This window comes from Ptychodera flava, chromosome 12 (genome assembly GCF_041260155.1).
Source record: "Ptychodera flava strain L36383 chromosome 12, AS_Pfla_20210202, whole genome shotgun sequence".
Classification (NCBI taxonomy): Eukaryota; Metazoa; Hemichordata; class Enteropneusta; family Ptychoderidae; genus Ptychodera; species Ptychodera flava.
In genome coordinates this window covers 35223197-35367375 of record NC_091939.1, presented here as the reverse complement: position 1 = coordinate 35367375, position 144179 = coordinate 35223197, and the positions used below count along the sequence as shown (strand labels likewise).

Below are 144179 nucleotides of genomic sequence, written 5' to 3'. Positions count from 1 at the left end.
ACATGCGTAAAATGGGGATTAATGTGCACTTTGAATTGGTGTTTTGTATACGGACAAAATTGGAGAGGTGCGTTTTTGTCAAAAACGGCATCACATGACATAATTGATTTCCCACTGTTTTGAGAGGGAGGCCTGGGGTCTCGAGTAATACAAATGAATTACATTCATTGTGCGTCAGCTTTTATTAGTTCCCACGGACACCATCCGGTGGGACGATCCCATATGGCTGCCGTGCGACCATTTTGTTAGGATTTTTCATGTACAGAGCCATAACTCAGGCATATCTCAACCGATTTTATTCAAACTTGGTACAAGGACATTGACCTATGTCATACATATGCACATCAATTTGTTTTGTGATATGATCCAATATGGCCGTCAGGCGGCCATTTTATTACGATTTTTTAATGTGCAGAGCCATAACTCAGGCATGTTTCAACTGATTTTCAACTGATTTTATTCAGAGTTGGTACAAGGACATAGCTATGCACATCAATTTATTTTTTGATACGATCCAATATGGCTGTGCAGCCATTTTCTTATGATTTTTTCATGTACAAAGCCATAACTCAGGCATATCTCAACCGATTTTAATCAAAGTTTGTACAAGGACATTGACCAATGTCATACATATGCACATTGATTTGTTTTGGGATACGATCCAATATGGCCACCGTGTGTCCTGAACTACAACTCAGACATGTATTAAGCGAATTTATTCAAAAGTATTTTTATCACAGACCTAATGAAGAGGACTCTATCCTCTCTGAGGACCTGTAATCAAAGTACCCATTAACAAGTGGGGACTGTGTCATCAACGATGACTTGTTATTTATTCCCCTTAAGAAAAACGCCTAGAGTACACTTGCTAATGAAATTGTTAAAGATAACAATCATTGAGGCACTCATTTTGTGATCACAAAATGAAATCAACAGGTAGTGACATATTGTTAAGGGACACAATGATTGATACAGTTTCCCCCGTATTTTGGCAGTAATGAAATTTCACTTTGTCTTGCAAACATATGCACATGCTCTTTATTCTTTGAATTGGGATGAATTCTGCACCCTTAAAGCCGCACTTTTCAATCCCAGGTTCGCGCATTAGTGGAGTTCTCCTCCTATTCAAACACATGACCAGTATGATGTTTGATTTCTATAACATTAATTACACAAACTGATCTCACCCCTTTGTCACATTTTGCTAATCCTACAAAGAGAGTTTATGCAAGCTTTTGATTGACGTTCAGTTCAAATTGCCAACGGTCATTGATTTCCCACCACAAACGCTCGAATTTCCTAAAAAATTGTCTTCCAGTTGCGTTAGACATTGAATATAACCACAGAGTTCGATCGGCAGCAACTTCACGCTGACCGCTTGGCAGTCTGTCTGTGTTTTTGTGGCCGGGGAAAACTAAAAAGTGGCATTTTCTGGAGCGTGTATGTGTGTGTTGCCTGTTTCGTGTCCACTTACACAATGAACGCCGCCATACCTTGGCGTCCTTTTAAACGGAGGCTCCGCCTTTAACACACTCAACATCAGTACCCTCACTTCTGCATGGTTACCAAAGTGCAGTTTCATGGGATGCTTTTTCAACCAAACAACTCTGGCCAGGATAAACAAAACCTTCTGGGACTTCCCTTCCCTGTCTTAGTGATAATCTCACTTCTCACAATGTCTTGGACAATAGCTGGGCGAAGCTCACTTTCAATATCAACAGGGCAGTAACCAAACCTATTCTCATCACCTATCCATTTGGCCTGAATACAAGCTGACGAACGACTGTTTCTTGAATCCTCTTTGCCAATCATGTTCCCCATATATAAGACTTTATCATAAGACTCGGCAATGGGAATGACACTTAGTCTAATGATTCTGTTTGATGGATACAGGTGTGAGTACATGTCAGACAACTGATTAACAACATTACATTCAAAATACATCCTTCTTTCTGGGGGTAATGCTACAATCCTTTCACTTTCTGCAGAATTTATTTTCTCCATGTCTTGGGATACTTTAATCTCATGACTGTGACAAATGTCATTGACTTCAACAACACTTTCACTTACAGTGCCTTGCTCTGCATGTACTCTATCTGATGTTAGAAGCCCTTGCAATTCTGTGAAATTCTGTGGCCACCGAATATCATCTAAATTTTTTCTCATGAGCTGTACTGCAACTGACTGATTATTTGTGTGAAAATTGCCAAGGATCCCATCATATCGTTCAAACGATCAAAAACACCAAAAGCTGTACACTGGGCCGTAGTCAAATATACATTCTTTCAAATGAAGGTGGAAGTGCTGTTAATGGTGCAGAATTCAGGTCCATACCAGGCTAGCTTACTGGAAAATCTGCAAAACTGATACAGAAAAGTATGAGCTTTTTCAAGTTCACTATCTACATGTGATTACTTTTGAGCACAAGATCTTACAAGCCTTGACAAACAAGTTCAAGCAATTATAGTGGTCATAATGCCCTTCATTGCATATTAGAAAATAGTACCACCCAGTTTTTCCACTGTTCTGCAGTGAATCCAGAAAATCCTGAAGCTCTCTTGTGTGGAATTCTGCCAACATTACCTGGAACTTTTAACTTGTCAACCCTACTTTGTATCGTCTCAAAATGTTCACTTGTCAGAATTTTCTGCTTCTTCCATACCTCCACGACATGTTTTGCTGTCCCAAGCAACAAATTGTGCATAGGGTCAATGACATGGAATCTCACAGGAAGATAATACGGAAGTCTGTCAAGTTCAGTCCAACACGCACCATACTCGTACAATTTTTTCTGTTCTGCAGGCTTTGAGGCATTACGTACTTGTGATGCAAAGAATATGTGATCTTCATCAGTCCTTGGTTCGATGTTTTCCATATAGAAATTACTGTAATCAGCTTTCTTCCCAAAATCAGCTCTTCGAAATGCATGTAAGCATTTACTGCAATCTAAGAAACAGAAACAAACTTTTAGGTATTTTGATTACATGTCTCTATATACTTGAGGAAGTTGAACAAGGTGTTGATAATTATAATACCAAGGACAAAAACTCAGAAACAAGTGATTGATGACAAGGTAATGGTGTGGGAATCCCAGTGCAATTTCAGAGGGTCCACTGTACTATACTTAATACAAGTACCGGTACATTCCGGTCATACAAATCCAACAGCTGGTACTTTGAATCTGTAGATTTATTCCATAGCGGAGAGAATACTAATGATGCTGCCTTAATCAGATCTGGTCGATTGAGTCGAACTCCCATCCGGTACACCAGGATGGCACCTCCATATCTGTATGTCTGTTCAAACATGTACGTGTAATTTGGATCTGTGGCCTGACTCCCAAAATCAATGAAATCATTGACTGAAAGTGAAGGGTCATCTTCTGCTGCCATTTTTTCCCCACACGTACGGTAACAACAATTCCCTGATATTGCCAGCAACTGCAACATTCAGAAGCTGCCATGCTATATGGTGGTCGGATGCATTGGGTGCATATTGTTGAGCCCTCTCTGTTTGAAATCCCATTTCATGTGCCAGGTCTGATAGGAAAACTTCCCAGTTGATCAGTGCAAAGTAGTTTTTTACCATGTTCATCTCAATATGTAACTTTCCAGGAGACAGAATCACCCAAGAGGTCTTGGTTGTGGACAATAAGGGTGTTGGATACTGACATGGTTCTCCAATCAGTTCTGCTGCTCAATGTACCTGAACAAAGTGAACAATGATATGTGCAAGCAACAACATTACGTGCCATCATGTACATGTATGGGAGTCCGTCCATTGTCACCTTAATCCGCCATTTGCGTCTTTCATGGAAATTAACTTCGTTTCTATCATGGGAAACATTCCCAGCTCTACCAATGGCCTGCAACACTTGTGTGACAGTCTTGTAGGAATTTGGGTTTACGAACACAGGCTCTGCGCAGGATACTTTCACTGGATTTTTTGGATGTCCAGATTGTAGGTGACTGGATAGATTAACGGCATCTTCATCTTGCTCAGTTACATCAGCTTCATCACCTTTTTTAGAAAGGGTCACAACATAGGACTTTCTTTTGTGTTCTTCTCATGGTGGCCAGATTTCCATGGTACCAAGTTGTTCTTTTCCTGGAAAAGTAAAAGCCAAATTTTAAGTGGTGTCATCATGTAAAAACTTAGAGCACAAACACATGATTGGATGATATGAAGTCACTGAAAACACTAGTGAGATTTAAAATACTTAATGTATTACAGATGCTAGTCATATTGAGATGGTGAAAACTACAACTGTTAATTTCCTTGGAAAAATCAGACATTTCACTATAACTGAAAGTAAAGTAAATTGTACAGTGCATACCAGATAACTTTTCTGTGGCTTCTTTGAAGTTGGCCTTACACTGTGTATTTGGGCACTTCCTTGCAGTCTTTTTCTTCTGGGAATTGCACAATGGACAAATCTTGACATCTTTCTTTTGAATCCTATCTTCGATTTGTTCATCGATGCTATCCCTACAAACACTGCCTTCTTTCCACTGCTGCTGTACCACTTGTTCCAAAGCAATCTGTGTTTGTCTTTTCAACTAAAAACAAAACAAGGCTCTCAAAATTTAAGGTGCCACCATTGTCTCCCATGAGATCATAGTCTCCTTTATTAAATAGAAGTAACTGAATTAAAATCAATATGATGGTCTAATTTGGACTGTATGTGTGAATGTTCAAAAGATATGATTGAGTAAGGTTGTTGACAGGAAAAAATATTTATAAAATGAAAACACACTGGCCGTATTGGCCAACATGTTAACATGCAAATATATTGTGTTCTGTCTCTCTCTTGCTGGAGTGAAAGGATCTATAACAACCAGAAACAGATTACTAATTTACTTTACCTCCTTCCTCACAACTTCAAATGCAACTTTTAGTTTTGTCTTGCTAAGGACTTTCTCCATCAGGTCTTTTTTCACTTTATTATTTGATTTTGCAATAGAGTACAGCATCCAGTAACTGCATGGATAAAAAAGGCAATAAAACATTTTAAGGCATGGCACAACATAATTATGTCCCTGTATACAGTATACTGGTCTTTTAACAAAATTAACTCATGACCTGTGGAAATGTGCTAACAGAGGTTAACAGAGACTATTATGAAATTTTCAGTGTGTTTGGTGTATCAGCTACAATTTCTCTTTCTGTTACCTAAAGCATGCTGAAATGTTAAGTATTTGTACAGTTTACACAACATACATGTACATATATCTAGTCAACATTTTTATTGTTGACAGTGTAATTTTAGTTTGAACTCTAAACTAATGAGTAACATAGAACTTTACGCAATACAGAGTGAGACTGTGCAGGTCTGCTTAAAACTTGACATGTACCTACATACTTTGTTCATTAAAGCGACACACTAGTGAGCCCTGCACCTCTATGTTATCATTAAGTTTACATTCTGTGAAAAAAGAATGATTATAATTTCCTTCTATCTAAGTCACATAAAACTTGAAGCGATTCAAGGATCATGTTTTAGTAGTTATTACCAAACACCTAACCTGGGTGCTAAGTTAGACTTCAACTGCAGGCCTTGGTGTCCAAGCACTGCATAACATACACTTGTTAGGATGGACACCCGTAGGTTGCCACTGGCTTTGACTTGATACTGCTTTTGCACAATTTGATCATTATCAAAGGCTATGATCATTATGAAAGGCTATCCCCAGGTCTCCTGTCTTGGGCACTTGTATTGGGTTGCTGGGGAATGTAACCATCTTCTGAAAGTTGTAAAGCTCCCAAATGGACAGATCTTGTTGATTATTGAGACTAACATTGCGTTACCAGTGACAGCATAGAGAAGAAGAACCAACATAAAAGAAAATGGTGCTATTGAAGCTGAGAACACAAGCCCATAAAGGATTTCCACTGCCATTATCTTTCTTGATATGCCTACCTGGGATTGTGCAAGGCCATCTATAATACTGGTAATGATTGTGTTTCTGTTTTTGTAGAACAATTGTTGGGGATTGAATTTAGCACAGCTTGATAAGTCCTTGTATGTCTGGTCAAATGTCATGAAGTCTTGGGCAATGGCTGAAGTTTCAAGCTTTACAATATAATAATAATAATAATAATAATAATCTTTATTACCCTTAATCATTATAATATTACAATTCAATATTGAATGTACATCTGAGTTGTGCTGTGATAAAGGGTAAATGGAAACGGAAAATAGCAAATGCTAGTCTAGTCCGTTCCCAAAGCCATTTGATGTTAAAGCAAGAAAACGAAGAAGAAAAAAGAAAACTGAAGTATATCGAGGGTAGTGTACATGAAAGTAGTGGGATTGCAAAGTAACCTAATTGTAACAAAGTAACTAAGTGAATAAAAGAACAACTACATAAATAAATATATAACTAAATAGATACATTACGAGTAAGTAGAAATGCGTAAAAAAGAAAACGATAAGAGCAAAAAAAACGTATATAAAATATATATATATTTAAATATGATATACATATATGTAAAGTTGAATATAACTCTTCATCACTTAAAAAAAAAAAAAAACAATCGTGTAAAAGTAGACTTGAAAGTGCTAAGTAACTAACTAAGTGAATAAGAACAACTACATAAATAAATAAATATATAACTAAATAAATACATTACGAGTAAGTAGAAAATATGTAAAATAAAATAAAAAAAAACAAAATGTATAGTGAAATATATATATTTATATATCTATGATATACATATTTGTAAAGTTGAATGTAACTCTTCGTCATGTAAAACACTAACCGTGTATGAGGAGACTTGAAAGGGAGTGTCTGAAGGAACTTCTAGTGGTTTTTGTTTTAATTTGTTTAGGTAATGTATTCCAATAGATGCAACCTGTATATGATATCGAGAATTTACCCAAGGAAGTGTTGACACTTGGGACATAAAGGTGACCATTAATTTTATGACGTGTACTGTAGCAATGAGAAGGCAACTGACAGTATGTTGTAAGACTGTGTGGCAAGTTATTATTTATAAGATCATACATGAATGTACTGATATGTAGTTTATGTAATTTGTATATATCGAGAATATTAAGGTGTTTGAAAAGAGTAGCTGAGTTTGCTGTGAAGTCACTGAAAGTTATAGCTCTGACTGCCATTTTTTCCGAAAGAAAGATACTATTGAGATGTGAGGGATATGTTGAACCCCAAACTTCAAGACCATAAGTGATGTGTGGTAGGATGAAAGTTTTGTATAGAAGAATAAGGATATTGCGTGGTAAAAACTGTCTCAATTTGAAAAGGATGCCAACCTTTTTTCTGATAGTAGAATTAATCATTTTAATGTGCTTTGACCATTTAAGATGTTTGGACAATTCTTTCTTTGGTATCCCTGTTAAGTTCAGTTACATCACAGATAGTCTTGTCTAAAACAATTGCTTCTGGGGTCTGTGTCTCTATGTCCCTTACACCACTATCACCTGCATTGTGCTGAATTGAGTCAACACTCTCAACGTGATGTGTGGAAGCATAGCTATGGTCTGGAGCCTGAATAAAACACAGCTTGCAATTACTTGTGTGTGGGATGAAGACTGCAATATCTTTGTCAGTCTGACTTCTCTTTGTGCCTGAACTTGATAATTTTTGTTCATGATACTTGATGGTTCGTCTACAGTTTCCACAGACACGATGAGGGTGTATTTCATCTCTATCAGCTTCAATATCAACCCCCCATATATCCATGATCCCCTGTTTGAACTCAAAGACATTCTGTGCTCTGGCATTGTCTGATATTTCAAGACTACATATCCTGCATTTGACCGAGAGGTTCCTGATGTGATGTGTAATTTCATCATCTAAAACAAAGCACACAATTGTTAATAAGAAAATACATTTTATTTCAATGTCTGTATAAAACAATAATCACACAGAAAAGTGAACAGTAAAATACTTTGAATACACTGTCAGTGTTTCAGCCAGCTTTTTCTTGCATGGGGACACAGTGACCCATAGTAGGTCTGAATGGGGGACAAATTAAATTTTTGGGGGACATATAATGTATTTCAATAAAACAACACAGTACAGTGTCATTATGTGTCATTATGATCTGGTACTATATTTGGTGTTCAATAGGCAAGTCAGGTGAGTGCATTAACGGTCAGTATATATATTAGGCCAATGGTGTTGTGCAAAATTGTGCTAACATGAAACTTGCAGTATCATTAAGTTTACTGCTACCACGTGGTATGCACATAAACTGTAGGGCTCCCCCTATGTCACCAAGATGATTAGCTAACTCATTAGCCAAATCAAAAATCTTGAAGCCACTTTGAACATATTTTAGGCAGTTTATGATCTCAAGTGTGGTAACAACTTTCTTGGTATTCAGGAGTTCTTCATTTTTCAAATCAAAATGTTTTGTATTTTACATTAAAGAAATATTAGTTCAGTTTTTATTGCATTAATTATCTGTGTTTTTATGACATTAAAGTGATAGAAATATTTTTTCATTTCTGGTGGTAAACTTTTACCACCAGAAATAAAATTAGGTGGCAATTCTAAAAATCAGGTAGCAATGTGAAGTGTATATTACCAAAGATACAGAATATTTCTGTAGCATTCTGTCAGTGTTCACAGAATGACAACTTAATACATTTAAGCTACAAGCTCCTAATGTGGCAAATTTATGCAGTTTTTAAGTCATGATGAAAATTTTGTGAGCCACACAGATAAAAATTTTCCATGCAGAAGAAAGCATTGGGTAGCATAGTGGCAATGTAGATACAATTATTGTGGTGTTTAAGGCCCTGGTGTTGTGTCATAGTTGTGATCAAGCAGGCTCAATAGCATCTTAAGCATAAGTATTTTTCTTGAGACAAAAATGGTTTGGCCAAACCCAAATCCTGTAAAACAATACACAATATTGATATTGTTCATTTAATTTCCCAATGTTTTAGAGTAATCATTGTTTCAAAGATTATGATAACATTTTAGCCCAGAAATATTTTCATTTATATTTTGATATCATCAAGAAATGTCTAGTGATTTCACTATTATATCATTAAACTGGTGGAATCTGCAGAAATATTTAAAATCATTCAGAATCACACCATTTCTTGCATAAGTTATAGCAGTTTGAAATATGCCAAATGGACAATTTTAATAGCTCTACTTTTGAATTGTTGCTTTGATGTTAAGTTACCATGCAAAATTGCAGCTCTCAAATGTGAAGATTTGAAAATGAATATGCTGACTGCAAGTACTGTTGACAATTTCCTTTTGCCATGACTCTTAATAAAGTAGAATTTAAAACTGACAGTCAAGCTAAATGCCATTTAAATTGGAAGGCACCAAGAAATTTCTTTTTAACATAAGATTGTACCTATTGGCCCTCCCTAGGTGGTTTCTTTCGAACCATAATTGTGTACTTAAGCGGTCTTCATTGATGACATCACGTGAAATGACCCAGATTTGACCTTTCAGAAAACCTCAGTTTTTCTCCTTTTCACTTGTACAGTGACTCTCTTTGTGAAAGTTTCCTTAGAAATTATGGTTTTTACAATCAAACTGAGTAGCTGCAGCCAAATTTTGATGCAAGCAATGTAGGTAAAACTTGAACTCAAAGACGACCGGTACGCGGCACTCACCTATGCAGAACCAAGCCTCAGTGTATTCATGGACGTTGTGCGTCCGTGATGTACTTGTAGTATCGAACAGCAACAATGTTTGTTTTACGTACCAGGGAATTTGTAACTTTGTAGAAAGGAGAGTAAACTGTTTCAATACATTGCAACTTTGTAGGAAGGAGGGTAAACTGTTTCAACATCTTACAACATTTTATTGTTAGCTGTAGTTTTCTGTCCAGGAGGCACTGTCTAAAAATGGGCTATTGACAAAGGTTGAGACGACCCAAACTAGCCAAAATTAGCCAAACCACCATAAACCACCATAAACGACCCATATCATCAAGTAAACGACCTAAAATAAGCACAGGGATAAATATGTCTCAGATTTCTGGAGAAACCGCCCCAAAAACGGCGAAAACCAGCCGGCATTTTCGATCATTGCAAATTCCTATACATGCCATCAACGAGTTAAGGGGTTCGGTTTGTTTCTTCAATAGAGGGTGCTGTGCAAGATTGTTACTGCTTTTACAACGTAAAGTGTAGCACAGGGAATTTCCCCGTTGTCGTGTTTAGTGGCTTACCAAGGAATGAGATCAAAGTTTTTAGTTTATTACATTTTTACAGCTCATTCACATTTTTTTTGATACCAACATTAATTTATTTGAATAAATTCTACAAACCAAATATTAAGATAACATGTGCCGTGGCCCTGGTTCCATACATGTACATACACATACCTGCATATATGTGCATGCATGCATGCATGCACACAAACATATATATGCGTGCATGCAGGTTACCATGGAAAGTTGAAGATCTAGCAAATAACAGATTAAGTGGGTGGTCGCTTTAAAAAAACAGCGCCCTCACATGGCCATATTGATACAAGGGCATATTACAGGAAACATGCATGTCTACATTTATATGTGGAGACACACACACATACATACATACATACATACATACATACATACATACATACATTCATACATACATACATACACATATACATGCATGCATGCATATACACACACATACATACATACATACATACATACATACATACATACATACATACATACATACAACTGCACTGCACAAAGTTTGAAAAAGCGCCCTCCTTCGGTGAGCCCAGTTACGATGCTGAAGTTATTTTCGTTTTCAGTTGTGTCATCGAAATGAGCCCCACAACTTGGTAATTGATAGTACCAACAACATGGCTGCCCGCAATTCTGTCGACGGTTTCTCCAGAAGGTGGAGTTTTATTGTATCCCTGAATACCTAGAATGTTTGTTTTAGGTCGTTTACTTGATGATATGGGTCGTTTTTGGTGGTTTATGCTGGTTTGGCTAATTTTGGCTAGTTTGGGTCGTCTCAACCTTTGTCAATAGCCGTCTAAAAATTCAATAGCCACTAAAATATGGCCTACTCAGATTGCGTCATGGTGACCCACAACGGTTATTTTATCGGGACAAAACAAAAAAATTGCGTCAAATGTCGCAATGCCGCACGCTGGCTGAAACACTGCACTGTGTGTAGACTTTGAAAGGCAATAAATAAATAACATCTTCCACAGATACTCAACTGAACAATATCGTTGGGAGTTTATGACCATGTTTAAAAAGGCAACCGTAAATACTTGAAAGTCACTATATAATACGGAACAAATAATATAACAGTACTCTATGCACTACATGAAAATGGTAAGTGCAGTTTTATGACATCTATTAAGTTTTCTATTTAGTGATTTCTGATATGTCAATTTTTTATATTAAACAGGATTTTTGTTGTAAAATGTTTTTAATGTAATCACTTACTAATCTAAAATGATGGCAGTGTAAGACATAAGCAACTCTTGAAGATAAAAAGGGAAGAAGAATGAATGTCTGGCCTGAAAATGTATTATACACACAACAGGCTTGGGCAGTCTTCACCTAATTTTTGTGTAATTTGTTCAGAAATGTGTGATCTTAAGGTTGAAAAGGGTTGACCTCAAGAAATGTTTTTCATGCAAAGGAAACTAAAACAAAAACAACAACAAAAATAGGAAATTGTGAAAGTAACAAACTGTTAACTACAATGAAATGTTTGAAACACAACTAATTTTGCTCAAGGCCACAGTAACACAAGCCTTTGGGCATTTTCAACATTTTTGTTTTTCATACTAAACCCACATTCCCATCCTATCCCCTTTAACATGATGAACTGTCCAGTGTTTTGAATCTCGACACAATCTGTATACCAGTATTAACCACTCTTACTATATAGAAAGATCTCAAGTTAAAACTAAAATTCAATTTTTGACATTTCTGATTATACATACGAAGACTGTGTTGAGAAGCTCAATACTTGGCAGTTCATCATGCAATAGGAAGTAAAATGGAAATGAGATGGTAAGGGGGAAATGTGGAAAAATACCAAAACATTTGAGTTAATGGGGCTTTAACAAATGCGACAAAATAGATTACAGCATAGTGGCTGTACCTCCCATAATGGAAATGATTTCCTTAAGTTCCTCAGTGGCCACTTCTTCCATATGTGAAGGGACATGTATGTGATAAATGCAATCAAGGACCGCGCCACCACCAGGTTTGTCTTGACCTCTTGTTGACTTCCTGAATTTCTGGTGTTGACTTGGCTTCTGACTCAGTCCCACTTCACCTGCATATTCACTGTATAAAAGTGAAAGACAAAAGTTATACCTGTAGGTTCTTAAAGTTCAAATGAAACTTTTTTTATAAAAAGGAAATGAATAACTAATTGTATTTAACCTTTTGAATTTTTCTGTACTTCAAAGCAAATGATTACTTACAAAGTGAATATAAAAAAAGCATAGAGTGAAATTTTGTATGATTCCAAGGCAAAGATACAAAAATAAATATGGCAAATTGGAAAAAAAATAGTATCCTACATTCCTAACATACCATTGTATTTCAAAACACTAATGATGTAAAACAAACAGAGAAATGGTAAAGCTATAATCATACCATTTAATTTCATCAACTTTCCCTTCATTTAACATCTGTCGGAATTTAATAAGTTAGCTGGAACCCTCCCAACTTGCTTTCCAGCATTACTTTGAACTGTTTGCTGTGGTCCCCGGCTGTCTCTTTTCCTTGTTACCTCCTCATGGAGGTGTTTCGGTATGCGTTCCAACGGTGGGAACCACACTCCCATGGCATTTGGGTCATACTTATTTCCATCATCTAACTTTACATCAAGCAGTTTATCTGTATGGGGGCGGATATATACGAAAGGCATGATACCTGTGTGTATAATTGAAAAAGAAATACAAGATCAGAGCAATGAATATGGTATGTGAACAAAACACAGACATGTGGTTTGGCGAAATTTAGCGAAATGCCCACAGTAAATGATCGTACATACCCTCTTATTGTGCTTCTTAGCCATATAGACCTCCTGCAAGCAGGAGCAGAACTTCCAGGAGAAACCGTATACGGGCCTGCAATAGCTACATCTGTTGAAAAGAGGACGATGATGTAACTAGTTGCCTGCATACGAACAAGCCATTCCGTCAATAAACATAGCTCTTTATCAAAAATCTGCACTTCCAAAGTCTTTGAACCATCCACAGTTCACCGATCATCAATTTCGCTGGCTTGACAAGGCTGGCGGCAGGCTAAACGAATACACTTTGAAAGTTGGGAAGGGTAACCGATTTTCAAAAATGTCCCCCAACGTCCCCCGTCAACGTAGCTCAATGAAACTGCCATCCTTTGTTCATCTATATTTATCGATTGAATAACTCGAATGACATTGCTCACAAACGCATAAGTACGTGAAAATGGGACTTTTTTGAACTGCAGGTGCCTTGACCTGTCACTGCCGATATTGGAAAAATTGAGGTGACGATCGCACTACGTCAAACAGAAGCTCGAAAATTTGGCAAATTGCGACTTACCATGCTCTCTTGCTGCCATGATGTTGTAGTGAGGTTAGTCACGAGGTTAACCATGACCGAATTTTTCCGAAATTGACCTTGCATAGCATTAAAACAAAGGCCGAAATTAGCCGATGTCTTATGGATTATCATGTACAATGCACCAGCAGAGTAGGGGCTGTGTTCAAAAGGTTGAAACCAGTCCACATTTAGAGTGAAAGAAAGGTCATAGTCAGTTTTTAAGAATCTGTTATCTGTGAAGTCCTTCCACACTTGTCCATCGTAAATATTATGTAATACACCATTCGGAACATTTCTGAGCCGCCAAGCATTACACTTTTTTAGGAAGTCCGGCCTTCTGACAAAGGTTTCCAATGTTTCCCTAACACTTTTGTAACAGTACACATTAATTTGGTACATGTACCCATGTCCATCCTTTGAAATCACCTTCTTCAGAAGAGCTGCATGACATGTCTTCCTTCTTTTTTTCTGTGGGTGGTTTGAGAATTTCACCGCTGAACACTTCAATGGATGTTTTTCACTGCATGAAATGACCCTGTAGCAGTCCTCAAATTTGTAAACTGTATGGCCCTTGGGACAAGCAACATATTTTACAAATTTATCTCTATTCAGACTTGTAGCTTTCTGACCTTGTACAGAGATGTTGGGAAAATCTTTGCAAATTCTGTCAGTATAGGTACTTCTAGAAGGGAAGCTAACATGGAAACAAACGCTTCCATAAATTTCAGTAGCAATGTTATTCCTCTGTCTGAAACACCATACAGGTTCTGCCACATCATGATGAACAGTAAAGACGCAACCAGCAGAGGTTGAAATTTCAATTCTGGTAACTTGCTTTCTTCATGTATGGGACCAATATCATTCATATTTACTGCTTCAGTAATATCATTGTCATCCCAAACTTCTTCGCTGGTGTTACACATATCTTCCAGAATGTGAGGTTCACTCTCTTTGGAGGTCTGTGAAGGTTAAATTAAATTATTGTTAGAATAAAATTATTGGATTATCACTTCATTGTGTGAAGTTAAAGTCCCTTGCACTTTTCATTTAACCCCTTGACTACCTTGAACGCCGGATATATCCGGTGCCATATTGAATTACCATTATACCGGGTACCTTTAGTGCGAGAAATATCCGGCACAGTTAAATAGGCATATTTGCTTTGTTTTTGTCCCTAAAAATTCCGTAATTTAGCCATCGACACGTAGCGCGACTAAGATAGATGTATTCCGTCCTGGCTTGAATATGATTGCGCCCCCGTACTGCCAAAATGTGGAAGCAAATGTCGTGACCCATGACCTCGACCCTGAAAGGTACAGGCTGATTACAGAAGCGTTGTGCTGATTGTTTACAGTTTTCAGAAGTACTGGCGAGAAAAATCTTTAGCAGGTACATCTATAAATAAAGTAAAGGGTAGTTATTACATACCGGTATATGTAAAGACAATGCCATGAAAATTGCAACTGTACTCAAATTTGCGTCATTTTTTGGATTCAAAACACTTCCTTCAAATATTCTTCCCCAGCATATTCTTCGCCAACTCTGGTCACATGATGAGTCAATGTGACCAGTCACGTGACCTGGAACTACAAAACTTATGTATGAGAAAGTGGGAAATTTCATTGGTACTTACTTTAAATTTTTACTCTAAGCAGTGTTGATGCAATGACCACACCCCAGATTTTATCAATATTTACATAAGGGGCCTGGTATATGGTAGGAATACATTAGCCTTGGTAGTCAAGGGGTTAATATTTTATGTGATGATTTTAAATCAAAAATACTTATGCAAAAACAGTTTCACTTTACCTTCACATAAATGCCACACCTGACGATACTAATTATCTCCCTTTCACCTATCCTCGGTCGTGATGGCTATATCCATTCAAATTTTGCGAGAATATCCGATGGAGAATAAGACCGTTCAGAAATACCACTTCCCACTCTGACTGAGAGCGCGCGTCCTTGACCCGAATCAGCTGGAACCGAACAACTTATTCCGCCACGCTGACACAATCAAGTCCAAATTACATCGCATGCAAAAGTAATTTTTTATCAGGAATAAAAAAAGTGGGTCTATGTATGTGATAAAGATATAATCTCCCAGTATTCCTCACTCGTGTGACTATTGAAGACTCTTGTTTCTCCCAACATAGCTGTATCCCTCCTAGCCTACCGGCTTGGAGGGATACTGCCACTATGTTGGGGGAAACCCTCATCTTCAATGACGTCACACTCGTTCGAAATAATGGGAGATTATATATATATATATATATATATATATATATATAGTTATTTAATTTGTGGATTAGCAGAAATACATGACACAAAAGCTACAAAGCAATACTGCTATATGAGGACCCCCAATTCCCTGGAAGCCAGTGTTGGATATGCAAAAATTGGTTACGCATAAGTATGAATATATGCGGCAACTGTCCCTCCCATTATTATGTATTATATCATACCAGTATATTGATGGCGGAAATACATCGATCTGATTGGTCGAGACGCAAAAAGAACCGTGGTATATTGGCGTTGTACCACGGTTGGCACACGCGCAAGCTCTCAGCTTGAGCAAAAATCCGTTTATAAATCACACCCAGCGACGGTATACCATTCGATTTTGACCATTTCACTTCATATATGCATTCGCTATCACTCCTGCATATATGACGTGAACTGGTCAAAATCTCGTGGTATACCGTCGCTGAGTGTGCTTTATTGCTTAAATCAAACAAGGCAAAAATACCGATCCCTTGATTCTCTATAAATTAGAGAATCCAGCAGTATCCTGAAATATATATATAATGGATTACACTGAAATCCATTAGAATCCTTCAATGGATTGAACAATGGATTCTTAAAAATGTTCCGTATCCAACAGAATCCATTGCTTGATTGCTTAGGGGATTCTGATGGAATACATAATGTGTATTGTAGTATTCTGGTGGATTCTTGAAGTATCCAGAACAAAATACAGAAAATCCTCAATGGATTCTCCTCTTTTGGCTCAGTGTGTATGAAATCTCAAAGGGCGTCTCCAAGGCATGGTCTAATTTGTATACAATGTCACCAGGGCCAGCAACAGCATCACCAAAATATCCAAACAGAGGAAAACATGGGTTACATGTAAAATATTGACATTTAAGATAGTAGTTAACATTCAAATCTGTTACCTGTAAATATGGACATGAATGTGTATGGTGTCTGTTTGGGTAAAGTTTGTCATAGAATGCTTTTCCTGCATCCAGGATTGAATCAATTACTGTACTGTTCCAGGAAGAAATTTCAACAATCTGTGAATATGCCAATGCTACATTAGGCTATATTTGTCATGCATCTGCTGGTGCCGCTTCCAGTTACTAAAAATTTGTGAGACCCCTGATATAAATTACCTGCAATAACTTTCTTTGTATAACATGAAAGTACTGTGGTTCGAGTGACAGGACCTGGATTTGTTTCAATATCACCACCTACTGCTTATATAATAGTGACGACTAGATAAATTTGAATAATCCAGCTTAGAGATAAGTACATGAATCTGGTCATATGACATTCATGTTCGAAGTGAACAGAATGATAATGACCTATTGCCTGTCTATACTGCTGCCGAGAAACGCCCATAAGGGAAAATATATAATTGTAACATGGCTAGTTAGACCCCAATATTTTATATTATTATACATGTACATCTACCATCGAGAACAACAGAATTTTGTTTGCGCTAAAAAAGCTGTACGGAACGCCCGTTCAGTAATATGTACGGTTTCAAGCTGCCCCATCCCCTGCCGCTGTATCTGAACGTTCACTGTTGAACGGTTTCAAGGGACTCATTGGACGAGTGCCAGAACATGTCTCACGCGCTCTTTACGTACGTGTGTAGTGCATACACACTATTCAGAACTTGCAGAAGTGCACCTGAGATAGCGTTCCACACTTGCTATAAATTGGAAGAAAAATTGTTGACATTGCACAAAAACGGTCATTATTCTGACAATTTAATGCCCCAGTCATGAATGTAAGATGTATAATTATAAGGTTATTAAGAAAATACAGCAAAGGATACACTCGGACGGCGCCACTGATCGCCCTCTGCTTTGCGTCGGGTAATACACTGTGCCAATGTCCTCATGCATCCTTTGCAGTATTTTCGTAATAACCCCATAATCTTTCTAGATTATACATTTATATGAAAATGAAAATGCTTTCAGAATTACCATTGACTTGTCAAAATAAAAATAAGTCTGAAATGTATGAATTTATCTTATGAATTGCAGTTCTTTCTGAGCCCAGCACCATGTCTGTTGACATTACAACAGCTGTGTCAGTTAACATTACTTGGGAAGCAGCAAGTGATGTATTTGACAATTACAAGGTTGTCTACATCAGGGTGTTGGACAAACAGATGATCACTGTTGGCACAGTGCCAATGCCAATTGACCAACACATCCTCCTTGTGGAGGGATTGAGCCTGAATTCCTCATATACCATGCAGCTGTTCACTGTCAGTGGATTGGACTAAACTAATAAAAAGAATAACCCCTCTATTGTCATTGCAACTAAAGGTAAGAGTGCCCTCTACTATCATTGCTACTCAGTAGACAAGAGGACCCTATATTGTCATCACAACTATTCAGCGCCCTCTATTATCAATGCAATTACAGGTTAAAGAGTGCACTCTGTTGTCATTTGCTCAGAGAACTCATTCAGATTCAAATCAGGTCAGACTGTTTTCTGTAAAGATGACTCTGCCCATCCTGTGTGGTTTATGGTTTTGTATTTCACAAAAATTGAATTAACCTTCAGTTCCAATTTTTGTACCATCCTTTGTTTTATTTCAATATTGAAAAACTAGACCACTTTACAAAGAAATACGATGAAGAGTTCAACTACAAAGTTGAACATTTCAACTTGACTTTGACATTGTGTTTAATAATTTGCTTTTCACGTGAATTTACAGATACAATCCCTGATGACACAACATGATACAACATCCATTGATGTGTTGTTGGTCAAGAGATCTGAGATCGAAGTCATCAGATACCTGATCAGTATCGATCCTGCTGATGGCGGAAACCCATCAAGAATAAACTAACTCTTTCTTCTGGAGGAAAATTACCGATACAAATTTAATAACCTAGTGCCAGGGAGAGAGTACACTATAAAGGTTGAGGTGAAAGGAGCTGGTGAGCAGGTAGAGGCTTCTCAAAGGACTGGTAAGTTTAACCTGTTCACCCCTATTTTATGTAAACAGGTCAACTATCACCATTGATAACAATAGGTTTGGGCCAAACCATGGTGGTGAAAGGGTTATTTTAATAATCATGCAGGCGTGGCATTTATCCAAGTTGGAAGCTACTCCCTGTACATTAAAAGGAAGATTACGGTTGGCAATCCAAATGCAAGAAATCAAAAATACCAAATAGAGACATTATGCAGCATTTCAAATTTTTTGTAAAATCATGCTTTCCACTGCATTTAACATCACAGTCCCTTCTGGTCATTTTTAGGTAACAGTATATATGCAAATGTGGTATATTTTACCCCATTATTCAAAGTGTATTATTTTTTCGCAATTTATCATTTTTGGTCAGTTTTAGACATTTTAACCTCTTGCAAGACACCTTCAATAGGACTTTATGGGAACAGTTTACAAAACCACCCAACTCAAAACTAGCACCTGCATGGTAACATATTTTGTGTTACGCAAAAGGCACAAAAGAAAAAGACAGACGACATTATGCTGAATTTTGTCAAACTTTTCTGTATTTCAGAACCTCTTCCACCTACTGCCATTGTAAAAACAACCGAAAGTCCAACCACCATCTTCTTTGCCTTGAAACCAGCCAGTGGTGATGTTGACAGCTATGAATTGTCATACTGCCCTGAAGGAGGCAATGAGACATTCCTTGCCATGGTCAGGCTGAGACAATACGCAGGAATACACATTGACATAGATAAATCCTACCAGTTCATACACAGACTTCATTAAAAGTATCAGTGCAGCTTTAGAAAAAATGACAACTTCCCAGAGTCTGACAACTGGTAAGTAATAAAAGGGAAAAATCTATGGCTTTTGATAGTATCTTTATCCTTATAAAAATACTCATTTCCTTATTCTTTCAGTGAATTGTGTTGAAATTCAAAGTTCTAGCCTGGCTGCACAACCAGTGTTTAAAATATGCAAAACCGTTGTTGACAATAAATATATTAAATAAATTTTAGCCTGACTATAACTCCATTGTCAACAACAATGTCACACATTACACGCATGGGTTTGGCGGTTTCTGTATTGCAAAGACAACTGGTTCATACTCCACTTGTGTCCTCATCATGTGATATTACATCTCCTCCCTTCAATGGACTGTGTCCGTGTTACAGAGATAACCACTTTATACATCCTGCCCAAATGTTGGCTTGCTCATATGATATGAACCAACTATGATACCATGACTTTGTGCAGGACTTGGCATATGGTACTACTGTATTTAAGTGATTTATAATGTATCATTTTTCTGACATGTGATTTTGTTGAATCATTTTACAGCAACCATACCAGCTGGTAAGATTGTTGTAAGCCTGTATACCACAGATACCATTGATCTTCTCTGGGGTGCCGAAGAGGCCGCTGGTGCCCACCTCCTGCATCTGGATGGTGTACGTGTTTGTCAAAGATGTCAGCTCCACTGAGAGACTAAAGCAATCATTAACATCCTTGACCCAGATCTCAGGAGTGGCTGTAGAAGATAGTGTTTTGAATCAGAGAACAAGTAAGTATAGGAAGTATTGAGAATCCACTGATGTTGCTGGTTCATGCAAATCCTGCATAATGTTATAAACTACCACTTTTTTCAGATGGCAAAAAAAAGATGGACTCCATTTTTTGTCAAGAAGAATTGTTTTCAGATGAAATTTACTCTTGTAACACACTACTTAAGAATGTATTTACTAAAAATTGTAGTGTACAAAAATAATATTGAACATCAAAACCAGGTGTATCCATCTGTGAAGACATCAGAGGTTTATCGTGAATATACAAAAATAAATATTTATGCAAGAAGAAAAAAATTATACAAAAATAAATATTTGGGGAAAATTTCCAGACACTTTCTGAAATTAGTTTTCACAAATTGTAAAAATAACGCCAATATTCTGAATGAAACCGTGGATATGATATGCAAAAAGGATACAAACTCAAAGTGCAGTGACAAGCAACTCAAATTGCAGTAAGAAAAACACATGCACAATTAAAATAAAATTTGTCCAAATTTCATTAAAAGCAGCAGTATGTGTCTGGCACATGTAGCTAAATTAGGGCTATCCTGATACTGATAGGCTGTCATCCCTTTTTTTTAATGAATCTATTTTTCATTCTTCAAAAGGAATGGGTAATATTTCCAAATAGCAGAGACTGAACAGTTATTCAGCTTAGTGAGATGAACGACTACAAATAAATACTAACGAGCTTTAACGTTTGCTCATGTCACTACCTTTTTAGCTCCACTGTCAGCGACGCGGAGCTTATCAAATAGGTTGATTTTCCATCGCGCCCATCATCTGTCGTCGTCCGTCAACAATTGCCTTCTCCTCTGAAACCGCAAGTCCGATTGCTTTGAAATTTTATATGCAGTTCACTTTGGGTGACCTCACTTAAGTTTTTCAAATTGTGGTGAAATTTGCATATTTGTATTTTTGGGGTATTTTTTGCTGTTTTTGGTAAAAAAATCATCTTCTCTGAAACCCCTTGTCCAATTGCTTTGAAATTAGATATGCAGTTTGCTTAGGGTGACTTCAGTTTGATTTATTCAAATCATGGTGAAATTTGCATATTTGTATTTTTAAGGCAATTTTTGTCATTTTTGGTAAAATATTTTTAAAAAATCTTCAAAACTACAAGTCAGATAGCTTTGATATTTGGTTTCTATAGATGAACTAAGTAATATATATTAAAGTTCTGATGAAATCTGTAATTTTGTATTTTTTGGGCAATTTTTGCCATTTTTGGTCAAAAAATGTGTATTTCCAAAACTACTCATCTGATAGCTTTGAAATTTGGTATACAGATTCCTACAGATGATCTTACACTGCATGAAAACCCAATAATTCAGATAAATTCACATTAATGAGTTGCCTGTATTATAGTGTAATACACGTGAATTCACATGAATCCACATGAATACAGGCTTGCTGAATACAAAAAATGGATTCTTGACTGTATTTATCTGTATATGCACTCTTCAGCTAAAATACAGGCAATAATCCATGTTAATACAGTAAGTATTATAGGGTTTTTATGCAGTGTTAATGATATTTATTGAAATAATGATGAAATCTGCAATTTCTATTTTTGGGGCAATTTTTGCCATTTTTGGTCAAAAAGTGTCTTTCTTAAAAATAACAGGTCCGATAGCTTTGAAATTTTGTATAAAGGTATATACAGATGAACTAAGTAATATATATTGAATTTGTGATGAAATCTGTAATTTTGTATTTTTGGGGTAATTTTTGCCATTTTTGGTCAAAAAATGTGTATTTCCAAAACTACTCATCTGGTAGCTTTGAAATTTGGTATACAGGTTCCTACAGATGATCTCAATCATATTTATTGAAATAATGATGAAATCTGCATTTTTGTATTGTGGGGGCAATTTTTGCCAATTTTGGTCAAAAAATTTGTTTCTCAGCAACTGCAAGTCGATGGCTTTGATATTTGGTATAAAGGTTCCAAAGGATTATTTTAATATATGATATGTTGAAATTATGGTAAAATCTGCAATTTTTATTTTGGGGGCAATTTTTGCCGTTTTTGGTCAGAAAATTTTATTCTCAAAAAACTACTTGTCAGATAGCTTTGGTTGACATGGTAGGAATGATCCAATCTGATATATTCAGATTATGATGAAATCTTCAATTGTGTATTTTTGCGGCTATTTTAGCCACTTTTTTCTGGCCACTGAAATGAGCTATCAAAGATTTCCACCTTCTTCATCAACATGTGTCAAAAATAGTTATGATTGATTGATTGATTTATTCAGTATATAAGGCCTTTGGCCCTTAAATACAAAAGAATACATTACCATACATACCATCTTGAAAAAATATTTACACCTGCAAAACTTTGTCTCGTTTTTGAAAAGCAAAATAAATAAATCTACTCAATTGATTTACTAAATAAACATTTTGTGATTCCATGAGTAAGTAAAACTTATAACGGACTGGAGGATCATAAAAATACAATGGAATGAACCTTCGCCTTAACTCAGTGTACACCGGGCAAACTAAACACAGGTGGTATTATACTTGTATTACACCAAATGGCTGTAGCATCATGGATTACTTGCTTATCCCGGATAGTGATTTTGCAGACATTGATGCGTTTAAAATTGACAGCCGCACCGAATCTGATCACATGCCAGTAAAATTGTAGATAATGTGGTAAATAACAAAGGGACAAGCAATGATACCAATTCATCAAATATAAGTCATGTAGATAGAACTTACTGGGATATTAGTAAGTTAGATGCCTATCTAGATGTATGGAATTCAGACTTAGTTAAACATTCTATTGATAATCTTTATCAGTTCATGGAAATAAGTGACACTGATTCAGCTATTTCATGTTTAGATGGTATCCTTGATACAGTCACCTCTGCTTTTAGAAAGAGTTTAAAAAGAAAAGATTTAAGACGGGAAAACGTTTGGTTCGATCAAGATTGTAGCAAATCAAAAAGGGAAGTTCATTGCTCTTTAATAAATTCAGAAACGATCGCACCCAAGAAAATCTGAAAGACTACCAGGATATTAGGAGATCATACAAAGAACTCCTTGAGTATAAAAAACAATACTATAATCAGTGTAAAATGGAGAGGTTTTTAGCTGATGTTGAAGACAAGAACTCAAGTAATTTCTGGAAATGGTTCAGTCACTTTTCACCAGGTCCTTCAACAAACATTCCACGAGACTCTTGGTTTAACTATTTCGCTTATCTTTTCAATCCCACAGCTACCGATGAAAATGAGTTCACAGAGTTTCATGCTCATGCCAGATTTTTCATAGAAAATATCAATGCAGAATACAATGATGATTTAGATATTGACTGTAGTATTTTAGATGAACCCATTACATTAGATGAAATTAAAGCAAGCATAAATAAGCTCAAAAACAATAAAGCACCTGGAGTAGATGGGATAGTAGGGGAACTTTATAAATGTGCACCGCAAGTGTTTTCCAATATTTTGTATACCGGTACAATATTTAATTGTCTTCTTTCATCTGGTAAATTCCCAAATGCTTGGGTTAAAGGTATGATTTCACCCATACATAAAAAATGTCAAAAATAGTTATTCTTTACATAAATACAGTGGAGCTATATCGGCTGTTAGGTCACTTGTTTTCATTATATTTCAAAATCAAATGGAGTTTCACAACTTAACTTCCAAGACATTGGAGCATCCAGCCATTCCTTGATAAGTTACACATGGACAAACCCAGGTGATGTGTACAACGCTTTCGGACTCAGTTACGACGGTGCCGATGGACTTGTTGCATCTCCAGTGGAAATCCCCGTGGATAGTGTGTAGTCAAATTATGAAATTATGAATTTGAGCTGAATGGATTAACACCGGTACCCAACACAGCCTACACAATCACCGTAGTTACGCTCTCAGGTACAGGAGACAGCCGCACGGAAAGCTCCCGATATGTCCTAGAGAGCACAACAGGTAAATCGCTGATGATGCCTATCAATCTCTATCAATCTGTTTAAGTTCCTTTCCCCTCCACCACCTGCAAAAGATATTTTAAAGATCCTTTTTTTCCTATGACAAGTTTGATTTTGCTGAAAAAGCCTTTTGAAAATTTAGTAGAGTTTACGTATACACAAATGATAATTATGTTGCCTTAAGGGACTGGTCAGTTTCTTCGGCCTGGGGGGGGGGCCGGTGGATTATTTTTTGCCGACGTCAAAAAGTGGCCGACCCCCCCTATTCCAAATTTTGAAAACAGGTGACCCCCCCTATTCCAAATTTCTAAAACTGGGTGCCCCCCCCCCCCCCCCCCCCCCCCCCGGGCGTGACAAAGGTAAAACAAAAGATGCACATAAATTATATATATATATATATATATATATATATATATATATATATATATATATATATATTATATATTACATTTTACATATATTTATATTTTAAATAGTCATTCTATGTTTTAGTGAAATTGTTGACATGTCAGTTGTAAGATAGGAATTTCAAAGTGTCAATCTTAAAGTTTAAATACAGTACATTTTGAATGAGTTGTATTTTGTTCACACTTTCTCTGCTTAACCAGATGTCCTGAACTGTTGTACAGAAATGGATGTCAATCATTAATATCAAAGAGGAAAAAGCAGTGAATCAAAAACTTTGATGGGTGTTAAGACTTGCCAACCATCCAATTAAATCTACTAAGGAGCCATAGAGAGCTTTTTTAGCCAAATCTGATGTGTACAGTGTCTGAGAGGACCTTTTCTTGTGTAACATTGAAACCATAAAAGCACAGCTAATAATGACAAAAACTGCCTTTTTTAACTGTTATTTTGTTCATAAAAAAGCATCTTTCTACAGAAAACCTATGAGACAAAGGAAAATAATTGCATCAATGAAAAGGAAAGATATCTTGTCATTTTTCTATCTCTAAAATAAGTCACTGTATCAAATATATATTGTGAAATATTTGTGCATGTTGCTTTCTCATACTGAATTCTCACAGAGAGAACATAAAAGTATCAGGAATTTGTCATCCTTTTCATATGAAATGCAGATTTCATAATGGTACACTTTCCCTCAGCAAACATCAAGATATCTCTGAAAGTATGGCGCCCGAAGGGCGCGCCAAAAAATATGAAACATCCTGATATCTCTGATATATATGCCTTGTATATTAAAGTCATGCACCTGAAGGGCATGCTGAAAGATGTATGATATATTAAAGTAATGAGCTTGAAGAGCACGCTGAAAAATATTGAACATACAGATATCTCTGATGTATGTATGCTTGATATGTTAAAGTTGGGCGTGCTGAAAAATATGACTGATTATTAAAGTTACGCGCCCGAAGGGCGCGCCGAAAAATACAACTGAATGATGAATTTTGTGGCTGACAATAGCATTTTAGGCAATGATGAGCCTGTGTCGACATTCAAAAACACACTGACCCCCCCTATTGGGCATTTCAAAAACATGGTGACCCCCCCTATCACCAAAGTCAAAAACAGGGTGACCCCCCCCCCATGAATCCACCGGCCCCCCCAGGCTGAAGAAACTGACCAGTCCCCTTAAGTACACAATATGTACAGTTAACTCTATACTTCTTACAGACTTCATGGTGTATTGTGCTTAGTTTGGTCAAAAGAGCCCAATGGCAGTTAAGTAGTGTTGATGTATACACAAATGATACTTATGTTGCCTTAGGTGTCCAATATGCACCGCTCACTCTGTACTTCTAGTAGATTTCATGGTGCCTTGCTCTTTCAAAGAGGTTAAAAAATTCGATCATGAAGTTTATTCTTCTCCATATTTTCGTGAAATCAAAGATTAAAAGTTTCATTGGTATTTTAAACCCAAACAGATACTGTGGCACCAGCTGAGATCTATCTTCAAGCAGCCAACAACTGACACCATTATCGTGGGAGGAGCAAATGTAGACTTCCAACTCTACCTGATATCCTACAGCCCTCCCGATGGCAATCAGATTGTATACACCTTACTCACAGACCAGCCTGGTCTGGACTTTGAGCTAACCTTTGATGTTTTGACCCCAGGTCGTCAGTACACATTCACCATCTCCATCAGGAAGGACTTTGCAACAGACACTGAGCAACAGAGAACAAGTAAGTATAAGTATCTTTAACCTGCCCACCCCTGTTCCCAGTAAGGATTTCCACACTTCTCATTGAAAACGATAGGTTTGGACAAAACAATGGTCACAGTGGTTAAGGGTTAATCAACTCCACCCTTCACTTCCAATATCCGCCGTACCCATCCACTATCAAAACATTGCTTTGCCCCATTGTTTTCAGTGATGTGATTAGATTGACATACTAGTCCTATAGTGAAATATAGGTGTGACTCACAGTGATGTGAATAGACTGAGACACTATTCCTATAGTGAAATATAGGTGTGACTCGCAGTGATGTGATTAGACTGACATACTAGTCCTAAAGTGAAATATAGGTGTGACTCACAGTGATGTGATTAGACTGACATACTAGTCCTATAGTGAAATATAGGTGTGACTCACAGTGATGTGATTAGACTGACATACTAGTCCTATAGTGAAATATAGATGTGACTCACAGTGATGTGATTAGACTGACATACTAGTCCTGTAGTGAAATATAGGTGTGACTCACAGTGATGTGATTAGATGACATATTGTATTAGACTGACATACTAGTCGTATAGTGAAATATAGGTGTGACTCACAGTGATGTGATTAGTCTGACATACTAGTCCTGTACTGAAATATAGGTGTGACTTACAGTGATGTGATTAGACTGACATACTAGTCCTATAGTGAAATATAGATGTGACTCACAGTGATGTGAAAAGACTGACATACTAGTCGTATAGTGAAATATAGGTGTGACTCACAGTGATGTGATTAGACTGACATACTAGTCCTATACTGAAATATAGGTGTGACTCACAGTGATGTGATTAGACTGACATACTAGTCCTATAGTGAAATATAGGTGTGACTCACATTATTTTCATTCTTTTGTCACAAACTTGTTGAAATAAGTTTCATTTATTTTCCTTTCGTTTAGTCAATAGATGTTTTAATGAAGTAATTTTTTCCCAATTTTTGTCTTCTATAGGAACATTTGCTACTGGAACTGTAGTTGTTTTAAGTCACTTGGAGCACAGCCAGGGTAACACTGATCAGTATGAGGTATCGTACATACTGACTGATGAAAGTACCAAAGAAGCTTTTGCAGGATACATCGACGCCACAGATTCCGACTATTCACCGTCAGTGATCTACAATCTAATATAGAGTTCTTGTCTGATCCGTCAGCAGAACAGGGTCCTTTGAAACCAAAAGTGAAGCTGTGTCAGTTGTTGACACCACAAGTATGTACTGTATAATTATATCAATGTTTGAAGAGCCAGGACCTGTAACTTTTGACGATTTTTTGTTTTGTATATCAGTTACAAGTTCTTGTTCCACTACCTCTCAAAAGCATGCTGCAACACCTATTTTTTTTGGCTTGTCTACACAGAATCCATATGTGTAAAATGCACTGTTATCATTTACATTCAAATTCTAGTCTGGACCAGAATTCACCTGTCAACAAAAATGATGCAGTCCACACATGTACATCCTGAGTTGACATAGGGCGTAGAACAAGAAACTAGTTGACATACAAAAAATGTTGTGAAATCTTAAGTTACAGTTACTGGGCTTTTGAATTATGCAGACAGCAAGAGATAATTTTGACCATATTTGTACATTTTCAATGTGAATGTCATCGCAGTAATGAACTATCACTATTCCTAGCAGGGATTACTGCATTTGCCAGTACATTAATCTTTTCCCAAATTCACTGTTCAATTCACCCCATATCAGTGTGCGAAATTAAGAGAAAATAGCTTCAGGTCATAAGGGCCTGCACCAAGCCAAAGCTTCAGGTCCTTACAGAAAACTGCTGGTCCTCAATAAATGCAAAAGCTGTTGTTCACGACCTGTATTGGCATTAAAGTCAACACTCTTTCCACCAATACTATGCTTTTGAATGTTATCTTTAATTTTTCGTGTCCTTTTATCAATATAGTCAGCATGCAAGTATTCACTCCAAAAGACTATTATTTACATTATAAGCTTGCAGAAAGAGAAAGTGTAAGTGAATGATCATGAAACATTCATCTACATGATCTGGAATCTGAAAAAGATCACAGCTATCATCTTCCTCACTGTTATGCGTGGATGATGATGCATTTATCAAATTTTCCATCATGGGGGGGGGGACTATGGGACTAACGGGAGAATTTGACAATCACCCACTCTCGGACTATAAAATTATGTAAAACATCCAGGGGCCGGGGAATACAGGCTCATGCACTGGTTACATGTGGATGATGTGAAAGTGAGAAAGTTTGTCTCTCACGACTTTCTATGGGAGATGATGTTCTCTACATGGCTGTGTACACCTGGCACCAGGGCATGTGATATTGTGATTTGAAAATGGTTGGCGAGCTGAAAATCACTTCTGAAATTAGCTAACGCGAGTGGTAGAAGAGTGAGTGAATAGCTTAGTACCCTGAAAACAGTCATGAGAAAGGGGAGTATATGAATAATTTTTTTATGTAAACATTGATCACTTTGTCTTTTTATTGTAATGTAAAACAAAAGAGAGAAAATACTTAGTATGTATTTTGATATGACATATGGATTACTTTCAACATTTTTCAAAGGATAAATATGCTTAAATGTAGCCTCTGTTGCATTCATGAAGAAATAGATGAAGTTATACTAATAGGTATTTTTTTACCTCCATGGTTTTGAACTACGCCCGATACAAGGACTGTAGATATTACACGACGTACTGCCCAATTATGCTACCTGCAGTCGACAGTGAAGTTCACGTTTCGCTGCATTTGTTTATGGACCGTTAAAACATCTTGCTTGCTCGTTGGTCTTCAACCAAAGTTCACGAGGCCGACTGTTACCACGGTATATCAACTTGATAACCAGTGTACATAAAAGCGCCGGCCTTATCATAAGTTTTGTCGAGTTGCACGATCCGTCGTGTATACTCTTAGAGGCCGGGAGTAAGGCTTCAAATTGTTTCGATGTATACCGTTTTACGACAGGCATGCAAACTCACCGTATGCTGTTGGCCTACATGTAAATGTTGCAAAAAATTATGCCTTTTAAGATTTTACGGCATCATTAACTGATTGTGTCGCGATAGTTTTCAGCAGTAACGAGTGTCTGTCAAACTTTTCAGAGTCAATTTAATAACTTTAAGCTTTCAAAGGGCGATGAGAACAGCAATCGCTCAGGCAAAACTTTTCGATCAGAAATCATGAATTCAGTTCCGCGAGTGGCGACGTGTGCCTTTTATGGTGTCGGCAATTGCTATACGCTCGATGCATATTTTTCCAATGAAATCTTGCTGCAGCAGCATGTTAAACTGCTCTATGAGCCGTTTATGTTTTGAACGTTTCAATTAAATCAAAGCAAAGAAAACGGAGTCAGTTTGATAAAATGGAGGGCTGTATTATAAAAATTCCAAACAGTTTGGAGTGTGGAACTAGTTAAGTGATGTAGACTATTTGTAATCGTAAAATGTCGCAAAACAAAAATTACTATATGTTGTGACATTGTCAACCGCCCCTCCCCCGGTCTGGCGTACCATAGAGATCGAATTCCTCACTAGCAGGACACAAAGTGCGATCAATATCCCCTGTTGCCCTGCACTCCCACGGTGGAAAACATTGATAGGTGCATGGCATTCAAGTGTGAATCACGTGATTCAAAGTTAGTCATTATCTGCATCTGTTACAGGTCTTGACGGAGAAATTTCCATCATCTATTCCAAATTCGATCAGTCATATGGACCAACATGTTGCTAAAAACCTTCGGCCCGACGAGAAATCTGTCGGTCTCGGACCGTCGGACCGACGTTAATTTCGCACACTGCCCCATACCCATGTCAGTAAATACCTGCAGTGGAACCATTTCCTTGGTCCTATCGTCAATGACTATGCACACAAGTTCAACAGTCAATATAAATGTCAAAGCTGTTGTAAGTTGGCAATGGTTTATAAGGCTTAAATCTCTTTCATTAATTGAAAATATTTCACTACCCTTCACAGAGGAAATAATTTTCACAACCTTGGTTAGCGATACATCACTGGTCATCCTTAGGGTGGACAGAACCTGCAATCGCTGAAGAGTTTACCCAGTATCAGATTGACTACACCCCTGATGATGGCTGTACTCCATCTTCTGGCAAGACATACAATGGGGGGTGCCACTCCTAGCACCAGGCTTCATGCAGGGGACCTTCAGCAGCTTCGTACCAGGGAAAGAATACACATTTACTTTGTTTACTCACAGTGGAGCTGTGAAGACCCAGCTTGACAGTATAACACTTCAGACAGGTATCGCTTGTTTTCTTTTTTTATCATGGAACCTTCACAATATTTGACACACTGTGATTATGGTGTGCTCCATAGCTTGGAAAATCAAAGGAACCATCATTTACATAACAATGCATAATTTGCATATTCTTTTGTTTTGAAAATATATTCTTTTATGTGGTCATCAACATGTGAATAGATTGCTAAAAAACAAAGAAGTGTCCATCCACTTGTGAAGAACCCAAGAGTGTTTCATGAAAGTGAGACAGATCATCAAAGACCGTTCTTTGCAAATATCTGTTGAAAGCCACACAAAGAAGTAACAATAATTTATAATTAATAAATTTGTGTGGCAACACAGCAGCTTAGTTACGAATTGAGAACAAACATGTCAAATTCCAAAATAACCAGTAAAAAGGAACCGTTACTTTGGATGATAACGTAGGATAGTGGCTGTGACTTTGTGAACATTTTTGTCATTTGTTCAAAAAGCAAATACATTTCCTTGTTGTTCTCCCTATATGTGTGAAAATGTTATGTATTTGCCTCAACTACACAATGAATGGAGAGCAATATCAAAAGAAAATTCTTGCAATAGGCTTGCAGATCTATGTAGTTAGATATTAAATAAATTTTATGTCTCTTAGTGCAGCTCAGGAGTGATAGTTTTAAATTGTTCAAACTTTGCTATAGAAATGTCAAACTTTTCTTTCTGAATGTCAAGATTGAAAGTGAAGCATTTCACAGATAGTGAAAATAAATTATCTCAAAGTGACCGATATTAAATTGAATCCTGTTGGAAAAATCAGGTTTTTGATTCCACAAGTATGTTGTTAGAATTTCATAATTAATCTTCAGAAGCTGTACACCAGCAAAGAATTTGTCGATTTTTAGAGTTCACACATCTGTCCTTGATATGCATTGTACTTTTTAAGCAACTACACTTCCAAGGCTTGACTGTCATTTTCAATTCCCTACATAACCTCTGTCTCCTGAAAATCTTGCCATGACAGTGCAGGGTCCAAACAGCATGGAGGTTACCTGGAACGTCCAGCTAACAATCTGTACGACAGTTTCAAACTGACCTATGCTAATCCATCAGGGAACGCTGACGGAACTCTCTCATCCCCATCATCTTTGACAATGATGATGACCTGACTGTCATGTTTGTCGGACTTGAACACAACACTGCCTATGATGTTTCCGTGGTAACAATGGTTGGATCAACCCAAAGCCAGGCATCTGAAGTATCTGCTACAACAGGTAATTACATTCATTCTTTAATTTTCCTCTATAGTAAATGGACAGTACTGTAGCTTTCAACACTGCACCAGGACAAACAACTTTTCTGAATGATTTCAAACAAGTTCATATCAATGTAATTTTTATGAAGTACTAGTGGATCTTTCATTCATCCTACAAGTCTAACTATTTCATTCAAGGTCACACACATCATATTAATAACCAAGGCAAATGAAATGGATCAGGTTCAGAGTTAATGCTGTTGTTTTTAACAGTAGCATTACACATATACAAGAATGCTAGGAAATTTGATTAGTCATGCAACAGTTCAGCCAATGATAACGTAATATATCATGTATACCGATTCAAAATAATTATTATACAGTATATTCATAGGTATACGTAGATAAATGTAGTACCATATACGTACATTTGCACAGAATGTACCGGTTCATACATGTACATAGACACAGACATACATACATACATACATACATACATACATACATACATACATACATAGACACATACATACATACATACACACATACATACATACATACCGGTACATACATACATACATGCATGCACACATACATACACAAGTGCAGATAAACACAGACAAATCATGCAAATGGAAATATCTGTAAAATGCCTCTTTGTAAGACTTCAGGTATATACCTGTATTAATTAAATTTCTTCAATTTGACAGCTGTTGGAGAACTAGGTGGTATCAATATCAAGGAAGTCACATCGCAGAGCATACGGATCACTTTGGAATGAGCAGGCTCTTCCGGCACAACATACAGTGGTTTCATCGTTAAGTGTGCAATGGATTCCACAACCATTGCACAACTTTCCTTTGATGACAGAGATCCAAGAAATGCTGCATCCAATGGACTGACACCAGGAGAAATGTATCAAATCATCACGCATATTCCAGGGTCTGCTCATCTGACCAAAGTTGCCTATCAAATAACAAGTAAGGATTGCTGGCCCCCTTGTAACACTGGTTGTCAGCTTTGTAATTTAAACAGATATACATGACAGCTAGTGCTTTCATGATCTCTTACTCTGTAAAAAGGCTAGTACCCTTATGAAAATTTTAGCCTTCCCGACAAGATTTTCGGGAACTCTCCAGAAAAGGTCCCGCAGTGGTCCAGGAGCTCTCCAGGACCATCTTTCCGGGAGAGCGTGGCATTGCTAACCAAATTAGGTTTGCTGGACCCCTCCCGGAAAGATTAATGTCTCTCTGCAGGACAGGTTAGCTGTCGCTCTGCTGGACGGTTATAGCTGCCGCTCCGCCGGGCTGGTTAGGTGTCGCTCTGCCGGGCGGGTTAGCTGTCGCTCTACCGGGCAGGTTAGCTGCCGCTCTGCTGGGCAGATTAGCTGCTGCTCTGCCGGGCAGGCTAGCTACTGCTCTGCCAGGCAGGCTAGCTGCTGCTCTGCCATACAAAAATCAACCTACCTTCTGCACTCTGACAAACATTTACTCCAACAACCTGAAACTTATCACTGCTGCTGAAAATCAGCCATTACCAAGCCATCATCTCACAACCTACACCACTCTGCTGCCCCCCCCCCCCCAAAGAATGCAAGGGCTAAAAATTTGGTAGGAATTAAAATTTAATCCACCATATTTTTAAAGCCAATCAACATGACCGATATAAATACTTAATGTTCAAAAAATGTTCAAGTGTCCGTAAATTTAAGTCCTTAACTTCATATTGTCACAACGACGGATTATTCTGAAAGACTTGTACTTGTCTGTTACAGCTTTGGTTATTGCTTGACTTGTCATCTTGAAGTTGTCCTATGTGTAAGCTGGAAAAAATATAAAAAAGTTCAAGTCAGATATAAAGTTTATCAAACTTGTGACAAAATTATGTATGCAAGTTAGAATCCTCGTTGGGGTTGAAACTTTTGACTCGTTCAACAGCCATCAAACATTGAAGACTGTGAAATTTGCATGTATTCATAAAATAAAGAAAATGTTCCCTCAACTTGTGAACGACAAAATGTGATTTATAGCAGTAGTCTAGTATCAATCTGTTCATCTTGCAATTTGCTTCAAACTAGGAAAGTAGTAGAATCATTGGCATAAAACAAAATTTAATTTGCAGATGATTTATCCCCTGCAGTTATTCCATTAAAATTGTAGACTTCACCATGTAAAACTTGCTTGGTTTTAGTACACTTCATTGCATACCTACATGAACTTTCTAAAGCCAAATTGAAACATAGTTAGAAAAAAGGTAGGTCTTTGTACTGAGCTTATATCTAAGTTGCTTATCAAAAGGTTGCAGCATTAAATGCAATAGAATATTGTATGCATATTTTGTGATGTAAGAGTTCATGTAGAACTTCAATGAAATATTGTGATGAAATATTGTAAATTAATTACTGATTCCCCTTACAATATGCCAGCAAAATATCTACAGGTTACATATAAACAAATGTCAAAATACGGTAATAAAAATTTTTAAATAAACTTCAATTTTAAGGACACACGTTCAGAATGATCTTATAAGCAGACAGATGTATATTGATGTCATAGAGAAGTACGTTTTGGAATACATGTAGCAGGTACCAGACTCGGTCAAGAGTTTGAGAACTTAATTCGTATCCAACAATTCCTACATGTATTGTTCCTTCTTTGTTTTATATCTGTCCTTTTATATCGTACATTGAGGGAAATTTGTATACATGAGCAAAAGTTTTACCTTTGCCAATGCAAGAGAGAAGTATATTATTGTAGATAATAGTATCGGCATGTACTCCATTTTTCGTGTACACTGTACCACGGTCCCTCTATCGTTGTACACTCTACGCTCAACCTCACGAGTTATACCAATTTATTAGAATTCATACAATTGAACAGTATTACTCGAGAATTGCGCCGAACAAAAACAGTAAAAAACTACGTCTTCACGTCGCAAAGAAGGCAAATCGAAAATTTACTTACCGAAGATCAAACGATCGCCTAGATCCACGGGGATGTTATGGTGATCATTGTTCAAATCGACGAGCCGATCGATCTCCACAAGCTGATCATGACGACGATGACTTTTTTACGCGTCGTAAACATTGCCTATAGGTTTTACATACATAGTTAGCGTGTATGAAGTCGTCACGACGATGTCAAACAGCAAATTTACGCGAAATTATAGGGAAAAATCAGCGACGATTTACTCAGTAATTCAAAGGTCGTAACTGTCCAAAATTTGCCGCTGAGATACAAGAGTTTCGAATGTCAGGTGACCCCACTGTGCGCGATGCATTGTGGGCTGGGCCAAAGGTCAAGTGGGCATAAACCCCGTTGCGTAACCATAGCTGTTCACACAATAGAACGTAAACAATAATACGGAAGTTCAGTCGGCTCCGCTTTGCCAGGTAAGTTATCGATTATTTTCCAGATTTCCTTCACCATTTAACTTTGTAGCACTTATTCTCGACAGTGCAGTTCACTCATAACTTACAAAGCGATAATTTTCAGCTAAAAATAACAAAAAAATCTCAGATCCAAAAAATTTAGCCGACCGCGGCTGCCGATATCGCCGTGGCAGGAATATTTGTAGTCTCCGCGGCACCAATTTATTGGTGGCCCTATAGTTACGTATTACCAAACGGGCATTTTAACGTTTATTTTGTTATACAGGAGGCTTATATACACCGTTTTACCTAATTTTTTTTACAATATTTAGCTGAAACTAAGTACGGCCGGCGTTATCTGCTATGGCAAATGACAAACTGACATTAAAACGCTCTCTCTCTCTCTCTCTCTCTCTCTCTCTCAGGAATAATGGATGAAATAACTTATGAAACCATCAGCATGTGGCGTGTTGACGCATTGAAGGACTTCCTCAGAAAACGAAACCTGAAAATAGCCGGACGGAAGGTTGAATTGGTTTGCCCGTGTCTTTTCTGCTATTGAACAAAAACTTCCTATTGCTCCGACAGCCTCTGAACTGGCATCAGAAAATGACAAGTATGTGCAGTCACTCTTAACTCTTCCTGAATCAAGAGGCGTCTTGCCTGATCTTTGACACTGTGTGATGGTTGGATTGGAGAAGCTGCTGCATGGAAATGTGGCCTCCTATTTTCCTCAGTGATATCACATGTATATAATGGCTGATCATCCAGGCAACGATGTCACTTTGCAAAAGCGCCTTTTAAATGAGTATAAAGAGGGCAAGGCTTATCGACTGTATGAAGGAGGTTGGCTAAAAGAAATTTATTTAAATAACATTTCTGAAGACTCAGAATACTGTTTCATGAAAGCAAAATGTTGCCACACGATGAAGATCAACGATACGCTTCATACTGTCTGGATATGCGCCCACAAGGACTCTGGTGACATTAAAAGTGCATACTGCTCCTGTACCGCAGGGTAAGCTACGCTAAAATATGTCATACCAGCAATTATATACATACATATTATATTATATATATATATATATATATATATATATATTATATATATATATATATAATATATATATATATATATACACACCCTATATATAATAAATAAACAGATTACTTCAAGTACACAAGTACAAAGTAATGAAATCTATTACTTAAGTTTCATGCACCTTGCAATCCTCAGATAGAGGATTGCTAGATGCAAACTTAAGTAATAGATTTCATTACTTTGTACTTGTGTACTTGAAGTAATCTGTTTATTTATTATATATATAGGGTATATATATATATATATATATATATATATATATATATATATATATATATATATATATATATATATATATATATATATATATATATATATATACATATATATATATGTATGTATGTATGTGGTGTGTGTGTGTGTGTGTGTGTTCTTGTTCTCCTCTATTATTTATCTCATGAATCCATTCCTTTTGTCATTACAATTTAATATTAAGTTGTAGTAGTAGTTAATTTGTAACTTAAATTTTGGCACGACCTAATAATATAATGCATAAATTGATAACTAATGAAAAAACGTTGAGTGGACAGGCTCGGGCCTAATTAGACATACGAAATTGAAAATCATTTTATTTAAAATAAAGACATAGATATTGACCTTCACTTATTTTTCTGCAGAGTCTACTCTTCATGGTTTAATTGGGATAGCTTTAATATATAGTGTGAATAAAATAAACACTATGTTTGTTTTCCAGACTTGGTTGCTCGTGCATACACGTCACAGCTATGTTCTTTCGTATAGAAGCTGCAGTGAGAACTGGTCAAACCAACTTCGCCTGCACATCAAAACTATGCCAGTGGAACATACCACCCAAAGGGAAGACAAAGATCAAGCCAATGCGAGTTCGGGATATGAACTTCAAGGCTGCTAAATTTAACAAAGGTAATTTCCTGTATTGTAAGATCTACCATATAGTAGAGGGTCCCCCTCTACTGTCTATGGTTCTACTGAGATACTTGATTAGACTGCGAGACACAGTCGTGTCAATACCGCCAACCACCTTGCGGAGGTGTGGAGCATCCGCACATGACTGTCTCACAGTCACAGTCTGATGTATGATCAATTGATTAACTGTCAGAGAAAAATTCACGATATGATTAAAGTCAAGTGACTATTTTTTATCTTTCTTGATACCTGTACATTATAGCGAGTCATGACTGTAAAATTCCCTGCATTGCTTAAAATTGTCGTTTTTCTTTGAAATATAGATGCAGTCAGACCCCTCGTCGATGTCACGAGGAAACTCTTCGATCCGGTCAAGGAAAAGCACCGAGAGAACAACGATGAAAAAAGACGTAGACTTTTCAATGGTTACGAACTGTCGCTCCTAATGGATGCTACGAAGCACTGTTTGATAAATTGCCAGAGGATCAAAGCTCAGAATCCGACATCGTCATTGATACTTTAGCGATAGACGAGCCCCCTTGTACACTCATCGGTGACCCCCATCCACCAGATGAAAATATCATATTAAAGTTGGCAGAATCCAGTGCTACCAAGGAAGAGTTTCTGACAAATCTCGCCAGTACTTCGTTTAATGATTATGATGTGCAAATCATTGAAGGGGGGACGGTTGGTCAAGCTGAAAATACTACGTGGGTGAAACAACGCAAAGGACGAATCACTGCCTCTCTTTTCTATTCTGTGTACACGAAAATGAACACAGTTAAAAAAGAAACTCATTGTAACGTTGATAATCTCTTAAAATCTGTCATGGGAAATTCACCTTCCTTAGCCAGTATACCAGCTATCAAACATGGCCTAAGTCTCGAACCAGAAGCAAAGAAAAAGTATATCGAAGTCATGAAAAGTCATGAGAGTTTTCGTCAAAGGGAGTGTGGTTTATTCATAGACAAAGACAGACCTTTCCTTGGTGCGTCACCTGATCTCGTTGTTAGCTGTATAGTGTTGTGGATCAGGTGTATTTGAATGCAAATGTCCCTATACGATTCGGCATGAATGTCCATCAGTTGCCAATGTTGATTACCTCGTTACAGGCGAAAATGGTACTGTCCAATTAAAGAAGAATCACCAATATTATGCTCAGATTCAAGGCCAGATGGCTTTGAGTAGTTCTCCATGGTGCGACTTCATGATATTCACTTACGTTGGATATCATTTACAACGTGTAAATTTTGATCACGGATACTGGTGTGAGATATTGTTAAATTTAGAGTACTTTTTTTATAATTATATAGTTTTGGAGTTAGTTTGTAAAAAAGGCACATCGATCGCTGCGCTGAAAAGGATCACAGATAGCGAGTATGCCGGTATAAAATTGAGCAGGGGGAGTCTTTTATCTGAATAATATTTTTGATATCTATCTATGAGAACCACAATCCCAGCCGATCTAGAGGTTTAGTTACATGGAAATACGTTCGATCAGTACGAGTAGCGTCAGTGTCACGTGATAACCAGATGTCGAGTACGTGTACGAAAGCAGTAAAACTTAATTCTTTAGATGAAGCTCGTTTCTTTGAGGAAATAAGTTCACTTAAAATTATGCCATTTGATTTATTTCTAAATACTTTGTGTCCTGGACACTTCTAGCTAAAACTACAAATTTCATATAAGTCATCCAGGACAGCACCAGAATACCACACAAAAATAGCCATTGCCGTGCTCTATATCGGGTTTTAATCAGATTGATTTTACATTCATGTCTTTCTAAACTCTAATGATCGCGAAGGGAAAGCTTTCTCAGTTTGACCAATGCTGGAATAAGTTGGTGGAGAAAAACACGGACATCACATGTTTAGAAAGAGAGTATTTTGCAGTTTAATTCCATTCTTCGAGTCATATAGACTGATCTGTACATAGTAATAGTTGGTTAATGTTAAATAAAAGAAAGTAAATATTAATTAAACCAAATTCACATTCTGTTGAATTTTTTTTCTGTTTATACATATATGGAAAACCTCCATATAATTACACAATAGCAGAATGCACGCTTTGTATCCAAGTGGCATTCCAACAAATACAAGTTCATGTACACAACTTTGGATAAAGATTACAGATAGCAGCACATATTACAACAACGTCATCGGCTTTATCTAGCAAAGTAATCGGCATTTCATTTTTTAATATCCGAAACGTTTTAAGTCTACGTATTGCTTTTTCAATAAATATACGCAAATTAGCAATTTCCTTTGTTTTTGTGATCTCTTGTTTGGTCATCTGAGAACTGCCGCGTTTCCCAGGGGGTATAGATAGACGACAGTTACGAACAAGGAGATCTTCTGCAATTGTAAACCCCCTATCTGCCATCACTTCGTCATTATATTCAAGCATATCGTAAAACCCTGACTCTCTTGTAAGGTGAACGTCCGATGTACGACCACCCCACGCCTGAGAGACAAAGTTAAACGTGCCACAAGGCATAATGGAAAGTAGAAATTTGATGGTTTGATGATGCTTGTACTCTGAAAATGTTGCAGCACGTGAGAGAGGGTCACTTGGGGTTTCAATGAAAACTTCAGTACAATCGATTATGTGTCTGATATTTCTGTATTTAGGTGACTTGAATTTGATTGGTAAATGTTGAACTGCAATTTCTTTAGGAGGATTGTGGATGAGAAACTTAAGTTCCCTTGACAAAAATCTAACCAAGTATTAAATATTTTGCTGACACTTCCTACACTGATACCGAAACGGTCAGCCAAATCAACATTGACACTACCAAGTTTCAGTTTCATGAGGGTTAATAGGAACTCGTCCCTTGGTTTCAATACACGATGTGGGCCTGATTTTTTGGGTGTTCGACTGAACCTCCGAACTTTTGATGAATGTATGCGAGGTCCATGCCAATATGTAATTTTTGAAACGTTCTCACCGAGAACCTCATCAAACAAAAAGTCAAATGTTTTGCGGTTTGGTAGACCTGTGAACGCCTTTACTTTACTATCGCTTTGTAAATTTGTGTGACTGAATGGGTGACGTTCTTTATATGAGAGTTTCTGTTTCAAAGTTTTGATTTCTTTTTTGAGAATACCATTACATTGTTTTAAAGTTTTTATTTGAATGTTCCTATTGTAAATGTCCTGCTTACAAATTTCGTTGTCACACCTAGTACTGTCGACATCTTCTGAATAGCAGTAGTCGTGTCCGTGCACTGTGTTGTTCACCGGAATTGTCTCGGTAGTTGGAATTTCAGCGCCGGTCACTGGAAATGCACTCGAGACGGGTAAGGTGGCTTCGTCAGAGGCAGGCTCGGGTTTCATAAAGTCCCTCGATAGTACATACCCGCAAAGTCTTGATCTCTTGGCAGGCAATGGCTCATTTATCCTTTGCATTGGAGGCTTTCTCATGGACTGTGGCTTTGCACTGATGTCGTATCCAAGATGTAATACTGGATCTGGGTTTTCATTTGTAGGTCTTTTATCGGGGAAGTGATTCGAACAAACTCTCGAATAGCGGTTTGGTGTCCAATTATTCCCCTTCTGATCCTGTCGATTTACTAGCTTTTGCCACCTGAGCCTTCCTGCCATGTCACCAACCTCTGTTGGAAATGGATAGAGGACAAATGGTGGCGGACAAACACAGCGGCTCTGACCCAGCTTGCATTGGTGTACGGTGCAAATTTCACGCATCCATTTCTCTAATTTAGCGCCGCTATTGGCGCAGCTGATGACAGCACAATTCCTGTGACCTGGCATTCTAAAAACAACAACAGAGAAATAAATAACATTAAAATAAAAATACACAATCACAATCAAGTCTTTGAAATTAATAATGACTCGTATATTTATAAAAATAATTATCAAGGAATTCGTTTTTATTATCAAAGCACTGACCGTTAGTTTACAAACAACAAGTACCCCAGGGCCTTACTATCTCTCCTGCCTAGACCGCATTTGCTGCAAATCGTATGCGTTTGCCATGACCACGGTCCAGAGACTGTGCCATAGCAGATAACGCCGGCCGTACTTAGTTTCAGCTAAATATTGTAAAAAAAATTAGGTAAAACGGTGTATATAAGCCTCCTGTATAACAAAATAAACGTTAAAATGCCCGTTTGGTAATACGTAACTATAGGGCCACCAATAAATTGGTGCCGCGGAGACTACAAATATTCCCGCCACGGCGATATCGGCAGCCGCGGTCGGCTAAATTTTTTGGATCTGAGATTTTTTTGTTATTTTTAGCTGAAAATTATCGCTTTGTAAGTTATGAGTGAACTGCACTGTCGAGAATAAGTGCTACAAGTTAAAGGGTGAAGGAAATCTGGAAAATAATCGATAACTTACCTGGCGAAGCGGAGCCGACTGAACTTCCGTATTATTGTTTACGTTCTATTGTGTGAACAGCTATGGTTACGCAACGGGGTTTATGCCCACTTGACCTTTGGCCCAGCCCACAATGCATCGCGCACAGTGGGGTCACCTGACATTCGAAACTCTTGTATTTGACCTTTGATTGTTTTACCAATCTGACCAATCATAACGAAGTCTTCACATGATCTATGATGTCATCATGCGTAATACTATTACTTCCGGTACAAAGTCCTCGCGATCGCTGCAGTGAAACTAGCATGAAGTACAGCGGACTTCAAAAGTGTTTAAAAAGTACACTGACGGAAAGTTCATTGACAAAACCTAGAGCGTTCAATCGACTATCATAGCAACAGTACATTGAGAGCTCCTGTAGTCGTGACACGATGTCAGAATATAGCAGGAATATAGTGGCGAAACCCTACGTATAGCATTCCCATATGCCGCCGTGCTACAAGTTACAACCATGGAGGTAGTAGGAGTATCGTACAAAGGTACTACGGTACTACTAAATCTATAGTGTGCCTTTTCGGTTTTACGGGACCCAAGTTTCAATGAAAATTGTATTCTTTGCGACAGAGTGAGATACGAAAACCAACGCATCAGTTCCACTGTGTAAACTTGTGTTCGCGTGTGTTTCTCGTGAAAGTTGAGGTTTAATACACGTATTACGTGCACGTACACGCATCCATGGGTTGAGAACACAATAACAATAATGAAAATGAATTTACAAGATTTATTCCCTTGTCTTAAAAACTTCAAAAGTCGGCGATTTAGTAACTGCACTGATCAAAGTAAAATGATGTTTTTGGAAAAAATTGTCGATGAGATAATTTGTAAGGTCAAATATTGTCACAGACGTGATGTAAATCCTATATTTAAAAGCAAGCAATGAAATGTTATTGTTATCAATTACATGTATTATTTCCTTCGTGGACTACGGCCGATTTTCGAGAGATTTTCGTTGCTGCCATGAATTTAATTTTGAATTTTCTTACGGATTAATTTATCATTGGCTCAAAAAGTAACCTGATGGGCAAAGAAAACATTTTCATAGGAATCTTTTGTGGCTGCCTATAGTGTACTCATGAAACAGCATTGTTAATCATCAGAATACCCTTTTCAGCAGTACAAATTTGTAGCTCGATTGCCTCAATCACATCATAGCAGCTTTTACTGTCTATTAATTATCACACTGTGAATGAACTATTAGCACTGCAAACCCACGCTCACGTTCATACATCGCTGGGGCTTATGTATACCATCTGCAAACTTCATTTATTTTTATTTTATTTTTTTATATTTGTGATAGACAATACCGCAGCAAATATTAAGCTTACTGATCGCCTCTGTGCAACTATGAACACATGTAAGTCGATCTGTCCTCTAGCTGCTACCTCCATGGTCTGATAGTCAAAATGCATTAAGTGCAGAGATGCTGCTCCACTCCTATCATTTTCTGTCGCTCTACGGGCCAGATTTGTTGTTAGATATATCTGATCAGCCACAATTATTAGGCCACTAATGTTCCTGCAGAGATGCTGCACCATTCAAGTAATTTGCTGCCGCTCTGCCGGACAGATTTGTAACAAAGTGATCTGCCCAGCTAGCGGGGCAGATTCTGCGGGCCAGAAATCTGCCCTGGAACTCTGCAGCTTTAGTCCCAGAACAGTCCTGTCGCTCTCCTGCAGCTCTCCTGTCGCTCTCCTGCCAGGACCTCATTTTTGTAAGGGAAATAGCTGTAACTTTTGATGATTTTTTTCAATATTTTTAAATTTAATTTCAAGAAGAGTTTTTTATTCTACTCCCAAAAGTATGTTGAGATACAGAGTATTCAGCTTGTCAGATTAGTCTGTATATGTTTATACTGCATTTTCATTGTTGATAAGTGAATTCTGGTCCAGATTAGAATTCAAATGTCAACAGCAATTTGTGCATTTTACATGTATACCGGTAGACTCTGCAGTGATGTCAAGATAATTAGATGTTAAGAGTGTTTTAGCAGACAGGAGGCAAATTCTAATACAGTTTGATCGGTATACGGGGTAATTTCCCGGTGAAATGAGAACATTTTTCATGGGTAGATGTACATCCAAAACTTGTGAATAATTGGTCAATCAATTTGGCCAGTAACTGGCCAATGAGTATGTCATACTAGGCATATACCGTAATTTCATGTCAACCCCATCTTGAAGTTTTCATGTATTGTAAAGATCATGATGTAGTTTTCAGACTGTCTATCAAACTTGCAAGATTGAGGACACTATATCTTTGCTGTCCTATGATTTCACCGGCTAACTCTAGGAGACTACCTCATTCATTTCAGATCCACTTGCACTCAGCGCAGTCAACATTGACAGTGTCACGCCTGATTGCCTTGAACTGTCTTGGAATGCTGAAGGCAACTACCGGTACATGTCCTTTGAGGTGACCTATGACCCAGCAGACGGGAGCACGGCGTCTCCATCAAGTGTTATGGAGCCTCACACCCTTCTGGAAGGCCTGTCTTCGCAGACTGAGTACACTGTATCTTTTGTTGTTGTCATCAGCGGCAGTGCGGAAGCCGATGCAATGAGAAGCGACCCATTTCCAGAAACCATCCAGACCGGTTAGTGTGACGCTGCAAGTAGCATTCATCATGTTAGCTTTGCATACGGTACTTATTTAGGGTCAAATGCACATATTTTGAAATGGATTATGGATAAAAGTCCATGACGTTTTGTGGCCATCTTTTCTCATGTGTTTGTCTGTGTGATAAATACAGTCCTACTATGCGGAACAGTTTTGAGGCACAAAGTATCCAGAACTAGCTCTCACTCTAAAACGTAAATGTTTTCATTCAACTATCCCTGAAAGCTGGGTGTTCAGTTTTCAAAATATAATCAATTAACTAAAGTCTGGTATATCACTTTTGTGGAAATAGTGTATCAACACCACTACTGTGGAAATAGTGTATCAACACCACTATTGTTGAAATAGTGTATCATGTCAGGAGCTAAACGCTGTGGAAACCACCCTCTAGCATTCTGTATTTTCATAGATGATTTCCTCTCTTTTTCAAAGCCAAGCCACCAACTGGTGTTATCAATGTTGGCACAGGAGCCACCACCAGAATGACATTAAATGGGGACCAAGGGATGATCCTGCCGCACTGCTGTACAGCCTGATCACAACCACCGCTGACAGGCCCATCCCCGTCATGGCCGACATACTACTTGGTGATGAAGCAGCCTACTTGTTCAATAACTTGATCCCAGGGAAAATCTACACCTTCAGAGTCACCATTGAGGGCACTGGCATCTCAAAGGAAGTCCAACAGAGAACATGTAAGTGATGAGTGCATCCGATGCAGCCCTTATCTAAAACATAAACTGACATACCATGTGTTTGTCAAGGTTTTGACCCTCTGAGTATACCATTTTGTAGTAAGCAAATCACTCTTCGGATCATCAAATATTCTCTATTGAAGATGACTCTACATTATTTGGTATGTATTCTTAACAACAGGCAAGAGCAAATTTACATAAATGACACCATACGGCAACAGGTATATTTCAAACACTGCAGCATATTGCAGAGTTACTGTCAGCAAATCATTCTGTATGCTGTATGGAGTAGGGGCATTGAACAGAGTTGTTTACATTGCCAGCTAACAGTTGTGTATTTCAATCACTACCGTAACATATGAGCATACAAAATAATTTGCTGCACTTTAAAACCAGTGGGTCCAATCTTCAATATGGAAATATTTGGGTTTCTAGGGGCCTCTAGCATTTGCATACAACTGAACTCCCTAGGATTTAATTTCTAAACTTTTTCTGCATAAGCCCAATCTTCTTTTAATCTTTCCCTACCTTTTTTAACATTAATTATGCAAGGAGAGAGAAAAGTAAATGTTACCACCAAGCATTTTCAATTATCGGCAGAAAAATCTTTCCCAATATTAGTTTCTCCCTTTGTTCTAAATAAGTAATTTATGCTTATCTATTGATCAAAACTAAACATAAGAAATTTGTAACTTAATATTCAACTGCAAATATGTGACTCTTGGTAAGTGATAGTTGTTACATGTAAGGCCCCTTAGGTAATTGATGATTGATATGGACAGGACTCTCTAGGTACGTGATGTTATCAGCTAAGTTATGGCTGATATTACATTATTATTATTATACTTGTTATTTCGGACTACATTCATCAATATGAATTACACAAAGGAAATACAGATACTGTGATACAAAAATACAACTGGTGTTGGATATACTATCCATATATAAATTCATTCACTAACCATGAAAGATAGACTTTCTCCACAGGTTACGCAAGTCTGAACTGTAAAACAGTATATCATTAACCATTCTTACAATTGTATTTTCACTGTAAGATATTCTTTTCATCAGACTATACATTTGCTTTCGTAAAAGAACATCAAAACTATCAATCCTATTAGAAACAAACATACACTGTAGAGCTTGCACTACTGCGTCTCTCATAGCCCAGAAAAATACGAGCTGCAGTATTGTAACCAACTTTCACTTTTTCCAAGACACCAGCAGTATAATAAACCCACAGATTTCCACCATATAACTGATAACAATATGCTTTGAAAAGATTACACTTTACATTCACAGAACATAAAGAAAACTTCTTCAAGAGCATATTTGCAGAATGATACATATAACGCTCTCTTTTGACACTCAATATCTTATGTACTGAACTGCCTAGTTAAGAAGTGGTTGACGTATTTAGGATGCCTCCTAGGTAACTAGTCTTTTTTTGATTGCAGTGCCAACAAGCCCTGGTTAGATAACAGTGACACACAGACCACACTGGCTTTCAGACGGGCAACAGCTGTAGGAGACTTTGACTGCTCAGGTTTAATTCTCAAGTGATCTCAAGTGGAGCTTCTGAACAGCTGGCTGGTGAAATTGACAAAGGTAGCAACCCGGAAATATATATGATGACGCTGGAGAATTTAACACCACAAACTGAGTACATGGTTACTGTATACACTGTGAGTTAAGGGGTCCGGTCAGCACAGGCAGATGAGTGTGCCATCTACTTTGACTGAGAGCACTGGTAAGGATTATTTATGATGACAAGCTGTTTATCATGATTATTATGGAAACTAGATATGCTGTCTACATTTTAGGAGTTTCAAACACTGTCAGAGGTAACTATCATCTAGCTGTAATATCAGTCGATCACAAAGAAATCAAATCTGCGAAAGTTGAAACAGTGTCTGGAAGGAAGTCAGGCGTTGTCATAACAATATCAACAAATTCACACAAACAACTCACGCAAATGATGGGTTCTGAGTGGGATGTGTGTTGATGTTGAGGTGTTGTGTACATGTGCTGCCTCCTTCCAGACAATGTTTCAACTTTCACAGATTTGATTTCTTTGTGATACTGTTTTTGCATCCATGAATTTGTACAAAGTGGTGTCGAGACACGTAAAAGCTCTGATATCTTTCTACTATTTTTACTTTTTGCAGGCAGTGTACACACTTTTCTGAGTTAAGGATTTTCAAATTACGTAGTTCAGTACACTGTGACATCACAGAGTTCTTATATGCAAATTGGTTGACACCAGTAAAAACCTGATAGTGATATGCTTCTCTTAAATTTCAGCTGAGGTAATTCTGGTGTTCACTTTATCCGACACTATTCTGGCAGTGATTCCACAAATGTGTTGATAACTACACCCTTCAACCTGCATTAGTATCTGTGAGATAAAGCCCTGTAAGTTCCGCTCTAATTTTGTATTTAAATTAATCATGGAAAATTGACCAATCAAAGTGGGCCTTCCGTACATTCATCCATTAATATCATCAGTTGCAGAAGCATGCTTTAACAGTTCAATGGCTGGCTGCAAGATGGATACCCTAATTGTTTTGTCAAAATGTTGATGATATTTTAAAAAGTCACCCTTCTGTGAAAGCATAGAACAACAATTTGAACAGAGGCCTATAGGTGCCTTATTAATTATTAAATATTTTCAAGGTACAAATCTAAAGATTACAGGGTTCATGAGACTATAATTCACTTTCTCTTTAAACAAATCTGACACGTCCATTTTGCATCAGGCCATCAAAATGTCTGTTAGAAAAATCATTGTATGACATTAGGTATGATTTATGTCGATCAACAAAAGTTAGCAGTTTTTGTAACGAGAAATACTCTGAAAGGTTTTCTAAAATCTACTATCAACCTTACAACAGCACATATAAAGAAACGATGGTTTATCTTGAGTTTTTTTTATGAGATAGCAAAACATAAAGTTAACGTAACTTTGCCTGACTGTGTCTATTTTGAATTCCCATGTGCATATTCCACTGTCTTGTGGAAATCCAATGGCAATCCTGTGGGACAGTTTCAGTCTTTTGGTAATTCAATGGAATTTTGATGAAATATATGAATATACTTCCATATGGATTGTAGAAATCCAATGACAATCCTATGTGAACAATCTTTTCCAATGGTAATTTACACTTGAGAATCTCTTATTAAAGTACCGTTTATCAAATGCAACTATGAGCATCAAAAGGTCTCTGGAGGGCGCCCTTTATACTACTGACCAATGACAGCCCTGTTCACTATAACCCATACCTGACTCTCTTTTTATGAGCAGCACAGCCAGCGGTAGAAATGGGGCAGGGGACCAGATGTATGTATATACCGGTATTGTACAAGTTTCTGAGAAATAGGCAATAGAGAAACTATTATTACGATATGCATCTCTCCAATGTGAAGCTTGAATGACATACAACTTCATATTTTCTTTGTGAATTAGGTAATCAGCCGTCGGGTTCTCTGTACGTTGGTGAAATCACCACGACCAGTTTAAAGGTAATGTGGAGTGAAGTATTATCTTTACTTGAACAGTACCTTCATGACTGCTGCTGACTTGGATGGCTCATATTTGAACAGAAGGGCGGCCCTCAAAGACGCAGAGAGAAGACTTGTCCTCCAAGAATTGACACCTGGACATCGCCATTGTCTTCAGCTTGACACATTAACAAGTGGTGAAACACCTAACTCTGAAGACGCAATTCAACAAGCAACTGGTAAGTTATTAACCTGTTCCCCCCCCCCCCCAATTCACTGTACACCAGTCCACAAGCACCATTGATAACTCTGGCTTTGGGCCAAACCATGGTGTTTGAAGGGTTTGTCGTTGTTTTCATTAATGGAATTTTTGGTTTTGTCCATTAAGTTTTTTAAACTCCCAAAGCATTATTGCTTGGATAATCAAAACTCACATTAAATACTGATATGATGTATAATAAAGTAAATATACACATTATGCAGAAGTCACAGAAATAAAAGGATAATATTAGAGGAATCTGCGTTCGAAATTCAAGCGAAGTAGTTATATAGCCCTTGAGAATGGCTTCTGTTTTTTTTATGAGAGACACAAGATTATAGATATTTAGGACCTCTTGGAAGTTTTTTAGGGCCACTGGGATAACACAAGTACCAGCTAACAGTGCAAACCTCTTCAAGTAATGTCTACTTAGTTATTTACTTAATTACTTACCTACTTACTTAATTGCTGTCTAACTTGATTAAAGCAAGAAATCACACTGTAGTTTAGTGTAAGTGACATCTGATATCAAAAACCAACTTTTAATAATTGACAGATGTAGCATTTGAGATGTGTTATTTGCAGAAATCGCTATGAACCTACTGATTTTTTGTCAATGTGGTCTTGTTTTCACAGAGCCTCTGACACCAGGAGACAGGTTGCACTAAGTCCTCCAATATGACTGAACATTACTTGGTTTGATGCACCAGGGTTGTGTGGTTTGATGGGCCAGGGTTGTACGATGGCTACAAAGTGTGTTACAGACTCACTGGTAACATGCCAATTGTAGAGCTCGACGGCGACTCAAATGAACTTGAACTTTCCCAGTGGAATCTCAATACAGAGTACATTGTTAGTGTGTCAAGTTTCAAGACTGGTGGATCAATGAAACAAGACAACATACGTTAAACCAAGTAAGTCCTCATACATTTAGCAGTATTGATCGTGCATTGCATTCCGTCCTTCAAACCCTGACCCCCTGGTGATCCCAAAAGGGGTTAAAAAGTTAAAAAGTAAAGTGTGCTTCTGTAAATCATCTTGAAGTTGAGCTGAAACTTTGGTTGCTTGTTTTGTCAGATATAAATTGTACTCACATACAACTTATTTAGATGTGCTAAGATCACTTAACCCAGTGAGTGCTATAATTTGTCCCATCAACATTTTAGTGTGACATTTTACAAATTTTTATGAATTTTTCAGCAAGTTTTGATAATTTTAAAGGTACTTAAAGTGCAATTTAAATTAAAGGTGCTATTCTATGAAACTGCAGGCAACTAATTTTTCTCTCGGATACATTAAATTAGAAAATTATTTTGCCCACGGTCAGTGAGTTAAAAACAATTCAGCCTCAGTGAAAGTCACTGTACATGTTGTACCGGTATGGCTGATAGTACAAGTCAGGTCAATTAGTTTTAGCACATGGTTTGGATGTCAGTCAGAGTGGTAAAATTGTTCAAGTTTTCATTTATCAGATACTATGCCTGATCTGACAGAAACTTTATATTTTATAGGACATCCTCTGTGTCTGGCTCAACAGTCATAAGTACTGAAACTGCATATCTTCTCAACCATAAGAAGAGTGGAAGAATCTGGGAGCTGTCATCTGGTAACCGCAATGTACTTACAAAGCTGATTGTGACCCAACGACCAGCTCAACTTCTTTCAGAGTTCTATGTTGTAGAGAACTCTAGGTTTGATGTTCCAAAGCAGAGATCCACTGAGCAGTCCCTTCCTCTCACATGATCATGTACAGACGGAACCATGAACAAAAGTCGCCTCAGCTTAATTTCAGAAAACCCCGACAGAATCTATGGAGATTATCGAACCTTCATCACAACTGAACAGTTGAAGTACTGTATGCATGCGAGGGCAGTAAACACCACGTTTCAGCCCCAATCACATAATCTTCAAGAAAACTTACAACAGCATCATATATTAGTGGACCAACTTTCTGATGAGCCATTCCTTGCAGCAGTGTCACCTGGACTAGAAGTTCATGTGGACTCTGTATTAAGACGGAACAGGAAGAGAAAACTTTGCTGTATGACCTGCAAGTATGGGAGGTCAACTTGTGAGCACGTGGAGGCATTCAGAACCTGGTCCCAACAACATGAAAAAGAAATTCCAGAGGATGAATACCTTAAACCTCCTAGCAGTTCATTTTCATACATCTCCTACAAACCAATACCGTATATCCTGCCAGATGATTTGAAGCAGAAGAATGATAAACAAAATTAATGCAGTGGAAAGGTTAGTTTTAATCTGCTCTGTTTTGGTTTATTAAAATGATAAGCTTGCAGCTACCAGGCTGCATGTTGCTGCATATATGTATAGTTGTGTATCCATAGCAACAGTTGCCAACCTTAAGTTGGTATTAAATCGACTCTGCATCAAAATGTGTTAAAATTCACTTGACATGATAATTATTACAAACTATGGGCCCATAGAAGCTATTAAACGTTGTATGTACACTCACTCTTTAGTGTCACATTGAACCAAATATGAGCCAAGTGTCATTGACGCTTTATGTCTTTCATTTTCTGCATAGATAAACATTAAACATCAGCTTTTATCCCAACCGTGCCGGACACTTGAGCATTTGCCAATTAAGTATTTATATCTGTGATGATGCTGTAGAGCACAATTGGTGTTTATACTATAGGGGAGGCAACTTTATACTTCAAAAGTTTTGCAGTGACACAAACTCAGACAAACTTTGAAAGCCAGAGAATTAAAGGTATCGCTATAGGTTACCTATGAATTTAGAGCTCCCAGTAAGTTTTGTCTTATGAGACGTGTCACGCTAAAAGGTACCTAACGACATTGTCATGCAAATGAGCCAGCAACATTTTAGAACATTACACATAATATTAGGCATGTTTGCAGCAGAATATTTCCGGGATTGTTAATTAGATGGAACATCCAATGTCGTCAATTGCAAGCTCTTTGGTTGATAGTTCAACATGGCAGGCACTCGTGATAGTGAAGCTTTTTCGTTGTCCACACTGTATCACAAGATACAGTAAACCAGTATTCTCAGGAACTGTCACAAGATGACAACTATGATAGCTTGAGCAATGTTTCTTAGGGCTAGGTCGGGGTCGACCCAGAAGTTCAACTGTCGGTCAACAACATCAATGACAATGACAGCTAAAACAAAGTGGTTGAAGTAAAATCAAATTCATAAGACTTTGTTGAGGATTATCTTCGCATGTTAGATGGGCCGGGATCATGCTTCTCAAGGTTGGGAAGTTGACGTTTTGAGCAAGGACATTGTATTAAATACCTTTGAATGAGCTTGGGTGTATAATAACAAGTATTATTGTATACTGAACTCCGACCATGTCTACGAACATCACCTGTAAATGTTCGAGTTTGACATTTAAGAAAGAAAAAGAAATTGTGGTTCTTTCAAAACTCCAAGGTATGGAATATACTGCAGACTCCACAAGACGATGGAAGAGGCAAAAATTGCGATTTTGGTACGACTTTGAAGGCATTGAAGTGTGTCGAGCAGTCTGGCAGTTTATTTATGTTATAAGTAGTAGTCATTGAATGTAGTCATTGAAATCACTCAGTGGGTGTCATTGCTCAATCCAAAGTCTAAAATCGGCTCTTCAATAAGAATTTTAGTTTATGTGACCACGACAGGTACCCTTAGCTGCATTAATTCAAAACAGTCTGGTTTGAGGTGACTTTTTAAGATCGATTGTAGTTATAAGCCACCATGACTGTTAAAATGGCTGGCATCAGAATACTGACGATGCCAAAGATCCCATGCCCTTTTTCACAGTCTCTGTGCCATCATGGCATCAAGGCCTAGTGATAATACTTTTTCATGTATGAAACATGATTTTTCAAGTTCAGGGTCTGGTTAGAATGGTAAATCATTTATTTGATTGGTATATTCACATCCAGGGCATTGTCATTTGAACATACAAAGTCTTTCAAATGCCTGTGATGGATTCTGATCTACACGTAGGTTTTAGGTTTGAAAAGTATAGTGTCTGAGTATAGCAACCTAAAATGTTATGTCAGGTTAATTACTACTGTGAAATTGTCTGGATGCATGTCCACCTCACCTGAAGGATAATGTTATATGGAAATCAAAATATCAGTGAAAACATACATTCTTATTGTTAAGTCACTTCATTACCCTCAGGCAATAAACAACTTAGAAATCTCAAGAAGCACTATGTTGACCATTTGCCAGTGCCAGTCACTGACATCAACATCTGTTCTAGTGTAATTGAAACCACTTCATCTGCGAGGAATATCGGTGTCATATTTGATTTGGCATTTAAGTCACATGATCATACAGTGGCGACACACACTGCACGGTAAAGCTGAGACTTTCCAACCATTTTAAATATTGGTTAAAAAGGCCCGCAAGCCTAAATCTGAAGTAAAACCATCACTAAATAAACACCAAATATATCATCATACTATATCTAAAGTGGTTGGGTTGGGAATGCTTGAGTAATGTGAAAAAGGGTAGGTGAAATCAAATGTGTGTGTGTCTTTTGGGCATTGCACAGCATTGTTCATTGACTTTGCAATTAAATAAAAATTACACAGTTGTTTTAATACTTTATTTATTGTGTTTGTTGGTTATCTACATTAATATTTGGCATGAGTTGTTGTATTTGTTTTTGTTGTGTTTGTTTTTGTTGTTGTTCCAAGTCCTGAGACGGTTTAGGTAAAGTTCTTCTCAAAATGGTTGCCCTGAAATGTAGTCTTTCCTGTTTTCGTACAGTTGACTTTAAAATGTGGAGTCTGATAGTTTAAGCAACAAGGCTGAGTATGTAACCTTGAAGAAAACCCTCTGTGAAAGATCACCAAAATTTCTTGATAGTACAGCACATGAGTGGTCACTCCTAAAACAAGTGGAATGATTAGCATTAGTAGATAAAATTAGCAGAGTGAAAAGAAATAACCAACTTGATGAACTCTTCAAGCTTATGGAAATGCCATTCGACATACCCATGAGTAAAACAAATAAGTAGAGGATGAAAGAGAGTGCAGTAACAGAACTTAAAATAACTGAGCAGTTGATAGGTGAAAGACGGGAGGAAAAAAAGAGCTTAATAAGTGATCTTTGCATGAGATGGAAGGTGAGGTAGAGCACCAGCATACATTAATTATTGCATTGGAGGAAAGATACCGCCTTACACTTGAAACTGTTGCAACAGTATCAACCCAAATACAAAAAATAAGAACTTAAAACTGCAAAGCTTTGCAGAAAAAAACTGAGCTACACTCGTAAACCAAGAGTGAACATAGAAGACAACTATGAGAATGAAATAGAGCAGCTGAAGAAATTTGGTGACAGACCTGAGCAATGAAAATAATGAACTGGAAAAAGCAGTTGCCCTCTTAGAGTCCCCAGAAGTGTCTACATTTCAGGATGGTTGATACACTGATGAAGTTGGGGAAGTTATAATGGAGCGAATGAGTTATAACGTCAGTATGAATAAGGTGAACAGTGTCATACGCACTGTGCTGAAAAAGCTGGCAAATAAAGATGTCGGAAGATTACCATCAAATGGACTAAAGTTACAACTGCTCATGGATTCAAGGCACCTGGCACAAATCCAAGTGTCAGAGGCTATGTTGGAGCATGGAACTACACACTTGTTAATAACAATGATGTAAATTTGCCAGAACCATAAGTGAAAAATCAAGACACCTTGCCTTAAATACTATTGTCTCAGAGTTTGACAATGATTAATATCCCTGAAAGAGAATTGACTTCCTCACAAGATTTAATTCCAATAGCGACAGCCTAATATGGCCATCTCTGATTACTGTGTAATCTTTGCATACAATAGTTGGGGCATAATGTGTCATTTACCATGTAAGATATCTTACATGGTAAATTACACATTATGCCCCAACTATTTTATACAAAGATTACACAGTCATCAGTGATGGCCATATCAAAGCTGTCGCTTAAGATATATTCACTATCAATGGACCGGATTCCAATCAACAAAAGAGATACTAAATTCAACATTACTCATCTGTGTGTACGAAATATATAGTATATGAATTCATGATGACTCTCTCTATATTCAAATGGTTACTGTCTCCATGGTAATGGTACAACAAAATGACTCTCTCTATATTCAAGTGGTTACTGTCTCCATGGTGATGGTACAACAAAATTCCATAAGCATATACCGTATGCATTACCAGAATTTCCAAGTGACCCTCTTGAATGGCAAAACAATGACAGTTTCCCTCCAGGAACTTGGTGCAGGTGACACCACTGCAATAATTAACTGAGGCGTTCAGCTACAGTATCGATCAACTCGCCGATGTTGCCAGCAATGGTGGAGAAATGAAAGAGCTTCTTCCAGCCAAACTAAATCGCAAGCATAAAAAATACTATTAGTGACATGGGACCAACCAACCTGACCTTCAACGTTCAACTTGGAAAGTTGCGGAAAGTGGGATGAGTTTTCTGAGGTAACCAAGGATTCCATTTGCAACATGGGGCATTTCTGGTGTAAGATGCATCTGGTTGTGAATTTTGGCAGTTAAGGGGACAAAGAGTTGAAAAACTTTGAAAAGATTGTGTTTCAATTGTACAAACCAGTATATGCTTTTAGTACCTCCAAATCTGGGACCACGCTGTAGAAATATGGATGCAAAGCAGAGAGAAATGAAGTGCGCCCTCATCGGTAATGTTTAGAAATGGCATGGAAATCATAATTCAACTGCTAACCTTGCCATTGTCATCCGTGTTCCAAGAGGCGTCTGTAATGAAGGGCTTTACTTGTATGAAGTAATTCAGCAATCTGTCTGTGGCTATGATCACATCATAACATCAAATGACGGACAGCTATGTGTGTGAGGACTGCAAGTCAACTGGCATCTATACTGCCGGGTATTATCATGAACCAGGAGCAGATAACATATTCCAGGATCGTACAGCCTGGTATACAGCAGTACCGTAGCAGCAAGGGTCCTGACCAACATATACAGGCTATTACTCCGACGGCTGTGAAGAGTACCCACAACAGCTCCGTGGACCGGCCATTTGCACTTATAATAAGTGTTTCATCTGAGGTGTTTATGGTGTTGAAAGAGTGGTGTGAACATAAGGGCTGGGACAGTGCAGTGTTCCGCAGGCATGATATACTGTCAACAGAAGATGGAGACAAGGTCAACGCCCTGTTCCAGCGTGGTGGAGGACCTTCTCCCATGGAGAGACATTATCCAGACGTAGTGGCAAGAGTGACTTGCATCAAGCCTTTCTTTTTTCGTATCATTTTTACAATGAACAGTTGTTTCCTTTTCATATGGTTTGTGGAACCAACATCCCACAGCATCCAATGTAAATAATTATAAATTAAAGTTCAAATTAAAAAATAAATTCTGATAACAAACAAAGCAAAAATGTACTGTATTGATACTTTATTTTATAACAGTTAACATAAAACTTGTGCACTTACAGTACAGTGCTAAGTTTATTTATCAAGATAAGGCTTTTATTCATTTGTTATGACAACAGAAAGTAAAACAAACAAAATGTAGTCGATCGATGGAAAAATGTTGAATACAAGCAAAAATTGATAAAGTCAAAATTGATAAATTTTTCTGAATAACTGTTACGTTCGGTAAACACAGTATATACCTCAGAAGGAACAGTCAACTGAAATGGCCGGTCCACAAATTTACTGTTGGTACTCTCTGCGGCTGTCAGAGTAATAGACAGTGTATGTTTGCCATCGACCCTCAATACTATAATACTGCTGTACACCAGTCAGGCTGCACTTCTCTGACTGGTATGTCCTCATTTATAGTGAATTTGAGATAATTACACATTTGCACTTATTTCCTTGATTTTCACAAACATTGTAATTGGTCACTGATTTTAAGGGAGGAAACACTTTCCTCTATAGATTTTCTTTGGGGGTGCTCACATATCATACACACACATCATAATCACAGTCTTTCTTATTACCACATTGGCAATAATCAGGATCCCCATCGATGACTTTTTTATTTATGATACTTAAGTTTCGAAGGTTATATTTGCCTGACTCTGGACAAAGCAACGGCAGCCAGATAAGAGTTACAAATTCATGTTGGAAAATTTGCATCCATCTATTTTTTGGACTAGTTGTTACACTATATAGTTTCAATTGCTCATGCTTTGCTTCTTGGTCTTGCATGGTATTAATGCCAAGACCAAACCCAAACTCATTATACGGTACAGTTCCCTGGCATTTAGAGGAACAGCATAACCTATGGTCCATGTAGTGGGATTAATGCAACAAGGAATAGAGCACAGGCATTGAAATAATTGCTACAGTGAATTTCAAGCTTCTTTAGTTCATCTTCTGATACTTTGATTTTATAAAATATGCTGCATGCTTCTCACGATTGAAGTGCAATATAGGCAAACACATGACATGAAATTCTGTGAGAGCTTCCTTGCATCAACCCCTGTTTAATCAATATCTGAATTTCAGATTTCTTTTTCCGATCACCACGGAACCATCTCAGAATTTTATTATACAAACGTTTTTTGTTTATAGGTTTCCATAAACATCTAACAAACTGGCTGCAAATAGAATCCTTTGGTAAATCAATGAAATCATTTGCTTGCTAAACCCTTTGAGTGCTGTATTTTTTCCCACCAAGATTTTGGTGCAACATTTTACCAAATTTTTATGAACTTTTCTGTATTTGTGTTTTGATAATTTTGGACCAAATGAACACAACATTTCATTGAGCAATTTTTTATCAAAATTTTGGCAAAAATCTGACAAAAATTGACTGAGATAAATAAGGGCAACAAAAATTGACTTTGGCGCTCAAAGGGTTAATATGTTAATATCACTTGCAGACAGCATATGTGAACATTTCATCAAACAACCCCACACATTGTTGTAAAGATGAGTGGCTCAGCCTTTCCTTTATCAATATGTACACTAATCAACGGCGGAAATTCTTGTCCAGATCCTAGGGTCTAAATGAAGCTGGTGATTTTGGTTCTCATGGTGGACTCCTTCAATGATTTTGATTTCAGTTTCTCTTTTTCCTCTCTTACAATTTCAGCAACATCTAACCTGTCTTGGTATTCCCACTTACGCATTGTTTCACCAATCTTGCCACCCATGATAGTTTTGGTTTGTGACGATACATTTGCAAATGTAGAAAAATACATAGCAGAGTTAGACAATTTACCCCAATGTAACACAGGAATTTCATGTTTGAAGGGATAGCAGCAATTTCAAATTTACACAAGTTCCCATCTATTTGGTATGTTTTTTCAGCAACTTACTCATGTCGCATAGTAGTAATTTAGTGTAAGCTTCAACAACCAGGTGTGTTTCTGTGCATGAAACACCAAATAAAAGATTGTTATCATCTGGAGATGCCACTCTTTCTCCAATATTTAAAAAACCGATAAGCCATGACATTGAATAACTGTGTTTAGTGAATGCGCGGGGCTCCATCACCGCCAATAGCATCTTTAAATGTGTACAGATCTCCATCATAAAAATTACGCATCTTTACAATCCCTGTGGATGCAAGAAATAAATATAAATGTGCCAGTTTAACAAAAGCTGATTCGTAATGTTGATATTTTCCCAACAACAATAAAATCTCTCTCCAGACCAAGCATTTCACACAGCTCAGAAACATCTAGGAGCTCTCCAATATCTATTTTGTTAACAAAATCCTTCACAGTTTTGTATGGCAAAACACTAGGCACTGGACAGTTTTTCATAAACATTGTTGTTTTCTGGCCACCACCCAGGTATATGTGTTACACTGGTCCTGTCCAATACCAATGTATTTCCTGGCACTCAAAATACCATGAGAATATAAGGTTTTTACACTCCTTGTCATGTTTTCTTGGCTACTTTCAAATTGTCTAACTGAATTCACATTTAACTAATTTGGAATAACTCTTTCTTTTACTTTAATTGATTCAGAACATTATTCAGTCAGTTCTTTGTCAGAACAGGAATTGGTTACAGCAGCAAAAAGTTCAAGTAATGCAGACTCTTTGTTGTCCTTACTACCCCCATGTATTTGTAGTGCTTCCTTGACAGTTTCCTGTCTTCTCTTCTTTATGTTTGATAAAGATAGAGCGATGCTACCATCTTCTGTCAGTTGCGTTGGCAATCTTTTCCTAGATACCTGCTCTGTCTTCATACTCACTTTTTTTCATGGGAGGCTCTTCAATGACCTTGTAAAGAGCATAACAAAGACATACATTTTATTGGGAAAAATAAAACATGCCAAGGCTCAACTTACACGGAGAAAACAGAATATTTCAGTGTTCAGATTTCAGCATGATGTATCCACATTTGATGTACCAACATCTGTGTATACTCTCAGGATTGTGACATGTACTTAATAAGTTGAATACACTGCCAGCAAATGAACCATTGTATTGCCAACAAGGTAAAACTTTCACTAGATACTTGCTGGAAGCTAAACTTCAAACAACTTACTATCTGATCCCACCTTTGCTTTCTGTATACCTGCCACTGCCCTAGATTGAATCGCCAGTTTCGTTTCTTTCATACCATAGTTAATGAGGTTCAATCACAACAGCTCAGCTTAATTAGGCTAATTACAGCAAGCTAGATATGAAAATATCAAATGATTTTCTCTACCAATTTGTAAGCTACATGTAAATAATTTCACATATAGAACAATGATTACATTTTTAGCTCCGCTGTCAGCGACGCGGAGCTTATCAAATAGGTTGATTATCCGTCGTCGTCCGTCGTCCGTCGTCGTCGTCCGTCGTCCGTCGTCGTCCGTCAACAATTGCCTTCTCCTCTGAAACCACAAGTCTAATTGCTTTGAAATTTTATATGCAGTTCACTTGGGGTGACCTCACTTCAGTTTGTTCAAATCATGGTGAAATTTGCATATTTGTATTTTTGGGGCATTTTTTGGTGTTTTTGGTAAAAAAATCTTCTTCTCTGAAACCGCTTGTCCGATTGCTTTGAAATTTGATATGCAGTTTGCTTAGGGTGACTTAAATCAGATTTGTTCAAATGGTGGTGAAATTTGCATATTTGTATTTTTAAGGCAATTTTTGTCATTTTTGGTAAAAAATCTTTAAAAATCTTCTTCTTCAAAACTACTGGTCAGATAGCTTTTATATTTGGTACATATGTCCCTAGGGATGATCTATTTCAGATTTGTTCAAATTGTGCAGAAATATGCAAATTTGCATTTTAAGGCAATTTTTGCCATTTTTGGTCAAAAAATGTATTTCTCAAAAAGTACTGGTCTGATAGATTTGAAATTTGGTATACAGGTTTCTATAGATGAACTAAGTAATATATATTGAATTTCTGATGAAATCTGTAATTTTGTATTTTTGGGGCAATTTTTGCCAGTTTTGGTCAAAAAATGTGTATTTCCAAAACTACTCATCTGATAGCTTTGAAATTTGGTATAGAGGTTTCTACAGATGAACTAAATGATATTTATTGAAATAATGATGAAATCTGCAATTTTGTAATTTTGGGGCAATTTTTGCCATTTTTGGTCAAAAAATGTGTTTCTCAAAAAGTACTGGTCTGATAGCTTTGAAATTTGGTATACAGGTTTCTACAGATAAGCTTAGTAATATATATTAAATTTCTGATGAGATCTGTAATTTTGTATTTTTTTGGGCAATTTTTGCCATTTTTGGTCAAAAAATGTGTATTTCCAAAACTACTTATCTGATAGCTTTGAAATTTGGTATACAGGTTTCCATAGATGAACTAAATGATATTTGTAGAAATAATGATGACATCTGCAATTTTGAATTTTTGGGGCAATTTTTCCCATTTTTGGTCAAAAGATGCGTTTCTCAAAAAGTACTGGTCTAACAGCTTTGAAATTTGGTATACAGGTTTCTATATACGAACTAAGTGTGATATTTTGAAATTATGATGAAATCTGCAATTTTTATTTTTGGGGGCAATTGTTGCCATTTTTGGTCAGAATATTTTATTCTCAAAAAACTACTCATCAGATAGCTTTGGTTGACATGTTCTTAGGGATGATCGGATGTGATATATTCAAAGTATGATGAAATCTTCAATTTTGTATTTTTGCAGCTTATTTTAGCCAGTTTTCTGGCCACTGCATTGAGTTATCAAAGATTTCCACCTTCTTCATCAACATGTGTCAAAAATAGTTATTCTGTACATAAACACAGCGGAGCTATAGCGGCCGCTAGGTTGCTTGTTAAAGTTTTCTACTTCAAAATTTTCAAATGATCACCTTTGTGATACAAAAAAGCATATATCAAAAAATAAAATGGTCGCCATGGGTCGATTTTTTTCAATTAAAACACCAGCTTATTAACTCATATTTGAAAGTCTCTTGACATATCGAACTTTAGACTCCCGTAGTCTCAGAATATATGTGTAGATATGTGTGAAAATTGCAAAGCCATCTGAAAAATACGAAGATTTTTGTATAAAATGCATGGAAAATTTGACCAGCTGCATTTTCAAACTATAAATAACGGGAGATTGAACCTAGTACCTGCGATCACCATTTTTGTTTTATATGAATTTCCATCACAAGAGCTTACTTTTCTACTTTTAAACTCAGAAATTATGAGACAAATTGCAGCTCCACAGGTAAAAATTATGATCAATGGCTAAATCATGTGATCAAGCTGGTAAAAGTGATCAACATTCGTTAATTATCCCTCAAGCGATGCAAAAGCACCAACACAATTTCTCCCACCAACTAAGCCATGGCCAAAGTATCTGCCTGTGACTTATTTCAACCAATCAGCAATCTCGTTTTATTTGCATTTTTGACAAACTTTCCCGACCTAACCAGGTTCCGGTAATAGAATGTTTTCCATTTAAAAACTCGTTGAGGGGGCACTTTCAAATCTTGCTTCTGCGAGTCAATTCCACAGCATGGACTGTCTGCTTAATCTATACAGCTTGTAAAGCCTTTTATCATCATGACAGCAATGAAGCTGGTGTGGCAGGCTATATGAAATCGTACTTGCTTGGTAAAGGGGACTCTCTCCAGCTCACCAGTTTTCGTGGCAATCGCATCAATATGTTTTTTTGTAATGCTGCATTATATTACCATGTCACCCAGTTCCTAGATCAGTGGCCAAATCCAAACAACCTCCTGTCTGCAGTGATGGAGGAAATATATCCAACAGAATCCACACAATGCAGGGTTGAGGGCTTTATCGACAAAATCATCACAGGACCATTCTGGAGACTGTGTGAGACCAATTAAAGCAAGCATCCTGGACCTTGACAACTACCGGATCCAGATGCAACTCACCGTGCAAAGATGGGCAAAGGATGCCACCTCGCTCCTGGAAGGACAGTGCCTGTTTCCAGATGTTGAAGTTCATAAGGAGAAGATCTATGATGAACTTTTGAGAGACACTGGCTTGACCCAGCAAGCTTTAGAAATTGTTATGCACTCCCCACGTACTGCTTGTTCTGGAACGGCAGGCTGCTGATCAGCTGCCAGGCGGGAAGTACTGCACACCTTCCAAAGCTACTGAGGAGCAGGCAGCAAATGTTCGGACTACCAACCTCTTGTCGGAACAGGACTTTGCAGTGCTTGATATGTTAGTGCATCAAAAGCCTGCTGCAACAATTATGGCTTTTGAAGCACTAACAATGATGATGCATAATGGTACAACACAGTGTTTAGCTGAGAAGACATTACTCAAGGAAGCTAGAGAATGTGCTGCAAGAGTACAGGAGATGTTTAAAGAATGACAAGCCCTATTGAAGAACAAGAAGATGGAAAATTTAAACAAGAAGGAAAAGAAACAGGTCAGACATAAGAATACAGCAGCATATTAAGAAGATCAAAATAACAAATAAAATTACACTGAAAGGGAAAGTGTGGACCACTCCAGGTGAGGTAGAACATGAGCCTTAGTTACTTGAAATGACCGAATGACGGGAAGCCGTAATAGACCAGATCAACTTTCAGCACCACGTTTTAGGAGGTACGGTAGACCAAGGCAGTTGTTCAACCAGAGTAAGACCATACACGGCAAGCGAGTGCTCTTTCCTCTGGTACAGCTTACAACCAATCTGAAAGAAATCCTCATCCTCAATCCAGTCGATAAAACTACAGATGAAACACCGCAAAATACCATCCATAGGAATCCAGAGGAGAGACACTCACTGGTTGAACAAAACAAAGAAAAACTGGCAAAGAAACTACGAGAAGCCTGAGAAAGGCGCCACATTCAGCAGCAAAGTCAGCTATTCCTACAAGGTGAAGAAAATCCTGACCATTTGGTCAACAAAAAAGTAGAATACGAATGTATCGAAGAGGGTCAGGATGCTATGTTGTTTGATGGAACTGTGACAGGCATGGTTAAGAGAAACCATTCAAAGCCGGCACAGACCAAATTCTCCATCATATATGCAGATAACACCTCTGAAGAATGGACCTTTCCTTTGCTCATAGACGTGAAGGATGGGGACTTACTTATTCTCGATTAAGTGTCAAAGAAAACGTGATGGTTTCATTAAATTTGTCTAAAACAGGGTTAGAATATATGCATGGTCACCCATTCATTCAGTATCTTTCAACATGTCAAACAATAAAAGTCTCTCGTATCAAACAAAGTTCATAACAAATGGCCAACTTTGTCCCTTTAAAGCATTGCATGTGCAGTTACATTAATTTAAAACTTACCTAAGTGAATTGTGTCATCAAAACCTGTTGAGAAAAATGTACCGTAGATTGAGTCATTGTCATTGTGATTTTCGATTGATTATTAACCACAATGAAATATCACCATAGCAACGCAACTGTAGTAGGAATGACACATTTCAACTCGAATGAATTTAATAAATTTTAGAGTGATTTTGCATTAAAACTCATCTTTTTTATTGTAATCTACTAAAAAATGGAAAATATGATTCTTCAATGTCATTTGTTTGGTTTCCATGGTAACTAATAGTTTTCAGTTTCAAATGCCCTCTGATGATTCAAGGGATTATTAAGATTCATAAATGTAAGCTGTAAAGAATATCTAATGGCAAACTGTGTCATTGGATTTGAGTTTTGTGAATATTATTGCCAAACAAATGCAACAATATTGCATCACTGTGGTAATGCATTCACAAAAAATATTTTTCATATCAGTAAAGTATTGAGCTTGAAAAATTGCACATGTGATGACAATTTCACCTAAATATACGGGAAAACTAAGCAAGTTACATACTTTTTTACTTGTACTTTGATGTCTTCACAGGTGAAAAAGGTGCCATATACCTTGCAGTGCTTATCATATGATTAATCTTTATTAATTGTCTGAAATCTAATACCATACCCTAGAAACTGAATTTGGGATAACTCTGGAAGTAATTCATCAATTTTATGCATTTTGCTTCGTACATTCTGTAGAATTCTTTTATTCTAGATATATGCAGGAAGAAGAGACTATAAATTAACCTGAAATGCCTAATTTGATGAAAACCATACATTTCAACAACATATCGGTGCCACCTGCAGTGCTATTCACTTCCTCTTCTGCAAAACTGGTCGTATCAGAAAGTACTTGTCAAGAGATTCCTATGCCACCCTTGTCCATGCAGTTATGTCTTCAAAGTGACAACTACAATACTCTACTATATGGCTTGCCTGATACACAATTACAGCAGTTACAACATGCTCAAAACACAGCAGCAAGAATTGTTACAAAGATCAGGAAATCGGATCACATTACCCCCATACTTATGCAACTTCACTGGCTTCCAGTACATCATCGCATTGTATACAAACTTTTGCTGATTACCTTCAAAGTAAATGTCTTCTGCACACACCTAGATGGAATCTTACTACCTATGGTCCCTGCTTTTTCTCTGTAGCAGCTCCTGTCTTTGGAACTCTTTACCCCTGGACAGATAGATAGACAGATAGATAGATAGACAGATAGACAGACAGACAGACAGACAACATGGAAATAAAAGGAAATAGCCTCCAACTGCATTTTCATTTGAGGTAAATACCGGTATAGCTTATTTTAATGCAACATTGTGATCTTCCAGAAGGACACTTGAAGGGTATTTGGAGTTACAGTTTCATGTTTTCAATAATTTATTGTAAAGACATTTCTTTCGTTTCCCATTATACTTTGTTGTACTTAGTCTATCTGTATGTCATATTTGAAAACAAGGAACTACAATTGAAAGTACTGTAAGTGCTAATGTTTTTTGATATAGACTGTTTCAGTGCCATTATAAGGTTTATCCAAGTTGCTATGACTATGTTTTTTCAAAAAGTACAATTGTGTATTTGTGCAACTCACAGTTTTAGCATATTGCCAAACAAAATGCAAATTTATTAATATATTATATTGCAATCTGTTACAGGTCAAGATCTGCTTGGTAGTCCTAGATATACTCATATTTCAACAAACTCTTCAAATTTTTCAATTCTACTATATTTCCAATCAGTAATTGAGTTAGGTTCAGTTTGAGAATTGTGTTTTGGATGCAAACTAACCTGTACACAATATGCATTGTGATACCAGGCTGGTCATGATGTGTTTAGTGATCAAATTTTCCTAAATATACCATATTTTATTTCAGTAACAAAGAAATATCAGGCATCTTACAGAGTTGTTCATTGAACTGATTTGTCATGCAATCAGCATATAATGTGTAAACTAATTTGTGTTTTTTTTATAATTCATTTGTAGACACTTCCAAGGCTGTGCAATTTATTCAAAGCTTTGCTCAATCAAATGGTATTCCAATGGTAGCTGTGCCAAATGGCCGTGACTCACACCCACCTGTATACTATACCTGCAAGGTCAAGGAAAGAAGACATGCACATGAGCTACAAGCAAACCTGTGTGAAGCCAAACGTGATCCATATGTTGGACTCCCACTATTCAAGAATCTTTGGAGAGAGTGTGTACCTCACATCAAAATACTGACACCGAGAACTGATATTTGCCCAAAATGTGAGAATTTCAGACAAAAGATATCACATGCAAGAACTGAGGTTGAAAAAGTTGAAGCAGTGACTGAATTCTCAAGAGATATAGAGACAGCAAAACAAAAGTGTGAATTTTACTTATTTTGTACAAAACTAGCAAAGGAAGAGCTAGATAACTAGGTTGCAAATGATTGTGAAAATGGTGACCCATCTTCCATCAATTTACACAAAGTCCATTACACTTTTGATTTTGCTCAGAGTATTTTGATCCCTCATTTATCAATTAAATCAGTCCATTTTATTTCTTATCTGTCAGGAAAATTCATTTATTTGGTATCAACAACGAAGGTACATCAAAGCAGGTGAATTACCTCTTAGATGAGAGTCAAACAATTGGCATAGATAGTAAAAAGTCTCATGGACCAAATACTGTAATTTCCATGTTACACCACTATTTGAGTAATACAGTGTTAGGGAGAAGGATGCTATTTTACTTTGTGACAATTGTGCTTGACAAAACAAAAATAAAACAATGATACACTATCTTTTGTTGAGATGTGGTGTAGGTCTACATGACAATGCCACATTGGCCTTTATGGAAGTTGGTTACAAGTGTGTAAATGATGCTTGTTTTGGTTTATTAGAGAAATTATATCGGCATTCTGATATTTATGAATTAGTTGTAAATAAATCAGCAAAGTTCAAAATTGCTGATGGATATCAAGTACCAGCAGATGATGCACCCAATCTGATTAAAATCAGATGTAGAGTACGACGACGTCTATACTTGCGCAGTATTCTATTGCTGTCGCCTCTCACTGGCGACAGCAAGAGAATACTGTGTAAGTAAAGAGGTCGCCGTACTCTACATCTGATTTTAATCAGATTGATGATGCACCAAGATTTCAGTGGTATGATTGGGTGAGATATTTCCAAATTTAGTGTTTTTAAGTTTACCAAGTCAGAGCCAGGTGTTGTGTTTGTAAAAGAACAACTAAACAGTGATGAGGAAAAGTATGATCTCAGAAAGAGGAGTGTGCAATGGCCTTAAAATTCACAACATTTACCAGATATGCTTATCCCACCTGGTTTGAGTGTTCAAAGGAAACGGTATTTGTACAGTAAGATCAGACTGTACATTCCAGATCATTTGAAGGATACAACCTGTCCCAGGCAGTAGATTATTTTGAGATGTGACCTGGACATCACATGAAACTTTATCCAGTCTTAGATAGCAGTGTTTATTACAATTGAAATGAAATATTATCAAAGTATCTGAGTGTGGTCAAGATAGAACAGTATTGACAGTCATTTTTTAATGTAAAATCACTTTTCTATATTATTTTATTCTATTGTATTGTATTGAACTTGAATGGTGATATACAGGTCAAAGTATTGTTGAGACTTTTGTAAACTGTATGCACAGTGACAATTTACCTCACAACATTTTTATATGTACCATACTATGTTTTTACATGTGCAACACCTTGTATTTACTAAGCACTGTCACATTTAGAGAGCATCAGCTGTTTATCAGCATACACTTGTACATACACACCCAACAACATCAGGTGGTATGATCCATCATAGGAAAATGTTGTAATTAACTTGACTACTCATAAACTGGGTTGTAAAATTTGAATAGGTGATGTACTCACAGTATCAAGTATACAGTTATGTTCATTGTTTGATGTTTAATATAGGTCCCAGACCAGTTTAAATGTACAACTTGTCTCTGTCAATTATTCATGGGCACACACCCTCAAACTTTCGTTACTTTTTGAAAGCTGTATTGCTGCTAAACTGTCATGTGGGGGAATGTTATTTTCGACCATGAAAGTATATTCAGCTGAAACACAGATTTTCAACATTAATATTTCCAATTCACTACATGTGTTCAATACTGACTGCTTGTGGAATTCAGACAGCCTTCAACAGTTTAATACAGACACAAACAGTGAGCAGGTGTCGGTGATCTTGATATGATTGAGGAGTTACACAGCGCCCTCTATAGATAGAAAGGTGTTTGTGAAGGCAGTCACAGCATCTATCACCTACACAATCATGTACATTTGAGGTCATTTCATCTGTTTCAAACACATAACTCGAGCACACAAAACATTGTAAATCAGTCACAAAAGCACCTGTGAACATCAAGGGACAACAACACACTTGGCTTTAAGTTTCCATTTACACTTGCTGTTGTTTAAACAAGACATACTCGAAACAGTGGCGGTGCTCTCACTTCTGTTGCACTTCTGTGAAAGCGGGAGCAGAAGTGCAACTATTTGTAGTGTGTAAATCGGAATGAAATGGCATCCTGAGAGTAAAAACTATTGGCATCATCATCACAAGGCAAAGCATAGAATATATTTTATTTTGAAATTACTTTCTGTCCTCTCATAAATGAGATGAATTAAAGAATCAATTAACAAGTTCTTATAAGGAAGAAATGTATGGGACCTTACAAAAGTAGACGTGTACTCCAGCAATGATAATGAAGAAATCCTGATAAGAAAATAATAATCATTTTAATTACTGCATGACATGAAATAAATAAATGAAATAAATCCATGACAAGGATTTTCTTATTCATAAATGATTTAGTCACTCAACTTACCATTTAGCATATGTTATAGCTTGACCTTGAGTGAAGAAACCATTAGAAGTTATTGATGATTGATTAACTTAGGGAGCCAAATTTTAAAGTACTTTTTATCGAGTTAGGGAGCGCTAATCTTACAAGGAAGCATATCTCATGGAAGGTGCAAAAGTGTATTTTCATGATTTACCAACAACTCAAAATTGATAATTTTGACAATTAGGTACCTTTGTGCATGCCTTGACTCATATGCATATTACAATGAGTGCTTTTCTTGCCTAAACTTCAGAAACTACAGGTCAGATGAATTTGATTGTGTATTTTTACTTGAAGTTAACCTAGGCAGGTATGGTTCGCAAATTTTGATAATATTAGTAAGGATATCTTCCATTTTGTGTTTTCAGTGGATTTTTTCTTAATTTCTTATTGCTAGCAAATTAGTTTTTTCACCTGTTTTCAACATTTCAAAAGAATATAACTCTGGTTAGGTCAAATTATGTGAAAGTTTTACAATGAATGCTTGAAACTATATAGAATAATACGGTAATTTTATATACGTCAAACATGTTGAACTTTCATTTATTGCCAATGTACCTTGTTGTACGGGTCTCTTACGACCTCTGAGTGCAGTCCCAATTACTCCAGTCTTTAATGTCATTTTTGATGAAAAACATTGCCCTAAAAATGTCTGGATGTAAACGGCTGTGCAATTAATAAAAATTTGATGAGAAATGTTGTGTTTGGTGTGAATTTTCAGTGCATACTTCATTAGAAAATTATGCTGCAGGTGATTTTCACAGGTCTTTTCACCTTTCACATATATATCAGTGATTTTAGTATTAGAAAACAGTACCAAGATTTTGAATAGTTCTGATCGCAAATAACATCATTTTGTCTCAGTAATATGCATAAATAAATAATTTTCCGCATTTTCGGCAAGAACAATGACAATAAAACCTGCCAGTGTTACAATGGGTACTAAAAGTCAGACTAATTTGAATGAACTTATGGCTCAGACTACAATCTACAACAACAGCTGTTTATACAAGAACAAAATTTATCTGAATTATAGACAGCATTGTCTGAAGTTGTGTGCATGCAGCTATATTTAGTAACAAATCTGAACTCATGATCAACGCTATAGTTACAGCAGTTTACCCATGTGGTCCATGTACTGGTATCTTATAAAGTAAAAGTAAGTTCCTGAGGGGTTCCAATTGGTGTAGCCATACAAGTGCCGTAGCGCCATTCGTAAACAAAATGTACCAAGCACTTCATCTCAAGACATCATGTTTGGTCTGAAGACTCCATTGTGAAAGAAATCCCATGATCTTATATTATTATTTTATTATTAAACGCTTTTGCAACCAGATCCATAGAAGGATAGACAGGTTGAATTCTTACAATTAAAAAATTACACCGATTAAAAGGTGCATATTAAAATTGCTTTGTTAAAAGTCATAAACATCATAAAAAGTGGTTCTAAAAGCACATACATAAAGGAAAGCTAGCTATCTTTGATAATTGTAAAGAGCGTAGGGGATAAAACTATTCTTAAACCTTTGTGTACGACACCTAGGAGTAGCATATTGTTTGGAGTGACGAGTCTTTCTGGTAGAGACTGGGTTGATTAAGTTGTTCAACTTGTCAGTATCAATACAAATTTTATGAAAGAAAGAACGACATAACTTCTCTCTTCTCTGATGCAATGTGTTGCATTTAGTTGTAATAGATTCTTGGTATGACTTCCCTGGATATATGATTCGAAATGCTCTCTTTTGAACTGATTCAAGAAGGGTGGTTTGGTCTGATGTGAGGCCATTATGCCATAAGGGACATGCATACTCGACCACGGGTCTTATGATTGACATGTAGTATGTTTGTAAATGCTTTGTGCTCAACCCTGATCTTTTAAGGAGGTTGAGAAAATACAGACGTTTTGAAGCTTTGTTGTAAATGTAATAATGTGATCAGACCAAGACAGTGTATCATTTATCATAACTCCAAGGAGTTTTTGGACCTTTATCCTTTCTATGACCGATGATATAACATCATGTTTTTGTATTCTGATTGTTTTAGAAGTTGATCATAAATGTAGTGCTAGTGGGAAAAATGTACATTTTGAGGGCAATGGGGAATCACGTTGGTAGGGAGACGGCAGTGGGGAGCTTGTCATGAACTTGTGGTGAGCAGAGAGTGGGCTGAATGGGCATCTTAATTCAGTGGGAAGGCATATTTTCTGCATATGCCAGTGGGAGTTAGTTACATTTTTATAAGATACTATTTTTGAATGTTGAATTTATAGAATTGTTTTCAACTTTCAGTCTATTACAGACCAAGCATTGGACCCTGTACCGGTAATTGCAAGTTGTATTATGATGGTCAAGAGGATCTGATATTTAATCTCAACAATAAAGATATGGTGCACTACAGCCTCCTGCAAACCTACCTCCATCTGATGTGTGAAGGAAGAAACCCTCTGGCATCATTTCATGGGTATGTTCATTCCCTTTTTATAGGAGTTTTCGTTTTTGATTCCAAAAAGTCTCCAAAGCTTAATCAGGAGGGAAATCAATGGTAAGTCGTTAACATAACTCACGAAAGAGACAAGTATGTATGCAAGAACCTCAAATGCGTATCCATATGAAAAAAATCTCATAAAGGTGAAAACAAGGCAAGATCAGATTTTCTCATGGACAGTTGGCAATTTTCGTAATCCAACAAGACCTTATGTCCCAGAATGTTTTTGTCTTTTTGCTAGCTCAGTACTGCTATGGAAATGAAAACTTAAATACCTGATTCTGAATCAAAGAAGACCAAAGTGCTGTAACAGTTAAAGGAGTGTTTTTTATAACAAATCAACTTTTTAGCTCACATTTGAAACTTTGTGTGAATGTTTCTTGGGCAACCGTTATCACTAATCTTCAAATAGGGATGAAATTTTCATATTTGTATTTTTAGGCACTTTTTCCCAAGTTTCAAGCAATAATAATTTTCTCTGAAATCGCTTGTCTGATTTCTTAGAAATTTGATGTGAAGGTTCTTAGGGATGATCTATGCCAGTTTGTTCAAATCGTAACAAAATCTGCAGTATCGTATTTTTCGGACAAATTTTGATGTTTCTGGTCAAAAACAAAATGTGAAATATCTCCTGAGTCCAGACTCCATTACAAAAACTGAAGGCCTCTACACATTTCACATTGGTGTATACATGCTTTCTCAACTGTAAATGGAATTTGTTTTGATGAAGTTGTCATTTACCAAAAGTATGCTAAATAAAAAATAATGAGCAGCATACATGTAAGTTTATACTTTGTTAAGGTAGAACGCACCTCGGGGACAGATATTCGGTCTCTCAAACTTTTACAATTCTTTTCTGACATACCACTTATGGGGGTTCATTTTAAACCATTTAGGGTAAGGAAACTTTTCACCGGCTTAATTTTTCGAAATTTGAAAATTGTATTTTTGTCCATAGAGTTAACACAGGGATGGCGGCCATTTTGAATTTTAAATATCGGTAAATCTTGGGTGATTTGTTTCTCTAGTACCAAAATTTGCACGGTGACCCCCGATTTTTATTCTTGATTTTGAAAGAGAATGGCTGAAAGATCCTTTAAGGAAAGTTTTAGCAAAAGTTTAAGTCTTTCACTTTTGAGGTGCATGCTACCTTAAAATCTCAATAACTGCAAGTCTGAATTTGTACTCTGGATGATTTGTATAGAAACACAAGCAGAGACCCAAGAGCCATAATAAGTCGTTTTCTTAAATGTAACTACTTAATTAATGGCCAAATATTGTTTACATTAATTCCATGCAATACACCCGTCACGACTGAACTAAAGTGACAAAGTAGTTGTACAGTTATTCAGTTGCAATATTAACATATGTGAGTCAAAGCCAGGAATATATACACACACATACACACGTACACTTTCGGGCCTGCCAAATCTAAACAAATGTGAGCAAAGTGTCAATGATTCTATTTTTAACACTTTTTGTTGTTTCTCTTTAATTCATCTGAGGAGATGTGATGGAGGTAATTAGAAATACCAGCATTGTTCAAACTAATCAGACCATCGAGATATCTATGGGTGTTATTAAAACACTTTGCAACTCTTTTAGCCCCAGAACTATGAAGAGACTGCATGAACTCAGCTTTATATGATACAGAAATAAGTCTGCATGAAGTGGTGCACAGTTTTTTCCCAATAGAAATGTCTATAATTTGCCTGAATGTCATTCCAGCAAATGTGTGATATATGTGTTCAAAATGTGTCCTATGTATTACTCGCTACGGTCTATAGAGGCTATAAAATATGCACACACTTTGGCCTGCCAATTAATATGAACAAAGTGTCGTTGATGGTTATTTTTTTCTCTCTTTCTTTCTTTCTTTTAGAGCATATTCAAGAAGACATTATCCATGTTATCTGCCAACATCCATCTGCCAATTATAGTTACAATTAGCCTGGAATGGGTACATCAGACTCTCCTGGACATAAACTGTAAGAACGCTATTACCTGTCTAAAGTGCAGAGAAACACCATTCATCATCGTCAGCGATTGTACCTGCAGCCTTGGGGTTAACAGGGTTCTCTTAAAAGCAGTTTGTTTCTGAAGAAACCGCAACTTCCAGTGAAGTGTACATATATTCCCTGCTATTGCTGGCACCAAGTATGAAGACCGGGTACACATACCCATTGCAAAGGGAAGAAAGATGCTTCTTCAATATGCAAGCCATTCTGCTGCCAATCCTCTGTCCGAAGACTTTACACATATGCTCAAATTCTTAAAGCCCTATAAACACTTACAGTCACTAATCAAGTTTTTGCTACTGATATCAGCCCATGGAACAGTTGTTCAGTCCTCCGCAATACTCTTCACATCTATCAGACCTTGAAAAGAATTCTCCAACTTGTGCACTCATTCAGATGCCTCAGAATTCAACAGCCAGACACATCATAAAGGAAGTGATTCTAGTACTTGATATATTGAGGTCAAACAATACAGCAAAACCAAAGATCCTCCAAGAAGATGTGCCATTTGTATTCAATTTCTTAGTAGAAGTATCAAGGTACCAGCAAATACCAATTGAAACAAGACAGCTACTGCTCGATATCTTGACCAGAAGCAAACAGTGGAACACATCAGAACCACAAAGCCAATATCCTCCAGTTTCAACGGAAGATACCTTGTCCTATTTTCCATCACTTCCAGAAATCAGATGGTAAGTAGTACAGCTTTTTGACATTGGACAAAGGAAACCAACACAAAACAAAGAAATACCAAAAAAGAGGAGAGATATAAGATATAACCTACAAAGTGAAATATGGAAATAAGGAAGGTAGAAATTGTTCATCATAGTTGACATACGGAATTGATTTAAGCGAGTGCATTCCTATTTCAGGTCAATCACTGAATTTAGTAGGGCGATATTTTGTAATCACTATAAACTTTGTTTTTTCATTTATCCACAGTAAAGGAAGGTACCAGCAGGACGAAAGGACCAATTGTCTGACTGAAAGTGGTAGCTGTACGAAATTTCCTGGTGGTCACAGAATCAACATTGTCACCAGGAGTATTTACTGTGAGTTGTCCTCACAAGGTGTGCTATGGCTTTCAACTTATGAAGCGATTTGAGTTTCCTGAAGTACCTGTCAATATCATAATGACAAGGTTCGCCAGGCCACCACAGATAATTATATATGATAACTGTAATAAATTACATCAGTAATGTCTAAATCGGTAAGTTTTAGATGTAATTTTTAATGCACTGCCATTAAATCTGTGCTATTATTTTTCACGTACAAGAAATGTTTGTTGTCATTACCAACATATGTGTTCAAGACTATGGCCTTTACTCAAAATACTTTCCATTATTACAGAGCAGGAACATACAAAACAATACTTTGATTTTGTTCATCTATGGCAAATCACTCAAAAGTCCACGAATGAATTTTGTATTGATGAATATATCTATTGATCTTTCGATTGACAAAACGTCAATCAGTACTGTGGTGTTCTTCATGGTTGCTAATCATACTGCGATGACATAAGACTTTGAAATGCAAACTTCAAATGCCATAACACCAAGTTCATGATAAAAAAGCTGACATATGTGACCTGCATGGTTTCACTGGGAAAGTTTGCTTACATTACTTGAAACAGTAGATGATGTAATTGATTCACTCCTTAGAATTTAATGGGTTCAAAGGGTAAGTGATTAAGGTATCTATCAGGTCACTTTATAAACGTGTGCAAGTTCTAGACATTGCTTGAGAAAGCTTTGTATGTTAACATGAATGTAACTTTTTGGCAATCTGCCATAGAAGTTTTCTTTCTGTCATTTAAAGTATTTCTTTGTTTATTGCAGTGAACCTGACTGCTTCAAAGGCACATAGTTCCTTATTGATAGACTTAGCATTGGAAGAACCACACAGGGTAAGTTTATCCATAATTAAGGGTGCCACATAAACAAGAGCAAACTATCCTAGGTTGCAAGAACATGTGTGTGCACACCAATTATTGTTTTAACAAACCTACACCAAAGTTGATCAGTAAGTGAGAAAAATGTCTTTTTTAAATACTAAAACACATGTACCACCACAAACTTAACACTCTGACTTGATATTAACTGAAAGAGCAAGCGGGCAAAACATCAAAGTGATCAAATGAGTGGTTTTTAAGAAAGGAAGGCCTGGTTCATCTCGACTGCCAATGAATTAGATGATGATAATTTTAAACTTAGTGGCTTTCGAGAGGATAATTTTACATTGCTTTCACATCTTGCAACAGAATGTATTTCACTGATCGTTTCTTTTATAACAGGTGCTCTATTGGTTACAATATGGATTCCTTCAGACACAACGGATTAATCAGGAAACTCATCTCACAAGCCTGTGAACAGAGCAATGCTGAATTGACAAGGATTAAAGCCCAATTAAGTCTCATTGACAAGGACTTAAGCCCGTCTCATATATGTTACCAGATAATTTCATAGTTCACATGTCATTGTTCCTAGCAGTAATGAACATGAAGAGTGAAAATTGTGCTCTGTAGTTATTTAACATGAAGGATATGGAAGTTATGTGAGTCATATTTCAAAATTATTATTTTCACAAAACTAAGAGTTTACAAAAGTTTACTTATTCCATGAGCTTTCAAAAGATTTCCGTCAAGTAGTGGACCAAAAAAGAATTGTTCGAGAAGCACATTCAACCATATTTGGCACTCATTTGGAGGGGATGATATTATAGGAAAACAAAAGTGGGTTATTTAAAAGCGAGCTGAAAATTTGTATCAGTGTGTGTATAGTTCAAATGCAAACTGTGTAACACACGACTTTGCAATACTGAAGACAATAAAATGAAATGCACCAATTTATTGTATTTTGATCTATAGATGTACAGGAAATTTGATTGTCAAGAGAAAAAGTACATTAAGAAGAAAAATCGCTAGAGAAATTGTCAATAATGAAGATGACTTGTTGTTCATCATGTAAATCATGTAATTCCTTTTTCAATGCATTCAATGGAAGTCAGCAAACCTTGTATCTTTCTTCTTTGGCTGTTGAGAACGTCTAGATTCTGGAAGAAAGCAAGGTATATTAAGTGAATGTGGTAACAAGATGTAAAGCTTTAAACAATAAGGAATGTTTACGCAGATTTTAGATTTGATGTATTTGCTTTAAAGATGGTGTACACTGTGGCATAAATGAAGTACAAGTTTTAATTGGCCTCACTATTTTTCATCGAAAACTCCATGATCGAAGAAATTCAAGTTGTCAAGATCTTCACTTTTTAGACTATGGTGACATGTGGTCATAAAACAACCACTCATGTTACACATCCATGTTGGAATGTGTGATGCAACATACCAACTTACCATTTTTCTGTAGTTTGCTAGTTGTCCTTGAACATCGCTTACGTTTCACTGGTGGCTGATTTTCTTTGTCATCTTCTGGCTGTAGTGAAGAAACCGACAGTAAGACTGGCGCTACTTCAGATGTGTAGGGCGTGCTCTGGATATTTAGAGTGGCTGTTGAAAGATAGAGAATGAAAAAGATATGTTTTATGGTAAAATCATGATTTCACAGCTTGCAGTATAGACATGTAATAATTTGCTGAAATCCACATTCCAAATGGGTAAATATGTCAGTTATACAACCAGTGTTTAGCTATACTGGTGACACAGAACCACACAGCAACCAGTCCAAAGTATGTGATACCATCTATACATAATTCTCAGACTTTCACTTTGTTTTGTTTGAGTGTAACTTACCAAGATCTTCATTATTGATGGGAGACAGAGAAGTCTCATTGATCATGAGAGCTGTGTTGCTTCTTTCATCTGGGCAACTTAAAGTATCTGTAATAAACAAATAAAACAACATTTCTGTAAAATATTTCAATTCAGCAATACATCAATGGATACCATTTAATGTCCACTGTTATATTTAAGGGTTTCTTGAGTGGAACATTCAGTTGTTCACCAGTATAAAAAAGTGTGCATCTAATGGACATTTTAGTGTGGAAATTCATGAAAAGGTAACATATACAAAAATCGAACAATATAATTTTAAAAACAAATTTTTAAATTTTTAAAAACAATCTCACCTGTGTTAATTGTCACTTCCACTGGGATTGGCTGAAATCCCTTTCCAGGGTATACATTCCATTCCCTCTGCTACATATAAGATCATTTATATCTGTAAAAATCTAAAATAAAAAAAATTGACAGGTATGTAGTCAAAAGCTGACGACTATAAATTCTTTCTCTAAAACATTGTAGCAAGCGGTAAAAATGCTATGAATCTGTTCCTAACTTTCAATATAATTCTGTGCATGTACACGTTTTAATTCTACGTCAAATTTACAAAAGAAAATGACACAATCTGGCTTACTCTGAATTCTTTGCCTGAACTCTGTGAAAGGATTTAGGAAAATGACCAAGCATTTATTTACAGTTTTCAGTAAAATGAAATGAAGGTACAAGCATGCCTACTCAACAACGTCAGCTGCAGACACATCCAGTAGATTCGAAGTACTTTGAGGGTTGATTGGTAAAGAATCGTAGTTACCTTCAGAGAAAAATATTAAAATAATGTCAATACGGGGGCCTTAAATGCACTGAAATAAATAATATATAATAAATAAAATCTACAGTGATACCATTCCTTTGTAAAGTCATTACTGTCACAAAAGGAAATATATTAATTCAGCTCAAACGTACACTGTATGTGTTGCTTACTGAAATTTAATGTTCAAGAACATTCCAAACTAACCTTAGTAATTTTAGAAGCATCACAGAGATCTTTATCAAACTTGTGAAGAAAGATTTTCAAAAATTGAAAACTAAGTCCACATTACAGGCCATCTTGAAGAGTGTGCAACTTGTTTCACATATATGTCCAAACCAATGTAAATGATAACTTTTGTAGTGAAAGTGTGGAGTGAACATGTAGCTTTTTACAGCTGTCTATATTCTATAGTGTTACTTGTGCTTTTACTTGTGCTTTTAATATTCTGTAACCTTCCATTGGTCCCCTTCTGTGGCACCTGCTCCACATAATAGAATAGTCCAATGTCCTCCTTATACTACATGCTGATCAACAATGTGTGTTTGGTGCTATTTTATGCACGGGATTTCATCGTTTGTAACCAACATTTTTTCACCATGGAAGAATCATGATGAGCAACTACCATGAATTTCATGATACATATAAACTGTGTGGTTCTGTGTCACCAGTATAGCTATATAAACACTGGTTGTATGCTGACATATTTATCCATTTGGAATGTGGATTTCAGCAAAGTATTACATGTCAATTGTATATCACTAGACACTGACCTTAGGTCTCATGAAGGTCAGATGATTTTACATGCAGCAAGTGCATTGTATAAAACATTTGTGTACAAAAAAGTATCTTGGCTATATTATGTCTTCTTCCGGTACAGATGATGCTGATGTGCAACGGCAGCTGCGTTGTTTTTATGCTAGAGCTAATTTTATTTTACGTATTTTTGGCAATTGCTCACATAAAGTGAAGTGTACTCTTTACAAGAGTTTTTTATATAGCGTTTATTGTCTTAATGTCTGGTGTAACTACAGTGTCAAACAAATGTCTTCACTGAAAGTAGCGTACAGTAATGCATTGAGATTAATATTAAATCTGAAGCGTGATACAAGTATAAGTTTAAATTTTGTTAGTAGAAATATTCTGAATTTTACCTCGCTTCACCGTAAATTGTTGTTTGCATTTTGTGAACGGTTGTGGAAAAGCGAAAATCCTGTTATTCGCAGCTGTGTTAATGCCGACTCTTATTTTCAGTCCAGTTTCTGGAAACATTGTAAGAGTATTCTTCATTAACTTTATTTTAGCTTTTTAGTCCCCACGGACACCGTCCGGGGAGACTTATTGGTTTGGTCATGTCCGTGTGTGTGTGCGTGCGTCCGTGCGTACGTGCGTGCGTGTGTGCGTCCGTCCGTCCGTCCGTCCGTTCACGCAGATATCTCAGAGATGCCTGGAGCGATTTCATTCAAACTTGGTACAAGGATTACTTCATATGTCATACATATGCACATCGATTTGATTTGTGATACGATCCAATATGGCCGCCAGGCGGCCATTTTATTACGATTTTTTCATGTACAGAGCCATAACTCAGAAATGTTTCAACTGATTTTATTCAAAGTTGGTACAAGGACATTGACCTATGTCATACATATGCACGTTGATTTGTTTCGTGATACGATCCAATATGGCCGCTAGGGGCCATTTTATTACGATTTTTTCATGTACGGAGCCATTAAACTCAGACATGTTTCAACCCATTTTATTCAAAGTTGGTACAAGGACATTGACCAATGTCATAGATATGCACGTCAATTTGTTTTGTGATACTATCCAATATGGCTGCCGTGCGGCTATTTTGTTACGATTTTGTCATGTACAAAGCCGTAACTCGATCATATCTCAACTGATTTTATACAAAGTTGGTACAAGGACATCGACCTATGTCATACATATGCACGTTGATTTGTTTTCTGATACGATCCAATATGGCTGCCAGGCGGCCATTTTATTACGATTTTTTCATGTACAGAGACCTAACTCAGACATGTTTCAACCGATTTCATTCAAAGTTGGTACAAGGACATTGACCAATGTCATAGATATGCACGTCAATTGCTTTTGTGATACGATCCAATATGGCTGCCGTGCGGCCATTTTGTTACGATTTTTTATGTACGAAGGCATAACTCAGGCATATCTCAACCAATTTTATTCAAAGTTGGTACAAGGACATTGACATATGTCATACATATGCACGTCCATTTGCTTTGTGATACGATCCAATAAATCAAATTAATTGCCAATTTGCATTTACATGATGAACTTTTGTTTTTAGGGTGAATGTCCAGAAGCACTGCATCAAACTTTATAAAATATGGTACCAGTGATAATCTATCAGTGTTATGATAGTATGCAAAAATGTTTTGCAACATCCTGATGATTAATTCCTAGTTGACTCATTTAATGAACTTTAGGATGGTAGCCTACATTGGTTTTATGTTTTCATCTCCATGGAACTCATTCTTGGCCATTGAGCGCCATCTGTATCAAAGTATTTTTATCACAGACCTAATTAATGAAGAGGACTCAATCCTCTCTGAGGATTTGTAATCAAAGTTCCCATTAACAAGTGGGGACTGTGTCATCAACGATGACTTGTTATTTCTTAGATATGATGTTGTATTTTTGTACATTTTACTGTATGTGTTTATGGCCTGAAATGAAAAATAATAATAATAATAATAATAATATATAATAATAATAATAAACCATGTAAACTGATGGCAATCAGTGAATTTCTGTTGTGATTTTCTCTGACTTTCAATAATTGTTTCAAGTTTTAATGTCATACATCATTTGGTTAGCCAGGGATTGTGTAAGCAGTTGATTTTAGCGGTTAAAAATAGTTGGTGTTTCGTTTTTGTAGGCACGGTTGCCTGTCAATGTACTTGTGTTAAATCATGTTCATTCAATTTTGTGAATTCAGATGAATAGGTAATCAAACCTTGCCCATGTCGGTTTTTGTACATTGTGACAAAAAATGTGTGGAAGTCTAGAGTTATGCTGAATTGCAAAGATTCTCAAGAATTTTATATACAAAAACAAATGAAAAAGATGTATAATAATATTTTTGTAAATAAAACTGTTCAAGTTACCTTTCAGACTGTGAAATGTTTATTTTTACTGTGACTAACACTTTGGGATTTAAAAATTAAAAGCATGAAAACTGTTTTATGGATTTTTTCTATCATGGTAATAGGTCATATGATTGACAGTTGCAAATCAAACCAAACCCTGGTATAAGCACAGGGAGCTCTTCCTCCTTGTTTATATGTGTCTGTGTTTGTTTGTGTGTAAGTGTTTGTGTTAGTCTATTGTTATTTTCAATAAAATAACAGCGAAAAAAGCTGTTTTGTTTATAATTGTCAATAAAGAGCAGTTTATTTATTTATTTGTTTGCTTCTTTGTTTAGATGTATTCCCAATGGTTAGGGTCAGGGTTAGGCGTAAGTTAGGGTTAGGCTTAGGCTTAGTTTTAGCCTTAAGTTAGGGTTAGGGTTAGGGTTAGGCTTAAGTTAGAGTTAGGGTTAGGCTTAGGCTTAGGCTTAAGTTAGGGTTAGCGTTAGGCTTAAGTTAGGGTTAGGCTAAGGGTTAGGCTAGGCTTAAGTTAGGGTTAGCCTTAGGCTTATGCTTAAGTTAGGGTTAGCGTTATGGTTAGGGTTAGGCTTAGCTTAGGCTTAGGCTTAGGCTTAAGTTAGGGTTAGCGTTATGGTTAGGCGTAGGCTTGAGCTAGAGTTAGGGTCAGGGTGAGGCTTAGGGAGTCTTAGTCTTAGGCTACACTTAGGATTAGGGTTAGGGTTAGGCTAAAGTTAGAGATAGGGTTAGGGTTAGTCTTAAGATAAGGTTATGCTTAGGCTTAGGCTTAAGTTAGGGTTAGGGTTAGGCTTAAGTTAGAGTTAGGGTTAGGGTTAGGCTTAAGGTAGGCTTAGGCTTAGGCTTTGGCTTAAGTTAGGGTTAGGCTTAGGGTTAGGCTTAAGTTAGGGTTAGGCTTAGGCTTAAGTTAGGGTTAGCATTAGGCTTAAGTTAGGGTTACGCCTAGGCTTAGGCTTAGGCTTAAGTTAGGGTTAGGGTTAGGGTAAGGCTTAAATAAGAGTTAGGGTTAGAGTTAGGGTTAGAGTTAGGCTTAAGTTAGGGTAAGCCTTAGGCTTAGGCTTAAGTTAGAATTAGCATTATGGTTATGGTTAGGCTTAAGTTAGGGTTAAGGTGAGGGTTAGGCTTAAGTTAGAGTTAGGGTTAGGGTTAGGGTTAGGGTTAGGCTTGGGCTTAAGTTAGGGTTAGGGTTAGGGTTAGGCTTAAGTTAGGGTTAGGGTTAGGGTTAGGCTTAGGCTTAGGTTAGGGTTAGGGTTAGGGTTAGGCTTAGGGTTAGGTTAGGGTTAGGGTTAGGGTTAGGGTTAGGGTTAGGGTTAGGGTTAGGGTTAGGGTTAGGGTTAGGGTTAGGGTTAGGGTTAGGGTTAGGGTTAAGTTAGGCTTAGGCTTAGTGTTAGGGTTAGGATTTGGCTTAAGTTAGGGTTAGGCTTAAGTTAGGGTTAGGGTTAGGATTGGGCTTAAGCTAGGGTTAGCGTTACAGTTATTATTAAGCTTAAGTTAGGGTTTGGGTTAGGGTTAGGCTTAAGTTAGAGTTAGGGTTAGGGTTAGGCTTAGGCTTCGCCTAAGGCTTAAGTTAGGCTTAGGCTTAGGCTTAGGCCTAGGCTTAAGTTAGGGTTGGGCTTAGGCTTAAGTTAGGGTTATCGTTATGTTAAGGTTAAGGTTCAGTTAGGTTTAGGGTTAGGCTTGAGTTAGAGTTATGGTTAGGGTTAGGCTTAAGGTAGGCTTAGGCTTAAGTTAGGCTTAGGCTTAGGCTTAGGCTTAGGCTTAAGTTGGGGTTAGCGTTAGGCTTAAGTTAGACTTAGGCTTAGGCTTGGGCTTAGGCTTAAGTTGGGGTTAGCGTTAGGCTTAAGTTAGACTTAGGCTTAGGCTTGGGCTTAGGCTTAAGTTAAGGTTAGGGTTAGGCTTAGGCTTAAATTTGGGTTAGGCTTAGGCTTAAGTTAGGGTTAGCATTACGGTTAGGGTTAGGGTTAGGAATAGGCTTAAGGTAGGCTTAGGCTTAGGCTTAGGCTTAGACTAAGGCTTAAGTTAGGGTTAGCATTAGGCGCTTAAGTTAGGCTTAGGCTTGGGCTTAGGCTAAAGTAAAGGTTAGGGTTAGAGTAAGGCTTAAGTTAGAGTTAGGGTTAGGGTTAGGGTTAAACTTAAGTTAGGATTAGTGTTAGGGTTAGGCTTAAGTTAGAGTTTGGGTTAGGGCTAGGGTTAGGGTTAGGCTTAAGTTAGGGTTAGGTTTAGGTTTAGGCTTAGGCTTAAGTTAGTGTTAGGCTTAGGCTTAGGCTTAAGTTAGGGTTTAGGTAAGGGTTATGGTTAGGGTAAGGCTTTAGTTAGGGTTAGGGTTAGTGTTAGGGTTAGGCTTTAGTTAGGGTTAGGCTTAGGCTTAGGCTTAAAATGGGGTCAGGCTTAGGCTTAGGCTTAGGCTCAGGCTACGCTTAAGTTAGGGTTAGAGTTAGGGTTAGGCTAAAGTTAGAGTTAGACTTAATTTACGGTTAGGGTAAGGGTTAGGGTTAGGCTTAAGCTAAGGTTAGTGTAAGAGTTGGGCTTTACTTAGGGTTAGGCTTAGGCTTAGGCCTAGGCTTAGGCTTAGGCTTAGTCTCAAGTTAGGCTTAGGGTTAGGGTTAGGCTAAAGTTAGAGATAGGGTTAGGGTTAGGGTTAGGCTTAATTAAGGTTTAGGGTTAGGGTGAGGCTTAAGATAAGCTCATGCTTAGTCTTACGTTAGGGTTATAGTTAGGGTTAGGCTTAAGTTAGGGTTAGTGTTAGGGTTAGGCTTTAGTTAGGAGGAGGCTTAGGCTTAGGTTTAAGTTAGGGTAAGGGTTAGGTTTAAGTTAGGGTTAGGGTTAGGCTTTAGTTAGGCTAAGGGTTAGGCTCAAGTTAGGGTTAGAGTTAGTGTCAGGGTTAGGCTTAGTTAGGGTTACGCTTAGACTTAGGCTGAGGCTTATGCTTAGGGTTAGGGTTAGGCTTAAGTTAGGGTTAGGTTTAGGCTTAGGCTTAAGCTAGGGTTAGGGTTAGGGTTAGGCTTAAGTTAGAGTTAGGGTTAGGGTTAGCGTTAGGGTTAGGCTTAAGTTAGGGTTAGTGTTAGGGTTAGGCTTAAGTTAGAGTTTGGGTTAGGGTTAGGCTTAGGCTTAAGTTAAGCTTAGGCTTAGGCTTAATTTAGGTTTATAGTTAGGGTTACGCTTAAGATAGGGTTAGGGTTAGTGTTAGGGTTAGGCTTTACTTAGGAGGAGGCTTAGGCTTAGGTTTAAGTTAGGGTTAGGGTTAGGCTTTAGTTAGGGTTAGGGTTAGGCTTTAGTTAGGTTAAGGGTTAGGCTCAAGTTAGGGTTAGAGTTAGCGTCAGGGTTAGGCGTTAGTTAGGGTTACGCTTAGGCTTAGGCTGAGGCTTAAGATAGGGTTAGGGTTAGCTTAGGGTTAGGGTTAGCTTTAGGCTTAAGTTAGGCTTAGGCTTAGGCTTAGGCTTAGGCTTAAGTTAGGGTTAGGGTTAGGGTGAGGCTAAAGTTAGAGTTAGGGTTAGGGTTAGGGTTAAGCTTAAGTTAGGGTTAGTGTTAGGGTGAGGCTTTAGTAAGGGTTAGGGTTAGGCTTAGGCTTAAATTAGGGTTAGGGTTAGGGTTAGGAATAGGCTTAAGGTAGGCTTAGGCTTAGGCTTAGGCTTAGACTAAGGCTTAAGTTAGGGTTAGCATTAGGCGCTTAAGTTAGGCTTAGGCTTGGGCTTAGGCTAAAGTAAAGGTTAGGGTTAGAGTAAGGCTTAAGTTATAGTTAGGGTTTGGGTTAAGTTAGGGTTAGGCTAAAGTTTCAGTTAGGGTTAGTGTTAGGGTTAGAATTTAGTTAGGGTTAGGCTTATGCTTAGACTTAAATTAGGGTTAGGGTTAGGGCTAGGCTAAAGTTTGAGTGAGGGTTAATTTAGGGTTAGGGTAAGGGTTAAGCTTAAGTTTGGGTTAGGGTTAGGGTTAGGTTTAAGTTAGGGTTAGGGTTAGGGTTAGGGTTAGGGTTAGGGTTAGGCTTAGGGATAAGGTTAGGCTTAAGTTACGGTTAGGCTTAGGTTTAGGCTTAAGTTAGAGTTAGGCTTAGGCTTAGGCTTAGGCTTAATTTAGGGTTAGTGTTAGGGTTAGGCTAAAGTTAGAGTTAGCGTTAGGGTTAGGCTTAAGTAAGGCTAGTGTAAGAGTTAGGCTTCAGTTAGGGTTAGGGTTAGGCTTAGGCTTAAATTAGGCTTAGGCTTAGGCTTAGGCCTAGACTTAGGCCTAGGCTTAGGCTTAGGCTTAAGTTAGGGTTAGGGTTAGGCTAAAGTTAGATAAGGGTTAGGGTTAGGGTTAGGCTAAAGTTAGAGTTAGGCTTAGGCTTAGGCTTAAGTTTGGGTTTGGGTTAGGCTGAAGTTAAGGTTAGGCTTAGGCTTAGGCTAAGGCTTAGGTTAGGGTTAGTCTAAAGTTAGAGTTAGGGTTAGGCTTAAGTTAGGGTTTGGGGTAAGCCTTAGGCTTAGGGTTAGTGTTAGGGTTAGGGTTTTGGTTAAGTTAGGGTAAGGCTTAGGCTTAAGTTAGGCTTAGGCTTAGGGTTAGGCTTAAGTTAGGCTTAGGCTTAGGCTTAGGCTTAAGTTAGGGTTAGGGCTCGGCTTAAGTTAGGGTTTCGGTTAGGCTTAAGCTTAGGAGTAAGTTAGAGTTAGGCTTAGGCTTAGGTTTAAGTTAGGGTTGGGGTTGGGGTTGGGGTTAGGCTTAGGCTTAGGGTTATGTTTTGGCTTATGTTAGGGTTAGGCTTAGGCTTGAGTTAGGGTTAGGGTTAGGGTTAGGCTTAGGGTTAGTGTTAGGGCTAGGGTTTGGCTTAAGTTAGGGTTAGGCTTAGGCGTAAGTTAGGGTTAGGGTTAGGGTTAGGCTTAAGTTAGGCTTAGGGCTCGGCTTAAGTTAGGGTTTGGATTAGGCTTAGGCTTCGGCGTAAGTTGGAGTTAGGCTTAGGCTTAGGCTTAAGTTAGGCTTAGGCTTAGGATTAGGTTTTGGCTTAAGTTAGGGTTAGGCTTAGGCTTTAGTTAGGATTAGGGTTAGGGTTAGGGTAGGTTGAGGCTTACCTTGTTTCAGTAATGTTATATCTGGATCAAAACGCCAGACCAAAACATTTACTTAATGTAAAAATCAAACAAAATTGCTCAATAGCTGGTGTTTGGTTGTGTAATTCGTGCATTGCAATATCAACAATGTGAACTCTTTAATATAAGAAGGAATTGCCCTAATCGAGAGGCGAAATATACTTACCAGACACACGGCTGGAAGGACATGATTTCTTTGGGAATAAGCTTAAATCTCTTACATAGTGAAATACTGGGTATAACTTTGTACAAAAGATTGAACCGTGTACCGAAGTTCGCCAATAAATCCCATTTTTCTCAAAATTTATCATTCTACCCTTTGAAACGCCCTCTCCTGGTCTAAGAGATAGACGATCTGAGCTCATTGCGTGAGTAAACAAAATCAATACCATGTCTTTAACAGCATGTGAGAGGGCAAACATAGGTTGAATAGAAAACACTCTCTTCGATCGATTGATCAAGACAGACAGACAGACAGAGAGAGAGAGGGGGAGGGGATCGGGGGAGGACCAGGGGGAAAAGTGGACGAATATGATGACGAGGTAAGTCTAATTTGCTCGGAACCATCCCCAGACTTTGACTCATTCTACGTTGTATCTCTCATGTTCACTGTTTTAACTTAAACACCAAATAAATATCTCCGCATGTTAATTAAATGTAAGCGGATACAGGGAAACTCGACGAACGTTTTTGCTTTAAGAGAAAAACCAACGACATAGCTCTCTATTCTGTCATATGAGAGAATTTAATATTTTGGGCCATAAAAATCGCAGTCACATCAGCTAAGTAAAACAAAATCAGAACTATGGTTTATGAAATTAGGCATTGTAAATATTTATCAAGAACGCAGGTTGCAGTTAGTATGTTTTAAGTAAAAGATCGCCTGTAGCATTCTGCGACTGTATTCCTCCTGTCTGTCATTCTTTAAGTGCAAATATCGAGGACATTAATGAGCTCACCATTCCTCAGAAACAATTTCCGATCCCTTCTCCCACTGTTTAGTCTTACAAGTTTGTAAATGTATAAATTTTTGTATTGCTGAGGAAAAAAAACTAAAGATCACTATAAATATCATCACACAATAGCTACAATGCTGTGGTGCTGTCGGAGCATTTCAGAATCACACTAATGTCAAGGGTTACTATATCATAAATAATCATGAATAACCTACTAATCTTGACCTCTGTGCTAAAACTTTGATGTAGAATAGAAAGAAATATTTAAGTTTTGCCATGAGAGTTTCGACGAAATACATATTTTCACTCATAGTATTCACTTATAGACTCAACGGAAGTCTTTTTTCGAACGCAATTGTGAGTACCCTGACTCGTTAGGAGACGTCAAAGATTGAAGCTAAAAATGCACAACAAACGTTACTCCTTCGTTTCAGTTGAGAACTTGTCCCTGAAAACGATACAGGTGCGTTGACAGTAAAACTAATAGGCGATGCAATATTTTATTGGGAAGGAAAGATAGTTTATTCAAGATAACGGAAATGCTACAAAAAATCATCAAGTTCTTATGCGAAATGAAAAGTCAATGATGTCAGCATAACGCCCTTTATCCCTGATACTAAAAATCTCCATAAATCAAAATCAACTCGTTTATTTCTCACATAGAGAGATGCTCGACATATTTCAATGACAAAAAGTATGTCTGCTTTTACATTAGTTTTTTTCGGTTGTGTCATAGAGATACTCTTGTCGTAGAAACTAGTCATTTTCGCATTATTTTTCTGTTCATTCAGGGTACCCCTCAAAATCTTTGCCTAATGTGTTCTCCAGTAGACCATGACTGTAATGATATGTACCAATAAATCACTTGTAGTCATCTAGATGGTTTGTACAGATCCAAAGACTACATAGCTGCAAACAGGGTAGTTTGTCCCCATTGTTTTTGCAATACTTTTCGTCCAACTCCTAACAATCAGTATACATGTTTTCTACCTCAGGTGCTTTAAATAAAATTCGTGTTTGCCGTCCGCATACTGATAGGTTTTCAGGCAAAAATTAAGAAAACAATGTTAACGCAATTACAAATAAAATATTATATTTCGAACAGAAACAAAATAAAAATGAGCTTATGTTAATACACCCGTGTTTTTTTCTGTGTTTTTGTTATTTTTCACTGCTGGCTGTAGGTTTTTCAAAAGTTCAAGGACGGCAAACAAAGAATTTCCTTTAAATGGCTCATGGTGTGGCTAGAAATGCTGATTACATTCGGTGCCACTGCCATTCTATAGATTTTTATCCAATGGTAAATGAGTCTTTCCACAGTAAAGCGCAACATTTGACATTCCCAATTTTGGAGCTCTAGCTTTTTCAATGATAACAGCATTCACACAGATTGATATTATTTTTAGTAAGTACTACATATGAGCATATATAAAAAATAATATTAAAGCTGTATGTCCAGCTCAATAAAAATTATAGATTTTTATCTTTGTAAATATGGCCTCTATTTGCTCACCATTTTGTGACATTTTGTACCCCTGTTACATTAGGAAGGGATATTTACAATATTGATACTATTTGAATTGATTTCAAATGCAAAGTAGTAATGTATTATAAGCAATTACGAACTAAATTTATTCTTGGAAAAAAAAACACTAGGGAAAGGGCCAAATATTATGCCAAAAAATATTGGCAACGTACGTAACTATATCTGTCAAACTCTATTCAAATTTATAATATGAGAACAATAAATATAGTGAAGGCTGTAAGCTGCAACAAACCACTCATACATTTGACTAACAATGAAATCTTCCACTATGTATCATTCTTTATTCTGTCTTTATTGAAGCTTGCGCTCTCTTGCAGTTAAAAATATTTCTGGAAGGCGTCTGTCCACATGTTACGCGCGTTACCTCATTTCCAAAATCAAGATTTAAAAAAAATTCTTTTGATATACACTGCTGAAATGTTGTCATTTGAGGGTGCCCCAAATTTCATGTTTTATGGCGCAATTGAATATAAACCAATGGCCACCATTACTGAGAGCACCTGAATGGCAGGATGTCTGTCCTCCTTGTTACGCGCGTTACCGTTGTTACGCGCGTGGAAGTAATTGTAGTTTAATTAAATACTGGATAGAATAATGTTAATTTGTTTTTTAGTGTGACAATTCTATCTGTATCAGAAAGTTACTGAAAGCTTTCTTTACAACTATTGATGCACCTCAGATGCCCATATCGTATATGAAAAAATTGGACAGAACTGGTGATGTCTGTCCAATGTTACATACGTTATCCCATAGACAATACAGGGGTCTTCCCTCTGTTGTATATATGATTACCCTAAGAGCCAATTTATACAATTCACTTCATAATTCTGAGGTATTTAACTTCATCATGACATATACATATATAAATCAATCCAGTACATTTATTCAGATTTGAACACACACAATTTGTGTATAAAGCCAATCCAGTGTCTGTCCATGTTACATACGTTGCCAGTTGCCATAACATTGCGTCAGATATCCTCCTCTTCTGATAATATTTAAGATTAAAATATCTTCTGAAGTGTGTTTCTAGTTCTTGTAGACTAATGGGTTTCTTTCAAACTTGGCACAGGGATGATAATGGCATACATGTGATCAAATACAATACAATGTCATGTCTGTCCATGTTACACGCGTTACTGTTGCCGAGACAATTTGCCCTCCTCCTGAAACAAAGAAATTATTTATCTTAAAAAAAATATTTTTAGATGACACACCTGTAGTACTGTCCACCCACTCAACTTTTAGATTCAGATTAATTAATTTAATTTTTGACCTTATTGTCACAAAGTGGTTGCACTTTACTGTGGAATGACTCAAATCACAAATTTGAAATTCATTTGTGTTATGTTTTGTGTTGAATGAAGGCAGAGTCTTGAGTTGTTACTTAAAAGATTAAAGTTTATTCAAGTGATTATCATAAGTTACAGATAAAGGATGTCAGTGAAACTCATGTATATTAAGTACGTAGCCATGAATATTAAATAGTATGATGTGCTGAGTTGTCACATGATGACAACTCCCCTTTTTGAGATTGAGAAGTTGTATATTGGCAACTATGAAATGTAAATTGTATTGATTTTTGTTGAGATCAAATGAAATATGTGAAATTGTCAGTAGCATAATTGAGTTCAGAGCTCAGTTGTCAGGTTCATAGTGTTCATAGTGTCCATGTTTTGTTGTTATATTCCTTATATCTGTCTGATTGTCTATCTAATGTATATACGTTTGATTATATATTTCAACTAACTAACAAGACGGGGTGGACTATCCCGCTTGTGCCTGTTCTAACTAAAGTGAGTCAGGGATTATTCTGCCCTTTTGACTCCATGTATATTGACGTAAATTGCACACATAATCCTTATACTTCTCAGGCATTGTCACAACTTTCTCGCTCCTTGTTGTTGTAACTGTCTGGTTGACCGGTCACTCTTTCTCAAAAGTCGTTTCCATGGCAATTGAAGAATGTTGCTCTTTGATCTCCTTTTCCTTCATTGTCATAGATGGTTGGTTGTTGGGGTGGTGGTTTTTCATTGGTTTCCTTAGATCTCTTTGTGGTATGTTTTCCCTTTCAGGGTTTCAATGTGAGAAGATCTTGGAGTCCCTGCATGACCTTAAGTGGAGGCAGTCTTCAGCTGTTATTTCTAAGACAAAGTTTATTCAAGTGATTATTATAAGTTACAGATAAAGTGTCAGTGGACCACTTTCTAATAATGGTTCAGGCCTGTTAAACCAAATAATATTTTATGTCCTGAACAGTTCAGAATGCTTCAGCCCTTAAAAGTACACCCCTATTTTAAGTATTTAAGCCAAATGATATTATACACCCCTTCGAACTAAGAATGGTTGGGCTCTATCCGTGCACACCTACTGATTAAAGTGGTGTTTTATTTCATCTCCGAGCTTTTTATACAAACACAAACACAACATTATTACAGTGTGTGGCTAAGCTGCCAGCCAGGTAAACTTTATTCACAGTCATAGTAGTGACATATAGTCACACAGTACAATAGAAACTAGTTTAGGAAAAGTTGAGTACTTGATCACGACGAATGAACCTCTCATGCAGGAAACTCGCACTAAAAACCAGAGGTTAAAAACCTTTCACTCATAGAAAGGAAAAAGTGCTCTGGAAAAGCGTTAGATTACCTGCTTCCAAAAATGTCTGTTATACTAAAAATATGTTGCAGTAAAACTTACTAACAGTATACAAAATGGCTGAAAAATACTACATAGCAGAATGATACATTAAATAAATATAAAGTGTAAAAAACTTCAGGTGAGTGTCTGACCCTGGCAGAGTGTAGACTGAACATAACCACACTTTTCCTGTCAATCAACCACACGTGATATACCTTCACAGCGCCCTCACAATACACCAAAACAATAATTTCTCCCTATACGATGTAACTTGAGAAATTATATTTAGTCAAACATACTGGACACCCCTTATATTTAAGAATGGAACAGCCTAATAAGAGGGTCTAACCATATCATACTCACATGCACAGATTAGTTGCTTAGCCAAATCTACTTAACACCCCTTTATTTAGAATGGTTCAGGCCTGTTAAACCAATAATATTGTACGTCCTGAACAGTTTAGAATGCTTTAGCCCTAAAAAGTACATCCCTATTTTAAGTATTTAAGCCAAATGATATCATACACCCCTTCGAACTAAGAATGGTTTGGCTCTATCAGTGCACACCTACTGATTAAAGTGGTGTAGTCAAACATAATGGACACCCCTTAGATTTAAGAATGGAACAGTCTAATAAGAGGGGTCTAACCCTATCATACTCACATGCACAGATTAGTTGCTTAGCCAAATCTACTTAACACCCCTTTATTTAGAATGGTTCAGGCCTGTTAAACCAATAATATTGTACGTCCTGAACAGTTGAGAATGCTTTAGCCCTAAAAATTACACCCCTATTTTAAGTATTTAAGCCAAATGATATCATATACCCCTTTGAACTAAGAATGGTTTAGCTCTATCAGTGCACACCTACTGATTAAAGTGGTGTAGTCAAACATACTGGACACCCCTTACATTTAAGAATGGAACATTCTAATAAGAGGGGTCCTAACCCTATCATACTCACATGCACAGATTAGTTGCTTCAGCCAAATCTACTTAACACCCCTATATTTAGAATGGTTCAGGCCTGGTTAAACCAAATATTGTAAGTCCTGAACAGTTTAGAATGCTTTAGCCCTAAAAATTACACCCCTATTTTAAGTATTTAAGCCAAATGATATCATACACCCCTTCAAACTAAGAATGGTTTGGCTCTATCAGTGCACACCTACTGATTAAAGTGGTGTAGTCAAACATACTGGACACCCCTTACATTTAAGAATGGAACATTCTAATAAGAGGGGTCTAACCCTATCATACTCGCATGCACAGATTAGTTGCTTCAGCCAAATCTACTTAACAACCCTTTATTTAGAATGGTTCAGGCCTGGTTAAACCAAATATTGTACGTCCTGAACAGTTTAGAATGCTTTAGCCCTAAATAGTACACCCCTATTTTCAGTAGTTAAGCCAAATGATATCATACACCCCTTCGAACTAAGAATGGTTTGGCTCTATCAGTGCACACCTACTGATTAAAGTGGTTTAGTCAAACATACTGGACACCCCTTACATTTAAAAATGGAACATTCTAATAAGAGGGGTCTAACCCTATTATACTCGCATGCACAGATTAGTGGTTTAGCCAAATCTACTTGACTCCCCTTTATCTAAGAATGGTTCAGGCCTATTAAACCAAATAATATTGTACGTCCTGAACAGTTCAGAATGCTTTAGCCCTAAACAGTACACCCCTAGTTTAAGTATTTAAGCCAAATGATATCATACACCCCTTCGAACTAGGAATGGTTTGGCTCTGTCAGTGCACATCTACTGATTAAAGTGGTTTAGTCAAACATACTGGACACCCCTTACATTTAAGAATGGAACATTCTAATAAGAGGGGTCTAACCCTGTCATACTCGCGTGCACAGATTAGTGGTTTAGCCAAATCTACTTGACACCCCTTTATCTAAGAATGGTTCAGGCCTGTTAAACCAAATAATATTGTACGTCCTGAACAGTTCAGAATGCTTTAGCCCTAAAAATTACACCCCTATTTTAAGTATTTAAGCAACATGATATCATACACCCCTTCGAACTAAGAATGGTTTGGCTCTATCAGTGCACACCTGCTGAATAAAGTGGTTTAGTCAAACATACTGGACACTCCTTACATTTAATTTTGGTTCAGCCCTATTGGTACAAACCTATTCTAAGTGCTTAAGAAAATAGGGTCAGGTATAGGCTATGTGTGGGCCACTATTTTAGATAGAATTTTGACTGCATATTAATAAGCGCAGTCACCTGACAAGATCATGTGATCAGAACATCTGTAGAGTGGCAAGCTTGGAAATTGGACAACGGAACATCAAATGTTAAAGTTATTAGCATGGCTTTACTTTGAAGTCTCAGACTTTGTATTTCTATGATTGCATTTGGTGGTGAAATAATGATTTTAGTCTATGGTTGTTTTCTGAGATTTGACAAACTATCCCTCCTTTCGCATGTATGGTAAGCAACTCAAAATAAGTTTTTCATTCAATATTGACATAGGATGCTTGGTTCGGGAAACCATGGTGGTAAAATTACTCCATGAGCAAACAAAATCTAAATGCAAAGGTAACTCCAAAGTGGAAATAAATTCAATGCAATCACTGCGCTTGCACTATTGACAAATGACAACCATGCTCATAATAGCCCATACCTGACCCAGTTTTTGTTAGCAGCACAGCCAGCAGTAGAAATGGGTCATAGTGAATCTCCTTGCTCAAAATGAATATCACTTACCTTCAGGGTCAGCAAACAAGGAGAACTATGCTTATTGGGAAGAATATCACAGACAACATACCCCCTTTTTGACAAGCAACATTTTATTTTTCCACAATTTCTCTGTTGTAAAACGTCACTCGTACAAGCCTCTCATACAAGCCTTTCATTCATACAAGCATTTAACCCAAAGTTCAACCAATCTTTTAAAACTCAACACACACTGACAGAGAGTGTGGTATGGTACATTACAGATGAAGGAAGAACATGTCAAAAACGGAACACCAAAACTGAAGGGGTCAGCAAACACCAGAATTACTTATAAATACAGCAAGGTTTAGAAAATTCTGTTCATAATCTTTTTCCTGTTTTGTCCTTTATGTTCAATGCTCACAATGATAGAAAAATCTGTTCTACTATTCTGGCAAAAAATTGATCTTTCAGAAGTATGACTCTTGCATGTGAATAAAACGCAAAACTGAGTCATCACCTATTACATTACTATCACATCTCAGGTAAAGTCTTTCATTTAAAGGTTAAGGGTATACAGTCACCTGTAATCTAACTATGCCCATATATGGTCAAAAGGGCGTTCCTTGGTATTCAAAATGCCCATGTGAGGGTGCTGTTTTTAAAAAGCGGCTTCAAATCTGTGATTGGTTAGATTTTCTCTTTCCATGGTAACTGTGGCAAAATTGGAACAGGTGACAGTATACCTTTAATGAGGTTTACATTTCCTACAAATTTCAACTCGCAAATTATGATCACTCTATATTCTGTCAAACTAATACGTAACCTAGTACCTGAAATATCTCTTGAATATTTTTAAAATCCCAAATTGGTCATGAAAATTCTATAAGTGTGCAATTTGTTACCACTCATCGTGATTGTAACTTAACTTAAAACGTGATGGACAAATTTTGCCCAGTGAGAACTAATTTGTATATTCTCTTTAAAAGCATTTTTCAAAATATGGTCTCCTGGTAAACTATTTAAAGTAGTATGCACCTCGAAAGTGAAAGACTTAAACTTTTGCTCTTACTTTCCTCAAGGAATCTTTCAATCATTCTCTTTCAAAATCAAGAATAAAAATACCGTCAATGACGCTGTACCTTCTCTAATGTGTGGCCAGGTCAGGTAATTGGTTGTTGGCATGGAGTTGTTGGTAAATAGTTGATGATGTAGGGGCATGAGGTGGGATATGGACCCAAAGAACCCAAAAGATGATTAAATATATCAATCAAAAAAATTCTAAGCTACAGTATAAACTGCCTAAAGATAGTTCAATGTGGAAAAAAGTTAAATAATTCAGAAATAAGAATTAACAGTCCAAAATAGTAATGACGCACTTCCCTACTGACCTGAGTGCATGTGAAATACACAACCTGGCATCTATAAATTAAATGTACCGGTATACCAAGTGATCATTTTAAGTCACTTTTAATAACTGTTTTAAATGGATTTTCCAAAGAGTCCTGTGGAAATGATGAAAACGCTTATCTGGTATTGTGTTTGTAAAACCTCATGGCTGATAATTGTCATAGTATTGAAAAAAAATTGAAAGTGAAGAAATTACTGTTTTTGATAGGCATATTTACCTTGAAATACATGACCCTATAAAGAATATATGCTAAAAGTGTTTAAGAGTAAATTTCTTTTCAAATAATTTAATCTGTGACCAAAGGATTTTATTCTTTGAGTTTACAAATTCAAACATTGCAATTTGTTCAATCATCTTGTGCAGTGCAAAATTTATAAAATGACTGAAAAATAAAAAAAATTGGCAGAATTACAGTCTTTGTGATGTAAAATTATGGGTTGACATCACGATAATTGTTAATCTGTTCGAAGTACTACTATACTATAATTTAAAAAAGAAAAGTTCATGCAGAAACGGTAACATATATTGTCAGCAATGTAGTGTTAATTTTGACTTTACATCAAAATATGCCTTTGCTGGATACCAAATATATAGGGCGAAATATTAAAATCAGCCATGTTCAGCAAAATCCACACAACAGCATTGATCCTTTTCTAATTTGATTTGATTTGCTTATGTTATCCTTGTATGACAGTCAGTACAATATGGAACTTGAACACAACACAGTGAATAAGTAGCTGTAAATGAAATGGTGTGGCTGCATCCACATGCAGCAATAGGAGTGCCTTTGTCTCTCACCCCTCATTTCCAACCTCTCCCATCCCTGAAAAAATAGTTTGGTCTTATATTTATAATGTTAATAATTTCTGTATTTGTTAAAATGTGCGCATCTCAAAAACTTTTGATCATAAACATTTTCATTGTTTTTTATAGCTGACCAGTCAGTTAACCTTTTTCCTCAGTATTTGACATTTTCAGAATACCTTCTTATTCAATTTGTCATTTTCTAAAAGTTTAAATGCTCCTTTGTGTGGTCAAGCTTTCCACAAGCATCAAATGTGGTACTTCATATAGGAAGCTCTGCCTCTAGAGGGCGGGCATCATGAGCAGTGTTTGTTAGTTATTTCTTCCACATAAACTTCTGATTGTACTGTAAACATTGAACATGGCCGACGTCCGATTTTCCTGTCTAAAACTTTCACTCATTTTCGTTCATATGACTCTGAAACTCCAGGAAACGATTGGGAAGAAAGAGTTATCTTGAAATATTGAGGTACTCGCCGATATTTTGCAAAATTAAATGAGAAAAAATGCAAGGAAAATGCCGACAGGCTTACACAATGACCGTTTTCAGACTCAGAGGCATATGATCATCTGCAGATTATGCAACAGGCCCATATCACGTGAGGCCATGAGGGGATATCCACGAAACTTAGTACCAAACACTAGCGCACACAGAGTGAGCAAACACAAAGTGAGTAACCCTAACGTCAGCTCAGTAGTCTGTAATAGATCGTAGTCAACTAAGAACCTTGGAGAAAGGCTTACATGTAACACTGTGGCTATGCCGCTAAGTCCCTTTTGATTTTTGTCACAGTTCAAAATCGTTCTCCTACACCTCAACCTGAACCATGAACACCCCCACCAGTTTATGATATGACCCATCACGATGGCATGACGTCAACGGATCTTGACAAACGGAAGTATTGACAGACGGAAGTAGTTGACACCAGCATACTGGTTTTCAACTCTAATACCTTCTCTGTCTATAAATAGACACGAGAAGGTAAAAACAGGGGGGTCACCATGCAAATTTTGGTACTAGAGAAACAAATTACCCAAGATTTACCGATATTAGAAATTCAAAATGGCCGCCATCCCTGTGTTAACTCTATGGAAAAAAAAAATTTTCGAATTTCAAAAAACTAAGCCAGTGAAAAGTTTTCATTCACCAAGAGCTTTAAAATGAACCCCCACATGTGGTATATCAGAAGAGAATTGTAAAAGTTTGAGAGTCCGAATGTCTGTCCCCGAGGTGCATTCTACCTTAATCTACATCAATATCTTATCAGACACATTGAGCTTAATTTTACAAGGGAATCTGCCAAGCTCTGATCTAATACCCTCAAAAGGGGTGCATTTACTTACTCCAAATATAAACCTGAGATGTGATAAACAAAGACCTTAAAGGCAGTTGTCAACACGTGTAAGTTCAGTCCCAGTGAGCTTCTTGTTTGTTGTGCGATGAATCTTCTGATAACACCAATTTATCATATACCCATGCCAATATCACTTCATCCTAGTGATATTTACCATAAAATATCAGCAGTGACATTTCACGGTAAATGTCAAAATATGCACGATGACTGTCATAGGGTTTGGATCGAGCGTTCCCGAACTAGATTAATTTTGGAATTTGATGGTAAACAACGTAAACAAACAAATTGCCTGCCACTCTCCACCTGCGAAGTGATGTCACTGACATGGAAATTGAAAGGGCTTTGAGAACACAGATATTCCACGTTGCTAAGTACGGAAATACGAAAAATAACAAGTTGAGTTTTGTACTGTTTTCCCAGGGTTTTCCTGTTAGACAAGCTCTAGCAAACATGCTGCTGTTCGCACAGCAGTCTTCCTCCAAACAGGTGGCGAGCATGTGGGGTGACTGTGATGTCACACACGTGATGCCTGTGGACATGGCAACTCTTAGTGTAACCAAACAAAATGGCGGCCCCTCTCCATGCCGTACGTCGATCAGCGCCATCAAAATCAGGAGAAATTTTAGGCTGAGGACAGATCGGTTACAATTGTAATAGCATATGGTATCTTAAATATAAATAGAACCTCCTGTATGACGATTTTGCCGCGATGCCCTGCATAATGTTCATTCTTTTTATAGTTTATGAGTGAAGCCTGTTCATGCACACAAATATGCCGATATTTATGCGCTCCACATAATATAGTTAAGCCTCAAAATTAAAGGTTTTTCATACTATTAGTAAAATTCTGGGCATGGGTATATGATAAATCGATTATTACCCAATATCGACTGTTCCTTGCGTCGTATCAGCTTTCATGTAATTTGTGCTGCATCAGACATGAGACGAAACGCAGCACAAGTGACACTCATGCTGATACGACACAGGAGCAGTACAGGTGATATTGGGTAATATAACCTCTAATCATCTTGTCCTTAGTCCAGTCATAAAACCATAGACCCTGAAAAAAAAAGGGGCAAAATTAGAAATTGGTAACAAGGTCTTCAATAAAATAATGCAAATTTCTAGTTTGGATCAAGAAATCAGTCTATATGTTTAAATTAGAAGTGTTAACCATTGATAGGTAGCCCAATATAGCTCTGCTATGTTACATAGAGAATAACTATTTGTGACACGGGTGTTGGTGAAAGAAGGTGGAAATTTTTCATAGCTCATTTCAATGGCCTGACAAAAACATAGGGCCAAAGTCCCTGAAGCTACTATAGACATGGATACAAAATTAAGTATTTCCTTACTGTATGAAATTATCTCACTAAGGTCATCCTACGGACAAGTAAACTAAATATTAAAGCTGTCTGACCAGCGGTTTTGAAAGAACAAGCAACTCAACAGTTGACAGAGCTCTGTTGAGTTATGTAGAGAATAACCTTTTGTGACACATGTATTGATGAAGAAGGTGGATATCTTTGATTAACATGGTGAGTTCTGTTTAATAAGTTGAGACTGTACATACTCAGAGAAAGCACACTGAAGAGACAAAGGTTTGAAACTTAAGAAGTTCAAGGTCATCAAAAGCATTATAAGGAATCATGTTACACTTTCATTGCACTGTTTACACAGATTGCATAATTGCTATAAATAGCACATGAGGAATCTTTATACAGCCCAGCTTTACCAAAAAACCCTATCACTTTGACCACTCTTTTAATTGACCACTCTATTTTTTTCCTCAAAGAGTAATTTTATTTTATCCTTACCAAGTCAACCATAAATGGAAATTAGAACTTTCTCTATCTCTATCTCTATCTCTATTGACTATTTTGAGCAATTTCTTTTAGATAACATACAAGGCACAATAAATGACGGTTCAGAATATGTCAAAGTTGGGATTCAGGAAAGTTGCCTTTACATGTTTTAATCCTCCAAGATGGTAAGCATTTCACTATGAACTGTCAAAAAAAGTTGAACTTTCTGATAATTCTACACTAAAATTATTTTGGCTTTGATGATTTCCTAATTAATTCAATTATTTAAAATCATATTAATTATTTTTTTCTGGGTGAATTGATAGGGTTTATACAGTACAAGAATTACATACAATGTAAGTCAAATTTTGACCAAAAATGACAAAAAATTTCCTTAAAAATACACATTTGCATATTTCATCACAATTTGAACAAGTCTAAGTTGGGTTACCCCTAGGGACCTGTATACCAAATAACAAAGCTGTCTGACCAGCGGTTATGAAGAAGAAGATTTTTTACCCAAAACACCTTTTTTGGCATTAATTTGCCTATTTTCAACAATATCAAAAAATTAAAAAAAATAGTTTCTCAAAATCGTATTTTTCATCTACACAACAAATATCAAATCAGTAAGTACTGCGGTTCTCAAGATATTTGAGTGGACGGACGCCTCACAAACGGACATACATACATACATACATACATACATACATACATACATACATACATACAGACTGACGACGGACGCCGGACGGATACCCATCCCAATAGCTTCTATAGACTATAGTCTATAATAGCTAAAAATGGCAAAAATAGCTGCAACAAGTCATCATTGATGACACAGTCCCCACTTGTTAATGGGTACTTTAATTACAAGTCCTTAGACAGGATAGAGTCCTCTTCATTAATTAAGTCTGTGATTAACAATTCTGCGATACAGATGGGGTTTCATGGCCAAGAATGAGTTCCATGGTGGTGAAAACATAAAACCAATGTGGTGGAAATTGGTGGAAATATGTCTGAGTTATGTCTCTGTACATGAAAAAACTGTAATAAAATGGCCGTCACACGGCCATATTGAATCATATCATGAAACAATTGACGTACATATGTATGACAACAGTCAATGTCCTTGTACCAACTTTGAATAAAATTGGTTGATACATGTCAGGACGTAAAAAAATGGTCGCCATGCAGCCATATTGAATCGTATTGTGAAACAAATTGACGTGCATATGTATGACAAAGGTTGATGTCCTTGTACACACTTCCAATAAAAACGGGTTGAGATGTGCCTGAGTTATGGCTCCGTACATGAAAAAATTGTAACAAAATCACAAAAAATGGCTGCGTGACGGCCATATTGAATTGTATTTTGAAACAAATTAATATGCATATGTATGACAAAGGTTGATGTCCTTGTACCAACTTACAATAGAATCAGTTGAGATGTGCCTGAGTTATGGCTGCTTAATTACATGAAAAAATCATGACAAAATGGCCGCAGGGCGGCCATATTGGATCGTATCACAAAACAGCTTGATGTGCATATGTATGACATAAGGAGTAATCCTTGTACCAAGTTTGAATGAAATTGTTCCAGGCATCTCTGAGATATCTGCGTGAACGGATGGACGCACAGATGGACGGACGCAAGCACGTACAGACACGACCAAACCTATAATTCCCCGGACAGTGTCCGTGGGGACTTAAAATCATCAAAAGTTACAGCTGCTGCCACTGTAAAACTGTCCATCTGAAGCCCATATAGAAGTCTTTCAGTTTTTGCAGAGACTGCCAGATAAAATCAAAGTGAGACTTGAGTGGACACCGTGGGTCATCAGTATGTATTAGGGAGATGGTGCAGTGGCAAAGAATGTGAAATTTTCAGAAGAGTTACTTTCAGAATGTGCTTAGGAATACAATTCAGAATAACATTCAGACACTCACTATGTGAGATAATATTCTGTATATTCCAGAAGAGTCCTTTCAGAATGTGCTTTGGAATACAATTCAGAATAATATTCAGACACTCACTATGTGAGATAATATTCTGTATATTCTAGAAGTAACAAGTCATTGACAATGACATAGTCCCCACTTGTAATAGGAGTATTAGTCTTGATGGGGCAGGGAAATGAGGTCATTAAGAAGTATCACTGGAGTGTATATGTTCAGATCTATGGACACATAGGTCTATGTCATTGTTCCCATTTTGAAACAAGAGGCATGTCTAAGTTATGGTTCTAAATTGGGGAAAAAAGATCAGACCTCTAGCTGTATTGGCCTGCCAAGAAATACATATGTGCATAATAAATGAGGTACAAGATGTGACATCTTAAGGTCTACTATCCTATCAAAATTGAAGCGTAAAGAACTTGTTGTGAGTTATGCATATATATGCATATTCAAGGTCAAAGGTCATCAAGGTCACGTGACATTTTGAAACAAAAAACATTGTATTGCTAATTAATTCATATACGCCAAAATTCAGACCTCTAGCTCTATTGGCTTGCCCACAATTATATATGGGCATAATTAACGAGGTAAAGCATGTGTTGTCATAAGGTCTCCTATCCTACTAAATATAAAGGACATAGCACTTGTGGTTACTTATTTATTGACATAATCGTGTATTTTAGGTAAAAGGTTATCGAGGTCACATGACATTTTGTCAAAAAATTTCTATCCTATAGTCTGTCCCTATATACTAAAAATCATACATTTACCTCTATTGGCTTGCTCAAATTAGATATGCACATAATTAATGAGGTACAATATGTGGCGTCATAAGGTGTCCCATCATACCAAATATGAAGGGTGTAGCACTTGTGGTTCCTGAGTTATGGACAAATATGTATATTTGAGGTCAAAGGTCATTGAGGTCACGTGACATTTTTTCAAAAAAATTGTATTGCTAAGTTATCCCTACATACCAAAAATCAGACCTCTAGCTCTATTGGCTCGCTCAAAATTAGATATGTGCATAATTAATGAGGTACAATATGTGGCGTCATAAGGTGTCCCATCATACCAAATATGAAGGGTGTAGCACTTGTGGTTACTGAGTTTTGGACAAATATGTATATTTGAGGTCAAAGGTCACCGAGGTCACGTGACATTTTGTCAAAAAAATTGTATTGCTAAGTTATCCCTATATACCAAAAATCAGATCTCTAGCTCTATTGGCTCGCTCAAAATTAGATATGTGCATAATTAATGAGGAACAATATGTGGTGTCATAAGGTGTCCCATTATACCAAATATGAAGGGTGTAGCACTAGCATTGAATTGAAAGACAGCAAGTGATGTCATGACTGACAATCCCAGGGGCTAGAAATAGACAATATAATGACTTAATGAAATTGACAAAAGTTCTTTTAGATGTTGTGTGAGTCACAAAATAGTTATGTTGAATTGGTACACTTTATGTATTATACATGCTCACTGCTGGTGGTTCTATTACGTATGTGATTTTAATTTTGATCAATGACACTCTGCACTTTAAGCTATTGAACACTAACAAAGAACTCTGCAATCGCAGTCATTATTGTCAACTTGGAATGACTGAACAGGACATTATCAACCTGTACAAGTTTTGCTCTTTAAAAAGACCAAGTAAAAAGCAGATCAGCTAGATTGAAGAATCTTGGTCCAATTATGGCTACAGTACAATTCAACACAAAACTAGGGGTGTGTTTGTATTCATTCATCATAGAAGGCACCCTCAGACAGATACTAATTAATACCATAAGGAGGATGGGCCTTGTGTTGTTGAGATGTGCAAGTAGAACTTACTATTATGGGATATCCAACATCATAGTCCTTGATTCTGTATGACTTGACCAATCCAGTGATAGGGTATGACATACCATGGCTGAATGTAAGGCAAATTGATACAATGAGTTAGTCCTACGTATCACTATTTATTAGGATTGTATGAAAGGTTCAGTACAGTTGTCATGGTAACAGTGTTTGCCAGAACATCTGTCCACACGGTAGAATTTTAATCAATTTCATAAATGGGACAAAGTCGGCCATTTTGCATGAATTTTGTTTGATACGATACACTACTTATAATGTTTGACATGTTGAAAGATACTGAATGAATGGGTGGACCATGCATATATTCAGCCTGGTTTTAGACAACTTAAATGAAAGCATCATGGTTGGGGTTGAATATATGCATTGTCACCAATTCACTCAGTATCTTTCAACGTGTCAAACACTATAAATAGTGTCTTGTATCAGACAAAATTTCTGAAAAATGGCAGACTTGATCCCTTTAAAGATGATAACCTTATCAGAGTTTTCTTCCGTATCTGGAGAATTTCCAAAGTAATTCACATTGACAATTTCTATAAAAACCACACACAACTAACTGTTCTATCATACCAAAATTTTGAATTTCAGTTAAGTTGCTATTTTGATGTTGTCTTTGCTGAAAAACATCTGTCTATACATGAAATATATAGTAAGGAACTGAAGGTGAACTGCACATATCACAGATGGACACCAGCATTACCAAATCCAACACCTGCAATTACACTAGAAAGATCTGAGATCTTGCCTTTAAATCTTCAGGATCTCTAACAGCTTGCAGAATACACAGTGAAATACTCACTGAACTAAACTTTATAATATATTTACTTTCTACAAATATTCACATATATGCACATATATGCCTGTCTTTGTTTTTGATAAAGAGTGGTGCTTGAGATGTGTCTTCTGTTGGTAAGATTAGCGTATAAATGCTTTCCAAATTTATATTTTGATAACATAAACATTTTAAAGGCCCATGAGTTGCAACTCTGAGAAATTTTCTAACCTCAAGGTACCTCCAATTTCCTCAGATATTCATTGCATTCTGTGAATTGAACAATATAGTCATTAACTATTCTTCAACAATGTTTGCTTGTGGAAGAATTGGCAAGGAATTGAACAGATTTTTGTTCATTTTAATTTTCCCCTCCATTTTACAAAATCTTGCCAATGTTATGTGAAAAACGAGAATTTTTGGCCAAAGTGGAGTGAATCACTTTCCTGTCTTTTCAGTGGGTTGCATCATGTTGTATTTGTAAAGATTCAAATGTGTACATGCACCATTTATGCTGCTTATCATGTAGTTGTATGGAGGCGGCCAACTTTGGGTGCAGCACCCGTTTATAATTTGTTTACTGAAACCACCCCATGCGGTCCAACTCAATGGATAATTATACTTGAGAAAACATCTCTGAGTAAGAACATTTCTATTTAATCTAAATATAAAATATGCATAACAAATGACGACACACATTCCTAACCACATTCATGGACACAAACTTCCATTTTACCTTTTTATGTACTTCTGGATGATCTTCAGTGGAGACCAGATAGATACCACTGGTGGGGTTACTGCCCTGGTAGGCTGGTCTTTCAATGGGATTACTGGGTCTGGGAGTTCTCTCATTAAATAGAATAGCTGTGCAGGATTCCAATGCATGACTGTAAAGAATAATTATACAATGTGTAACTTTAAAAGACATGCAGTTCTATGATTATCACATACATCATATTTGTGACGGTATATTATTTTCTTTGATTCTGAGTTCATGTCAGGATACTAGGTGTTTATTATGCACAAGTCTGATCGGCAGATGAAATACCATAAAATAAAAAAGTTTTACTTAATAATGCTGAGTATATTGCCTTGTGTTTCGATTACTAAACTAGTACAGCACACTGAGCCCGTTAAACAGGAACTTCCCTATAAAAGCCAGATTATCGTAAATCTAAGCAAATAAAAAAAAGCCATGTTACTGATTGGACGTGCTGTGATTGGTCCAATAATCCCATAATTTTGCCATGTTTCAGGTGTTCATTGTCATTGAATCTTGCATATGATGTCTGTGAATATATAGCGACTAAACTTGCAAGAGTCAACAATAAACTGAAAAAGTGTTCCGTTTTTTGTCAGAGGACGCACATGTTTCAAAATGTGTTCCCTGTCTGACCATTTGACCCCTCTTTGGATATGTCACGAAAGTGCCCATCATGATTATTCAAATTTCATATGTGGTCAAAGCGATGCTATGAGAATTCAAAAACTCCCGCCCAGTGTGTGCAAATGGCTGCGTCATCAGTAATCCTCCTATTGTTTGGCCACTGTCCTGTAACTTCCTGTTTCAATTGGACATCATAAAAATATTTGAAGACGTCTACACTTGTGTTCTCTGAATAACAAAGGCCAAGTTTGCAATCAGTCCTATTGCCAAGTACAGAAAGCAGTCCATTGACTGAGGTATCCTTGTCATGGTAAAAAACTTCCAAAGAAAAGTAAAAAGTGTATAACTTACCACAATACATCAAACCCACTGTTAGCTGTGACTCTGTCTGGCATGTGTTGAGTGTGCAGGGGGTTGACTAAACCAAGCAACGGCCATAGACTCCTACTTCCAATACCTTTTGAGTGAGAATGGAAGAAAAAGGAATACACTGTGAATCTGAGAAAAGTGACTTGCTTTGTTGTACAATTTTCATTCTACAAATAAATCTCTACTGACGAGTTTCACAACCATCTGCACTATCAGTTTTCATGGTCTGGGGTCTAATAAAAGTCAACACAAGAACTCTTTCGTAACTGACAACATAGCTAGTTGGAAAAAAGTTTAATTTTTGCAAAGCAAAAACTGTGGGATAAAAGGGATAATCATGAAAAATTACAGGCAAATCAAATATGGTACTCGGACCTGAATACTGCCATTGCCAGGTATGTGAGAGGTCTGAAATCAGCAGTCTGCGCCCCTAAACTGCGCTAGCGCATTTCAATTTGCGCTATCAAACTGCGCTCTCATTCTGCGCTATCGATCTGCGCCCACATTCTGCGCTATCTATGGAATGTTGTAAGTTTAGTTTTGTAGCTGCAACATTTACGAAACTAACGCGATATAAATCCGTGGCACTTTGCCACAGATTGATAAAGCTGCCAGCCAGATCGTAGGACATATCAGTGTCGAAATATATTTGTATTTACTTGTAACTTTATAGCTGTCGGTTACCTCCCACCATCATGCCATTGCCAACACTTTGCAACACTATTTTTCATAATATTAGAAAACTTTTCAGTATTTTCGTAATGTATTTTTAAAAACTTTGACGTATGTCAGGATTGTCAGGACGACTGGTTATGAGTAATGTAAGATCAAATATATTTCCGGTACAATCACGACATACATACATTCTGTGGACAGTGGATCCGACCATGATCCGACACAAAAGATATGTGAAGTAGTAAAAATTAGATGATTTTCTTTCTCGTATAAGGAGGTCGGGAAGTGATCAAGTAGTTAAAGCTCAAAGTCAAGTTCTGACTAAAATTATGTTAGTATCCCCATGGTTAGACGTTGCTGTTAGTCGACGGCGACTATTTCCCCGAGTCCAACAATGCACAGCAGAGTGAATGGCAGGGCTGGCGACGCAACCACAGTCGTTTGGAGAGCTATTCAGCGCTGGGACTATTCGCCCCATAGACGAGTGTACAGAAGCGAGAAATACCCCTCGCTTCTGTACACTCATCTATGGGGCGAATAGTCCCAGCGCTGAATAGCTCTCCAAACGACTGTGACGCAACCCTGCAACATGGAATGGCACAAGTGGATACAAAATTATGTTTACGTTAGCATCACGATTTTCAACTTCTTTTTTGACGATTTCTTTGTCGATACTGAGAATTTCTGTTCATGTTCACAGAAACGTTTGAACCCAACAGATCATACATGTTCGCGACTTCCGTGATGATTGACAAGTCTACGTCCATGACGTCAAGCCTGCCGACGCAGTGGGTGACTTGTCGATGACGTAAGACTGACGAGGTGTGAAGTAGGGTATACGTACTCGGTTTCAAATCTTCAAAAGTATCACTTGAAGTTGATCTTTTGTGAAAGGAATATTCTCATATTGTGTTCATTTTAATGTTCCGACATATGGATATTCTTTGAATTCTACTCACTACATGATATGTTGATAAACTAGTACACTGTTGTTTATGTCGGAATGAGCAAGTGAATTGAGCAGTTTTTACATCGTCTTTGATTTCCCGACATTTTCAAAAACTAGCCATGTAAGGGAGAGAGTAAAGCTTACAACCAGAACATCAAGGAAATCAGCTACAAGGGAATCCAGTGTTACTCATATCAGTAAATTACATCATGTTTGTTTCTTGGAAGGTTATGACACATAGATGCACGTCCATGCAGCGGCAATTTTATGAGAGCAGCAACCGTTCATTATTTATAATAATTGTTCAAACTTGTACACACAGTACAAATTTTGTGAGTAATAAAACTTCCCTACGCATCTATCAGTACATTTTACGTGAACTTATTTTTGTTAGAAAGTAAAATCGTGAAAAAATGCAAACAAATCGCAGTTCACAAGGCTTTAGGAGAGGTTACATATGCAATTTTCGACATTCAAAATCAAAAGACGGCCAACGCACTTCGATCAAAGTTCATGCAGTACAAGAGCAGCACAATCTCGTCCCGTATAACAAGATACTGGCAAACAATGATATTTTTCACCTTATTTGCGTTAACATACATGTAAACGAACTTCAAACGAAATTGCAATCATATCATTGTCGCTACACTGCACGGCGCGGTGACCATGCAGAAGTCGGACATTTCAACTCTCGGGAGACCGAGATTTACATAGGGATAAACTATTAGTTTTACCGCCGTAGAGGCACCTGTCTTATATACGATATCAATCAGCTATCTCTATAGGTTACTGTATTAAATAAAGATCCATCGTGTGGTAAACAGTGTTACCTGAAATCTGGTAACAGTTGTGTAACAAGCCATCCAATATGTTCCCAGCGAAACTGATAGTGATTTTGTAGCTCATTCTTTACTATTTTTAATAGTTTTTGGTAGCCGCTAAACAGACACTTTGTGTTTGTGTCGGCTACATGGACAATCTGCCTGGCGATAGCCTGAATTCGAGTGAACAACCGTTTTCAAAGTTTTTGGCAAGTGGGGCACAAGACGTCGGAATGGAAGATAACCGTGACGTTTTCAGCAATATAGTTATTAGAAACATTTAATACATAGTGGTAGTGACAGTGGCCACCCCGGCAGCCACAACTCTGTAATCTCGCCACTTGCTAGCATTTCTGGGGGTGGTCACGGCACTCTGTGGAATATAGACTTTTGACTAGTAGTAATAAACTTACCCCTACTTGACCCAAACACCGTGGTGCATGTATTTATTTCTATACCGGAGACGGCAATTTAAAACTGCAACCACATCTTTGCTAAACCTGGTTTAAATCCAATTTTCGAATGTTTAACTAGTAGATTAACCGTATACTGTTGTCTCAACAGTTACAATCTGGTTACCAGAGTTCACAGTCAAGATGAAGATGTCGAAACTTGTGTAAAAAAGGCTATCCGATCGAGACCTGTGTACTGTGCTGTCGTCGCGCGATCGCGTTGGACATTCACTTGTTCTTGACTCACGTTGTCTACTTCCTGTCTCGCGCGGCAATTTATGCATGTTCTTTGTGAAAAATGACTGTCAAGTTCATGTCAGCGCCGACATCGGTTGTAGTTTTCCTACCTCAAGATGAAACGAACACATCTAACTCTTGACAACATAAAATGTTTGTTGTATTTTCTTATAATTAATAGCTTTTGCACCGCGCTGCAAACCTGTCGCCCTTTGTTACAACGGGAGAGATTGACTCGTATTATTTTTTTAAACTTTATTTATATGTGTTCTTGTAGTACCGATTTTAGCTGATAGTTTGCCATTTTAGTAATATTTCAGGAATTTCCCGGTACGATATGACCCAACACTTTTCCCCAAAAGAAAGTCCTGGCAGTTTTCGTTTTGTTTTGGAGAGAATGTAGGACCGGATTATCGAGCAACGAAAATCGTGGCATGTTGGTCGAGATCATTAAGCGTCGCAAGCGTCTTGTAATCATCTGGAAGTACATTTTCAGGTCACTTGAACTGGTTTACTTCCTTCCTTCCGGTATATAGGGCCCCCTCCCTCCGCGCTCCGATCTATATCCGTCAGCCAAGTGTTACGTGCAGGATCTACCGATGTACGGTCGACTTTAAGTTGGAATAAGTTAAATTTAGTTCGAACTTATTTTAAATTCTCAGTCAGAACAGTAAGCTCATTAAAAAGGCTTGGCTAGTAAAACATTTGAAGGAGATCGTGCACTACGTCATTACCGAATAGGTGACCGAATATGTTGAATAAAATACGCGTGTCATCTTCCTTTAGTACGGGGACAGTTGATGAAGCCGTGTCGGTGTGAATAATGCATATTGCATGGAAAGTTTTCGTATTTTCATCGACCGGGTCATCCTTTAACGGGTAGTTTTATGCACATATTTGCACTTCAACGAGTTTTAACATTGAAAACCACTAACCGTGGGCCACAGTTCAGCATGACAACACATACGTCCCAGCTGTTCAGTGCACTCACAATCACATCGATTGTGAACCTGTCAACTAGCGGCCGAGTGAAAGTACAACCTTACTGAACCTGTATGTACACACCTATTTGATTTACAGGGGACTGTCTACTGATTCTACAATATTTATATTTCATAAAATTGAATTTTCATTCACAATGTATCACATCCGAGTCAATGAATGAGCCGGACGGGGCGAGGGTTTGTAGAGTGACAGTGCCAGTCCGAGGGACGTAAATGTCGGGACTGTTTCAAACCGCGGATACTTGGTTAAGTTAAGTGGTTGCACATGTGTCGTTTCTATCACACTCATACATGTAATTTACATGTTTGGAAAGTCAAAAAGTACGTAGGTGTATGTCGAGAAGGCAGAATTTTGAAAGGTCAACTCTATCTCCACGTAGGTCTGGCAGCCATCGATGATACAGGACTCGCTACCAGGGTCCTAAATGCAGCTCCCTAACGGCCTGCAGCACCATATCTCGATCCAATGTCATATCAAAAAGTCAAATGATGGAAATAGTAAAATCATGATCGACGTAGTACGTTCTTGTGCTAGTTGGGTCGTTTTCACAGCACATATGGTTTGGAGAAATAGAGAGCGCAAAACAGGGGCGCAGATCGATATCGCAGAATGGGAGCGCAGATTGATAGCGCAAATTGAAATGCGCTAGCGCAGTTTGGGGGCGCAGACTGCCGATTTCAGACCTCTCACATAGCTCCCATTGCAGTAAGTCTCACTTTGAAAAGAGAAATCAAATGAAGAACTACAGCGGTTTCTTGTTTCTTGTTTCCAACCAGATTGTAGCATCAGCTAACCTGTTTCCTTTTATTGTTTTGACAGCAAACATCTAGACAAGCTGATGTTATCAGTTATCAGTTCATATGTTGACTTTTCTTAGTCCCCGTGACAGGTGCTTAAACGACATTCAATCGATTGTTTGGTGGTCCAAAGCCAATAATGGCTGTAGCTAGTTCAAATGTTCTCAGTTACTAGCTCTGTATACTTCCCACAGAGAACATGTCGTCTTCAGCTTGCCCTCCAATGACTAATTCATTACAAATTTCATACCAAACTGAAATGAACTAAATGTCAAGCGTGGGGAGGAGGGTGGGAATATTTTGTAATGAAGGTGGGGGGGAGGGATTTTTCATTTCTATTGCATAATCCATTATGTACATTCCAACAATAAGCCTTCAGAGTCCCACAGTTGAGAGGAGGCAGGAATTTGACATAAGTATAACTAAAGGCAAAGGAAAGAAAACCAACATGACTTTGAAGCCTGAATTGTCATTCCCTAAGAAAGACTCAGAGCCATTATTCATGCCGCACCTGAATTTGAGCAATACAAACAGGCCCCAAAGAAAACCTGCCACCCTGCTCAGAGAACCTTTTTTCTCACATTCCTGGCTGCTGGGAGTGCGGGATCGAGAGTGTGGGATAGATCGATCCCACACTCTCAGAAACCGTCCCACACTCTGCAGTAAATATTACACGACCTCTGATTGGATGATAAGCAGTCTGTTTTGTTCCACGCGCAAAATGTTATCCAATGGCACGACGAGTAACACACGGACTAGAACTACAAAGTAAGCAGGTCAAAGTACAGCGGCAGACGACAGAGTTGTCACGATTTTTGATAATATTGTACGTGTCCAATATGAATTTAACGCATTTTGTGGTCATGTGAGAAAAAGAATCTCACACACCAAGGACCTGGGATCAGATTTCTCACACTCGTTGGGGATATTTTGTCTCACACTCGCCTGCGGCTTGTGTGAGACAAAATATCCCCAACTCGTGTGAGAAATCTGATCCCAGGTCCTTGGGGGTGTGAGATTCTATTAATCTCTGAGAGGTAACATTACCATGAGACCTACAGTGTACAGCTTGGAGGGCATCAGATGGAGAAATACCTGAAAACGAAGCCCACGAAGCTGAAACTGCTCAAACCTCATGTGTTGTTATTCTGTTATTCTGACACAGTTTAGAGCCTCATCAATACCAGTGAAGCAATAACATCTAAATATCAACAGTCAATCAAAGTGGTGGCTGGAGAAAGTGACACATCAGACTGAGATCAGATTAAAATGAATAGACAATTCTGCTCCAGTCATCAACACTTAAAGCACTGAATGTGCCCCTTAAGTGCTCTGACAGGACAAAGAAATACTTCCTTTTCCTGGTTAACCGCCACATTAGTTAAACAAAAAAACCCCTAAAGGCTTGGTTAGTCAACAATGTAACTTGAATTGCAATGAGTCCACAATGCTGAGGAAGACTGACAATACTTACAGTACACTATGTCTACCTGCAGTAGCAAACACCAGCAGAAAGACTGTCTATATAATATAGGCGAGAAATTTAAAGTCAGCTGACCATAAATTTCAAACAAAGATTGCAATAATTGTTCAGTACCTACAGATATCTGCATTGTGGTACTAAAGAGTATGAAAATACTCTCACTGAGGGAAGATTGTCCTAAATGAGAAAAACTGAAGTAAAGTGATCACTTCTAGCCCTAACAGACGGGAAGTATACCAATAGCCCCAGTGAAGTCTTTAATAGTGGACAGACTGCAGCCGCCTTCTGATGAAACAGAAAAAGAAAGAAGACTGCTAACTGAAGAGGTGTAGGTCTGCAAGAACCAAACAACCTAGGGGACTGGTCAGTTTCTTCAGCCTGGGGGGGGGGGGGCCGGTGGATTCATGGGGGGGGGTCACCCTGTTTTTGACTTTGGTGATAGGGGGGGTCACCATGTTTTTGAAATGCCCAGTGTGTTTTTGAATTTTGACACAGGCTCATCATTGCCTAAAATGCTAGTGTCAGCCACAAAATTCATCATTCAGTTGTATTTTTCGGCGCGCCCTTCGGGCGCGTAACTTTAATAATCAGTCATATTTTTTAGCACGCCCAACTTTAACATATCAAGCATACATACATCAGAGATATCTGTATGTTCAATATATTTCAGCGTGCTCTTTAAGCTCATTACTTTAATATATCATACATCTTTCAGCATGCCCTTCAGGTGCATGACTTTAATATACAAGGCATATATATCAGAGATATCAGGATGTTTCATATTTTTTGGCGGGCCCTTCGGGCGCCATACTTTAATAAATCAGAGATATCTTGATGTTTGCTAAGTGAAAGTGTACCATTATGAAATCTGCATTTCATATGAAAAGGATGACAAATTCCTGATACTTTTCTGTTCTCTCTGTGAGAATTCAGTATGAGAAAGCAACATGCACAAATATTTCACAATATATATTGATACAGTGACTTATTTTAGAGATAGAAAAATGACAAGATATCTTTCCTTCTCATTGATGCAATTATTTTCCTTTGTTTCATAGGTTTTCTGTAGAAAGATGCTTTTTTATGAACAAAATAACAGTTAAAAAAGGCAGTTTTGTCATTATTAGCTGTGCTTTTATGGTTTCAATGTTACACAAGAAAAGGTCCTCTCAGACACTGTACACATCGGATTTGGCTAAAAAAGCTCTCTATGGCTCCTCAGTAGATTTAATTGGATGGTTTGCAAGTCTTAACACCCAGCAAAGTTTTTGATTCACTGCTTTTTCCTCTTTGATATTAATGATTGACATCCATTTCTGTACAACAGTTCAGGACATCTGGTTATGCAGAGAAAGTGTGAAATACATTCACAGCTCATTCAAAATACAGCTCATTCAAAATGTACTGTATTTAAACTTTAAGATTGACACTTTGAAATTCCTGTCTTACAACTGACATGTCAACAATTTCACTAAAACATAGAATGACTATTTAAAATATAAATATATGTAAAATGTAAAATATAATATATATATATATATATATATATATATATATATATATATATATATATATATATATATATATAATTATGTCCATCTTTTGTTTTACCTTTGTCGCGCCCGGGGGGGGGGGGGGGGGGGGTCACCCTGTTTTTAAAATTTGGAATAGGGGGGGTCACCCTGTTTTCAAAATTTGGAATAGGGGGGGTCAGCCACTTTTTGACGTCGGCAAAAATAATCCACCGCCCCCCCCCCCCCCCCCCCCCCCCCCCCCCCCCCCCCCCCCCCCCCCCCCCCCCCCCCCCCCCCCCCCCCCCCCCCCCCCCCCCCACCCCCCCCCCCCCCCCCCCCCCCCCCCCCCCCCCCCCCCCCCCAGGCCGAGAAACTGACCAGTCCCTAGCCTCACAACAAATCCTAAACATGAGAGCAAAACCACTTGCAATGTATGACTTAGAAGTTGAAGACCTACATGTACACTGTTAGGCAACATGCAAGGCTGCCTCTGCAGAAACCCCCACAGACACAAGGATTGATCAATTGTCTCCATGCAATCAATGCTACCTCGTGATGCAATGGAGAGAACAGCTCAAGTGCTTGACTTGGCAAGACCAGTAAACTTGCCAGTTTGAATAGGACCAAAACAAACTTCATGCAGGTCAATATGATCCATAAAAATTGGTCCACATTGGTGTGCCACTATCTTAGCTAGCACTTTCCTGAAAATAGACACTGCTGGGAAAATGTATGCAAAGAACCCCACTAAGTTCACACTGAGCACGACGCAACATCCCACCAGAGGATCATGATGGAGGAAATACAAAGACCTGAGCTGCATTTTGCAACTGTGACTTCTCCAGGTCGCAAACAGGCCTATATGGAGTCGGTCCTAAATGGCAGGATTGTGATACATGGACAGACATAACTCATACTCTAGGGCAAGACAATTCTCCCTTGACAGAGCGTCCTCCAAAGTGTCATGTAATACCCTGAATGTGAAGGCCACTTGTAACCATTTCAGGCTTGTATTTTGATGTACACTACCACTGCAAACTTATTCAAGTGAACCATAACAATATTGTTGGAAAATTTGAGACAAAAAATGTTTCAAAGCAAGAAATCCTGCAATCATTAGCAATCAATACATGTAGCAAAGCTAGGCAGCCTTATCGTGATCATGATCCGTAAGCCCAAAAATATTTGATCGTTCACATGCACTCCCTAACCAAAATGGTCACATCCATGAAGATCAAGACATTTAATATAATGGGAAACATGACTCTTCAGACTTCAACTGAAAATCACATGACACAATAACGAGACACGTGCTATAGGAGGATACAACCATGTCCTCATTAGCATATTGTCCCCAGATAGCCACCACTACAGGATGAACCTTAAGAGTAGTTATCTGACTCTGATAAATTTATCACCCTCCCAGAGAATAGTTTCCATAGAATGAGGGATAGAGCTGAGAATGACTTGGACAAATCCTGCCAAGAAGAATAAAAGAGTCAAACTAAGCTGATAAAACTCTTTCACTGTGATATGTATTACTGCCCACACACAAAGAATGAGATTTCCGACTTGAGAAGATTTTTTCCTGCAAAGGGAAAAAACCTCTAGACTCAATGCCAAAATAAATCCAGCCTCAGACCAAGAACTGGACAACTTGCACTTGAACGAAGATTTGATTTGTCCACAACTAGAATCAAACTTAAGTCAATATCCTTCACCCAGGTAACCTGAGTGAAAGACGGAGTTGAATGGCAGGACCACCAATGTACAAGCCAATCATCCAGTCATATATTGATCAATATTGACAGCCTGTATAGGTATGCCAAACACAGGACCTATCACTCAGGTGAGGTCAAATATCACAACCAGAAACAATGCCTGCACCTAGAAAAGATTGATCAGCAATACAACCAGAGATCTATCATAGAAGCTCACTCCGAATGATAAAGAGTCTGATAGAACCATACTTTTCATGAAAAGTACATATTCTTATGTAAGAATTCCAAAGGGTGAAATCTAAACATATTTCCAGCCAAATGGTTTCTTGATAATAAGGAATCAATGAGTGTAAAACCCATCATTGAATGAGAAGTCTGAACAGCCCCTTATAAAGGGAGGGTATAGACCACCCCAAAACAATCAGCATGTGTTCATCCATGCATGCCTGCTGCAATTGCGTTCTGGACAAACATTATAGGCCAACCAGAGGCCTACTATCTTACAAAGACAACAAAACCAACAAGACAAAAATACAAACAAACAAGAACCACTGGGTCATCGATAATTTTTTTAATCTACAGCCTGACCAAAATAAAAACCAAAACAGGACTCAATGCTGGCAATAAGATAGGAGAAAACATAAGTGACCTTCCCATCATTTGACACATGCAGTCTTTTCCTCCGCTTGCACTTGCATGGTCAACAACCAATAGCATTTGCTCTGAAAAGACTGTCTTACCTTATCATGTAAGTGGCTTACAAAACCCTGATGGAAGACACTGCCACAAAGGATGTGGACATAAGTTCCTAAAACTAAGAAAAACTCCTCAAAACTGGAAGAACCTTTCAAGGGAAATATCCGTAGCAGTAAAAATTGGTAGATTTGCCCTAACAGCAGTAGGACCAGCCAAGGCCCATGTTGTTAGGGAGCACCCAAAAAAATCAACCATCAAAAAACAAACCATGGTGGTGAAAGGGTTATCAGTTTATTGTAAACTGTCTACTCACATGACCATAAAGCTGTGATCCCGCAGAGATGTAACTGGTGGTCCCTCAGCTGCAGCACGTTCATAGGAGATGCTGCAATATCCTTCTCTGCCTATTATAAGCGTTATCATGCAAATCAACAGATCAGACTGAAATAGGAGAAAAAAAGAATATTACAATCGGAAAGGAAACATCCATCCAGTCACTTTTGAACACTTCAGCCACAATATATACGTCATATTAAGGTAGTATGTGCCTCAAAAATCAAAGACATAAACTTTTGCCCAAACTTTCCTTCAGAAATCTGTCAACCTTTCTCTACCAAAATCAAGAATAGAAATCACGGGTCACCATGCAAATTTTGATACTATACAAGAAAACTACCCAAAATTTCCCAATATTCAAAATTCAAAATGGCCGCCGTCCCTGTGTTAAGCCTATGGACAAAAAATAAAATTTGCGATTCTCAAAAAACCAAGCCAATGAAAGTTTTTTCTTTCTACAAGATCTTAAAACTCAGTGCCCAAAAGTGGGAGATCAGAAAACAATTGCAAGAGTTTGAGAGTCACAATATGTGTCCCCAATGCGCCATCTACCTTAAGCTGATTTCAATTCGACTTATAGAAACTTGAGTAGTTCACCTATAGTGAACTGAATATCAAATTTCAAAGCAATGACACTTCTGCTTTCAGAGGAGAATGCAATTGTTAACTCTCAACAGACAGACGACAAAAGATAAGGGAAAGTCAACCTTTTTGATTAGCTCCCCATCACTGTCAGAGGAGCTAAAAAGCGTGCAAGGGCCCTTTTAATAGGTATCCCAAATGCATAGTGGATAGAGGTGTACAATGTAGCCATTGATGAAAAAATAAAAAATGTCAGATTTTTAAACCCTCACAACTTATTTATATTTTTTATATTTTCTACAAAATTAGTTTTATATGAAAGACAATTATCTCAGCTTTCTGTTGATATGAGTGGTTATTATGTTAACGAAATGAAAATTTACGAAAATTTAACTTTAATCCATGTGATCACGCACGTACGCGTGCAGGACGGCAAACTGAACGCACTCTACAAAATCAACACTGACGATTTCATGGCTAAAAATCGATTCAAAAATTTCAAAGTGTTCGCAAATCGTCCACAATTTACTATATCCGAGGGAAAAAATATATTTAAAAAGCTCATGAAGTGATCTTTTCGATTATGTACTTCGTTTTTTACAAACTATGTTCAACGCGCAGCGCCGTAGCCGAATAGGGTGCTATGTATGTGAGACTATTTGAGTCAAAGATGGCGGAAACCAGCGGGGCGATCGAATGCGATCGCGAGTCACCGTCTAAAATGGGTCTGTTAACGACACTGTTTTCCGAAATAAGTGAGTATTTTATGAAATAAAGAGTTTCGAAGATATGTTATGGTATTTTTCTGTGATAATTTCTGATTTACGAGCGATAATGTGAAACGATTTTTTACCTCCGTGAGATCTGTGTGGATGTTGTCATACCGTAATTCATAATTGCCTGTGTTGTCGGCCGATCTGAGTTGAGCGGGCTCGAGTACCGGCGAGCATATATACAATATTAAGTTGAATATCATCCGGAAAAAAATTAGAAATGATGCCAAGACAAAGTGTGAGCTATCTTTAACTCTATTTATCGACTCTTTCAACAAATGCGTGATTTTCATCGGATATATGTTATCTCTGACATATCAAAGATGGCGTTCATCGGTCAACTTGACAACAGAATCACACGTTGCGATGGCCCAAAAGTGCAATCATATTTTCACTGCCTTTTTCGAAGACATCGGTCAATATTTTGAGAATAGAGAAAAAAATAGTGAAAGCTTGGAAGTTTAAATTGATTTCCCCATGTTACAAAAAATTAATTTTGAAAGTATAATTATTAAACTATTCGAGACATAGACATCCTGGACATACTTGTGAAAGATTTTTACCATATCAGATTAATTAAACATGAATTTGATATTTTAGAAACTTATACAAAATATGAATCGCGCAACCAGAACTCTTGTAATGAAATGACTGGAGTAGCTGTGTGCTCCTACTCCCACTACACTTCTTTGAAGTTTGCCTCTGTATTGACAGTTTCTGTCTTGTTGAAATTTTATCTGTACTTGGTCCTTTGGATTAATGGCATAGTTTTAATAATTTTTTTATTACATTTCAGCTGATGAGACAATGCTTAATCTTAGGACTGTTTTCCTAGCTAGGGGTAGAGGTAGGCACCCAAAACTCCCAGATTTGCCGCTTACTAATCGGCTTCTTCTGCAAGTTTATGCCTTGATGACACAGTCTGGTTCATCTTGGGACAAAGCATGCACTTGGCTTGGAATGCTATTTCCAATGTACCCTCGTCATCGCTTTCAGTTACACATCAGGAATGCAGTAGATAGGGCAATAAGTCTATCAGATGAGTCTAGAGTGGAATTCTATGATCAGATAGCAATAGATGTCAACTACATAGGCAAGTTTTCAGCAAGCTTAGGGCTTCAACGAAGACATTTGCATGATTTTAGTGAATTACCATCATTAGCCAGGGAATGCCACGTGACAAATGGATTAGTGCTAGAACTCTCCGAGTTTTTTCATGCTGAGAAGCTCACTGTTACCCACTTGATGCATTTTTTGCAAGCATTGAATCCTGAGTTGACAGTTCCTGACACTAAATCCCTTAAGAAAGAAATAGATAGCGTGCAAAAGAAGTTCGGCAAACTTAATAAGAATAAGTCGCGCAATAATAATGCAGGGGCCAGTTTCAAAGATGAGATATTTCATGTAGATGGCAATCAGGCTGCTTCCACCTCATCACATCCTAAGAAAAAAATTAAGAAAGGTCCCACTTCAAGATCCAGTGCCAGGAGTGCTTTTACTTCAGAGGACAGTACTCGAACTACTACTGAAATATTGAAAATAAAGATATCTGCTCTGGCGGAACTTGTTGCAGAAAAACAGAAAGACATGAACAGACTTTCAAAATGCATTGAAGAAAAGGACAAAGTAATTCAAAACTTAGAAACAAAACAATCAGTCTTGAAAGCAAGAATTGTTGCAAAGGGTAAAATGCTGAGAGAGATGCAAGATCAGCTGAGACATGTAAGAGGTACAGCAGTCTATCAAAGAAGCATTAGAGTGTCAAAGAAGTTAGAAAGAAAAGAAAAGCAGATTAGAACACATATAGACACAAGTAACATTGACAAAGCAAAAATTGTGAATTTAAAGAGTCAAGTTCATGGTCTACAAACTCTAGTTAGTAAATATAAACTACTCAATCTAACAAATTCAGAGAAAGTGAAACAACTATCTGCTGAATTAAAGAGCTTGAAAGCAGAGGTCCTTGACCTTCAGTGTGAATTGCATAGTCAAAGTAGTAGTTCTTGCACTTTCCAAACAAGGGAAGGGTCAAAAAATAAATTTACAGATGCGATAGAAATGTGTTCCATGGAATTAGCAGGTGAGTGTGAGGTGTCATCAAAAAATGTCAAAAAGGTTATAAAGTGTGTGAGTAAGTGGCTGCATGATGAAAACATAAATGATAAAGACCTTCCCAGTGCATCTACTGTACAGAATTTTGTAGACAGGGCACATATTTTGGCTAAGTACCAAGTTGCAGAGGAGGGCACTTTAACAGAGCGGTGGGACTTGCACAGTGATGGCACCTCACGTGATCAAAAAAAGATCATAGGAAAACAAATAATTCTTGAAAACAATCAAACAATGTCTCTTGGTTTTTCGCCTGTTGCAGTAGAGGATAGCTCAACATTATTGGATAACGTAATCTCCATGATTGACGAACTGAGTGATCTATACTCAGAGTGTGATAACGTTGAGCGTGAAACTATCTTCAAGACACTGCTTGGAAAAATGTTTGCTGTTATGGGTGACCGATCTAGCGTCAATAAATCCTTTAATAAGCTTTTAACTGAATACAAAACTGAGTATTTTGGGACAGAAATGGACACCCACTTTTTATTCTGCAATGCCCATTTCCTTCTTGGTCTTAGGACAGATGTTGAATCGAAATTGAAGGAAATTGAAAGAGGTCACCTTGCATCAGAGCTTGGTCATGGTTTAGGTCGTGATGCCTCAACGAAATTCCAACGATTTAAATCTGCCTCTGGCTCTGCAACTTGTCGGTTTGTTAGGACTGGTTGTGATGTGCTTGGACCAAGAGGAGATGAGAAAAATGGCTGCAGAATGAAGTGGGTGTCCTTTCTGGATGAAAACTTGAAAAAGAAGTCATACATAACCAGTTTCAGAATGAATCGCTTTAATAATTTCTTTCAAGGGGCTGGTAGTTTAGCCCACCATGCTGCTGATATATCAGACTTTCTCACAAATTATTTTGAGTCTCTGAATATGAAACTGGAAAGTGTGCTACTTGACTGTAACTGTCAACAGCTTATTTCATTGACAAGAGCCCTGGGGATCCTGTACTATAAGGTGACTGGTCCATTTTGGTCAATGTTACAAAGTGATGTTGAATATGTTGACCAGTATATCTATATTCAAGCAATGCTTGAAAAGTTTCAAGAATGGGAAACAGATTCAACATCACTGATGGCAAGAGACCAAAATGGAGTGTTCAGATACAATCCCCGTAGGGATGAAGTGTATGACAGTTTGTTCTCAGATGATTTGATTACTTCACCATTGACTAAAAGTACACTGGAAAAACTGATGACATCATTTATTGTAGTCACAAAACGACAACTCATAGACTTCCTTCCTGGGGGAAAGTACAGTTCGGAACCCACCCAGGAACTGAGAAATGCCATGAAACATTGTAGATTAACAAATCTTGTTAGTGAGTACGAGTTTGGTGACTTGGATTTTGGCATGTTTAAAAGACGACATGCATCACTATTTTATCATTCAAGCATACAAATGTTGAAGACAAATCACACCATCTCAGAGTGGTTGTTTGCAAAACGTTTCGATGAACAACAACATTTGTTAAAGTTTGCTCGTTCAAAAGCTGTGGCTATGCGCCAAAAGTATAAGATGATTGAAAAAAATGTGAAAATTAAAACACAAGAAAGATTAGAGGAGACTCGAAAAAAAAAGCAAGAGAAAGAAGCAGCAAAAGCAGCTGGTCTACAAAACATAACGGAAAGTGTATTTAGCCATGGTGGGCCTTGCAAGAATGCAAGTGATGTTGCCAGGGTTTTGTCAAGGGTCAAATCAAAGACACAACAAATCAGTGTTCTGAAAAATGAAATTAGATACATTACGAAAGTGATGGGTAAGAAAGATGACAGGCTAATAATGGGAAGAAAGTCCTTTGATTGCCTTAACCCTTTCACCGCCAGTTCCCTGTATACAGGTCCAACCTTACCATAGAAAACAATGGATTTGGGACAAACCATGGTGGTGAAAGGGTTAAAACAGATTTTATTTCATATTTAAATTCCAATCCTTCTGCAGTTGCAGAATCTGGTTTAGTGCTACAGTCTGACAGTCAGCCTGAGAGTAGAAAACGAAAGCATGATCAGATTTCCAATTCAGATTCTGAATCAGAGCTTGCTGTTCATCTGATGAGTTTTCTGATGATGAGGAAACTGAATGGAACTTTCAGTATGAATTTACACGTCAAGGTGTGCCTGTCGCAGTAGCTTATAATCAAGGATACTTTATTGGTGAAGTTGTTGAGGCCAAATCTGAAGAGGTAGCTACAGTCCAATTCATGACAGCTGGGTATAGAAATACCTTTAAGTGGCCTTCTGTTGTGGATATTGATGAGTATGTAGAATCAAAATTTGTTTTTCATGCAGAATTTAGTATTATTGCAAAAGGTAGATGTTGTGTAGTGCCAGAGTTAGATGTAATAGAAAAAAGGTACAGTTTGTACCAGAGACTTTTCATGACTTGAGCAGCTAACTTTGAATCATCTGTTTACTTGATGAAAATGAATAACAGAAAATAAAAGCTGGTACTTACCTTACACATACGCTTTCTTTTTGCTTATTTTGCAATTTTTAGTGTAGTCTTTGATATAAAGTCATTTTAAAGAACAATGCTGAAAATTTGTTGTCCAAAATTAGCTATTTTGACATAGTCATCACAATCATGCTTTTTCGGAATTTCGGTCTTTTTAGCAGTTTAATCAAAAGTTGAGAACACATGGTAGCATATTTCAAACAAATATAGGTGAAGTTACTTGTTATTTGCAAAGAACAAGCAAAATTAAATACACCCTGAAAGTTTCATGTAATTTGCATTAACGGTTTTGATTTTGTATGAGATTGAAATTGTGGAATTTTCGGTGATTTTGGCAAATTTTATCACAGACTCTGAAAAATTGGCTAAATTTGCATTTTTAGGCCAATTTTTCTCCAAATTACAGTTTTCTGAAGTACACAGAAAAAAATAGGCATTACAAGGGTATCATTTAGTAACAGTACAAGTATTTTAAGACCCCTAACCTTGAAAGTTTCATTTTTTGAGCCTTGTGAAAATGCCCAGACGGCCATTTTGGATATTTTACGACCCCTGGAAAATGGGGTTTTCTCAAACTTTGTCAATAAATTGTGCTAAAAATCCACTTCTCATATGCTTTTTACCTTCCAAATGTCATTTTGTAGGTTGTTTCTCACTGGAAACTGGATAAATAAGTTGCTTTAGGCAAATTTTTAAAATTCTAGGAAGCCTTGAAAATGCCACTTTTCAAAATTTTGACAAGGTCATTTATCCAAAAGGTCAAATGAAGGTCAAATCTCGCTTAATCTTTGGATAATTTTAAAAAATAGGGTATCATTTTTCATCAAATTTTATGTTCTTTTCTGTGAAACTAACAAAAATATGAGATAAAAAAGTCAAAAAATTTCCTTGGGATACCTACTTTTAAAACTCTATTATAGTTTTCGTAATGAAGATAGGGCCCAGTCTACTCAAAAGGTGAATTTTCAACTTTCCCTAGTACAGTTAAGAGATTGTGCTTTGGACACAGCAGGGCCTCAAACATGCCAATTGTCTGTAACCAGATCCATCTTCACCATTGACAATCATAGGATTTGGGCTAAACCATGGTGGTGAAAGGGTTAACAGTTTATTGTAAACTGTCTACTCACATGACCATAAAGCTGTGATCCGGCAGAAATGTAGTGGGTGGTCCCTCAGCTGCCGCATGTTCATAGGAGATGCTGCAATATCCTTCTCTGCCTATTATAAGCGTTACCATGCAAATCAACAGATCAGACTGAAATAGGAGAAAAAAAGAATATTACAATCGGAAAGGAAACATCCATCCAGTCACTTTTGAACACTTCAGCCACGATATATACGTCATATTAAGGTAGTATGTGCCTCAAAAATCAAAGACATAAACTTTTGCCCAAACTTTCCGTCCGGAATCTTTCAACCTTTCTCTACCAAAATCAAGCATAAAAGTCAGGGGTCACCATACAAATTTTGCTACTATACAAGCAAACTACCCAAAATTTACCAATATTCGAAATTCAAAATGGCCGCCATCCCAATCCTGGAGAAAAATAAAAATATAAATATGCGATTCTCAAAAAACATAGCCGATGAAAGTTTTTTCTTTCTACAAGATCTTAAAATCAGCACCCAAAAGTGGGAGATCAGAAAACAATTGCAAGAGTTTGAGAGTCACAATATGAATCCCCGATGCGCCATCTACGTTAAGCAGATTTCAATTTGATTTATAGAAACTTGAGTAGTTCACCTATAGTGAACTGAATATCAATTTTCAAAGCAATGACACTTCTACTTTGAGAGGAGAATGCAATTGTTCACTCTCAACAGACAGACGACAAACGATAAGGGAAAGTCAACCTTTTTGATTAGCTCCCATCACTGTCAGAGGAGATAAAAAGTGTGCAAGGGCCCTTTTAAAACTCTATTGTAGTTTTCGTAATGAAGATAGGGCCCAGTCTACTCAAAGGGTGCCTTTTCAACTTTGCCTAGTAGTTAGGTGACTGTGCTTTGGGCAGAGCAGGGCCTCAAACAAAGACAATATCACCACTATTGCTATAACCCTTATGTTTATCAATGGTGAAATTCAAACTACTAAGTTCCTCCAAGGGGTTAAAGATTTAACCTCTTCATGCCAATTGTACGTAACCAGATCCATCTTCACCATTGACAATCATAGACTTTGGGCTAAACCATGGTGGTGAAAGGGTTAACAGTTTATTGTAAACTGTCTACTCACATGACCGTAAAGCTGTGATCCGGCAGAAATGTAACAGGTGGTCCCTCAGCTGCCGCATGTTCATAGGAGATGCTGCAATATCCTTCTCTGCCTATTATAAGCGTTACCATGCAAATCAACAGATCAGACTGAAATAGGAGAATAAAAGAATATTACATTCGGAAAGGAAACATCCATCAAGTCATTTTTGAACACTTGCAGCCACGATATATACGTCATATTAAGGTAGTATGTGCCTCAAAAATCAAAGACATAAACTTTTGCCCAAACTTTCCATCCAGAATCTGTCAACCTTTCTCTATAAAATCAAGAATAAAAGTCAGGGGTCACCATGCAAATTTTGATACCATACAAGCAAACTACCCAAAATTAACCAATATTCGAAATTCAAAATGGCCGCCATCCCTGTGTTAAACCTCTGGACAAAAAATAAAATTTGCGATTCTCAAAAAACCAAGCCGATGAAAGTTTTTTCTTTCTACAAGATCTTAAAATCAGCGCCCAAAAGTGGAAGATCAGAAAACAATTGCAAGAGTTTGAGAGTCACAATATGAATCCCCGATGCGCCATCTACGTTAAGCAGATTTCAATTTGATTTATAGAAACTTGAGTAGTTCACCTATAGTGAACTGAATATCAATTTTCAAAGCAATGACACTTCTACTTTGAGAGGAGAATGCAATTGTTCACTCTCAACAGACAGACGACAAACGATAAGGGAAAGTCAACCTTTTTGATTAGCTCCCCATCACTGTCAGAGGAGCTAAAAAGCGTGCAAGGGCCCTTTTAAAACTCTATTATAGTTTTCGTAATGAAGATAGGGCCCAGTCTACTCAAAAGGTGAATTTTCAACTTTCCCTAGTACAGTTAAGAGATTGTGCTTTGGACACAGCAGGCCCTCAAACATGCCAATTGTCTGTAACCAGATCCATCTTCACCATTGACAATCATAGGATTTGGGCTAAACCATGGTGGTGAAAGGGTTAACAGTTTATTGTAAGCTGTCTACTCACATGATCGTAAAGCTGTGATCCGGCAGAGATGTAACAGGTGGTCCCTCAGCTGCTGCATGTTCATAGGAGATGCTGCAATATCCTTCTCTGCCTATTATAAGCGTTACCATGCAAATCAACAGATCAGACTGAAATAGGAGAAAAAAAGAATATTACAATCGGAAAGGAAACATCCATCCAGTCACTTTTGAACACTTCAGCCACAATATATACGTCATATTAAGGTAGTATGTGCCTCAAAAATCAAAGACATAAACTTTTGCCCAAACGTTCCATCCAGAATCTGTCAACCTTTCTCTATCAAAATCAAGAATAAAAGTCAGGGGTCACCATGCAAATTTTGATACCATACAAGCAAACTACCCAAAATTAACCAATATTCGAAATTCAAAATGGCCGCCATCCCTGTGTTAAACCTCTGGACAAAAAATAAAATTTGCGATTCTCAAAAAACCAAGCCGATGAAAGTTTTTTCTTTCTACAAGATCTTAAAATCAGCGCCCAAAAGTGGGAGATCAGAAAACAATTGCAAGAGTTTGAGAGTCACAATATGAGTCCCCGATGCGCCATCTACCTTAAGCAGATTTCAATTTGATTTATAGAAACTTGAGTAGTTCACCTATAGTGAACTGAATATCAAATTTCAAAGCAATGACACTTCTACTTTGAGAGGAGAATGCAATTGTTCACTCTCAACAGACAGACGACAAACGATAAGGGAAAGTCAACCTTTTTGATTAGCTCCCCATCACTGTCAGAGGAGCTAAAAAGCGTGCAAGGGCCCTTTTAAAACTTTATTATAGTTTTCGTAATGAAGATAGGGCCCAGTCTACTCAAAAGGCGAATTTTCAACTTTCCCTAGTACAGTTAAGAGATTGTGCTTTGGACACAGCAGGCCCTCAAACATGCCAATTGTCTGTAACCAGATCCATCTTCACCATTGACAATCATAGACTTTGGGCTAAACCATGGTGGTGAAAGGGTTAACAGTTTATTGTAAGCTGTCTACTCACATGATCGTAAAGCTGTGATCCGGCAGAGATGTAACAGGTGGTCCCTCAGCTGCTGCATGTTCATAGGAGATGCTGCAATATCCTTCTCTGCCTATTATAAGCGTTACCATGCAAATCAACAGATCAGACTGAAATAGGAGAAAAAAAGAATATTACAATCGGAAAGGAAACATCCATCCAGTGACTTTTGAACACTTGCAGCCACAATATATACGTCATATTAAGGTAGTATGTGCCTCAAAAATCAAAGACATAAACTTTTGCCCAAACTTTCCTTCAGGAATCTTTCAACCTCTCTCTACCAAAATCAAGAATAAAAATCAGGGATCACCATACAAATTTTGATACTATACAAGAAAACTACCCAAAATTTACCAATATTCGAAATTCAAAATGGCCGCCATCCCTGTGTTAAACCTCTGGACAAAAAATAAAATTTGCGATTCTCAAAAAACCAAGCCGATGAAAGTTTTTTCTTTCTACAAGATCTTAAAATCAGCGCCCAAAAGTGGAAGATCAGAAAACAATTGCAAGAGTTTGAGAGTCACAATATGTGTCCCCGATGCGCCATCTACCTTAAGCTGACTTCAATTTGATTTATAGAAACTTGAGTAGTTCACCTATAGTGAACTGAATATCAAATTTCAAAGCAATGACACTTCTACTTTGAGAGGAGAATGCAATTGTTCACTCTCAACAGACAGACGACAAACGATAAGGGAAAGTCAACCTTTTTGATTAGCTCCCCATCATTGTCAGAGGAGCTAAAAAGCGTGCAAGGGCCCTTTTAAAACTTTATTATAGTTTTCCTAATGAAGATAGGGCCCAGTCTACTCAAAAGGCGAATTTTCAACTTTCCCTAGTACAGTTAAGAGATTGTGCTTTGGACACAGCAGGCCCTCAAACATGCCAATTGTCTGTAACCAGATCCATCTTCACCATTGACAATCATAGACTTTGGGCTAAACCATGGTGGTGAAAGGGTTAACAGTTTATTGTAAGCTGTCTACTCACATGATCGTAAAGCTGTGATCCGGCAGAGATGTAACAGGTGGTCCCTCAGCTGCTGCATGTTCATAGGAGATGCTGCAATATCCTTCTCTGCCTATTATAAGCGTTACCATGCAAATCAACAGATCAGACTGAAATAGGAGAAAAAAAGAATATTACAATCGGAAAGGAAACATCCATCCAGTCACTTTTGAACACTTCAGCCACAATATATACGTCATATTAAGGTTGTATGTGCCTCAAAAATCAAAGACATAAACTTTTGCCCAAACGTTCCATCCAGAATCTGTCAACCTTTCTCTACCAAAATCAAGAATAAAAGTCAGGGTCACCATGCAAATTTGATACCATACAAGCAAACTACCCAAAATTAACCAATATTCGAAATTCAAAATGGCCGCCATCCCTGTGTTAAACCTCTGGACAAAAAATAAAATTTGCGATTCTCAAAAAACCAAGCCGATGAAAGTTTTTTCTTTCTACAAGATCTTAAAATCAGCGCCCAAAAGTGGGAGATCAGAAAACAATTGCAAGAGTTTGAGAGTCACAATATGTGTCCCCGATGCGCCATCTACCTTAAGCTGATTTCAATTTGATTTATAGAAACTTGAGTAGTTCACCTATAGTGAACTGAATATCAAATTTCAAAGCAATGACACTTCTACTTTGAGAGGAGAATGCAATTGTTAACTCTCAACAGACAGACGACAAAAGATAAGGGAAGTCAACCTTTCTGATTAGCTCCCCATCACTGTCAGAGGAGCTAAAAAGCGTGCAAGGGCCCTTTTAAAACTCTATTATAGTTTTCGTAATGAAGATAGGGCCCAGTCTACTCAAAAGGTGAATTTTCAACTTTCCCTAGTACAGTTAAGAGATTGTGCTTTGGACACAGCAGGGCCTCAAACATGCCAATTGTCTGTAACCAGATCCATCTTCACCATTGACAATCATAGGATTTGGGCTAAACCATGGTGCTGAAAGGGTTAACAGTTTATTGTAAACTGTCTACTCACATGACCTTAAAGCTGTGATCCGGCAGAGATGTAACTGGTGGTCCCTCAGCTGCCGCATGTTCATAGGAGATGCTGCAATATCCTTCTCTGCCTATTATAAGCGTTACCATGCAAATCAACAGATCAGACTGAAATAGGAGAAAAAAAGAATATTACAATTGGAAAGGAAACATCCATCCAGTCATTTTTGATCTCTTGCAGCCACAATATATACGTCATATTAAGGTAGTATGTGCCTCAAAAATCAAAGACATAAACTTTTGCCCAAACTTTCCTTCAGGAATCTTTCAACCGTTCTCTACCAAAATCAAGAATAAAAATCACGGTTCACCATACAAATTTTGATACTATACAAGAAAACTACCCAAAATTTACCAATATTCGAAATTCAAAATGGCCGCCATCCATGTCTTAAGCCTATGGAGAAATATTAAAATATGCGATTCTCAAAAAACCAAGACGATGAAAATGTTTTCTTTCTACAAGATCTTAAAAATCAGCACCCAAAAGTGGGAGATCAGAAAACAATTACGAAAGTTTGAGAGTCAGAATATGTATCCTCGATGCATGATCTACCCTTAAGCTGATTTACAATTCGATTTATAGAAACTTGAGTAGGTCACCTATAGTGAACTGAATATCAAATTTCAAAGAAATGACACTTCTGCTTTGACAGGAGAATGCAATTGTTAACTCTCAACAGACAGACGACAAACGATAAGGGAAAGTCAACCTTTTTGATTAGCTCCCCATCACTGTCAGAGGAGCTAAAGAGCATGCAAGGGCCCTTTTACAACTCTATTGTTTTCGTAATGAAGATAGGGCCCAGTCTACTCAAAGGGTGCCTTTTCAACTTTGCCTAGTACAGTTAAGAGATTGTGCTTTGGACAGCGCAGGGCCTCAAACAAAGACAATATCACCACTATTGCTGTAACCTTTATGTTTATCAACAGTAAAATTTCAAACACTTCTATGTTCCTCCAAGGGGTTAAAGATTTAACCTCTCCATACCAATTGTCTGTAACCAGATCCATCTTCACCATTGACAATCATAGGATTTGGGCTAAACCATGGTGGTGAAAGGGTTAACAGTTTATTGTAAACTGTCTACTCACATGACCGTAAATCTGTGATCGGCAGAGATGTAACTGGTGGTCCCTCAGCTGCCGCATGTTCATAGGAGATGCTGCATTATCCTTCTCTGCCTATTATAAGCGTTACCATGCAAATCAACAGATCAGACTGAAATAGGAGAAAAAAAGAATATTACAATTGGAAAGGAAACATCCATCCAGTCATTGTTGAACTCTTGCAGCCATGATATATACGTCATATTAAGGTAGTATGTGCCTCAAAAATCAAAGACATAAACTTTTGCCCAAACTTTCCTTCAGGAATCTTTCAACCTCTCTCTACCAAAATCAAGAATAAAAATCAGGGGTCACCATACAAATTTTGATACTATACAAGCAAACTTCCTAAAATTTACCAATATTCGAAATTCAAAATGGCTGCCATCCCTGTGTTAAACCTATGGACAAAAAATAAATTTTGCGACTCTTAAAAAACCAAGCCGATGAAAGTTTTTTCTCTCTACAAGATCTTAAAAATCAGTGCCAAAAACTGGGAGATCAGAAAACAATTGCAAGAGTTTGAGAGTCACAATATGTGTCCCCGATGCGCGATCTACCTTAAGCTGATTTACAATTCGATTTATAGAAACTTGAGTAGTTCACCTATAGTGAACTGAATATCAAATTTCAAAGAAATGGGACTTCTGCTGTGACAGGAGAATGCAATTGATAACTCTCAACAGACACACGACAAACGATAAGGGAAAGTCAACCTTTTTGATTAGCTCCCCATCAACCCTTTTGATTAGCTCCCCAGAGGAGCTAAAAAGCTGGCAAGGGCCCTTAAAAAAGGCTACTGTTTTCGTCATGAAGATAGGGCCCAGTTTCTCAATGGTAAAATTTGAAACACTACTAAGTTCCTCCAATGGGTTAATGATTTAACCTCTCCATGCCAATTGTCTGCAACCAGATCCATCCTCACCATTGACAATCATTGGATTTTGGCTAAACCATGGTGGTGAAACGGTAAACAGTTTATTGTAAACTGTCTACTCACATGACCTTAAAGCTGTGATCCCACAGAGATGTCACTGGTGGTCCCTCAGCTGCCGCATGTTCATAGGAGATGCTTCAATATCCTTCTCTGCCTATTATAAGCATTACCATGCAAATCAACAGATCAGACTGAAATAGGAGAAAAAAAGAATATTACAATTGGAAAGGAAACATCCATCCAGTGACTTTTGAACACTTGCAGCCACAATATATACGTCATATTAAGGTTGTATGTGCCTCAAAAATCAAAGACATAAACTTTTGCCCAAACTTTCCGTCCGGAATCTTTCAACCTTTCTCTACCAAAATCAAGAATAAAAGTCAGGGGTCACCATGCAAATTTTGATACTATACAAGCAAACTACCCAAAATTAACCAATATTCGAAATTCAAAATGGCCGCCATCCCTGTGTTAAACCTCTGGACAAAAAATAAAATTTGCGATTCTCAAAAAACCAAGCCGATGAAAGTTTTTTCTTTCTACAAGATCTTAAAAATCAGTGCCCAAAACTGGGAGATCAGAAAACAATTGCAAGAGTTTGAGAGTCACAATATGTGTCCCCGATGTGTGATCTACCTTAAGCTGATTTCAATTCGATTTATAGAAATTTGAGTAGTTCACCTATAGTGAACTGAATATCAAATTTCAAAGCAATGACACTTCTACTTTGAGAGGAGAATGCAATTGTTTACTCTCAACAGACAGACAACAAACAATAAGAGAAAGTCAACCTTTTTGATTAGCTCCCCATCACTGTCAGAGGAGCTAAAAAGCGTGCAAGGGCCCTTTTAAAACTCTATTATAGTTTCGTAATGAAGATAGGGCCCAGTCTACTCAAAAGGTGAATTTTCAACTTTGCCTAGTACAGTTAAGAGATTGTGCTTTGGACAGAGCAGGGCCTCAAACATGCCAATTGTCTGTAACCAGATCCATCTTCACCATTGACAATCATAGGATTTGGGCTAAACCATGGTGCTGAAAGGGTTAACAGTTTATTGTAAACTGTCTACTCACATGATCGTAAAGCTGTGATACCGCAGAGATGTAACTGGTGGTCCCTCAGCTGCCGCATGTTCATAGGAGATGCTGCAATATCCTTCTCTGCCTATTATAAGCGTTACCATGCAAATCAACAGATCAGACTGAAATAGGAGAATAAAAGAATATTACAATTGGAAAGGAAACATCCATCCAGTCATTGTTGAACTCTTGCAGCCACAATATATACGTCATATTAAGGTAGTATGTGCCTCAAAAATCAAAGACATAAACTTTTGCCCAAACCTTCCTTCAGGAATCTTTCAACCTTTCTCTACCAAAATCAAGAATAAAAATCACGGGTCACCATACAAATTTTGATACTATACAAGAAAACTACCCAAAATTTACCAATATTCGAAATTCAAAATGGCCGCCATCCAAGTCTTAAGCCTATGGAGAAATATTAAAATATGCGATTCTCAAAAAACCAAGACGATGAAAATGTTTTCTTTCTACAAGATCTTATTGCTGGCGCAAATAAACTTGGAACAACGAAGTCCTTATATACACATAGGAAAACCTCTGGCGATATCCCAATATTGCCAAGTGATTAGCCAAAGTTGTATTGCTAGTGAGTTAGATCATCTTACAGTTTGTTTATCGAAATCACTGCGGGGTGCCCATACTGTGTTTCATAGACAAAAAGCCATAGCAGAGGCCGTTCAATTTGCGTGAACGATGGTACAAGAAAGGATTGACGTTTTGAGTAAAGTTACTTGGGTAAATTTCGATGAGCAGGGAACCTGTTTGAAGCAACCGTTTTGACAGACTTTCCCTTAAAATGAAGAAAGAGCGCAGGTGAGAAAACGGTAGGTGTTGTCATGGAGCTCGCTATCGTTTGGCTTCGTTTTGTTGTGCAGGCGTGTCATCATAAATGCCGTCATTTCCACTATCTCACAAAAATTGTAAATTGCGCCCGGCATTGTGGTTAAATCTGTATTTTTAACTTTCATTTTTATAAGTGATCAGCTTACGTTGAGGTTTAAAATGTGCGTCTCTTTCGGTACACGGACCTTTATTCACGTTTTACACCCATCGAGCGATGTAATATCTCGAGCATGTACTTCGACAATTTCCATTCAAAGTGACAGTGTTTCCTTGAGTGAAATTCAAAGTCGCTAAATTTCTAATTTCGTTTCGAAGAAACCGGTTTGTCCATAGACCTTCGTTTCTCGAGGATCTATGGTTTGTCGACCGGTGTAAAGTAGATGCGTATTCTAAGTGAGGAATAGACGGTTATGAAAATAACCAATGGTACCGGTACGTTACGGGTACGTTATCGGCCGTGCACCGATGTAAGTTGCTCGGTAAAACTTCCTGGCTTTGACGTTTTTTTTATCCAACATGTCGTAGCGAAATTCTGTGAGAACTGATACTGGCAAGGTTTCGGTTTCGGAGAATTTCAGTGTATCAGCTGATTATCAAGTTGAAATAAAGCGCGAGCGTGGATGGTCCGACTTGTTGCTGCTGGCCTACAGCGTGGCCCTGGCGTGGCGTGGCAGGGGAACTATGTTACAAGCATCCAACTGTCGGCCATAACCTCTACGGTCGCCATCGACGGCTTTCGTGATGTTGAAGAATAAAGTAAACCGTAGACAAAGCTAGACCTTTTCTCGGCTTTGTTTCTGAAAACCTCTCCTCAGAGGCAAAGGCGACGTAAACCGTGTCCAAGTCTCGGCCTTGACATGACACAAGAAAGTCATAGTTCAATCACATTTATTTGCGTGCGTCATACAGATGATATCATTATTCATAGGGGTATCCGATTGAAGTGGGTACATACTATTCTCAAGAAACGTACGATGAAAAAGGACAGGCTAAATAAAAATGTTTCAATCATATCATCAATTGCAAAGAACGCTGAAATGCTGCAGATTTTAATCGCTATGGCAAAGTTTGTTTTTTGACCTCAACGCACAGGCGCTCCTTAGCTGGGTAGCCTGCTAAGTAGATCGATTTTCGGATCGATCTATTGATCCCGTAGTCGATATGCCCGCCATCGACTACGGGATCAATAGATCGATCCGAAAATCGATCTACTTAGCAGACTACCCAGCTAAGGAGCGCCTGTGCCTCAACGTTATCCGATCGAGAACGTAAACTTGCTTTGACCCAAAGTTTGAAAATGTGTTTTCTGATCTCCCGCGGCATGGCCCGCAGCCTAGCCAGTGACGTCGACGTTTCGTACTTCGAATTCTGAGAGCTTAGTCACCACGATCAGCGGACAAGAAATTACTATTTTCAAATCGCCATCACCAAAAAATTACGGAGAAATGAGACAACACGGTGAGAAAAAAGGCATATCATCAATGATGTTGATAATCTACATTTTGCTTCAAAACGGGTAACTTTTCAAACCACCCAGATTCCCGATACCAACTTGCCCGAATTCAATTTGTTGGGCGAGCCAACGATATATTTTTCCTGCAAACGTAAAGAGACTTGCACTGTGCACTGAAAGGAATAGTTGGCGATATCTTTACCGAAACTGAAAAAAATAGCTAAAGAAGTAGCCATCTCTCAGGCAGTACACCGCCAAGGTAAACCTGAGCGTTCATATTCGACTAATGCCAAATGGAGCATTTTCAACGAAAACGGCGATGTCCAGGCGATGACTTATTTTTAAAGTTGAAGAAAAATGCTTAAAATTTTGGTTGTGTTAGTCAATCTATCGAAATATTTTTGTTCCAATTGATAAAATCATAGACAGTCTCGATTATACCATCCATAATTAATATTTACAGACTAACTCGACAGGGGGGGGGATGTGAATTTTAACACAAGGAACGCGGTACGAACGAACGTGTACAATCTCAAACAACGGGCGAGTTGGTTTCGGGCCAATATGACTAAAATCAGATTTAGGTTCCCTGGTCATTGAAATTTACCAACGTAACTTTACTCAAAACGTCAATTCTTTATTGTACCATCGTTCACGCAAAATGAACGGCCTCTGCTTTGGCGTTTTGTCTATGAGACACAGTATGAGCACCCCGCAGTGTTTTTGATAAACAAACTGTAAGATGATCCAATGCACTAGCGATACCGCTGTTGGCTGATTACTTGGCGATATAGGGATATTCCCAGCGGTTTCCCTATGTATATAGGGACTTCGGTGTTCCAAGTTTATTTGCGCCAGCAATAAAAATCAGCGCCCAAAAGTGGGAGATCAGAAAACAATTGCGAAAGTTTGAGAGTCAGAATATGTATCCCCGATGCATGATCTACCTTAAGCTGATTTACAATTCGATTTATAGAAACTTGAGTAGGTCACCTATAGTGAACTGATTATCAAATTTCAAAGAAATGACACTTCTACTTTGAGAGGAGAATGCAATTGTTAACTCTCAACAGACAGACGACAAAAGACAAGGGAAAGTCAACCTTTTTGATTAGTTCACCATCACTGTCAGAGGAACTAAAAAGCGTGCAAGGGCCCTTTTACAACTCTATTGTTTTTGTAATGAAGATAGGGCCCAGTCTACTCAAAGGGTGCCTTTTCAACTTTGCCTAGTACAGTTAGGTGACTGTGCTTTGGACAGAGCAGGGCCTCAAACAAAGACAATATCACCACTATTGCTGTAACCTTTATGTTTATCAATAGTAAAATTTGAAACACTTCTATGTTCCTCCAAGGGGTTAAAGATTGAACCTCTTCATGCGAATTGTCTGTAACCAGATCCATCTTCACCATTGACAATCATAGGATTTGGGCTAAACCATGGTGGTGAAAGGGTTAACAGTTTATTGTAAACTGTCTACTCACATGACCGTAAAGCTGTGATCTCGCAGAGATGTAACTGGTGGTCCCTCAGCTGCTGCCTGTTCATAGGAGATGCTGCAATATCCTTCTCTGCCCATTATAAATGTTACCATGCAAATCAACAGATCAGACTGAAATATGAGAAAAAAAGAATATTACAATTGGTAAGGAAACATCCTTCCAGTCACTTTTGAACACTTGCAGCCACAATATATACATCATATTAAGGTTGTATGTGCCTCAAAAATCAAAGACATAAACTTTTGCCCAAACTTTCCTTCAGGAATCTTTCAACCTCTCTCTACCAAAATCAAGAATAAAAATCAGGGGTCACCATACACATTTTGATACTATACAAGCAAACTTCCCAAAATTTAGCAATATTCGAAATTCAAAATGGCCGCCATCCCTGTGTTAAGCCTATGGACAAAAAATAAAATTTGTGATTCTCAAAAAACCAAGCCGATGAAAGTTTTTTCTTTCTACAAGATCTGCTTTGAGAGCTATCTACTCACATGACCGTAGGGCTGTGATCTCGCAGAGATGTCACTGGTGGTCCCTCAGCTGCTGCCTGTTCATAGGAGATGCTGCAATATCCTTCTCTGCCTATTATAAGTGTTACCATGCAAATCAACAGTTCAGACTGAAATAGGAGAAAAAAAGAATATTACAATTGGAAAGGAAACATCCATCGCGTCACTTTTAAACTCTTGCAGCCACAATATATACGTCATATTAAGGTAGTATGTGCCTCAAAAATCAAAGACATAAACATTTGCCCAAACTTTCCTTCAGGAATCTTTCAACCTTTCTCTACCAAAATCAAGAATAAAAATCACGGTTCACCATACAAATTTTGATACTATACAAGCAAACTTCCTAAAATTTACCAATATTCGAAATTCAAAATGGCCGCTATCCCTGTGTTAAGCCTATGGACAAAAAAAGTTTTTTCTTTCTACAAGATCTTAAAAATCAGCACCCAAAAGTGGGAGAACAGAAAACAATTGCGCAAGTTTGAGAGTCAGAATATGTGTCCCCGATGCGCGATCTACCTTAAGCTGATTTACAATTCGATTTATAGAAACTTGAGTAGGTCACCTATACTGAACTGAATATCAAATTTCAAAGCAATGACACTTCTGCTTTGAGAGGACAATGCAATTTCTAACTCTCAACAAAGGGTGTCTTTTCAACTTTGCCTAGTACAGTTAGGAACTGAATATCAAATTTTAAAGCAATCCCACTTCTGCTTTGAGAGGAGAATGCAATTGTTAAATCTAAACAGACAGACAACAAACGATAAGGGAAAGTCAACCTTTTTGATTAGCTCCCCATCACTGTCACAGGAGCTAAAAAGTGTGCAAGGGCCCTTTTAAAACTCTATTATAGTTTTCGTAATGAAGATAGGGCCCAGTCTACTTAAATATTAAAGCTAACAGACTTAGCACTTTTTATGAAAGACATTTTTGACAAAAAATGGCAAATATAGCCCCAAAAACACAAAATTGTAAATTTCAACATCATTTCAAAATATATCACTTTTTCTCATCCCTATGAATTTCATCATAATTTCAAAATGTATCACTTTTTCTCATCCCTATGAACCCATATACCAAATATCAGACATATCAGACTTGTACCTTTGAAAAACACATTTTTGGACCAAAAACTGCAGACATTAGCTCCAAAACAAAATCCCTATGAATTTCATCATAATTTCAAAATATATCACATTGTTCTCACCCCTATGACTATTTATACCAAATATCAAAAAGATCATACATACCTTTTGAGAAACATATTTTTTGACCAAAAATGGCAAAAATTGCCTTCAAAATACAAATATGCTAATTTCACCATGATTTGAACAAATTTAACTGAAGTCACCCTAAGCAACCTGCATATCTAATTTCAAAGCAATTGGACAAGCCGTTTCAAAGGAGAAGGTTTTTCACCAAAAAAAGCAAAAAATTCCCTAAATATCAAAATTTCAGCACAATTTGAACAAACTTAAGTGAGGTCATCCCAAGTGAACTGCATATAACAATTTCAAAGCAATCGGACTTGCGGTTTCAGAGGAGAAGAATTGGTGACGGACAACAACGGAAAATACACCTAACTAATAAGCTCTGCGTTGCTGACAGCGGAGCTAAAAATGAGCCCCCAAAAGTGATAGATCAGAAAAGAATTGGCAAACTTTGAAAGTCAGAGTATCTGTCCCCGAAGCGTGATCTACCTTAAGCTGATTTACAATTCAATTTATAGAAACTTGAGTAGGTCACCCAAAGTGAACTGCATATCAAATTTCAAAGCAATGGGACTTTTCCTTTCACAGAACAAAGCAATTGTTGACTGTCGACACACGGACAAACGATAATGGAAAGTCAGCCTATTTCATAAGCTCAGCAACACTGACAGCAGAGCTAACAAGGTGGTGAGGCCCTAATAAAAGCTATTGTTTTCGTAATGAAGATAGGGCCCAGCATACTCAGAGGGCACCTTTTCAACTTTGCCTAGTACAGTTAAGAGATTCTGCTTTAGACAGAGCAGGGCCTCAAACAGAAACAATATCACCACCATTGCTGTAACTCTAATGTTTCTTGATGGTAAAATTTGCGACACTACTAAGTTCTTACAAGCGACCTAGCGGCCGATATAGCTCCGCTGTGTTTTATAAAGAATAACTATTTTTGACACATGTTGATGAAGGAGGTGGAAATCTTTGACAACTTAATTCAGTGGCCAGAAAAAAGTGGCAAAAATAGCTGCAAAAATACACAATTGAAGATATCATCGTACTTTGAATATATCACAGCAGATCATCCCTAAGAACATGTCAACCAAAGCTATGTGATGAGTGGTTTTTTGAGAACAAAATTTTCTGACCAAAAATGGCAACAATTGCCCCCAAAAATGAAAATTGCAGATTTCATCATAATTTCAAAAGACCAAAATGTAGTTCATCTATAGAAACAAGTATACCAAATTTCAAAGCTGTTAGACCAGTACTTTTTGAGAAACACATTTTTTGACCAAAAATTGAAAACACATTTTTTGACCAAAAATTGAAAAAATTCCCCAAAAAATTCAAAATTCCAGATTTCATCATAATTTCAATAAATATCATTTAGTTCATCTAGAGAAACCTGTATACCAAATTTCAAAGCTATCAGATGAGTTATTTTGGAAATACACATTTTTTGACCAAAAATGGCAAAAATTGCCCCAAAATTACAAAACTACAGATTTCATGAGAAATTAAATACATGTTACTTAGCTCATCTGTAAGAACCAGTATACCAAATTTCAAAGCTATCAGACCAGTACTTTTTGAGAAACACATTTTTTGACCAAAAACAGCAAAAATTGCCCCAAAATTACAAAATTGCAGATTTCATCAAAATTTCAATAAATATCATTTAGGTGATCTGTAGGAACCTGTGTACCAAATATCAAAGGCATAAAATGAGTAGTTTTGGAAATACACATTTTTTGACCAAAAATGGCAAAAATGGCCCCAAAAATACAAAATTGCAGATTTCATCATAATTTCAATAAATATCATTTACTTCACCAGTAGAAACCGGTATACGAAATTTCAAAGCTATCAGATCAGTACTTTTTGAGAAATACATTTTTTGACTAAAAATGGCAAAAATTGCCTTTAAAATGCAAATTTGCATATTTTTGCACAAACTGAACAAATCTGAAATCGATCATCCCTAGGGACATATGTACCAAATATCAAAGCTATCTGACTGGTAGTTTTGAAGAAGAAGATTTTTAAAGATATTTTTACCAAACATGGGGCCCGGGGGCACCGACGTCCTTTGTGCCTCCTTACTGTTTATTATTTGCCATAAATGTGAAATCTGGCAAAAAGTCAAATTGTTTGGACATAAAGGAAAGTTAATGTGAAAGTGAATCAAGAATAAGAGATGGAACTCAATAGGATCAACAATATCTAAAACAGGAAACGGTGAACTTATATGATACAGAAGGGGAGAAAATTTAGCCACAAACTATTGTAATATAATGGGACAATGGCTAATCTAAACCAAATTACTTAAACTGGATTGTTGGCATTGATTACACATGTATTTATTGTCCATCAAATAGAAAATAAATTTGGGCCATTGACTAAAAAACATTTGCTTGTTACACTCACCACACTTGTACTTAGTATTTGGAGTGTACACCTATCTACAATACAATGATAAAAAGTTTGGACTCTGAAGGTCAACAGTGCATCTTTAATGTATGAGACTAAATAAGCTTACCCCTCAAGTATGTATAGGCCAAAAACAATATTTAATTTTGAATTATGTAGTGCAGGGAAGGACATAGAATATGGTGAAAAGCAAACTAAATATAAAAACTGAATATACAATTATATGGAAATGTTGTTTTACAGTCATGAGTATCTAGTGTGTGCCGAGAGACATATTAAAATTGGACAGTATCATCCTGACCAGAGTTTGTCTGAGTGGTTGTTTCCTTCTGATTTTCTGACATGGTGATAGGTACAAAATATTATGTTATTCACCATAGTTAAGCAACATAGCTTGCATTTTGTTCACAGTAGAACTGAGTTTAACATGTAAGATAACTTTCTCATAAACTGTAAATTCTGGCTTGTGGCAGCTCAAACGTCGCAATACTACATTTTTGATATGATATGGAGTGACTTGCACACATATGCAATATGCAGTGACAGTCGATATATTCATAGTAAGAGTCTACTACATTCAAGCATAGTGATGTTGACAACTACATGCATGCCAGTGCACGATTTCAAAGTAGCCAGGAGGAAATTCTTATAGTCTTTTAGTGGAAATAGGCCCTATAGGTATTAAACCACAGTGAAACAAACAACATTAGTTATCGTGACCTTGCTAAAGTGCAATCTCGGATCATGTATGATCTGATGATCATGCCAAATTACCATGTCGGATTATGCCGTGATTCTGAAGTGCGCGTAAATCGGTCAGCATAAGCACACATAGACTCTCGCCAGTCGCTTGTACTGCTTGGTCTCGCGTAGCTTTCGGTATTTATACAAGCTCGTGCCTTCGGCACTCGACCTTGCGCCTTCGGCGCTCGATCGCCTACGTTGGATTACTACGCAAGTGACTCCGGATCCGGTCAAAAGAAGGCACGAGGACTGTCGACAGTCTAAAGCACACACTGTCTTCAACAATGATGCTTCGGCGCTCGATCGCGATCGCCTACGTTGGATTACTACCGCAAGTGACTCCGGATCCGGTCAAAAGAAGGCACGAGGACTGTCGACAGTCTAAAGCACACACTGTCTTCAACAATGATGTCAAAATCAATGCACAACTGTCGAAATTACCCAAAATAAGCAACAGATAACTTAAAGTTATCGCTGTGTCGAAAGGACAGTACATCAACATAAAACGACGCTAGTTTGTTATGACATGGAGGTAGAAGGACAGAGCGAATTCTCTCGCTCTCACCCAGCTATTACTAACGGGCCGCCGGTGGGATTGCCTCGCTAAAGCAATGGACTCGCCGGTAACGAAGGAGCGTTTCGTGCCAAAAAAATACATGACAGCAACAAAAATACAATCACCGTGAACTTCATATTTACAAAACATCATCAAATAAATGCTAAAAGCTTCAAAACGTCAAAATTCGCACAAGACCGAGAAACAAGACAGCGTCGGTTTGATTTTTCAAAAATCCTTGCCAGGAGCTGGTCCTTGCAAAAACAACGCTAACTTGTTATATGCGCATGCGCATATTAAGGAGAGACCCATTTGATTTCGGGGGGGGGGGGGGGGTATGCAGGAAGTGGGTATGGGAACTTTTTTTGCCAGAGAGACAGCATTTTTTAATTTCAACTGTCACCTGCATCAATTTTTTTATCAAATGGAGTAGCAGTGCAATTTTTCAAATTTAAGCCAGTGTTTCACACATCACAGGATGGTTTTATATATTCATTTTACATTCCAACGAATGAAAACAAAATGGAAAGTCTAGTATATATACAACTTTAGATTATAGAACACTTTTTTGGCAAATCAACAGTGATCAGTACTATACCTGCTTTTCTTTATAACAGTCAATTCCTTTTAAGTTCTCAGGGGAGATGTTATCTTTTGTGGTCAGAGAAACAAGGCTCACACATTGTATTTCATTATATTTGTTGTTCCTCAATTTTTCTTTGACAACTTGTAATCTTTCTAACATATTTATGTTGAGAGAATAATATATTGGTTTTTACACTAGTTTATTGACTCCTGTCTTGTGTTTTTCAATTTTCACAATGTACAGAAGTCAAATAGTCCCATCTAGATATTGCCTGTACCATTGAGATATTGCAACAGAAATCCAGAAATATGCTTTCTTGGGTCAGAAAAGGGAAGGAAAACATCGAGTGCACTGAGGTGTAAAGTAGTGAATGCTTATATCATAAGTGCTGGGAAAAAAAACACATGAGAATTGCTTGTGGTAAAAACATTTGCGCTGCCTATGGCAGCATGCTAGCAAAGAACACATGAGAATGAATTTCCAAAATTTTGCTCATTTCAACTGCATTATGACAATTCCTTTTTATTTATTTCTGTCTGTTATGAGAATTTTTTTCTCAAGCCATTACAGGCTTATTTTTTTCTTTTATTTCACCTGGTGACAATTTTTTTCTCAAAATCCTCCATACCCCCCCCCTACAAATCAAGTGGTTCTCCCCTAAGTGAGTCCCTGACCTATGCGGGCCAGTGGATTACTTCTCCTCAGTAGAACTGATATGCCTGCCGGTACCATCATTCTTCAGTCGATCAAAGGCGCCTTTCGTACCAAAAAATACACGACAGCCGCAAAAGTGCATCACTGTCAACGTCATAACTATAGAATATATTAAAATGCACAGTGAAACGTTCACAAAGTAAAAAATGTGCCCACACCGAGAAACAAGATGGCGTCCGATTCGATTCTCAACTCAGATTTTGTCCTAAATTGTGCGCATGCGCAGACGGTAGCTTTAACGAAAGCGAGTCAAAATCAAGTAAATATAAAATAAAAATGGATAAAAATATTGTTTAAAAATAATACAAGGCATGTATTACAAATTTTGAACATTTCTGACGGCATTTCAACTATACGAACACCCATGCCAAATATCACAATAATCAAATCAGTGGTTTTGAGGAAAAATTGAAAATAGTGGTTTTCACAAAAAAGCTAAAAAAGTGACTTTAAAATGATTCAATCAAAAAAAGAAAAAAGACCGTTTGAGATACATGCCAAAGTGACCACCAGACCAAATTTCAGAAAAAGTTACTGAAGCGTTTCTGAGATACCTGCATCCACAGCAAACGGCCCACTGTATGCAACAACAGAGGCCGCGTCATCACATTAGTACTTTGGGCCAAAGGCCCAAAGGACTAAAATGACAAAAATTGCCTTAAAAATACAAATATGCAAATTTCACCACGATTTGAACAAATCTGACTGAAGTCACCCTAAGTAAACTGCATGTCAAATTTCAAAGCAATCCAACAAGTGGTTTCAGAGTAGAAGATTTTTTTACCGAAAACACCAAAAAATGCCCCAAAAATACAAATATGCAAATTTCACCATGATTTGAACAAACTTAAGTAAGGTCACCCCAAGTGAACTGCATATAAAATTTCAAAGCAATTGGAGTTGCGGTTTCAGAGGAGAAGGCAATTGTTGACGGACGACGACGGAGGAAAATCAACCAATTTGATAAGCTCCGCGTCGCTGACAGCGGAGCTAACAAATCTGATGGAGATCACCCCTAGGAACCTCAATACCAAGTTTTAAATCAATCTGACATGCGCTTTTAGAGAAGATGATTTTTTTACCAAAAACAGGAAAAATTGCCCCAAAAATACAATTATGCAAATTTCACCACAATTTGAACAAACTTGACTGAGGTTACCTCTAGGAACCTCTATACCAAGTTTCAAATTAATCTGACTTGAAGTTTCAGAGAAGAAGATTTCTTTACCAAAAACAGGAAAAATTGCCCCAAAAATACAATTCTACAAATTTCATCACAATTTGAACAAACTTGAGTGAGGTCACTCCTATAAACCTCCATACCAAATTTCAAAGAAATCTGACTTGCGGTTTCAGAGAACAAGACCATTGTTGACGGATGGACGGACAGACGGACGGATAAACACAGACAATCAGCCTATCGGATAAGCTCCGCGTCTCTGACAGCAGGGCTAAAAAGGGGTGAAAGAATTATGCCAATATTTTTCTAACCAGATCCATCCTCACCATTGACAATAATTCCATTTGGGCTAAACCATGCAGGCGAAAGGGTTAATGGTTTATTGTAATCTGTGTACTCACACAAAAGTAAAGCTGCGATCCAGCAGAGGTGTCATTGGTGGTCCCTCAGCTGCGGCATGTTCATAGGAGATGCTGCAATTTCCTTCTCTGTCTATTCTGAGCATTACCATGCAAATCATCCGATCAGAAAGAAATAGGAGAAGAAAAGAAAATTACAATTTGTTATCAAATTCCCTCATATGTCTCTCAAGAAACCATCTAATCAAAGAGATTATTTGAAATTATAAGGTCCCTATTAATGTATGAATATTTTCACATATTTCAGACTCTAACACTCAATAGACATCAACTAGTCTATTTCATGCTAATAGCAGCTATAGCAAAGTTTAGAGGGGAAGTCCATATCAGTTTAATCTACAAGTAAACCAAACTTGATGAATATTTCAGTTGAAAACAAGGGCTAACACCATGCACATGGTCAAAAATAGTGTCAACTAGAAAGCATTTGCAAGCAAAAGCGAAGTTCCAGAGACCAGAGCAGCGGAAGAAACAAGAGAATGTGTGACAAAGATAGGTGCAGAATGAAAGAGTGCTTTTAATATTCAAGCACGTACCTATAGGGCTGCTAGCAGTAAACACAATGATATACAACTAAAAGCAAGGTAGTCCACAGATTACAAATGCCTACATGTACGGTAATAACGAAACAGATACATACGGGGGCGACAACGCACGGACATGTATATCAGACGACATTCTCGCGAGCCAGAGCAATAATTTTCGCTCCGCTGATCTACGCAAAAGTCAATCGCTTGACGGGTAGCGCTGAGTTGTTGCCGTAAAGAGGTGCGTGGTTTACGACGATGATCAGACGAGAGGAAACATCGGACAGTTCACAGTTTACGTCACTGTTCTCTCATTAATATGCAAAAATAAATATTTGTCCGCATTTTTAGATTACGCTTTTGAAAAT

General features: G+C 37.5%; 3 protein-coding genes and 2 long non-coding RNA genes across 7 annotated transcripts; 3 read left to right on the top strand and 2 right to left on the bottom strand.

Annotated features, from left to right (window-relative positions):
- The first annotated feature begins 30410 nt into the window (after nucleotides 1–30410).
- LOC139145746 (uncharacterized) lies at nucleotides 30411–67800 on the top strand. Its single transcript, XM_070717059.1, has 6 exons — nucleotides 30411–31904; nucleotides 32596–32865; nucleotides 43954–44235; nucleotides 44691–44953; nucleotides 46411–46703; nucleotides 65413–67800. Exons 2-4 carry the CDS (start codon nucleotides 32715–32717, stop codon nucleotides 44792–44794), a joined length of 537 nt encoding a protein of 178 aa, XP_070573160.1. The 5' UTR covers nucleotides 30411–31904; nucleotides 32596–32714; the 3' UTR covers nucleotides 44795–44953; nucleotides 46411–46703; nucleotides 65413–67800.
- Nucleotides 36019–37701, top strand: LOC139145745 (uncharacterized). Its single transcript, XR_011555004.1, has 3 exons — nucleotides 36019–36273; nucleotides 37052–37239; nucleotides 37566–37701. It is a non-coding gene; the product is annotated as an uncharacterized lncRNA (long non-coding RNA).
- LOC139145744 (uncharacterized) lies at nucleotides 37889–41765 on the bottom strand. Its single transcript, XM_070717058.1, has 2 exons — nucleotides 41604–41765; nucleotides 37889–41013 (listed from the first exon to the last, which is right to left on the bottom strand). The coding sequence occupies exon 2, from the start codon at nucleotides 41010–41012 to the stop codon at nucleotides 39846–39848; it is 1167 nt and encodes a 388-aa protein (XP_070573159.1). The 5' UTR covers nucleotide 41013; nucleotides 41604–41765; the 3' UTR covers nucleotides 37889–39845.
- A 2790-nt stretch (nucleotides 67801–70590) lies between the features above and the next one.
- Nucleotides 70591–76463, top strand: LOC139145743 (uncharacterized). The gene is made up of 5 exons (XR_011555003.1): nucleotides 70591–70752; nucleotides 72659–73486; nucleotides 73737–74004; nucleotides 74633–74700; nucleotides 75088–76463. It is a non-coding gene; the product is annotated as an uncharacterized lncRNA (long non-coding RNA).
- A 13050-nt stretch (nucleotides 76464–89513) lies between these two features.
- LOC139145742 (hydroxyacid-oxoacid transhydrogenase, mitochondrial-like) lies at nucleotides 89514–135558 on the bottom strand. Of its 3 annotated transcripts, XM_070717054.1 has the most exons (16): nucleotides 135427–135558; nucleotides 134915–135042; nucleotides 131122–131249; nucleotides 130108–130235; nucleotides 129093–129219; nucleotides 127978–128105; nucleotides 126968–127095; nucleotides 125954–126081; nucleotides 124941–125068; nucleotides 123928–124055; nucleotides 122822–122949; nucleotides 115748–115875; nucleotides 105067–105172; nucleotides 104065–104215; nucleotides 102530–102608; nucleotides 89514–97986 (listed from the first exon to the last, which is right to left on the bottom strand). In XM_070717054.1, exons 12-15 carry the CDS (start codon nucleotides 115809–115811, stop codon nucleotides 102549–102551), a joined length of 381 nt encoding a protein of 126 aa, XP_070573155.1. In that variant the 5' UTR covers nucleotides 115812–115875; nucleotides 122822–122949; nucleotides 123928–124055; nucleotides 124941–125068; nucleotides 125954–126081; nucleotides 126968–127095; nucleotides 127978–128105; nucleotides 129093–129219; nucleotides 130108–130235; nucleotides 131122–131249; nucleotides 134915–135042; nucleotides 135427–135558; the 3' UTR covers nucleotides 89514–97986; nucleotides 102530–102548. The 3 variants fall into 3 exon arrangements, with proteins under 3 accessions (XP_070573155.1, XP_070573156.1, XP_070573157.1); XM_070717055.1 differs by lacking the exon at nucleotides 122822–122949; XM_070717056.1 differs by lacking the exon at nucleotides 130108–130235.
- Nucleotides 135559–144179: the final 8621 nt, after the last annotated feature.

Coding starts and splice junctions, on each gene's coding strand:
- LOC139145744 (XM_070717058.1), bottom strand. CDS start 41,012: ATGCCAGGTCACAGGAATTGTGCTGTCATCAGCTGCGCCAATAGCGGC.
- LOC139145742 (XM_070717054.1), bottom strand. CDS start 115,811: ATGAACGTGCTGCAGCTGAGGGACCACCAGTTACATCTCTGCGGGATC. Junction 105,173..115,747: donor GATCACAGCTTTATGGTCAT/GTGAGTAGACAG, acceptor CTCACTCAAAAG/GTATTGGAAGTAGGAGTCTA. Junction 102,609..104,064: donor ATCCAGAAGTACATAAAAAG/GTAAAATGGAAG, acceptor CCTTACATTCAG/CCATGGTATGTCATACCCTA.
- LOC139145746 (XM_070717059.1), top strand. CDS start 32,715: ATGGATTCCACAACCATTGCACAACTTTCCTTTGATGACAGAGATCCA. Junction 32,866..43,953: donor AGTTGCCTATCAAATAACAA/GTAAGGATTGCT, acceptor CATTCATTTCAG/ATCCACTTGCACTCAGCGCA. Junction 44,236..44,690: donor TCCAGAAACCATCCAGACCG/GTTAGTGTGACG, acceptor TCTTTTTCAAAG/CCAAGCCACCAACTGGTGTT.